Source organism: Mytilus californianus, unplaced genomic scaffold, assembly GCF_021869535.1.
Source record: "Mytilus californianus isolate M0D057914Y unplaced genomic scaffold, xbMytCali1.0.p SCAF_3, whole genome shotgun sequence".
In the NCBI taxonomy this organism is placed as follows: Eukaryota; Metazoa; Mollusca; class Bivalvia; order Mytilida; family Mytilidae; genus Mytilus; species Mytilus californianus.
The window spans coordinates 68,136,825-68,281,003 of NW_026262679.1; the positions used below are offsets into that span (position 1 = coordinate 68,136,825).

General features: G+C 33.4%; 2 long non-coding RNA genes across 2 annotated transcripts; one reads left to right on the plus strand and one right to left on the minus strand.

The window, feature by feature from the left end:
- Positions 1-19,066: 19,066 nt before the first annotated feature.
- Positions 19,067-89,272, plus strand: LOC127733232 (uncharacterized). Its single transcript, XR_007996934.1, has 2 exons — positions 19,067-19,149; positions 89,082-89,272. It is a non-coding gene; the product is annotated as an uncharacterized LOC127733232 (long non-coding RNA).
- On the minus strand, positions 76,800-85,722 carry LOC127733227 (uncharacterized). The gene is made up of 2 exons (XR_007996928.1): positions 85,525-85,722; positions 76,800-76,963 (listed from the first exon to the last, which is right to left on the minus strand). It is a non-coding gene; the product is annotated as an uncharacterized LOC127733227 (long non-coding RNA).
- Positions 89,273-144,179: the final 54,907 nt, after the last annotated feature.

Here is a 144,179-nt window from a genome sequence, read left to right on the forward strand (position 1 = left end):
AAAACCATATATTTTTCGAATCAGTGTCAGGTAAACTAATACCAGAAGTGACATTTTTCAAACCGGAAGTACCAAATTATCTCCCTTATTTCAAACAAAGTGTATAGGAACCATATATTTTTGGAATCAGCGTACAGTAAGCCATCATCTGACACTAAAAAGGACATCTTAAACCGGATTTTAATATTTTCATATCAAAATATATCGTTTCGGGTGGAAAGACTTTCAATTGTTCTTTGAACAATTGGTTTTTAATTATTATTTTTTTTTCTTCCGCCAAATTTTGTTCTTGCCATAAATGTTTGTTTCGCAATATTTCGCTTAGATATTTCTTATAATGTATCGTACAGTGTATGCGCTTTTTAAATTTCACCCTGCTAAGCCGAACAATTTTCTTTGTAAGACTTATCTCCCCATTCACTGTTTATCTTGTGTGTGCATCTTCGTAACAAACAAAGATATCAACAAAATTCTTTTTCTGAATTGTTCGTTACATCCTCGGGAATTTTTGGCTAATTTGGATCGAACCAATCAAGTGAAATCTTATAGGAGTTATTTACCTTTACCAAATAAATTTGTCGTTATGTTTTTGTAAATCATAAACCGTTTTATTTGAGGTCAAAGATTAAGGTCATGTTCTCAATTTTGACTTTTGCTTGCTTTTGCGTTTTGCGAACCGGAAGTCGCATTCTTTAAACCAGAAGTAGCTAATTATCTCCTTTATTGAAAGAAAAATATAGAAACCATGTACTTTCGGAATCAGTGGAAAGTAAGCTATCTTATGAAACCAGAAATGACATTTTCTGAACCGGAAGTAACAAATTAACTCCCCTTTTCACACAAAAGTGTATAAAAACCATATATTTTTGGAATTAGCATACAATAAGCTATCATTTGACAATTGAAATGACATTTTTTACCGGATTTTAGTATTTTCATATCAAAATATATCGTTTCCGGTGGAAAGACCTTCAATTGTTCTCTGAACAATTGGTTTTTATTAGGTCTTTCCACTTTTCTGTGGAAAGACCTATTGTATTTGTTTTGATTATTAGGTCTTTCCACTTTTCTGTGGAAAGACCTATTGTATTTGTTCTGATTATTATTATTATTTTTTTTTTTTTTTTTTTCTTCCGCCAAATTTTGTTCTTGCAATAAATGTTTGTTTCGCAATATGTCGCTTAGATATTTCTCATATTGTATCGTATAGTTTATGCGCTTTTAAATTTCACCCTGCTAACCCGAACAATTATCTTTGTAAGAGTTATCTCCCTATTCACTGTTTATCATCTGTGTGCATCTCCAACGTAACAAAAAGAGATATCGACAAAATTCTTTTTACAAATTGTTTGTTACATCCTCAGGAATTTTTGGCTAATTTGGATCGAAGCGATTCGATGAAATTTTATAGGAGTTATCTACCTTTATCAAATAAATTTGTCGTTATGTTTCTGTTACTCATAAACTGTAAGCCGTAAAAACCTATAGTCTTTTTATTTAAGGTCCTTGGATCCGAACTTCGAAAATGAGGTCAAGATCAAAGGTCAAGGTCATGTTCTGAATTTTGTCTTTTGCTTGTTTTTGCATTTTCTCCGATATTTTTAATGTTATATATTAAAGAACAAGTGCAAAATGTTTGTTATATTGTGATGAAGATATGATCAATTTGGTTTGAGACAATTCAGCGACATCTTATTGGAGTTATTGCCCCTGAAATGTTTTATTTTAATGTAAATTGATTATTACTTCATATTGGTACATGATAAAGCCATAAGATCTTTTGCAAAATGTTGGGTGACATATGACCTTGAAAAATGTCAACCGGAAGTGACCTTGAGTGAACCGGAAGTAGTCATTTTTGCACTTATTTCATTAAGAAGTACATAGAAACCATATATTTTTTGAATGGTCATACATTAATCTATCATTTGAGACCGGAAGTGATATTTTATAAACCGGAAGTAGCATATTATCTCCCTTTTTACAGGCAAAAGTATATATAAACCATATATTTTTGGAATCAGTGTAAATAAAGCTATCATATGAGACCGAAAGTGACATTTCCTAAACCGGAAGTAGCCAATTATCTCCCTTTTTACAGTCAAAAGTATATATAAACCATATATTTTTGGAATCAGTGTAAATCAAGCTATCATATGAGACCAGAAGTGACATTTTCTAAACCGGAAGTAGCCAATTATCTCCCTTTTTACAGGCAAAAATATATATAAACCATATATTTTTGGAATCAGTGTAAATAAATCTATCATATGAGACCGAAAGTGACATTTTCTAAACCGGAAGTAGCCAATTATCTCCCTTTTTACAGGCAAAAGTATATATAAACCATATATTTTTGGAATCAGTGTAAATAAAGTTATCATATGAGACCGGAAGTGACATTTTCTAAACCGGATGTTTACAATTATCTCCCTTATTTCAGGCAAAAGTCTATAGAAACCATGTTTATTGAATCAGTATGAAGAAACCTATGATTGGACGCCAATAGTAGCTTTGAGTAAACAAGAATTATCTTCTCATCAATTATTTAGAAAATTGATGTGGAAAGACCTTCAATTGTTCTTTGAACAATTGGTTTTTAATTATTATTATTTTTTTTTTTTTTTTTTTTCTTCCGCCAAATTTTGTTCTTGCGATAAATGTTTGTTTCGCAATATGTCGCTTAGATATTTCTCATATTGTATCGTATAGTTTATGCGCTTTTAAATTTCACCCTGCTAAGCCGAACCATTTTCTTTGTAAGAGTTATCTCCCTATTCACTGTTTATCATCTGTGTGCATCTCCTTCGTAACAAAAAAAGATATCGACAAAATTCTTTTTACAAATTGTTCGTTACATCCTCAGGAATTTTTGGCTAATTTGGATCGAAGCGATTCGATGAAATTTTATAGGAGTTATCTACCTTTATCAAATAAATTTGTCGTTATGTTTTTGTTACTCATAATTTGTAAGCCGTATAAACTTAGTCTTTTTATTTAAGGTTCTTGGATCCTAACTTCGAAAATGAGGTCAAGGTCAAAGGTCAAGGTCATGTTCTGAATTTTGTCTTTTGCTTGTTTTTGCATTTTCTCCGATATTTTTAATGTAATATATTAAAGAACAAGTGCAAAATGTTTTTTATATTGTGATGAAGATATGATAAATTTGGTCTAAGACAATCCAGCGACATCTTATTGGAGTTATTGCCCCTGAAATGTTTTATTTTAAGGTAAATTGATTATTACTTCATATTGGTACATGATAAAGCCATAAGATCTTTTGCAAAATGTTGGGTGACATATGACCTTGAAAAATGTCAACCGGAAGTGACCTTGAGTGAACCGGAAGTAGTCATTTTTGCACTTATTTCATTAAGAAGTACATAGAAACCATATATTTTTTGAATGGTCATACATTAATCTATCATTTGAGACCGGAAGTGATATTTTATAAACCGGAAGTAGCATATTATCTCCCTTTTTACAGGCAAAAGTATATATAAACCATATATTTTTGGAATCAGTGTAAATAAATCTATCATATGAGACCGGAAGTGACATTTTCTAAACCGGAAGTAGCCAATTATCTCCCTTTTTACAGGCAAAAGTATATATAAACCATATATTTTTGGAATCAGTGTAAATAAAGCTATCATATGAGACCGAAAGTGACATTTTCTAAACCGGAAGTTGTCAATTATCTCCCTTTTTACAGGCAAAAGTATATATAAACCATATATTTTTAGAATCAGTTTAAATGAATCTATCATATGAGACCGGAAGTGACATTTTATATACCGGAAGTAGCATATTATCTTCCTTATTACAGGCATAAGTATATACAAACTATATATTTTTGGAATCAGTGTGAATAAAGCTATCATATGAGACCGGAAGTGACATTTTCTAAACCGGAAGTTGGCAATTATCTCCCTTATTTCAGGCAAAAGTATATAGAAACCATTTATTTATTGAATCAGTATGAAGAAATCTATACTTTGACGTTATTAATAACTTTGAGTAAACCAGAAGTAGCTTCCTATCAATTATTTAGAAAATTGATGTGGAAAAACCTTCAATTGTTCTTTGAACAATTGGTTTTTAATTATTACTATTTCTTTTTTTTTTCTTCCACCAATGTTTGATCTTGCGTCAAATTTTTGTTTCGCAATATGTTGCTTAGATATTTTTCATATTGTATCGTATAGTTTATGCGCTTTTAAATTTGACCCTGCTTAACAGAACAATGTTCTGTGTAAGAGTTATCTCCCCATACACTGTTTATCTTGTGTGTACACCTCCTCCGTAACCAAAAAAGACAAAATTCTTTTTCTAAATTGTTAGTTATATCCTCTTTAAGCTTTGGTCAATTTGGAGTGAAGCGATCCGGTGACATTTTACCCGTCACTATTTATTTTATCGGTATGTCAGTGTTACTCATAAACCGTAAGACGTAAAGACCTAAGATCTTTTGATTTGAGATCCTTGAGCTATAACATAGAAAATCAGGTCAAGGTCAAAGGTCAAGGTCATATTATAAATTGTTCCCTTTGATAGTGTGTGCATCTCCTCTCAGACTATGAAAACTAGATACAAAAGAACTGATGCAAAATGTTCGTGTTGTTAAGAGGAAGAAATGATATATTTGATCCAAAGCTATCTGATGACATTTGAAAGGAGTTATTGCCCCTAAAATATTAAAATTTAAGGTAAATCGAATGAAGATTTATTCTGGTACATGTTTTTTGTATTTGATGGTAAAAATTAGTTAATTAAATTTTATTTAAAACAGGTTGAATGATGAAAACAAATTAAAAAATTAGGTTAAATATACATGTTTTAAAGGGAGACCAACACTGTAAACTTCCTGTTTTTTTGGTAGTGAAAATTGAGAACTTATTTGTAGCTACTGTAGCTCTTTCCGAAGCGAGAATTTTTTAAAAGACCAGGTAAAAGTCTATGAAATTCATACAGTTTTGATTATCTGAAATGTGCCTGTATGAGGCCTACATGGGTATGCACATGACCTGATTTCAGGTTTTTTATGTTGATATTGGGCTTTTTTTTCATTTTCTCTGGATAGAACTTTTTTATTATGTTAAAATTACACTTTTTTTTTTATTTCATTATAAACTAGAGAAAATTCTGATTCCAGTGATATCTAGTTTTGTACAAGTATCTTTATTAACAGTACCACCACTAAGGGTCACTTATTCATGGTCCCTTAAAATATGACGTTATAGAAAAAAAACTATAGAAACCATATATTTTCAGAATCAGTGGAAAGTAAACTATCATTTGAGACCGAAAATGACATTTTCTTAACTGGAAGTAGCAAATTATCTCCCATTTTTAAAGTCAAAAGTATATAGAAACCATATATTTTTATTAATCAGTATAAAGAAACCTATGATCAGACGCCAATAGTAACTTTGGGTAAACCGGAAGTAGCTTCTTATCAATTATTTAGAAATGTAATGTGGAAAGACCTTCAATTGTTCTCTGAACAATTGGTTTTTAATTCTCATAATAATTGCACATCTGCATGTAGAATTTAAGTTAAGCTACATGCGTCAAATAAACAATCGCACATCAGCGAAAGGACAATTGCACTACTGCGCGGACCATCGCACTTTAGCGTCCCCATCGCACCTCCGAGTCCTACGTATATATTTAGCACTATATGCTGTTATTTACAAGTGAACATTATCAAAATAATTAATTACCTTTTTTCTTAATATAATTGATTATATTTGTATACTACAGATCTAAAACTACTATACAACACATGTGTTATAGTAGTCTCAGTACATAACACATTTAGGTAAAAATATTTTATAATTTTAAAAACAGTTCCTGGTCTGAAATAAGGCTTTGCAGACACTCTGGGACATAATATATTATTTCATGAGTTACTTTGATATTTTGGTATATAAATTTTACTGCTGTAACCGAATAATGCCAACACAGAAATAAATGTCTACTGCATAAAGGCAAGGTCTAGCAAAAATATTCATCAATACGGGATCAAGACAGGGTTAAAATGTCAAATCTAATGTTGAATTCCCTTGCCATTCTTTTATATATTTATTTGAAGGAAATAATAATCAAAGTATCAAAAGTATCTCAATGTAAATTCTTTATAATTCAAAATAAAAGGAAATTGGTTTGCAATCGGTGTGTAAGTTTATTAATTAAACTATAAAATAGGCTAACTATAAATTCTGTCTCATTCTATACAGGTTCTACTGAATGGACTGAAATTGCAGCAAAGAAGCCTTAACTAATGGATAATAATGTAAATGGTAAATCACGAACTTGTGAACAAATAATAATGAGAAAGATTCGATCTCATACTGTTTTCTTCTATTTAAAAAAAAATCAGTGAAGTTTTTTTAGTGCTAAGTCAATAATTATTATTTTTTGGAACACTTCATGTAGTTATAAAAAAGCATTCAGTAAGAGTGATTAAAACGCAAGTCTGATAGAGATTGTAAAACAATAAAATATTAACAATGAATTACCATTTTCAGTCATCTTAATTTAAGCTTTTGCACAGACAGTATGAACTTACCTTACCTTTTTTCAGTTAACGTCAAACATTTTACTAAAAGAGAATATGATTAAAAGCCAATTGTTCACAGAACAATTGAAGGTCTTTTCACCCAAAATATTCATATTTTGACAGGAAAATATTCATTTTGGTTTAAAATATAAATTCTGGTGTCAGATAATAGCTTTATTCATAGTGATTTCAAGAATATATGATTTATATATAATTTTTCTAGAAATAATTAAATATTGTTCTTATTGGTATAAAAATTGCGGTTTTTATCCTACGCAATCATAGGTTTGAACGTTGTTTTCAATTTAGACTTGTTTATATATGCACCTCATGTTTGGGGTATAGCATCTCTTCCGCAAGTTTATTGTTTTCTGTTTGGTATTAAATTAATAATTAAGATCCATTTTGTTACATCTGGTGATCCGTTTATTTGGCAATCGCCATGGCAGTCAGCAGGGTTTAAGAACATCCGTTGTTCGACCTGCTAGTCAAATGCGTTTTGTTAAAATATACTTTTTCACTTTTTTGGTCTTTTGGAAAATGTTGTTTGTACTGTATTTAGAGCCCTCTACCAAGAAATTTGTTTTGCATGCACACGTATAAAAATTTCGGTTTTTATCCAACGCAATATAGGGTCTAAAAAAAGCAACAATCAACATTAAATCTATCTAGGCGTGTATCAGTTTGAAAATAAACTGATGCAGCTACTAAATTTAATTATATAAATGCCTAAGAATGTAATTCTAACACGCTAATGAATGTTATAAAAAATAGTTGTTATGTTTTATATATTCGCGAAACAAATTAGCTCTATCAGGCGCAAGCAGCCATCCAGGTAAAATCGGATGCTGTTAAGAAATGTTTGCAGCTTATCGTACATGTCCTTTTAATATGTTTTTGCAGCTTATTGTACATTGCGATTAATAGATAAAAAAAAATAATTGTGTTAGTTAAATATTATGAAGTTCACGATTTATTCCTTTGGTTTTTGATAAAACTATTTTTCATCTCTCTTATTCAGTCCATCAGGTTCAAGAGTAATAACTTTAAAAAAGAGAGAGTAGCACTTCTATCATTGTATGGTCCTAATTCAGATAATCCTAATTTTTACCATCTTATTATGTGTATTATAGAAGATTTTGGAAATGAAAACTTTATAATATGTGGTGATTTTAATCTTGTTTTGTATCCCCATATAGACTATTGTAACTATCTACATATTATTAACCCTAATGATAGAGATAAAATTTTAGAAATCATAGATCAATGGAGCCTTATAGATCCTTTAGGGAACTTTTTCCAGACTCGCGTAGATATACATGGAGAAAAAAGAAGCCCTTTAAACAAGCTAGGTTGGATTTTTTTCTTTTTACAGATAACATGTTAACAAATTTACTAAATTGTAAAATTGAACATAGCTATCGCTCGGATCATTCTTTTTTAATTTTAGAGCTACAGTTCAACCCATTTATAAGAAGTAAAGGACTGTGGAAATTCAATAATTCCTTATTATATGATCAAGAATATGTAAATATTGTAAAAGAAAAAATAATTGATGTCAAGAAACAATATTGTGCACATGTTTATGATTTGGAACATATTGATGAAATTTATGATGAAAATTTACAACTTACTATAAACAAGCAATTATTTCTTGAGATTTTATTGATGGAAATCAGGGGAAAGACTATTTCGTACGCAAGATTTAAGAAAAAAGAAAAGGATAAAAAGGTTCTTAATTTACAAAGGGAAATTGATTCATCATAAGGAAGAATTAATAAATCAATTAAAAGATAAAAAACAAGAACTGGAGGATATAAGGAAAGAAAAGATGAAGGGTAAATTAATACGTTCAAGTGTCAAATGAATTGAAGAAGGGGAAAAGCCAACTAAATATTTTTGTGGTCTTGAGTCAAAAATTTTACTAGTAAAATTATACCAAAAGTTGAAACAGAAGATGGAAGGATTATAACAAAGCGGTATGATATTTTAAAAGAAACAAAAGTATTTTATGAAACATTATATAAAAATAGGGATTGTAGTTTAAATGGCTGTAAAATTGAACAGTTAGAAAATGATTTAAAAATTTAAATTTTGAAAAATTGACAGAGGATGAAAAAAATGATTTAGAAGGGGAGATAACTATAGCTGAGGCAGGTTTAACATTACAAAAAATGAAAGATAATAAATCTCCTGGATCTGACGGTTTTTCGACTGAGTTTTTCAAATTTTTTTGGAAAGATTTAAAATATTTTATTGTAGAATCTCTAAATTATGGATTTCACATTGGATCATTATCAGTCACTCAAAAACAAGGCATTACCACATGTTTGCCAAAGGATAATAAGCCACGGCATTTTCTGAAGAACTGGCGCCCAATTTCATTATTAAATACAGTTTATAAAATTGGGTCAGGGGTGATCGCAAATAGATTAAAAATAGGTTTAGATAAACTTATTAATTTAGATCAAACTGGTTTCATAAGTGGGCGTTATATGGGAGATAATATCCGACTAATATATGATATTTTGCAGTATACTGAAGAAAAAGATATCCCTGGTTTATTACTGTTGATAGACTTTGAAAAAGCTTTTGATACAGTATCCTGGGATTTTCTTTTAGCAGTTCTGACTTTTTTCAATTTTGGGAATTCCATAATCAATTGGATAAAAGTATTTTACAATAATATTAGCTCTGCAGTCATTCAGGGTGGAAATTTATCAGAGTTCTTTGGTATTGGACGAGGCTGTAGACAGGGGGACACACTTTCACGGTACCTTTTCATATTATGTGCAGAGATTTTGGCAATAAAGGTTAGAGGTAATACGAAAATACAAGGTACAGAAATTTCTCAAGTTGAACATAAACTATCTCAGCTTGCAGATGACACTTCACTGATTTTGGATGGAAGTGAAGAATCTATGGAAGAAGTTTTATTAGAGCTTGATTGGTATGCAAAACTTTCTGGACTAAGGATAAATTTTACAAAAACTCAAGTGGTATGGATTGGAAGTAAAAAAGTAGAAAAATGTTATGCCAGAACAGAAATTTATCATGGGGGTCAACTTCTTTTAGGCTGTTAGGGGTAAACTTCGATCTTGATCTTGAAAAAATTTTAAACTTAAATTATACTGATAGGTTTTTTTCAGATAAAAACTTTGATTAATACATGGTCTAAAAGAAACTTAACAGTAATTGGAAAAATATCGGTGGTTAAAACTCTTATTCTTCCTATACTAAATCATCTCTTTTTAACATTACCAAACCCAAATGCTGAGATGATTAAGAAAATTAATGATGCTATTTATTATTTTTTGTGGAACTCACCAGTTCATAGAGTAAAAAATGAAGTGTTACACATGGATTATAAGAATGGTGGTTTAAAGATGATAAATATTAATTTATTTATGATAGCTTTAAAATGTAAATGGATGAGAAAATTGTTTAGTTCTAACTGTAAATGGTTAAATATTTTATTTACAAATATAGATAAAGAGAAATTGTTCAAACTAGGAAATAGTTACACAACAAACACTATTTCAAATGTCAAAAACAAATTTTGGATTGATGTATTTAAAGCATGGCAATATTTTGTAGATAAAGATATAAATTCTACATGGGAATTTTTTCTTGCTAGTCCATTATGGATGAATAAGAATATAAATATCAATAATAAACATGTATTTTATAGAAGCTGGTATAATAAAGGTATTGTTTTTTGTAAATGGTGTGATTAGTAATAGTGGAAAGTTTCTCTCCTATGGGGAAATTAAAGACAAATTTGATATTTCTGGTAATATAGTGATGTATAATAGTATCATATCAGCATTAAATCACACAAAGAAGCTGTATTCAAGGGGAGATAATAAGCTCGCAGAACCTTTTATTTCCTCTTTTGTTCAAACCATTTTAAAAAGAAAAAAGGGAACTAAAGATATATATGGGATGTTAATACCTAAAGTGGTTCCTAATGGGCAGAAAAAGTGGAATGAAATTTGGAACTTGATGAATTAGAATGGAGAGAAATTTTCAAACTCCCTTTTGCAGTTACTAATAACACAAAATTACAATGGTTACAGTTTAGAGTAAATCAAAGGATATTAGCTACAAACAAATTTTTGTGTAAAATTAATGTCATTACGGTAATAGTCAACTATGTGATTTTTGTAAGGTAGAAATAGAAACTATAGAACATGTACTATGGAATTGTGAAAATGTCCAGAATTCTATAGAAGAAATAGATATATGGTTTTTATCTAACAGTATAAGTATCTCATTCACCAAAAAGAATTTTTTGTTTGGTGATGTCTCACATGTATACAAGGGTGAAATTTCAAACCTGATTTTTCTGTATCTTAAACAATATATTTATAATACAAGATATTTCCAGAAAGTTTTATCAATTCATGCTGTGAAGAAAGTACAAAAAGATCTTTATAATCTAGAGAAGTGTATAGCAATAAGAAACAATAAACTTGAGAGTTTTTACAAACTGTGGATTCAATTTACTTATTTGTTCGATTGTAATTAAAGTCCTATTATAATTCATATGTGAATAACATGATGGAATGTTGATTTGTTAACTAAAATAAAAAATATTCATCAGAACAATATATTTATTTTATTTTATTTTTTATGTATTTAAATTATTTATTTTTTTTTAAATTCACTTATTTTTCCTCAATATTTCCATTCTTAAAAAAACTATAAAACTTAGAATATCTGTATGTTTGTTAAAAAATTATTCTAATTTGATCATATATTTATTTGTGGTCCTTTTTTGAACATTCTATTATGTTATTTTTTTACTTTTTAAATGTAAATTAAAAATGTGGTATTATATTAAGTAACTTAGGCTGAAATAATGTTTTGTAAAATGAACAAAATACTAACAGATATATATTTACATTTTCTATTGCTAACATTAACGAGGCCGGGATAAGGTACCGGTATTCGATGTTTTCATTACTAACAAATGTACAAATTTCAATAAAAAATGAAAATTAAAAAAAAAAAAAAAAAATAAATAACTTTATAAATATTCTAACGACTGGTAGTTCTTAATTATAAGAAATCCGATGGACAATGTATATCTTACAGTGGCAGACATATGTATATATATGTAATGTAATGTAATGTGTTTTGGTCCGACGGAAAACCTTGGACGTCGAACCTAACACTTTAGAGACCCTTTAACTCTCTTTTTCCGTGTGACCCTGTGATATCTAGTATCCGATTTTAGCACCAGGGAGGCAGCGTTTAATTCTAGTGGCAGTGGTTGGATTGTAAACTAGAGTCGTGTTGAACGTATGAATTGATACAGCTTGGTTATATTAGGCCGCTGTTTTGTAAAATATGAACGATTCAGATGTTATTACGGTCAAGCCCCATCTAGACAAAAGTGAAGACGATGAAGAAACGTACCTAAAAATTAATTTCGAAAGTTCCCTAGTTAGAATATTTGGAAGTGAAGGAGCAACGGAGAGAATGGTTGCAGAGACTAGACTGGAAATGAGAAGGTAATGGACAAATGTATGTCAGATTTCACGAATAGAATACAAGAAATGTTACCAAATTCTGAAGCGAGACTTGTCTCTTCTGTGGTGTATTAATTGTGGATGGTCATGTAAAGACTGGATTTAACCAAATTGTTAACACTATTTAAAGTATCACATTTATTGTACATCATGTAACCAAGCTAACAACATCCGGTTTTACAATTATAGCTTATTACCAAAAAAATTAATATTGGTATTGGGTACCTTTCTCGCATGACTGCTTGATTTGCGCGCCTCATGTCAACGCATATTCGTATATCGCCATTCTTCTTTGGTACAACTACAATTGGCGATGTACACTGACCTGGTCCATTTTCTTCTTCTATAATGTCCTGTTCTATAAGTTCATTCAGTTTTTCTTCTTACTTTCCTCGTGAATGATACGGTATACGGCGTAATGGCTGAATTACAGGTTGAAATCTTTCGTCTACAGGTATTTTAAATTGAAAGTCTACTAATTTTCCCACACCTGTAAATACCTTTCGAAATTTACTAACATAGCTAGTTTTCACTACACTATCAGTCACAGTGTTAACATTTGTCCTGTCTTCAACACACTAAGTTCTTTTGAAATCTTGTGTCTAAGTAATTCCTGGCTATCTTCCTTAATTACGAAAAAATCGGCTGAAACACAGCGGTCGTTCATACAAACGTTTGTAGTAAAGCTTCCTGCTATAGTAAGTTGCTTGTCACTACCATAAGCACACAAGTTCTTTGACGATATTTTAGACTCACACTCACTCTTATCCTTCTTTAAGTGTTCCCAAAGTGTCCTATTTATAATGTTTACAGTTGCACCTGAATTAATCACCACTGGAACATCTAAACCTCCAACATTAACTGTAAATTTGCTGACCTTTCCTTGATTCCCATGTCCGGTAAATGCATATTCTTCGGTTTTTTTTTTTAATTTTGGTACACTACATGTATCATCTGCAGACTCAACATGTCGCACATTTGTTTTTCTTGAATAATGAGTCTTTGAAGATTTTGTCTTGCAACATTTTTCAAAAGGTCCATCGTGTTTGCATATTCTGCATTTCTTTCCTTTAGCTGGGTATTTAGGATCTGATTTATAATGTCCCGAAAATCCACATGCATAGCATGATATTGATTCTCGAGGTTTAAACTCAGTTGTTTTGACAGTGTTTCTTACTTGTGACTTTGTTGACGGATGGGTTGCTCTATTAAAGTTGTCCGTTTCTCTGCAGCTTCCATTGACTGTGCAGTTTCACGCAATTACTGTAAGGTAACAATGTGTCTTTCTAATTATTTTCTTCTCAACCTCTTTGAACTTCATTTGTCTATTACTTAGTCGCAAATACTCTCGTCTACATGAACAAAATTGCAATAAATTGCTTTCTGTTGTTATCTAGTGATAAATTGTTCAATCGTTTCTTGTTCCATTACCCGAAATTGGTTCCTTTAAAAAGAATTATTAACTTAAGGTGTAAAGTGATTATTCAAAATATCTACAGTTACATCGTACAGTGTTTCCTCTTCGCCTGGTTCTCGTTCTACCAGTGTATAATACAAATCTTGTACTCCATTCCAGCACTTTGCAACAATAATGCTTTCTTCTGTTGTGCCTCGACAACTCCTTTATATGTTGCGTACAAATTAAACGATCGAAACCAGCGTGTCCATCTTTGTCCTAACGAATTAATGTCATTTCCAACGTCAAAAAATGGAATTAAATATTAAATCAGACAATATTCTGCCATCTTTTGTTATCCTCGATTATTCCAAGAAATTCCAAAATGGCTGCCATTGCCATGGAATCGACGATGTCGGGTGACATATTGCTTTTCCTCTGTTTCTTTTTATGGCACCCTCAACGGAGTTGGGGTGACATATTGTTATTCTACGTTTCTTTTTTTTCTTTTCATTATTATGGCACCCTCAACGGATTGTGGCACCCTCAACGGAGTAAGGGTGACATATTGTTATTCTACGTTTCTTTTTTTTTCTTTTTATTATTATGGCACCCTCAACGGAGTTGGGGTGACATACTGTTATTCTACGTTTCTTTTTTTTCTTATTTTTCTTCCACACATTTTGTCCGCGCGAGTTCTTGGAATCCAATGGACCAATGTTGATGGAACTCCACTATAATGAGGACCCCCATATAAAGTTGTGCACCTTGCTATGGAATGGTAAAAAATGGCCGCCGTTTCCATGGAAACAGCAAAAATGCGAAAAAAATCAAAGTGTTCCAAATTGGAAGAAACTCCACAGGAATGTTAACTGGCATGTGCTGATTTGCAGCTTGACTTCGGAATTTTTAAAATGGCTGCCGTTACCATGGAAACAGCTAAAATATCAAAAATTCTAACTCTTTCGTTATATGACCTAACTGGATGAAACTTTATGAAAATGTTACCCAGTATGCTAAGATGTCAAGACAATATTTGGGTAGTCCAATATGGCCGCCGTTGTCATGGAAACATGGAGCAAGTTTTACATTGACCCTATGGGAAAATGCATAAAATCAGCATTTTCTTAAAGAGTATTTCACCAAAGTCAGCGAAACTGTATTGACATATAACATGACATGTGGCAATGAGATGTTTGCTTTTAGAATTTTGGAATTATTCGCTGTTACCATGGAAACAGCAAAAATATCCAAATTTTAAAAAAAAATAAAAATGCTGCAAACTGGATGAAACTTTACAGAAATGGTAACTGGCATAGGCAGAGTTGCATTTTGCAGTTGGAATTTTCAAAATGGCCGCTGTAACCATGGAAACATCAAAAATGTCAAAAATTTCAAAATGCTCCAAACTTCATGAAACTTTACAAAAATGATAATTTGCATGTGTAGATGCCCTCTTTGACTTTGGAATTTTCTAAATCGCTGCCGCTCGCCTGGCAATTGGGGAAGGGTGCCATCCGCTATTGCTTGCAATGGCAAATCAAGTTAAGTCGCCAAAACGGAGTTTTGGGGACTTTATGTTTTTGTCCCGTTTCTTATTATTATTATTATTATTCTTAACCCTAATTTGTCCGACCATTTTCTTCCAAGCCTTAAATGATGGAAACTTTATATTTGGTATGATGTTGGGGTAGTATCCCTAGGGATGCATTCGCCATTTTTTATTTCAAATGGGGGTCAACTTGGCACTTTTAGGGGGTCGGAACATGGGTAGGGTCATTTTTCGACTATTGATTCGCTACTGGTAGAACCTTTAAGTTTTGTGTAATACAAGAGACCGATGTCCAGGTGTCCATTCCACATTTTTTATTTCAGCCCGGGGTCATCTTTGCATTATTTTAGGGGGTCAATTTTTATGGAACATTCTAGAACAATAGTCATGTGATTTGTCATGTGAAAATGTTGAATTATTCCTATGTACTTTATATGTTATATGATGATAGATTATTACAGGTAGCACCATATGTAGCTGTAATTCGACTTTGGAATTTTTAAAATGGCCGCCGTTACCATGGAAACTGCAAAAATGTGAACATTTTTTAAAATGATTCAAATTTAATGAAATTTTACAGAGATGTTAACGAGTATATGTAGATTTGGAATTTGACTTTTGAATTTCGCAAATGGCCGCCGTTGCCATGGAAACAACAAAAATGCGAAAAATCTAGATTTGGTCCAATCTTTATAAAACTTGACAGTAATGTGACCTGTCATGTGTAGATGTGCCATCCGACTTTGGAATTTTCAAAATGGCTGCCGTTACCATGGAAACTGCAAAAATGTCGAAAATTTTTAAATGCTTCAGACTTAATGAAACTTTACACAAATGTTGACTGTCTTATGTAGATGTGGCATTTGACTTTGGAATTTCCAAAATGGCCACCGTAACCATGGAAACACGAATGCCTAAATTTGAAAATTGGTCCAATTATTATGAAACTTGTAAGTAATGTGACCTGTCACGTGTAGATGTGATATCCGACTTTGAAATTTCAAAATGGCTGCCGTTACCATGGAAACAGCAGAACAATGGTTGGGGGCCGTTTTGGCGACTTTTGTGTTAGCATCCTAACACAGGATTACTTGTTATTATTATTTTTATTCTTCCACACTTTTTGTCCGAGCTATTTCTCGGAATTGAATGGACCAAAGTTGATGGAACTATATCATAATGTGGACCACTATGTGAAGTTGTGCAAGAGACATCATAATGGTTCAAAATGGCCGCCGTTACCATGCAAACAGCAAAAATGTAAAAATAAATCAAATTTCTAAATCTTTTGTTATAAGAGCCATCTTATTGAAACTTTATGTAAATGTTGCCAGTGGTGCCTTGAGGTACCATCAGTACTTAGAAATTCCAAAATGGCTGCCATTGCCATGGAAACAGGAGAAAAGTTTAACATTGACCCTATTGGGAAAAACATTAAAGCAGCATTTTCTTGAATAATATTCGATCAAACACAATGAAACTTCATGAATATATAACATGGCATAAGTCAATGTTGCAGCCGTTGTTGGAATTTTCGAAATGGACACCATAACCATGAAAACAGCAAAAATGTCCAAAAATTTCAAAATGCTCCAAACTTAATCAAACTTAAAATAAGTGTTGATTGGTAAGTAAAGATGAGATGTTTGAACTTGGAATTTCCAAAATGGCCGCAGTTGCCATGGAAACTGTAAAATAAGAAATATTGAAAAATGCTCCAAACGTTCTGAAAATTTACAGACTGATGTGTGATGGTGTATTTATGTAAAATGACTGTTTAAAAATTTCAAAATGGCTGCAGTTTATTGGCAATGTGGGATGGGTGCCATCCGCTATTGCTTGCAATGGCAAATCTAGTTATTATGGCACCCTCAACGGAGTTGGGGTGACATACTGTTATTATTCGTTTCTTTTTTTTCATCATATTTTTATTCTTCCACACATTTTGTCCATGCTATTTCTCGAGATTGGTCAGACCCATGTTGATGGAACTATACCATAATATGAACCACCATGTGAAGTTGTGCAAGAGAGATTGGAATGGTTCAAAATGGCCGTCGTTACTATGGAAACTGCAAAAATGAAAAAAAATATTCAAATTCTAAATCTTTCGTTATAACAGACAACCTCTTGAAAGTGTATGTAAATGTTGGTAGTGGTGCCCTGAGGTACCAACAGTACTTGGAATTTTCAAAATGGCTGCCATTGCCATGGAAACTTGAGAAAAGTTTAACATTGATCCTATGGGAAAAAACATCAAAGCAGCATTTTCTTAAGGAATATAAGATCAAACTGAAACAAATTTCATGAATATATAACATAGCATAATAGTCAATGTTGAAACTGCTGTTGGAATTTTCACGATCGACAATGTCGGGTGACATATTGCTTTTCCTCCGTTTCTTTTTATTATTATTATTATTATTATTATTATTCCACCTAATTTTGTCCTTCAGTTTTCTCAGAGCCTAATCCACCAATCTTTATGGTTGTTCACTATAACAAGGAACCCTGACTTACGAGTTGCAGTGCAACTTTGGCACTAAAAAATGGATGCCATCACCATGGAAACCAAAAAAAGGTGAAAAAATAAAATTTTAGAGTTTGGTGGATTATTTGGATATGCATAAACTTAGAATCATGATAATTTTATAGAATGTAGGTGCCCACTATATACTGGTTTTGGATGATTTTGGCAATCATCGGAACTACTATGTTGCCATGGAAACTACACAAAAAATTTCAAAAATATCAAAATGCTCAAAATTTGATGAAACTTCACAGTAATGACGAGCAACATTGGTAGATGTGGAATTTGGCGTTGGAATTTTAAAAATGTCTGCCGTTACCATGGAAACAATGCAAAACAGGTCAAAATGATCCAAAAACCTAAAACTGGCATTTACTTTCTTAAAATGGTATGTCAAATCCATTGAAATTTTATTGGTATGTTCCCTCCCATGTACCAATGTAGCACCTGTCATTAAATTTTGGGAATGGTCTCTGTTACCATGGAAACCAGCAAAAATGTCAAAAATTTCCAAAAATTACAAAATGCTCCGAATTTACTGAAACTTAATATGATTCTTAACTGGCAAGTCTAGATGAGACTTTGGAATTTCCGAAATGGCTACCGTTGCCATGGAAACTGCAAAAATGTAAAAAAAATTAAATGATCAAAAATGCTCTAAATGTTCTGAAAATTTACAGAAACATGTAAAGTCATGCATATATAAGCATCCCGGTTTAAAATTTTTGAAATGGCTGCCACTTAGTGGCAATGGGGGGGAAGGGTGACATCCGCTATTGCTTGCAATGGCAAATCTAGTTATTTTTATTCTTCCACACATTTTGTCCACGGCAGTTCCCGGAATTGGATTGACCAATCTTTATGGAACTATGCTATAATGTTGACCACCATGTGAAGTTGTGCACCTGACTTTGGAATGTGCAAGATGGCCACGGTTACCATGGAAACTAAAAAAATGTAAAAAAAAATCTAAATTCTAAATCGTTCGTTATAAGAGCCGACCTATTCAAACTTTATGCAAATGTTGACAGTGGTGCCCTGAGGTACCAACAGTACTTAGAAATTCCAAAATGGCTGCCATTGCCATGGAATCTGGAGAAAAGTTTAACACTGACCCTATGGGAAAAACATTAAAGCCGCAATTTCTTAAGAAATATAAGATCAAACACAATGAAACAGCATGATTATATAACATGACACAAGTCAATGTTGCTGCTGTTATTAGAATTTCAGAATGGACACCGTTACCATGGAAACAGCAAAAATGTCAAAAAATTTCAAAATGCTCCAAACTTATTGAAAATTAATATAAATGTAAACAGGCAATTAACGATTGGACTTTTGAACTTGGAATTTCCAAAATGGCCGCCGTTGCCATGGAAACTTCAAAAATGTGAAAAATTGAAAATGCCCCAAACTTCAGGAAAATTTACAGACATGCGTTGTGATGTATTTTTGTGCATTGACTGTTTAAAATTCTCAAAATGGTTGAAGTTTAGTGGCAATGTGGGATGGTTGCCATCCGCTATTGCTTGCAATGGCAAATCTAGTTATGGCACCCTCAACGGAGTTGGGGTGACATTATGTTATTCTACGTTTCTTTTTGTGGCACCCTCAACGGAGTTGGGGTGACATATTGTTATTCTACGTTTCTTTTTTTATGGCACCCTCAACGGAGTTGGGGTGACATACTGTTATTCTACGTTTCTTTTTGTGGCACCCTCAACGGAGTTGGGGTGACATACTGTTATTCTACGTTTCTTTTTTTTCTTATTTTTCTTCCTTCATTTTGTCCGCGCGAGTTCTTGGAATCCAATGGACCAATGTTGATGGAACTCTACTATAATGAGGACCTTCATGTAAAGTAGTGCACTTTCCATGGAAACAGCAAAAATGCGAAAAAAATCAAAGTGTTCCAAACTGTAAGAAACTCCACAGGGATGGTAACTGGCATGTACTGATTTGCAGTTTCACTTCGGAATTTTCAAAAAGGCTGCCGTTACCATGGAAACAGCTAAAATATAATAAAATCTAGCTCTTTCGTAATAAGACCAAACTTGATGAAACTTTATGAAAATGTTACCCAGTATGCAGTAAGATGTCAAAGACAGCAAAAATGTCCAAAATTTCAAAATGCTACAAACTTAATGAAACTTTACAAAAATTATAATTTGCATATGTAGATGCCCTCTTATACTTTGGAATTTTCTAAATGGCTGCCGCTCGCCTGGCAATGAGGGAAGGGTGCCATCCGCTATTGCTTGCAATGGCAAATCTAGTTTCTTTTTATTATTTTTCTTCCACACATTTTTGTCCGCGCGAGTTCTTGGAATCCAATGGACCAATATTGATGGAACTCTACTACAATGAGGACCCCCATATACAGTTGTGCACCTTGCTATGGAATGGTAAAAAATGGCTGCCGTTTCCATGGAAACAACACAAACGTGAAAAAATCCAGTTTTTGGTTTTGGTGAATTATTACGGTATGCTTACACTTAGAATTATTATATTTTAATACAATGTAGGTGCCCACTATATACTGGTTTTGGTATGAAATCATTGGAACTACTATGTTGCCATGGAAACTACTCCAATAATTTCAAAAATATCAAAATGCTTCAAATTTAATAAAACCTCATAGTAACGATGAGCAACGGTGGTAGATGTGGAATTTGGCGTTGGAATTTCGAAAATGTCTGCCGTTACCATGGAAACAATGCAAAAAGGTCAAAATGCTCCAAAAACTTAAGGGTTTGGTGAATAATGTGGGTATGCTATAACTTGAAATCATCAAATTTTTATACAATGTAGTTGTCCATTATATACAGGATTTAGATAATTTTCACAATCATTACAACTGCTATGTTACCATGGATACAGCAGCAAAATTTTCAAAATTTTCAGAATGCTTCAAACTTTATGAAACTTTACAATAATGTTGACTGGCATGTGAAGAAGTGGTAACTGGTGTTGGAATTTCCAAAATGGCTGCCGTTGTCATGGAAACTGTGGGCAAGTTTAACATTGACCCTATGGGAAAATGCATAAAATCAGCATTTTCTTAAAGAGTATTTGACCAAAGTCAATGAAACTGTATTGATATATAACATGACACGTGGCAATGAGATGTCTGCTTTTAGAATTTTGGAATTATCCACTGTAACCATGGATACAGCAAAAATGTCCAAAGTTTCAAAAAAATCAAAATGCTGCAAACTTGATGAAACTTTACAGAAATGGTAACTGGCATAAGCACAGTTGCATTTTGAAGTTGGAATTTTCAAAATGGCCGTGTTAACCATGGAAACAGCAAAATTGTCTAAAATTTCGAAATGCTCCAAACTTAATCAAACTATACAAAAATGATAATTTCCATGTGATGATGCACTCTTTGAATTTGGAATTTTCTAAATAGCTGCCTCTCGCCTGGCAATTAGGGAAGGGTGCCATCCGTTATTGCTAGCAATTACAAATCTTGTTATGGCACCCTCAACGGAGTTGGGGTGACATATTGTTATTCTACGTTTCTTTTTTTCTTATTTTTTTTTCTTCCACTATTTTTGTCCAGCTTATATCTTGGAATTGTATGAAGCAATTGTTATGGAAATATACCATAATGTTAACCAGCATGTGTAGATTTGCAATCGGGGTATGGCATTCATTTTTCATTATAAGACCCGACTGGATGAAACTTTATGGAAATGTTGCGTGGTATCCCTAGATGTGCATGCAATATTAGGAAATTCTAAAATGGCCGCCATTGTCATGGAAACAGGCCGAAAGTTTAACATTGACCCATATTGAAGCTGCAATTTCTGCAAGAATATTAGATCAAACCTTATAAAACTGAATGGATATGTAACATGGCATGTCTCAAAGTGGCACCTGTTTTGGAATTTTGAAAAATGTACCCATTACCATGGAAATAGCAAAAATTTCAAAAATTTCAAAATGCTCCAAAATTGATGAAACTTTACAACAATGTTAATAGACATCCGTATATGCGCTCTTTGACTTTGGATTTTTCAAAATGGCTGCCGCTCACCTGGCAATGGGGGAAGGGTGCCATCCGTTATTGCTAGCAATTACAAATCTAGTTATTATTATGTCATCCGATCGACAATGTCGGGTGATATATTGCTTTTCCTCCGTTTATTTTTTTTATTATTATGTCACCCGATCGATAATGTCGGGTGACATATTGCTTTTCCTCCGTTTCTTTTTTTAGGTCTTTCCACTTTTCTGTGGAAAGACCTATTGTATTTGTTCTGATTATTATTATTATTATTATTTTTTTTTTTTTTCTTCCGCCAAATTTTGTTCTTGCGATAAATGTTTGTTTCGCAATATGTCGCTTAGATATTTCTCATATTGTATCGTATAGTTTATGCGCTTTTAAATTTCACACTGCTAAGCCGAACCATTTTCTTTGTAAGAGTTATCTCCCTATTCACTGTTTATCATCTGTGTGTATCTCCTTCGTAACAAAAAAAGATATCGACAAAATTCTTTTTACAAATTGTTCGTTACATCCTCAGGAATTTTTGGCTAATTTGGATCGAAGCGATTTGATGAAATTTTATAGGAGTTATCTACCTTTATCAAATAAATTTGTGGTTATGTTTTTGTTACTCATAAACTGTAAGCCGTATAAACCTATAATCTTTTTATTTAAGGTCCTTGGATCCTAACTTCGAAAATGAGGTCAAGGTCAAAGGTCAAGGTCATGTTCTGAATTTTGTCTTTTGCTTGTTTTTGCATTTCCCCCGATATTTTTAATGTTATATATTAAAGAACAAGTGCAAAATGTTTGTTATATTGTTAGTTATTGCCCCTGAAATGTTTTATTTTAAGGTAAATTGATTATTACTTCATATTAGAACATGATAAAGCCATAAGATCTTTTGCAAAATGTTGGGTGACATATGACCTTGAAAAATGTCAACCGGAAGTGACATTGAGTGAACCGGAAGTAGTCATTTTTGCACTTATTTCATGTAAGAGTACATAGAAACCATATATTTTTTGAATAGTCATACATTAATCTATCATTTGAGACTGGAAGTGATATTTTATAAACCGGAAGTAGCATATTATCTCCCTTTTTACAGGCAAAAGTATATATAAACCACATATTTTTGGAATCAGTGTAAATAAAGTTATCATTTGAGACCGAAAGTGACATTTTCTAAACCGGAAGTACCCAATTATCTCCCTTTTTACAGACAAAAGTATATATAAACCATATATTTTTGGAATCAGTGTAAATAAATCTATCATTTGAGACCGGAAGTGACATTTTCTAAACCGGAAGTAGCCAATTATCTCCCTTTTTACAGGCAACAGTATATATAAACCATATATTTTTGGAATCAGTGTAAATAAAGCTATCATATGAGACCGGAAGTGACATTTTCTAAACCGCATGTTTACAATTATCTCCCTTATTTCAGGCAAAAGTCTATAGAAACCATATTTATTGAATCAGTATGAAGAAACCTATGATTGGACGCTAATAGTAGCTTTGAGTAAACCAGAATTATCTTCTCATCAATTATTTAGAAAATTGATGTGGAAAGACCTTCAATTGTTCTTTGAACAATTGGTTTTTAATTTATTATTATTATTCTTCCACCTAATTTTGTCCTGCAGTTTTCTCAGAGCCTAATGCACCAATCTTAATGGTTGTTCACTATAACAAGGAACCCTGACTTACGAGTTGTAGTGCAACTTTGGCACTAAAAAATGGATGCCACCACCATGGAAACCAAAGAAAGGTGAAAAAATAAAATTTTAGAGTTTGGTGGATTATTTGGATATGCATAAACTTAGAATCAATTATATTTTAATACAATGTAGGTGCCAAGTATATACTGGTTTTGGATGATTTTGGCAATCACTGAAACTACTATGTTGCCATGGAAACTACACCAAAAATTTGAAAAATATCAAAATGCTCATAATTTAATGAAACTTTACAGTAATGATGAGCAATATTTGTAGATGTGGAATTTGGCGTTGGAATTTCAAAAATGTCTGCCGTTACCATGGAAAAAATGCAAAACAGGTCAAAATGATCCAAACACCTAAAAGTGCCATTTACTTTCTTAAAATGGTATGTCAAATCCATTGAAATTTTAATGGTTTGTCCTTCCCATGTACCAATGTAGCACCTGTCATTAAATTTTGGGAATGGTCTCTGTTACCATGGAAACCAGCAAAAATGTCAAAAATTTCCAAAAATTACAAAATGCTCCAAACTTAATGAAACTTAATATGATTTTTAACTGACAAGTCTAGATGAGACTTTTGACTTTTGAATTTCCGAAATGGCCACCGTTGCCATGGAAACTGCAAAAATGTCAAAAATTTTAAATGATCAAAAATGCTTTAAATGTTCTGAAAATTTACAGAAACGTGTATAGCCATGCATATGTGAGAATCCCGGTTTAAAAATTTTGAAATGGCTGCCACTTAGTGGCAATAGGGGGAAGGGTGACATCCGCTATTGCTTGCAATGGCAAATCTAGTTAAGTCGCCAAAACGGAGTTTTGGTGACTTTATGTTTTTGTCCCGTTTCTTTTTATTATTATTATTATTATTATTATTATTATTATTATTATTATTATTATTCTTAACCCTAATTTGTCCGACCATTTTCTTCCAAACCTTAAATGATGGAAACTTTATATTTGGTATGATGATGGGATAGTATCCCTAGTGGTGCATTAACTATTTTTTATTTCAAATGGGGGTCAACTTGGCACTATTTAGGGGCCGGAACATGGGTGGGGTCATTTTTCGACTTTTGATTCGCTACTGGCAGAACCTTTAAGTTTTGTGTAATACAAGAGACCGATGTCCAGGTGTCCATTCCACATTTTTTATTTCAGCCCGGGGTCATCTTTGCATTATTTAAGGGGGTCAACTTTCATGGAACATTCTAGAACAATAGTCATGTGATTAGTCATGTGATAGTGTTGAGTTATTCCTGTGTAATTTTTATGTTATATTATGATAGATTATTACAGGTAGCACCATATGTAGCTGTAATTCGACTTTGGAATTTTTAAAATGGCCGCCGTTACCATGGAAACTGCAAAAATGGGAAATTTTTTTAAAATGCTTCAAATTTAATGAAATTTTACAGAGATGTTAACGGATGTATGTAGATTTGGAATTTGACTTTGGAATTTCCAAAATGGCCGCCGTTGCCATGGAAACAACAAAAATGCGAAAAATCTAGATTTGATGCAATCTTTATGAAACTTGACAATTATGTGATCTGTTATGTGCAGATGTGCCATCCAACTTTGGAATTTTCAAAAATGGCTGCCGTTGCCATGGAAACTGCAAAAATGTCAAAAAATTCAAAATGCTTCAAACTTAATGAAACTTTACACAAATGTTGACTGTCTTATGTAGATGTGGCATTTGACTTTGGAATTTCCAAAATGGCCGCCGTAACCATGGAAACACGAATGCCTAAATTTGAAAATTGGTCTAATTTTTATGTAACTTGTAAGTAATGTGACCTGTCATGTGTAGATGTGCTATCCGACTTTGAAATTTCAAAATGGCTACCGTTACAATGGAAACAGCAGAACAATGGTTGGGGGCCGTTTTGGCGACTTTTGTGTTAGCATCCTAACACAGGATTACTTCTTAAGTCGCCAAAACGGAGTTTTGGGGACTTTATGTTTTTGTCCCGTTTCTTCTTCTTCTTATTATTAGTATAATTATTATTCTTCTTAACCCTAATTTGTCCGACCATTTTCTTCCAAGCCTTAAATGATGGAAACTTTATATTTGGTATGATGATGGGGTAGTACCCCTAGGGGTGCATTCACTATTTTTTATTTCAAATGGGGGTCAACTTGGCACTATTTGGGGGCCGGAACATGGGTGGGGTCATTTTTCGACTATTGATTCGCTACTGGTAGAACCTTTAAGTTTTGTGTAATACAAGAGACCGATGTCCAGCTGTCCATTCCACATTTTTTATTTCAGCCCGGGGTCATCTTGGCATTATTTTAGGGGGTCAATTTTCATGGACCATTCTAGAACAATGGTCATGTGATTAGTCATGTGATAGTGTTGAATTATTCCTATGTACTTTTTATGTTATATAATGATAGATTATTACAAGTAGCACCATATGTAGCTGTAATTCGACTTTGGAATTTTTAAAATGGCCGCCGTTACCATGGAAACTGCAAAAATGTGAAATTTGTTTAAAATGCTTCAAATTTAATAAAATTTTACAGAGATGTTAACGAGTGTATGTAGATTTGGAATTTGACTTTGGAATTTCCAAAATGGCCGCCGTTGCCATGGAAACAACAAAAATGCGAAAAATCTAGATTTGGTCCAATCTTTATGAAACTTGACAGAAATGTGACCTGTCATGTGAAGATGTGCCATCCGACTTTGGAATTTTCAAAATGGCTGCCGTTACCATGGAAACTGCAAAAATGTCAAAAAATTCAAAATGCTTCAAACTTAATGAAACTTTACACAAATGTTGACTGTTTCATGTAGATGTGGCATTTGAATTTGGAGTTTCCAAAATGGCCACCGTAACCATGGAAACACGAATGCCTAAATTTGAAAATTGGTCCAATTTTTATGAAACTTGTAAGTAATTCGACCTGTCACGTGTAAATGTGATATCCGACTTTGTAATTTCAAAATGGCTGCCGTTACCATGGAAACAGCAGAACAATGGTTGGGGGGCCGTTTTGGCGACTTTTGTGTTAGCATCCTAACACAGGATTACTTGTTATTATTATTATTCTTAACCCTAATTTGTCCGACCATTTTCTTCCAAGCCTTAAATGATGGAAAGTTTATATTTGGTATGAAGATGGGGTAGTATCCCTAGGGGTGCATTCACTATTTTTTTAATTTCAAATGGGGGTCAACTTGGCACTATTTGGGGGCCGGAACATGGGTTGGGTCATTTTTCGACTATTGATTCGCTACTGGTAGAACCTTTAAGTTTTGTGTAATACAAGAGACCGATGTCCAGGTGTCCATTCCACATTTTTTATTTCAGCCCGGGGTCATCTTGGCATTATTTTAGGGGGTCAATTTTCATGGAGCATTCTAGAACAATAGTCATGTGATTAGTCATGTGATAGTGTTGAATTATTCTTATGTAATTTTTATGTTATATAATGATAGATTATTACAGGTAGCACCATATGAAGTTGTAATTGGACTTTGGAATTTTTAAAATGGCTGCCGTTACCATGGAAACTGCAAAAATGTGAAATTTTTTTAAAATGCTCCAAATTTAATGAAATTTTACAAAATGTTAACGAGTGTTTGTAGATTTGGAATTTTCAAAATGGCCGCCGTTGCCATGGAAACAACAAAAATGCGAAAAATCTAAATTTGGTCCAATCTTTATGAAACTTGACAGTAATGTGACCTGTCATGTGTACATGTGCCATCCGACTTTGGAATTTTCAAAATGGCTGCCGTTACCATCGACACTGCAAAAATGTCCAAAATTTCAAAATGCTCCAAAGTTACTCAAACTTATTATGTATGTTGACTGGCAAGTGTAGATGAGACTTTTGACTTTGGAATTTCCAAAATGGCCGCCGTTGCCATGGAAACAGCAAATATGTGTAAAATTTCAAAATGCTCCAAATGTTCTGAAAGTTTACAGAAAAATGTATAGCCAAGCATATATGAGCATTCACTGTTTGAAATTTTTGAAATGGCTGCCGCTTAGTGGCAATGGGGGAAGGGTGACATCCGCTATTGCTTGCAATAGCAATTCTAGTTATATTTTATTCTTCTCTTTCTGACCCCTTAAACTGTCCTACCATTTTCTTGGAAGCTATAGAGGATGGAAACTTTATATTTATTATGGGTATGGGTCTGTATCATGGGGGTTGCAGAACCCAAAATTCATGATACCAGGGTGTCCACTTGGCATAATTAGGGGGCCTCAAAGATGGGTGGGGTCAAAAATTTTTACATTTCTTAAATTAGCTGCTGTATGTAGAGTAGATAGAGTTATGATTACTTCTATGAATATTTAGAGATACATGTTTACTTCAACATGGAACATTTTTTATTTCAGTTGGGGTCTCCTTGGCATAATTTGAGGGGGGTGAATTTTCATGGAACATTCTAGAACATCAGTGTTGAATAAATTCTAGAGACATAAAATGTTATATGATGGTATATTATTATGGGTAGCACCATATGCAACATCAATTTGACTTTGGAATTTTTAAAATAGCCGCCGTAACCATGGAAACTGCAAAAATCTGAAAAATTTCAAAATGCTTTAAACTTAATGAAACTTTACACAAATGTTGATTACCATATATAGATGTGGTATTTGACTTTATAATTTCCAAAATGGCCGCCGTTACCATGGAAACTGCAAAAATGTTGAAAATTTAAAAATGCTTCAATCTTAATAAAACTTTACACAAATGTTAACTGGCCTATGTAGAAGTGGTATTGGACTCTGAAATTTCCAATATGGCCGCCGTTACCATGGAAACTGCAAAAATGTGATTTTTTTTAAATGCTTCAAACTGAATGAAACTACACAAATGTTAACTGGCATATGAAGATGTGCTATTTAACTTTTGAATTTCCAAAATGGCTGCCGTTACCATGGATACCGCAGAAAAATGATTGGGGGTCCGTTTTAGCGACTTTTGTGTTAGCATCCTAACACAGGATTACTAGTTATCATTATGGCACCCTCAACGGAGTTGGGGTGACATATTGTTATTCTACGTTTCTCTTTTTTCTTATTATGGCACCCTCAACGGAGTTGGGGTGACATATTGTTATTGTTCGTTTCTTTTTTTGTTATTATTATATTTATTCTTCCACACTTTTTTGTCCATGCTATTTCTCAGAATTGGCTTGAACAATATTGATGGAACTATACCGTAATGTAGACCACTAGATAAAATTGTGCAATCGGGGTATGGCATCATCAAGATGGCTCCCGTTGCCATGGAAACTGAAAAAATGTGAAAAAAAATGCAAATTCTAAATCTTTCGTTATAAGAATTTCTTGAAAGTTTATGTAAATGTTGGCAGTGATGCCCTGAGGTACCAACAGTAATTGGAATTTTCAAAATGGCTGCCATTGCCATGGAAACTGGAGAAAAGTTTAACATTGACCCTATGAGAAAAAACATCAAACTCAAAGAAACATCATGAATATATAACATGACATAAGTCAATGTTGCAACTATTGTTGGAATTTTCGAAATGGACACCGTAACCATGGAAACAGGAAAAATATCCAAAAATTTCAAATGGTCTAAACCAAATGAAACTTATAATAAATGGTAACTGACAATTGGAGATAAGACTTTGGACTTCGGAATTTCCAAAATGGCCGCCGTTGCCATGGAAACTGCAAAAATAAAAAAAATTAAAAATGCTACAAATTTTCCGAAAATTTACAAACAAATTTGTTGTCATGCATTTAATTTGTCTTGACTGTTTTTAATTTTCAAAATGGCTGCAGTTTAGTGGCAATATGGGAAGGGTGCCATCCGCTATTGCTTGCAATGGCAAATCTAGTTAAGACGAAGAAGAAAAATATGTACACTCCCAAATTATAAATAAAATGATCAAGCCTGAAAAGGTAAATTCAAATGGTAGCTGTATGCACTTCTATTTACAATTAAAATCTTAGAGTGCTTTTAAGTGACTTTAGCAAGAATCTACACAGAATAAGATATTCAAAAAAAAAGTGTTTAAACATCATCACTAAGTTATCTTATTCTTCTCACAGTCAATTATTTCAAATCAAAAGCAAACAAATTCAGAAACAATATTTTGGTGACCAGTCAGCGGTCTCGGGTTCACGTATTGCTTTTCGTTTTTTTAAGAAAGCAAACTGTTTAACCTTACTGTGAAAGTTTGAGTCCATATAAATTAATATGACCTTTGTCCTCACACGATCTTTGTAATGGTACATTATGTAAGTAAAGTACGATGTGCGGTACAAATTTGCCATTCCATAATTGCCAAATCTGACGTTGTTGTTTTACAAGATAACAGAAATATATTTTGGCAAAGTGATAGATAATTGAAAAAAAAAAATTCCCATATGTCCCAACATGTCACTGCTGTCACTGTAGTCACTACATCTAAAAGTACTTTCCCATGGGAATTTTATAAATAATTTTAAAATAATCGATGATATATATTTGTCTATTCGTATAATTACAACAAATTGTAAGTTCTAAAATAAACCAAATACTTCCAGATAGCAGAATTTATTACACAAAATGTAATTCATACATTACAATTATATTGCACATTAGTTTAAAAATTATATATTGTCCTTTATATCTACAACGGTCTTTAACTTAGAGATTTAAAGTTTGGAGTGGTCTTTTTTCGTCGGCACGTAGTGTCAAACTCCGCCCGTACAAAACAGTTCATGCATTCTCATTTATACTTTTTTAAAGTGTTATACTTGTTTAAGGGCATAGTCTAGTTTAAAATTTGAAAGTAATAAAATTGTTAGGATAGAAATTCATTTGTTTTGTTGTCGTTGGTTCGTGTCTGTCATGTTTGTTTTTCGTAAATTGTATTGTATAGATTAGGCCGTTAGTTTTCTCGCCGGTTTGAATTGTTTCACATTCTTCATGACGGGGCCTTTTATTATATCTGACTATACGATATGGGTTTTTTCTCGTTGTTGAAGGCCGTACGGTGACTTTTAATTAATTTATCTTTGTCATTTGAACTTTGGTAATAGTTGTGTCATTGACAGTCATACCACATCTCCTTTTTTTATATATATTTAAGAAATAATCCATGGGGGCATGGATTTATACTGATTTTACCACGGGTTGGCCCTTTATCCTAAATATTTTACCACGAGCGATATCGAGGGGTAAAATATCGGCATTAAGGGCAACCCCGTGGTAAAATCAGTATAAATTCAAGCCCCAGTGAATTATTTCTATTTTCATAGGACAAAGACGAATTTTTTTGGATCGAAGCACTCTAGGTGAAGGCAAACATTTACCGTTCCCGTCATTAAACACACTATTAATATTGGCGTAAAAGAACGGAGAAAACTGAACTATTGACATGCTTAAACTATTTACAATAACGTACTTAGACAAATTTGATTATCGTTTGTTTATGTTTCCTTGATTTGATGACTTTAAGTTTCACAACCGTGCATTTTCCCGTAAAATGCTTATATTCCTACATTATCGTTCGATGACGTCATTTCCACCGATTGACGTCGGGTAGCTCATTCATAAAAAAAACATATGACGTGGGAGTATGATCGGAACAGAACAAATCATGACGTTGCCGATCAGCTGACATACAATATATTCATATTTTACCACGGATGTGTACTCAAAGCGTTTGAAGAACGTCATATTAGAATAACATTTTTGAATTGAGATTAATTAAATTTGAACCACGCAAAGGATATATATATATTTCTGAGTGCCATGAAGCTAGTCAATAGGTCCCTTTGGTATTTTGTTTTCCTAGCAAAAATGTATAACTATACCATAGGTACCGTTGCGTAACAATGGTTTGATATGTTTACATAATTGGATATCTTTCCGGTATTTGGTCATATCTCGCTCAAGCGCTTAGCTGATGTTTTAAAAATCATATATACCCACAATAGATCTGTTTACATCAATTCACAACAAACAAACTCAGATGTTTTGCACATGGTTTCCTCAATTTCAAGCATATGCTCTGGATGCACTGTCAATTCCATGGCAGAATCTGTTCGTGTATGCATACCCTCCAATATGCCTTATTCCAAAAATTCTACAACACATGTCTCATTACAAGTGTCAAATTCTTCTAATAGTGCCGCATTGGCCAAGAAGACGCTGGTACCCAGACCTGTTAAAATTAATAGTAGATTACCCTTTAAAAATTCCAATTCAAAGCAATCTTTTACACCAGCCAGAAACAAGGATTTATCAACCAATCCAGAAATATTTAATCTAACTGTATGGTCTTTATCAACAGAGTCGTTAAAAGAGAGGTTTTTTAAAGACACTAGACAATTATTATCTGCCTCATGGAGAGCAGGAACTCAAAAAGATTACTCTGGCAAATTAAAAAAATTCTGTAGCTGGTGTAATGAAAGGGAAATTGATCCCTATACTGCCTATTTGACAGAGGTAGCAGATTTTTTGACAGGTCTGTTTACTAGTGGACTTCAATATAGAACAATAGCAGGATACAAGTCCGTGTTATCTACAGTTTTACCACCTATAGAAAAAAATCATGTAGGCCAACATCCATACATATTAATAAGACTTTTAAAAGTGTATCCCATAAAATTAAACTTCTACCAGAATGGGATCTTCTGAAAGTCTTAAACATGTTACAAAAAAGTCCATTTGAACCAATGAAAACAGTGTTTTAAAATATGTTACTTGGAAAACTATTTTCTTATTTGCTATTACTACTTTCAGACGCTGTAGTGATCTTCAAGCTTTGAGGATAGGAGATGGTAATATCAATGTACATAGTGCTGGTGTATTTTTCATAAGAGAAGGTCTTTCAAAACAGGATCGTCCTGGACACATTGGTTCCAAAATATTTGTTCCATGTTTTAAGGACAACAAATTATTGAAACCGAAGAGGTCATTGAGGTATTATTTGAAAATGACAGATGATTTCCGTAATTGTGACAGAAGTGACAGTAAATTATTTTTAAGTGTAAATAGTCCGCAAAGCGCGGTTTCTAGCCAGACATTTTCTAATTGGATTGTTCAAACTATTCAGTTAGCATATAATGACAAGAAAACGTCTGTTAAAGCTCATAGTACCAGAGCTATTGGACCTTCATGGGCCCTGATTAAAGGTTCATCTATGAAATCTATCATAGAGGAAGCAGACTGGAGTAGAGAGTCTACTTTTACAAAGTTTTATTTGAGAAACCTAGAACCAAGCGTTTTATCTTAATTGTTTAATAAGAAAAAAGAAAAAATATATATAAAGATAAACATTAAAAAAATAATGTACATTAATGTATATACATAGATATAAGAAGATGTGGTATGAGTGCCAATGAGACAACTCTCCATCCAAGTCAAAATTTAGGTCAAAGTACGGTCTTCAACATGGAGCCTTGGATCACACCGAACAGTAAGCTAAAAAAAGCCCCAAAAATTACTAGTGTAAAACCATTCAAACGGGAAAACCAACGGTCTAATCCATATAAAAAACGAGAAACACCTATGAACCACATCAACAAACGACAACTACTGAACATCAGATTCCTGACTTAGGACAGGTGCAAACAATTGCAGCGGGTTTAAACGTTTTAATGATACCAAACCTTCACCCTTATCTGAAACAATAGTGTAACATCACAACATAGAAAGACACACTATAAAATATCAATTGAAATTGCTTAACTCAATCAAAAGACATATTAACACCAGTGAACATACACTGAACAAATAAATTTGATCTATGATACAATGTAAATACAAAATAAGTCTGTTAAAGCTCATAGTACCAGAGCAATTGGACCTTCATGGGCCCTGTTTATATATTGTAAACTCTAAATATTGTAAACATAGTGTATAATAGTATAGTAAAGCATACTAGCTTTACTCTTTTGATAAATTGATATGGTGACGCAATCATAAAACATTTTCTTATTCTAATACCATTACATACCAATATAGTAACAAACAAATATCGTAATGTTATAAAAGAATTTGATCTAATGTAGGCGTATGTTATAAAGTATTTATATTCTATTCAAACTTAGTTCGAAGATAAGTGCAATAAGGTATACTTATAGCAATCGAAAAATGTGTACTAGTACTCCCTATTTCGAAAAGTTCCTGTTTAAAATAAATTTTAACACGACAGATTGTGGTTTCAAAACGAAACAAACCCGGGTCATATACAAAGACAAAACTGGGTCCTTATTTAGTAAACAACATTGACAAAACCGGGTCCTTCCATTTTGACATGACCCATTTCTTAAATCATATATCAATTGAAGGCCGTACGCTATCCAAGTTTGAACACTTAAATTTACATAATTCATATAAAAAAAGTAAGATAGCTTAATCCTCAAATTGCGTTACATTCTTTATTTCTTTGTATTTCGCCGTTAAAGTATTTGTTTTCATACAAAGCAAGTAGAACACACCCGCGACATCGCGGGTCCGTATCTGAATTAAACTGCCTTACTTTCAGCCTGGATTTTTAGTATTCGTATTGTCATCTGATAGTCATCCTGATTAAAAGGGCACAGTTTTCTCTGCTTTCAAAATCTTTCTGTATGAACCCGTCGACTCGGAGCTCGTTAATCATTGGTAATATTAATTATGTGGAAAACAAAAGGGTCTGGAATGGTGTAATTTTTAATCAACACCATTGTCCTATATTATTTATATATATAAAGTTGAATTCTTTGATTCGTCGTTTTTACGTCATGCCGCCTTTTTGGCAAATTGGACAAATTGGACCTCGTTATTTTAGTAGTATAGATGTTAAATTTATTTTGTTCCAATAAAGCAAGAATTCAAGTGTTTACAAATTCAAATAAATAATAAGATGTCCAATGCACATCAATTGAACCGCTTAAAATTTCACTAGATCGCTTAAACCGAAATACAAAATCTACAATCATTCTTGGTGGCGACTTTAATCTTGGGCACATAAACTGGGATATTCCATGCACCATCCCGAGCAAACCAGACATCAAGCTACATGAACAACTTCTTAACATTATGAATGAACATTCACTTGAGCAGATTGTAAAAAAGCCCACAAGGGGAGACAGAACACTTGATCTCATTTTCACCAACATACCAAGCATAGTCAACAAATTGGAGACTATGCCTCCTATCGGAAATGCAGACCATGATATCGTTTATGCAGAATGTGCACTATCTCTAAAACGCAACAAGAAAATGACAAGAAAAACTTACCAGTACAGAAAAGCTAACTGGGAAAACATCAAACAAGATGTGAACAAACTCACACAAGAAATCAAAGGTCATTATCATAGTTCATCTACCGATGATCTATGGAATACATTCACAGAAAGGCTACTTCAATCAGTCAAGAAAAACATCCCCCAGAAGACAATCACAAACAAGAAAAAACTACCCTGGGTTGATAACACCTTAAAAATCATGATAAACAAAGTTAAAAGACTACATAAAAAGAGCAAAAACAGTCCAAATCAAATGAAAAAATACAAAAACTTAAAAAGAACATTACAAAAAGAAATGCGTAATGCCTACTGGAATTACATCGAAAAAATGATATTTGACCTACCAGTAGAAGAACCAGACGACAACATCAGAAAAAAACAACCTAAGAACTTGTTTACACACATCAAAAGTATGAAAAATGACAATACAGGCATTGCTGCACTTAGAAAAGATGGTAAACTAACTGATAACACATCTGACAAAACTAACATCCTAAATAGTCAATTTCAAAAAGCATTTTCCGAAGAAACAACAAGTGAACCTATTCCGGATAAAGGGAAATCAAACTATCCAAAAATGAACAACATCACCATTTCCAATAAGGGTGTAATAAAATTACTGGACAAGATCAATCATAATAAAGCAACTGGCCCAGATCAAATTTGCGGAACAGTACTTAAAGAACTTAGTAGTGACATTTCAACTGCAATCACCTACATCTTTCAAAAATCACTTGACACAGGAAAAATCCCAAAAGATTGGAAACATGCAAATGTCTGTCCTGTTTTTAAAAAAGGTGATAAACACAGCGCAATAAACTATAGACCCATATCACTCACATGCATACTATGTAAAATCATGGAACACATTATAGCCAGTAGTATGATGGACCACCTAGAAAATAACAAAATCTTGTACGACCTTCAACACGGATTCCGAGCATCTAGATCATGTGAAACTCAACTAGTATCATTCATCCAAGAACTAGCAAAAGACAACAACAATAACATTCAAACTGACATAATTGTGATGGACTTTGCCAAAGCATTTGACAAAGTTCCTCACAAAAGACTTCTCTACAAACTGAAATATTATGGCATTGAACACAACACCTTAAAATGGATAGAAGATTTTCTCACATCTCGCACACAAACAGTCGTTATTGATGGTGTTCAGTCATACAAAATTAACGTAACATCTGGTGTTCCCCAAGGAACAGTTTTGGGCCCTATCCTGTTCCTTGTGTATATAAACGACTTTAATGAATACATCAAACACAGCACCCTCAGATTATTTGCAGATGACAGTATAATTTATAAAACAATACGAAACAAAGAAGACACACAAAAACTGCAAGAAGACCTTACATCAACAGCAAAATGGGAGAAGGACTGGCTCATGTCATTCCATCCAGACAAGTGCTCAGTCCTCCAGATAACAACCAAGAAAAACCCATTAAAATTTGACTATACTCTCCACTAACATGTACTGCAAAAAGAAACATCCACAAAATATCTGGGCATAACTATGCAAACTGACCTAAAATGGAACAAGCATGTAAACAACATCACAGCTGCAGCCACACAAAAGCTGAACTTCATTAAAAGAAATTTAGAGGTAAATTCAAAAACAGTTAAAGAAAAAGCATACATAGCACTAGTAAGACCAAAGCTAGAATACAGCAGCTGCGTCTGGGACCCACATACCAAATCACAAACACACCAACTTGAGATGGTCCAGCGCAGAGCAGCGAGGTACACATGCAACAGATACCATAACACCAGCTCAGTCACTGAAATGCTGCAAACACTAAATTGGACAACCCTTGAGAAAAGGCGAATAAGAATACGCACCATCTTCTTCTACAAAATCATACATCATCTTGTAGCCATATATCCGACAGATCTACTCACACAATCCGATACAAGAACACGACAACATTCACATATTTATTCTTTCAGACCCATACAAACCACTAAAGACTCATACAAGTACTCATTCTACCCAAGAACAATCTTACAATGGAACCTTCTCCCAGTATCTGCAGTTCAATGTACTACTCTTGAAAGTTTCCGAGAACAGATTCCAATATCTGTTCTCAATAAACATCTAAACATTTAAATAAATTCTACAATGTCTATAGTTTAACCAAAATGTATAGTACAAAAACAGAAGAAAAAGAAATTAAGTTGATTTTTTATTTTTATTTTTGTATATTATTCACTGTACATATCCAGAAATCAACGCCACTTTGCTTATTTGAATATTATACTAAAGAAATCGGATACGGGTCACGGAAATTATATTGAAATGATAGGGAATTTTGAAAAAAATGTCTGTTTTAACTTTAATTTAAGTGATAGACAGGTTGCCGGGACAGAAAATAAAGATACACAACAATATACACTATTTAAACGAAACATAATGACTGTCGTTACAAAAATCAAGGTTCCTGAGCTATTTTAAAAATCGAAGCGAGAGGCTTTTAACATTGCAGTATAATATACAGGCTAAAATGGCTGAAACGTCAAATTTGCAAACTTCGTGTTGAAAATTGGCTAACAAGGTCATTACAAAAACAGGTTGCCAGGATGAAACTTGAAACTTGAATGTCCAAAAAATAAGCAAGTCCAAACCTTGTATATGTAGTCGTTGAACTCTAGGTTCCCACGTAAAGTTAAAATGCCCCTATTTCAAGAAGAATAAACTCACGAAAACACGAAAAAATCACTAAATTCGCGTTCATTGTTTTGATTTTGACCGCCTGACAACTTTACGGAAATATCAGAGTGATTATAAACAAGGACTCTGTGACGGGCAACTTATAATATCCGTGATTTAAAGATTTTAATGATATCAAGCCAGTCCAGTTCAAACTATTATCACGTGGTACAATTCTCATTTACATATTATGAATATTAATTAGCAAAAGTACTACTAATTTCTGGCTATGAAATAAAAATTAGATCCCACGCACGCGCGGCATAGTAAAATCAGTGCCCGACACGTTATCATCAGTATGTTGATGAATTGTTGAATTATAAAGAAGAAGAATGAAAGAAATCGCTTCCTAACGAGCCATCAAACTCCTGTTGAACGCCGGATTCAAATTTAAGTTATGCGATTATGCATTATTTTCTATGACAAAATCGGGGCCTGCTTTGTGAAATTTTAGGACGAAACCGGGTCGTACACATTGACAAAACCGGGTCCTTCAATTTTGACATGACCCATTTCTTTTGTTCCTTGCACAGAAATACAAATATTGAGAGTGCTCAAAGTGACTAGTCTTGCAATCTCCACTGTTAACATCTTTCTTTCCGTACAATATGCACAATTTAACGAGAAGTTAAACAAATTCGAGGCAAGGTTCACTCAATTCATCATTCTGACGTGCCTTTTTACTTATTTCTCCATTAATCTAGAACGGTTGTAGAAAACATTACATCTCACAATCGAAAAAAGTTATATGTGTATATGTTACAGTGAATTTGTAAAATCAAGGATTTTGTAAAATCCCGAAAATTTCAGTGATTTTGTATTATCACTGAACTGATTAGTGATTTTGTAAAATCCCTGATTTTGACTAGGGATTTTACAAAATCACTGAAATAATTAAGATCTTTTTTACAGATTCCCTGATTAAATTCAGTGAATTTGTAAAACAAATAGTTGTTTTTGACTAAGGAATTCTTTTTAGAAAAGTCTACAGCAGTTACACTCAACAAGTTTGAGGTTTATTTAGCCTTTTATATTAATACTAAGTGAGCAATTTTCATCAAACAACTGACATACTGGAGAAAATGGCTCAGACACATATGTCTTTAAATCAAGAGCAAACTTACACACATACCTGCCAACCCTCCTGTTTTGAGCGGGAGACTTCCCGCTCAATAGCGAAATTCCGGAAATCTCCCGCTTGCCAGTCCGCTCCCGCGCGGGAGTACAGAATCTCCCGCTTTTGGATATTTTAACCTTGAATGATCAGTCAACATTAATTACCCTTTTGTGTCACTGATGAGGGTAGCTGTCAGTGGCGGACCCAAGGGGGGTGTGGGGGAGGTTCCGAGGGTTGGAACCCCCCATTTTGTTTTACGATCAATGCATTTGAATGGGGACATATAGTTGGAACCCCCCCCCCCCCCCCCCCCCTTTATCCTGGGTTAGGAACCCCCCTTTTATAAATGGCTGGATCCGCCCCTGGCTGTTACCTGTAAATCACAGACCATGTGAAATTAAATGGCTTTACTTGACAGCTGGGGTGTCAAACATAATACTAATTCACGATCATTAACGACTTTTACCTCAAGCTTTGTGTATTTGAAAACACTTCAAAGAAATTTCGGGTTACTTCCCCTGTTTAATCATGTTTTAAGTTACCCTCTTTAAAATAATGTGAATTGATAAAACAATATAAATTAAATACAAATTGAACAAAGAATCATAATAAGGATGGTAATTTAATGATTTTAAATGCCTTAGGACTAAAAAAATAATTATATTTTGAAAATCATTTAAGAGATCTATACTTCTATTCAATGTTTTAATTGAAATTTATAAGAAATGTATTGAACTAATGCTACTTGAATGTGAATGTGCGTACATACAATGCACCTTTAGGTTCAAAGTGATATATCACTTGAAACAGAGACATATCATTGTGATTTCCTGGCCTGATGGGACACTCATGTCAAAAATGAAGAAAGAAGACAACCAACACAGGATATGAAATAATGTATAACTATTAACTCTTATATGTGTTTTGTAGATGAATAAATAAACAGGTCATATATTTCACTTGAAAATGTCGTTCGCGCAAAATCTCCCCCTCAGCTGTCATAGCTGAGGGTGAGATCTCCCTCTTTGAAGGTTTCAGAGGTTGGCAGGTATGTACACACAAATGTTACTTCAAAAAATTGAGGGAAAATTTAAAATGTTAAATATGGAACCGGGGAAAAAAATGAAGAAATTTCAAAACTTATTGCTAAAAAGCCACAGAAAGAAGACAAAAGAAGCTCTTATAATTTCTATGTGAAACTAAGTTAAAATTTATTATATAGTGCTTCTTTAATAACTGAAAAGAGTAAACAAATTATATCAAATTTTATAAACAAATATAATTGGAGTGATTGTAGTTATGAGAGGAGAAAAACACACATGGAAAGAGTAAGAAATTGATTGGTTAAGGTTATGGGACCCAGTGGCAAATATTACATGCATATCAGGACGAGAGTATCTTATTGTGATATGAAAATTGATAAAGGTAAAAATACTTTGTTTTGTACTTGCATTTCTTACTTTGGTCATATCTCAGATACGTGTATTCTATCACAAAGTAATAAAACTTTGAAGTTTTGAAGTCTTGAAGACATGTACAACATAGTCTTGTTACCAAACATGGCGTTTTGTTAGAGTCCCACACTAGAAACCAGCTTGAACCCACTGATTCCTTGCTTTTGAGTCTGTCAGCTGTATCTATTGACAATTTCATACCTTTTCGACAAACAGTTAAACTGTCTTCCATTTGTGATGGACAAGATTTTTTAAAATGTAAATGTCTGGAAAGAATAAATGTGAGCAAAATATGTGTACCTGTCAAAAAGCAAGGCAATTGTGTAGCAGGTGTCACCCAAACTTATCATGCAAAAATAAGTAAACTAGAGTCTTAATATCAGTTCATATGCCTTTTATTATCACCACTGTACAATAGTTTTAACTAGTATTATTTATTAAAAAAGTATATTTCAAAATCAATGGTTTATTTGTATTCAGAAAAATACATTTCTAATATCAAGTTTAAATTTGTAATCAGTGATTTTACAAAATCCCTAGCAATATTTTCAGTGATTTTATAAAATCCCTGACAATTTCAGGGATTTTACAAAATCACTGAAACTGTTAGTGATTTTACAAGATCACTAATTATTCGAGGGATTTTACAAAATCCCTGATTTTACAAATTCACTGTAACATATATATTCTTCAATATCATTAAAGTAATACATGAATTAACAGAACTCCTACATTTTCTCTGTCTGTTGATCGTCCGTCACCGTATCGGATATTATATACTATTGAGTCCAAACATGTTTTGCCGGGGGGGTTAAGACACAGTGAACTTGTTTATTAGATAAATTTGACCAGAAATACTAGAGTAAATATTGGTCACGTATGACACGGGCCGATAAAAACCTTTATTAACCAATGACTTAAAATACATTATAAATTGTCCATCTAATAAGATTCCATGTGTATGAAAGCTGGTCATTAATACAGGTCTAATATAGAAAAGCCGGTTAATACAGAATTTTTTTCTGGTCTTAATACAGGATTTTAACTTCTGGTATTTGATTCAAAAAGGCGTCAGAAAATGAATTTATGTATTACGCTGAATATTAGATTTCAACATGTTTGATATTAGAATTGTTGTTATTTTTCAAATGTTATACTACTTTTTTCTTTGAGACAGTAGAAGTGTGAATATCCAGAATTGTCAACAATAAAAGATTATTTCTCTCAGGGCGCCATCCGAAGTGAGAGAAATTTGTAAGGTTGACAATACATGTTAAAGAAGCTCTTGTACTGTGTACTGTGAAATGTCTATCATCTCTTCACGATAAATATGTTGTTGTTCCTGCGGACAAAGCTTCAAATAATATTGTCTTTGTATGTAAATCGTACTAGTGTCTTGTAAAAGAATTAGGAATAAATGAGCACTCCGGTAATCCCACATACAAAAACATATCATTTGACAAGGATGATATTTTGGCGAATCATATGTCCTACGTGGCTTTAATGAACATTACATTGAACAGTAAATCTGAGGACTTACTTTGTTTGTATTGGATACCTAAGCTTTGCAAAATTCCGTACAAACAACGGTACATTGCCGGCTCATCTGCATGTTCTACAAAGGAATTGTCCATTAGATTGACAAAAATTTCTGTCCGCAGTGAAAGAGGGTCTTCAGAAATACTGTGAAACTGTTTACTCGCGTAGTGGTATTAACAATATGTGGATTCTAAAAAACTCTAAAGAACTTCTGGATAATTTTAAATCTCGATCTTTCTCTGAAATTAACTCTATCAAAACTTTTGATTTTTCAACCCTGTATACCACAATTCCCCATGTGAAATTGAAATATCGTCTAAAAAAATAATCCACAATGCTTTTCAATATAAAAGTGGTAGCCTATAATGGTTTACTTTTACTAATTGTGACTTGGATGGAAGGTTGTCTCATTGGCACCCATACCGCATCTTGTTATATCTATAGCATACGCTATAAATGTGTTTCTTTTGGGATACCATACGGCATATTTTGTTAATAGTGAACACATTAACTCTATCAAAACTTTTGATTTTTCAACCCTGTATACCACAATTCCCCTTGTGAAATTGAAATATCGTCTAAAAGAAATAATCCACAATGTTTTTCAATATAAAAATGGTAGCCTAAAATGGTTTACTTTTACAAATTATGACTTGGATGGAGAGTTGTCTCATTGGCACTCATACCACATCTTCTTATATCTATAGCATACGCTATAAATTTGTTACTTTTGGGATACCATACGGCATATTTTGTTAATAGTGAACAAAAAGGTAAAACATGCTACACAGAGGAACAAGTGATCAGTACGCTGGAGTTTCTTATTGACAATATATTTGTTGAATTTGGAGGCAGACTTTTTCAACAAAATGTCGGCATTCCTATGGGAACGAACTTTTCGCCTCTCCTTGCCGACCTCTTCTTATTTTCATATGAGTCGGAGTTCCTTCAGACAAAAACAAGAAGATCAAAGAAGCCAGATCATTTAATTTCACATTCAGGTATATTGATGATGTTCTTTCCATAAACAATCCAAACTTTTCTGATTGGGTTCCATTGATATATCCTCCAGAACTAGAAATTAAAGAAACAACAGACACGGCTTCCTCCGCCTCATTTTTAGACTAATACCTCGAATTTGACATAAGCGGTCATCTCAGTACCAGAATCTATGACAAACGAGACGATTTTAATTTTGAAATTATCAACTGCCCCCACTTTAGTAGCAATATACCAACTTCACCTGCATATTGGATATACATTTCCCAACTCATTCGGTATTCAAGAGCTTGCAGCTGCTACTCAGACTTTGTAAAACGTCACCAGTGTCCGAGCAGAAAGTTGATGAACCAGGGTTATGTCAAAGAACGTCTCGTCCTTTTTCTAAAAAAGTTCATCGGAAGATACCAAGACCTTGTTGATAAATATTCCAACTTCACAAATAATACATGATGGTCTTGATGTATAGATTCTAGGTACTGACGTTGTTTATCATCTTAATTACGTGTTATAGTGTTCTTTTATTTGTCTTTGTAAATAATTAACGTTTACTGTTTGGTCCATTTTTTGTAATATCCTTTAGGCGTAGGCTCGGTACTTGTACATCCCGCCATTGTGTTGTGCTGTGGTCATTTTTGGTATTCCTGTGTGTCATTTTTGCGTATGTGCTTTGTCTACATGCCATTTTGTTTTTCTTTGTTAACATATTTGTTTGTTTTTATGGTGATTGAGATTATAACACAATGTTGATTGATGTACCCCTATTTTTGACATTTTTACCTATTATGTTTGTTTGTTTTGTTCACACATTGTTGTCAATATAATGGAATTGTATGCGACTGTCATACAAGTGAGAGATTTAGCTAGCTTTAAAACCAGGTTTTATCCACCATTTTCTACATAAGGAAATGCCTGTACCAAGTCAAGAATATGACAGTTGTTTTCCATTCGTTTGATGTGTTTGAGCTTTTGATTTTGCCAATTGTTAAGGGACTTTCCGTTTTGAATTTTCCTTGGAGTTCGTTATTTTTGTTGTTTTACTTTGTACATGTCATACTGCAGTCAAAATAATTATGACGTCTTGGAAGGCTATTTCATTTTTTTTGCTTTGACGTCTTCCTGCGACGTCATAACGCCGAAGTCATTTTTTCAGTTGGACTTTGAGAAAGAATTTACTGCTTTATTAAAACGTTTAGCTGATTTCTCAAGACGCTTCACTTGAGGAGAGCATTAAATAAATTTTGGCACCAAACTCGGTAAAATTTGACCTACCGGAATTTCCAGATCATATAAAACAAACGTTCCGGAAATTCGGGTCTGTCAAATTTTCCGAGTTTGGTGCAAAAATACATTTTATATTCTCCTAAAGTGAAACCAGCTAACCGTTTTAAAAAAAGCATTAGATTATCGTCCGCCTCGGATGACAATGTAACTTATTTTATCATTACTTTGGAAAATTATTGAAAATAATTTGCACAAATAAACACATTAAAGGTAAGAACTTGTATATTTGCAAAAAATTCAAGTCGTCAATGAAAATTTTATGGCTAAATTAGGTCTAAAAGTCCAACAAAAAAATGGCTTCAGCGTTATGACGTCGCAGGAAGGCGTCAAAGCAAAAAAAAATAAAATAGCCTTTCCAGTTGGAGAGCAAGTCCTTGGAAACGTCCATTGTCGTCACGCTCTATCAGCAACAATAGCAGGGGGAATTAATTAGGTGGCGCTACAGTCGTCCGTGACGTCAAAAAGTCGGCTTTATTCATAGAGATGTGTTCTTAAAAATTGAATTTATTTAAATGGCAAATTCTTGTCAAATTTAATCAGCATTGATCATTATTAAAGTAAAATGCACAAGATTTGTCATACCAACTTTCATTTCTGAGATTGATATCCAACTATTCAGGTAAAATATACAATACTTTGTTTATAAATATGTAAAGCAGCAGATACAGCAACCTGAAGAGAAGAAGCCCCATTTTTTTTTACTTCATAATCTATAAAATACCCTGAGAAATTGGAAAAGGGCTACTGTGCTAGCTAATCTAATAGTTGAATTTTACAATAATAATGATTTTAAAATTCAAAATTATGTCACTTTCACTTATAATTTTATGCATTATTTTTTTACAGAATTTTTGTCATTTTTTTGGTAAACTTTTCCTTTTTCTGTATGATATTTTCTAGGCAGTACTGTACTGTTCAACTAAGAAACATAGGCATGAGTTAAAAGGCTTTTTTTACTTTGAAGAAATTAAATTGTGACTCTTGGTTCCACTTTATTAAAGATTATTTAAATTGTATACAGTATGTTTTATTGCATTAAACATTGTTAGAAGTAGTTAAAAAAAAATCCATTAGGAGTGATTCCATATCCCATTATAAAAATTACAAACTGAAAGTAAATTTCATCAGCTAGAGCTAATTCATATAAATAGACGTATTTACACTTGTATGCAAATTTGTCCGCCATTACGTAAAATCACACAGGTTCCCGTAAACTTTGACATCATAATTCAAAACATTGACGTCACAATTATAAAGTGATTGTTGCCTGACGTCAAAAGGTGATTCGGAGTAGATCTAAGGTCATTCGGAGGCAAAATATAGCTAAATACCAAAAGTGTAAATACGTTTATTCAGCTAGGTTTCTAGATCTATTTTTTACCAATATTTTGTCTTTTAATTTTTATCTGTAATCCTTCTCTGAAAAGTAGGGAAGTATCTCTTCTTAATATTATAATAACATAGTTGTTAATCGACTTTCATTTATTTTCTTCTTGATTTTTGTAAAATAAACTCCTTTTCATTCATTTTGGTGGGTTTTTATTTTTGACTGGTGATATCAAGGGGAGATAACCACTTGCACAAATCGGCAAAAAAAAAACCACCGCTTCGTGTTGAACATAACTTGACGTTTGCGTATCCAAAACTGTATTGCCTAGATATTCGTATCGAGTGTTTGTCTTAATGAGATGTTTTATTAAATTTAAATTCAGCCCATCATTTTTAGTTTCCTCGAAAATATTTAGATTTTTCGATCAGGAGCCTTGACAATTTTCACACAAACTTCAAGTTTGAAGATAAAATAAAGAAAAAAGGACTTTGAGTTGATGTGTAAGTTTTGAAGAGTTAAAACTATGTATATTCAAGATTATTTTGATCAATAAGTTTTTACCATGACAATGGTATTTTAGTGAGTAAACGTGAGGTTTGTCTCATCCGTAGTTTTACTGAATTTTCACGGTCACGTGACTCTATTGTTGCTGATAGACTTGGGGTCAAACCGTGACCTGCTTTCCAACTGTTTCAAGACGTCATGATTATTTGGACTAGTCTTACTGTAGTAACAAATAATTTGTCAAAACACTTACACATGACTTATAAGTCAGAGAACTATTTTGTGACTTTTGAAAAATGACTCATATGTACAACAAATGAAGACTCTTTCCGTAAAGTATTGGTCACTAGTGTCAACGTGATGATCGTAACTGCAATTACGATCATCCCAATATGGCGGTCACAAATTTAGGGAAATTTTATACGGCCGATTTCTCCACTTTAACAGCTTGTATTTAGATATGTTGTATGTCAATAAATCTTTATAAGCATTGCCATTGAATGTATTTTTCTAAAAGGATGGAAAAACAACCAGAAGAAGGAAAATCGCTATACAAAAAAACACGATGATGATCGTAACTTCGGCTATGGATGATCGTAACTCAGACTTGTTATTATATAAAGATGATCGTAACTCACAATTTACGATGTGTTTCTTCTTTAAATGAGCATTCTATTTAGAAGTCACGATATATTGGTATAACTGAAAACAGTATGATTTTGAAACTGAACAAAATAAGCACTGCAATTTGTCAAAACGAAATGACATAAGGGGGAATTGACAGGCTTATTTGCAAATGTCATCAATATTTTTTTCTTATGAGTAATTTAGTTAAAATTCAAAATGGAATACGTTTGTATGAAGGAAATATAAATTTCATCCTCATGATACAGTTTAAGATTGCAGGCCAAAACTTTCACTGAATATTTTAGAAATAAGTAATCATGTTAGGCATGAAGCTACATTATTTTGATGTGTTCACCTCGGTTTTAGCTTGTTGCCTGGTTTTGTATTTTCTTAATCAAACTATGACTATAAACACATTGGTAGACTACATAGGCGGATTTAGAGGGAGGGCCAGGGTCCCCGCCCTTTTTGTGGGAAAAACTTGGATGATTATATAGGGAATCACTAAAGCATGACTGGAGCGGGGCCCCTCTTAGGCAGTCAGTGCCCCCTCCTTTATGAACATTTCTGGATCCGCCACTGTTGCCTATATTTATCACGGGTAGGCTATTTATGTAATGAAGGAAAAGCTGAAATAAATGGTATATACGTTCATATTAGTTTCCAGGTTTTTCAAACCTTTAAATCCTTACACTTACTGTTATATGACACGTGTTATTGTAGTAAGTCGAAAGAAGTTGTTTTAGCCAAAAATATCAATGAATTATTTTATCGAAGGTTTCAATTTCATTTTCATTCAACAGATATGGTTACACTTCTTAATCCTATATCTGTCCGAAATTCCCCTAAAAATATCAGGTTCTCGAAAGGTAATATTATTCCTACAAAGTGTTCCATTGAAAAAAAAATCTTAAATTTTACCAAACTGGTCATTAATATGAAATCTCCAATACCTTATTTATATAAGATATATGAAATCATTATAAAGATATTTACCCAATGCAATTTAATATAGAACTAGATAAAAAAAAAAGTACGAAATCTCGCAAAATCATTACCATTATTGTGCACTTACACGTATACCAATCAATAGGATGTTGCCCTCCCCTACAGTAATCTTCTCTCATTATTATCACAGTATAAGCTGATTATGTACACTTTTTCGCATACCATACAGCTCTGTTTATTAGAAAATGCTTCGTTGGAACAGACAGTTACGATCATCTTAAGTAAAAATTACGATCATCGTTGATAAAAATAAATAAAAGTTACGATCATCATCGTGTTTTTTTGTATCTCGATTTTCGTTCTTCTTGTTGCTTATCCATCATGAAGGAAAAAACCTTTGATGGCAATACTTATAAATTTATTTCTTGACATAATGCAAATCTGAAAATAAGCTGTTAAAATGGAGAAATCGGCCTTATAAAATTTCCCTAAATTTGTGTTCGCCATATTGGGATGATCGTAATTGCAGTTACGATCATCACGTTGACACCAGTGATTGGTGGCCCTGAAAAGGGCCGTTTGTGAAAGCTATCCTCGGCACCAGCGACTCTTTTCACAAAAAATCTTACGATTAAAATTGATCGTAAGTTATACTGAAATGTGTATGACTTACGAGTATTTTTACTCTTAAGATTTTTTGTGAAAAGAGCCGCAGATGGATTTCAAATACTTCATTACTCCAGTTCACGGACCAGTCCTTACCTGCACGTTGCCATTTTGTTTACAGATACGTCAGTGACGTCATTTTGATGGGAGATAACTCGTGAGAAAAACGAGAGGCCCAAAGGTTTTATTTACTGGTGAATAAAAGGACAATTCATCGCACATTATCATTTTTTAGGGTTATTCGACATTACTTGCATTAAAATGAATACTAACCAAAATAGTTCATATTGATCTTATATGAGTCTTCCTACAGTCGTGTTTATCCTCAGTCAGCTTTTGGTGGTTATTTTAAGTCATTGGTTAATAAAGTCATAAAATGGGTGTTTAATATTAATCCTGCATTATGTCCTCGTACAGTCGTATTAGGTCTCGATCAGATCAATTGACACTCGGCTACGCCTCGAGCCAATACAGCTAACCTCGACCAAATACGTCTGTACTTGAACATAATACAGGATTAAAATTTGAAAACACCCATTTAATAACACTATAGTATAACGTTATAAATATTGCTTTGATAATCTTACAACAAACATTTTAATTTAAGAAATAATTTATGTATCGAATGATGTACTTTAGTTTTGATGTTAAATTTGATTTGTATGTCCTGAATGCAGTTTTTATGTCCTGAGTGGTGTTTAGACGTTCCACTATGTAATTAGGTCTTTCCACTTTTCGGTGGAAAGACCTATTGTATTTGTTCTGATTATTATTTTATTTTATTTTTTTCTTCTTCCTCTTTTATTTCTTGCGTATAAATTTTGTTTCGCAAGATGTCGCTTAGATGTTTGGTATATGATATCGAACAGTTTATGCGCCTTTGAAATTCACCCTGCGTAACCGAATACTTTTCTTTGTAGGAGTTATCTCCCCGAACACTGTTTTCCTTGTGACTGCATCTCCTCCGTAACGGTATAAGAAAGCGACAAATTTATTTTATAAAATTGCTCGTTATATCCTGCGCATGATTTGTCCAAATTTGACCGAAGCCATACGAACACTCCATATGAGAGTTATTTCCCCTTATGCATTTGATATAAGTGATATGCATTTCTATCTTGTAAACCATAAGTGATAGAGACCTAGGATTTTTTGATTCGAGGTCCTTTGTCCAAAAAAAAAAGAAAATAAGGCCAAGGTCAGAGGTCAAGGTCATATTTTAAATTTTGATTTTGGCTTATTTTCAATTCTTTTCAAAAACCGTATAAGATATCGACAACATATTTTTACTAAATTGTAAGTTGCGACATGTCGTAACACATAAATTTTGGTTGAAAGGGTACACTAACATTAAATTGGAGTTTTCTCCCATCTTGTATTAAAAATTAGGCATATAGTGATATAACTCATTAACCATATATAATTAGGACCTATGGTCTTTTGATTTGAAAGGTTTATGACCTTGAAATTGAGCTCAAGGTCATAGTTAAATTTGACGTTCTAGATATTGACCTTTGCTTTTACCTCATATGTATACATGATAAAGCCATGGGACTTTTTGCATTACGTTGCAAGCCACTTGACCATGAAAAAGCCAACCGGAAGTGACCATATGTAAACCGGAAGTAGCTATTTTGTGTACTTATTTAATGTAAAGTATATTAAACCATATATTTTTGGAATCAGTATTAAGTAAACTATCAAAAAAACCCGGAAGTGACATTTTTCAAACCGGAAGTAACAATTTATCTCCCTTATTTAGAACAAAAATGTATAGAAACCATATATTTTTGGAATCAGTGTACAATAAGCTATCATTTGACGCTGGATATGATATTTTAATAGTTCTATATCAAAACAGATCTTTATGGGTGGAAAGACCTTCAATTGTTCTCTGAACAATTGGTTTTTAATTTTATTTATTATTGTTGTATTAAAAGTGATCAAAACGCTCTAATGAAGGTTTGGATGGGGATTCTCCTTTTCTGTATTCTTTAATTGTCTAGGTAATTTTTCTCTGTGTTTTTGCCCATTATTCTCTGTTCTTTATATTTTAGCGCCCTACTATTCTCTGTTCCATATATGTTTTGGTCTATTTTTCTCTATTCTCTATTTTTGGGTCCATTTTCTGTTGTATTGGCGCATTATTCAATATTCTTTAAACCCCATGCAGACCCCCACTCCCCTTATTGCTTGATACTTCTTAATTTCATAACACTTACGATTTTCAATGCATATCTTAATATTTATGAATTCTTTTTGTATAAGTTTTTTTTTCTCTTTAACGTTTTCATGCCTCTGTATATTACAGCTTGTGAGTAAGTCTATATTTCCATCAAATGTATAGTAATATTTCATTTTAAAAACGTTTTTATTCTTAAAATTTATGAGCGTTATCTATTTAATAATTTCTAATCAACATGCTCATTGATATTTACAATACAGACTGGTCATGCATGACATAAACGAGTGATATGGCACGTTCCAAAAAAAAACTGCAAAGCTTTATAAATCTTAAAACAAAAAATTATAATTGATAGCAAATAAGATTTTCTTTTGAATAGTGAACATACATTTTGAAGTTAAATTATATTATATGACAAGGTGAGCCCTCAGTAGCAACAACATCATTTTTTTCTACAAAAAAAAAAACTATTACTATGTCATTGTTAGAGTTCAAGCATCATCGCCCACCGGTTGCCGATTGGAGAAAAGTTGCAGATAGCCAACGCCTACATTAAACTGATGTCCAATCAACTGCCTTCAGAAACATGGATTACATAAATCAAACATGGATAAATTTACAGAGATTTGGTTGCGTATACAATATTTGAAAAAAAAATATAGATATTATTGTGTAATAAAACGTCCAAAGTGTGTACATTAATCCCCCCCCCCCCCCCCCCCATACTCTTTCAAGCTGTAAATTATCTGGGACTATTATACTAACATAGTATAATAGTCCCAGAAATTATCAAAAGAAACCTGAATACAACCTAAGAGTAAAATACAAGTGTATATACTACCCTCCAGGGAAATGAGTTTTCCATAAAGTACCGACCATGCGAGACCCTCAATGGGTAGTCAAGGTCGTTAAACACCCTTCAGTAGTACTATAAAATATTTAATCCTCAATTAACATTCGTTTTTATACGTGCAAAACTCTGGATTCATTTTTGATATTTATTTAAGAGACCATAAAAGACAAATCTAAAAAGACTTTCAAAGGTGTTTGCGAAAATGAAACAAAAAATGTTTTTTTTTTTTGTAGACAAGAAACAAATTGAATTAGGAAATTTGATCGAATGAATGAAACTTTTAAAAAAAAATTATTGTACATCTTTCTAAATAAAGTGGCGAAAAACACGCATATCGAGTTACATGTACGTAGATGAAAAAGAATAATTACATCAATAATAATTATAATGTCAATTTTAACAATTCAATGATTATCGCTAGAAAACGACCTAAAATACGATTCATGATTTCCCATGTACGTAAATTCATACAAATTTATCATTTTTTTTTTATTTATAAATTACTTTCCGAAATACACAGGCTTGACTTTGATAGTTGGCTATTCAGCGAAAAAATGAAGGATAATATCAATCGAATGCAAAAGAGAAGAAATAATGTGTAGGATCAGAGCATTCTTTAAATTCAACATTCAAATTATTTGTTGGAAAACAGCAGCATACATGTTTTGATTTATGAATACGACCGATGTACTTAATATTCCTAACAATTAGTAATGGTAGTCTCGGCAGCTTGCTCTCCCCGGGTTTTTTGTTCAACAACCCAATACGCTCAATTAAGATTGGTATTTTCTTTTTTTTCCGCAAGCACGCAATATTAATGAGTCAAGTTGGAACATAGGGTTATTTACAATATTACAATTGTAGCATAATGAACTGCATCTTCACTGAATGCAACTTTCATTTTTCTTTTGAATCAGTTGACCATCACATGGTGATCGATGTGTAATACTTGCCACTGTATATAATAACCAATTAATCTACTGCGATAAAATACAAATGATATATTTCTATCAATCATTTACTTACATTAAAAGATTTTTGAATGAAAAAGTATGATACAAATACTTTTAATTTAGTATAATTGCATTTTTTTTATCGAAATGAAAATGTTATAAACTGCTACCGGTTATTAGTACACGTCAGTTCGTTACGTTATTATATAGCTCTTTTACGAATTCCGAAAAATAACAAAGGAAAAATATATGTTCCCGTATTTTCCCATGAGAAGAAAATGAGTTCCCATGGGAAATTTAGAATTGCCTATGGGAACAAACAACTTACGAATGTTCCCATTGGAAAATGTAGTTCCCATGAGAACTTTAAAATTCCCAAGGGAAAAGTACTTTTTCCCATGGGAACTTCAAATTTTCCCATAAGAACTTCTAACATCCCCATTGAAATTCCTAACTTTCAAATGGGAAATGTACTTTTAATCAGCTGTAGTGACCACAGTGATAACAGTGACATGTTGGGACATATGGGAAAATTTATTTTTCTTAATTATCAATCACTTGGCAAAATATATTTTTGTTATCTTGTAAAACAACAGAGTCAGATTTGCAAATTCTTGAAGGGAAAATTTGTCCCGCACAGTGTTAAAACGTTATGCAAATCATATATTCGTTTATATCATCATTAACATCACAATTCAAAATTTGAATAAGTTCATCATCTGGTGTAATATAATCACAAAGAGAACCAGATCTAGCGTTAAAATCTCAGTGCAATATTAGTGCAATAGCAGTATTTTAATCTTTAAACTTAGTTAACTCTGTCTCAATTTCGCCAAAGGCATCCGGTGATGATCATCATTCTGGAAAAATGTTGGTTCTATCTACTTTAACCAAAAGAACAAACTCAGTTCGATTCAGTTCAATTTTTTCTATTTTTACCAAAAATAGTCATACCCATTAGGTAAGTTAAGTATATTGACGACTTCAGTATGTATACTAAAAAGAGATTTATGCTGCTGAACTGACTTTAAATAAAACTGTTACTAACAAGTTACAATGAACACTACCCTTTCCTGGATCTTGATATCTATTTCTTTAACGGGAAGCTTAATACCAAAATTTACGATAAAAGAGATGGTTTTTCATTTCCTGTTGTTAATTATGCATTTTTAGATGGTGACGTTCCCTTGTCACCAACTTATGGTGTTTACATATCTCAAATTGTTCGATTCGCTCGTGTATGTAACAACGTATTTGATTTTAACGAAAGAAATCTCTGTATTACTGAAAAATTATTACACTAGGGTTTTCGATATCACGAACTAGTCAAAACATTTACTAAATTTTATCATCGATACAAGGACAACATTCGTAAATATAAATCAACATGCAGACATCTTATATACGTTCGGGTATTTCACATCCTGGCAATATTCTATACAAAGCACAAAAATGTCGTCATTCACCTCAAAAGCTAACCAAACCTTTAAACAGACTTATTCAGAAGGGATATAGTTACGATACTATTGTCAGGTCAGTAAAGATGACATATTTTGGAATTAATATTGATTCACTCATAAGTTCTTTGCATCGGAAATAAACACATTTATTCTAAAACCAGTTGTTGGCATGGTACGGGTTATGTTCTTCTCATATACTTAATGATGGTATTGCTGTGTGTTTGTTTATTCTACATTGGCTAGAGGTATAGGGGGAGGGTTGAGATCTCACAAAACATGTTTAACCCCTCCGCATTTTTGCGCCTGTCCCAAGTCAGGAAACTCTGGCCTTTGTTAGTCTTGTATGTTTTTTTTAATTTTAGTTCATTTATATGTTTCGGAGTTTAGTGTGACGTCCATTTTCACTGAACTAGTACATATTTTTGTTTAGGGGCCAGCTGAAGCCCGCCTCCGGGTGCTGGATTTTCTCGCTGTGCTGAAGACCCATTGGTGGTCTTCGGCTGTTTTCTGCTCTATGGTCGGGTTGTTGAATCTTTGACACATTCCCCATTTCCATTCTCAATTTTATTAGATCATATAACTTTGATTCAATACATAAAAAAATGTCATGAGTATCGAATCAGTAAATTCTTTAGATAATAATCTATTTTTAGTCCGCAAACATTTAGACATGACATTTTTAGTGCATTGAAAAAAAAGATCGTTACATGTTTTATTTGGTAAGTTCAACTCTCATATCTTGTTTGCCTATCCTAGGGACACACATTTGAAGCTCCCGTTTCTGGTCCGACTGGAGGATCATAATGCTTCCTGAGGAATTAGCTGTCTTATTGGGCTGGATTCCTTTCGTCATGATAGGCAGAGTTGTTGGGATAGCTGAGGACATCATTCTGCGATACCATGATATCTTACGGGTAAATGTTCTGGTCATTAAGGTAGAGTTTATGTTCTTTTATGCTTTCGCTGACGCTGTTCGCGTTTGAATGCAGGCCACAAAATTTTCCTTCGCTCTGTGATTTCATACGGATATTGTACAAATACGCTAAAAAATATCTCTTTTAATTTGATTGGAGCAGCTTTAAGATCTTTGTTTTTGTCTTTTCGGTTTTCAATTGTCTCAACTATTGTTCTTGCCTTCCCATCTTTGTGTGGTCTGAGGCGGTTCACTACATGCAATTTCATATCATTGTTGATACCAAGTTTCTTTTTGAGGAATTGTTTAAGAACAGTTTCGGTTTTAATATTATCGAGGTCATCTTTTTCACCCGGATCTTCTTTAATGCCATCAAATAAGAGTTTCTCCCTCATTGACCTGGACTGAACTTCCAATAGCTTTTCTTTGAGTTCAAAATTTTCATGTTTCATCTGATCAAGTTATCCCTGAATATAGCTTATTATGTTACTCATACTATTAAGGATAAGCTCAGATCCACCGATTCGACATTAAATCTGCTTCATGTCTTGTTTGACTTCTGACAGTTCAGATTCCAATGTAGAAAATCTGCCCTCGATCCACCTAGTCGTTTGTCAATCGAAGGCAGAGCATCTAGATGAGATACTTTGGTGTACATGTTACTTAGATCTGACTCAAGACTCATGTGTAAGTTTTGTAAATTTGGTATTGAGGTGGGGGTGGGGGGCTGATAATGTTAACTTTTGTTGTGGATTTACAATATTCGCTGGTGTGTTGAAAGGAACATAGTTTATTTGCTGTCCATATAAAACCCGACGAGCACTTTCAATAGAATTTCCAACAGGGGTGTCCAACAAAGTGTTATTATTGTTTACATTATGAGAATCCACCAATTTGAACAAAGTGATATAATTTTAGAGAAACAAATCATTTATATCTAAGTGTTTATACTGTGAATATTTGCTTTTTGATATGATGTACGACGTTCCGTGTCCAAAATACGTAATCCAACACAGAATATTATAACTGTATCATAGCCCAGTTAAGAAGTGAATGATTTTTTTTTGGGCGGAGTGGCGATCATAACGTCTATCTTGTCCGTCATTGTTATTCATGGTCCTAAGGCAATAATTATTAATAAAGTCGTTTTTACTTCGGTACCGACATAATTGAACTAATGCCAGTATTATTTATATATTTATTTTAATAATAAACAGATGTGGTATGATTGCCTGTGAGACAACTTTGCCCCATAGAACAAAGAACGGGGATAGAAACAACTGATCAAGTCTCGTATGTAAAGACGGAACGTCGTACATCATATCAAAAAGGGGAGGCTGATAATGTTAAATTTTGTTGTGGATTTCCAATATTCGTTGATGTGTTGAAAGGAACTTATGCCAGTATTATTTATAATAAACATATGTGGTTTGATTGCTTATGAGACAACTATGCCCCATAGAACAAAAAACGAGGATGTAAACATCTGATCTAGTCTCGTATGTAAAGTTATATCGCTACGGCCTTTACCAGAGCGAACCTGCCTTCAGGACCGATCAAAAACCGAACCGTCCTCTAATTTTTTGATGGTTGATATCGTTAAACTCTTCTTCGTTGTACTTTTCTTATCGGCAATAAATAAATACTTTTTTTTTATTATCTGGTTTAATCAATGCGCCTGAAGTTATGCACCGATGTAATCTAAAACTTTTGTTGCGTAGAATCAACGCAATTGTACTGATAAACTTATTATTAATGCCCTGTCGAACAAAACTTAAGTAGGCCTAAAAGTATTATGTTATCAGCAATTGTACGTCTGTTGCATTTGAACAAAATTACGTTAATCTGATTTCAAATAAACATGATAACTTTATACACTAATAAAAATGAAAATATAGAAATGGATTTTAAATGGTCATTTGTCAAAATTTTTCCTAGAGTGTTTTGATATCAATATAACTTCGAATGTGTTGTAAGATGATTTTTGGAAAGGAAATGGTTGAGTGAAAAAGAAAGTTATGTTTATATCCTTTCTTTCCGATAAATAAAATAATAATAATAAGGAGACACAAGATCAGCAATGCTAATAATGTGATTCAGTTTTATGGCAAGATAAATAATTAGACGAGTCAAAAGCAGTCTAAACAAATACGGAAATAAAGATACATAACATTAATTGTGCCTTTACACAACTGTCCTAAGATTAGGGGGCTGAGTGCTCACAACCACGTTAAACCCCACAATATTATTTAAGTGTCGATATAAAGTCTGGAGACTTTAAAAATTGTCGTTGGTTGTGATCTAACATTTTTGCTTTTCATTTATTAGGTCTTTCCACTTTCCCGTGGAAACCCCTATTGGTTTTGTTCTGATTATTATTAGGTCTTTCCACTTTTTCCGTGGAAAGACCTATTACTTTTGTTCTGATTATTAGGTCTTTCTACTTCTCCGTGGAAAGACCTTTTGCATTTGTTCTGATTATTATTATTTTTTTCTTCCGCCTAATTTTTTTCTTGCGCTGCTTCGGTGTTTCAAATTATGTCGTATAGATGTTTGATATATGATATCGAAGTTAATGCGCTTTTGAAACTGACACATTTCTTTGCAAGAGTTTTCTCCCCGAACACTGTTTTTCTTGTTATTTCTAATACTTCGCAACCATAAAAGAAGCCGACAAATTTATTCTTCCAAATTGCTCGTTTTATCCTCAGGATGCTTTGTTTATTTTTGATCGAGGCGGTATAGAGATTCCAAATGAGAGTTATTTCCCGTTCTGTATTTGATATAAGTAAAATGTATTTATAACTGGCAAACCATAAGTGATAGAGACCTAGGGTATTTTACTTTGAGGTCCAGGGTCCAAAAAAATGAAAATGAGGTCAAGGTCATGTTCTAAATTTTGATTTTGGCTTATTATCACTTATTTTCAGAAATCGTATAAGATATCGACAAAATATTTCTACAGAATTGTTATTTGCGTTATGTTGTAACACATTAATTTTGGTTGAAAGGGTACGTAGACATTTAATGGGAGTTTTCTCCCCTCTTATATTTAAAATTAGCTGTATGGTGATATAACTCATGAACCATATATAGTAGAGACTTAGGGTCTTTTGATTTGAGGTCCTTGTTGTATGACCTTGAAATTGGGGTCAAGGTCAAGTTTTGATAAGACGTTCTAGATTTTGACCTTTGCTCTTACTTCTTATTGGTTCAAGATAAAGTCAAATGGTATTTTACATTGGGTTACAGATATATGACATTGAAGAAGGTCAACCGGAAGTAGCCATTTTTGCATTATTTTCATATACAATTTACTAGAACTTTATACTTTTGGAATAAGTGTGAAATAAGGTTCGAATGTAACGGGAAGTAGCATTTTGTAAACCGGAAATACCTACTTATCTCCCTTATTTTCAGCAAAAGTATATAAAAACCATATATTTTCGGAATCAGCATAAGTTAAGCTATTATCTGACACCAAAAATGACATTCTAAACCAAAATTGAACATTTTCCTGTCTAGATATGTCTATTTGAGGTGGAAAGACCTTCAGTTATTCTCTGAACAATTGGTTTTTGATTTTTTGTTTCTTCCACCACTTTTGACTCTTGCGAGAAGATTTTGTTTCGCAAGATGTCGCTTAGATAATGGTGCATGATATTGAACAGTTTATACCTTTTTGAAACTGACACCGTATAACCGAACACTTTTCCTTATAAGAGGTATCTCCCCCAACACGGTTTTGCTTGTTATCACTGCTTCTTCGAAACCGTAAAAGAAACCGACAAATTTATTTTTTACAAATTGCTCTTTTTATCCTCAGGATGTCGAAAAAACTTTTGACCGAAGCGATCCTGAGACTCCATATGAGAGTTTTTCCCCTTATGTATAAAAATGATTGATATGTATTTGTAACTGGTAAACTATAAGTGATAGAGACCTAGGGTCTTTTGATTTGAGGTCCAGGGTCCACCAAAAAAGAAAATGATGTAAAGGTCAAAGGTCAAGGTCATGTTTTGAATTTTGATTTTGGCTAATATAGCTTCTCATCAGAAACCTTATAAGATATTGACAAAATATTTTTACAAAATTGTTAGTTACGACATGTCGCAACACGTATACTTTGGTTGAAAGGGTACGTTGACATTTAATAGGAATTTTCTCCCCTCTTATATTTGAAATTAGCTGTATAGTGATATAACTCATTACCCATATATAGGAGAGATCAAGGATTTTTTTATTTGAGGTACTTGCTTTATGACCTTGAAATTTAAGTGAAAGTCAAAGGTAAATTTGACGTTCTAGATTTTGACCTTTGTTATAAATTCATATTTATACATGATAAAGTAATGGGGTCTTTTGAATTAGGTTGGTAGATAAATGATCTTGAAAAGGTCAGCCGGAAGTGACCTTTTGTAAACCGGAAGTAGCCATTTCCTGCACTGATTTCATTTAAAAGTACTTAGAACCATATATTTTTAGAATCAGTGTGAAGTAACTTATCAGTTGGTACCGAAAGTGAATTTTTTAGACGGGAAGTTGCAATTTATCTCCCTTATTTCAAGCAAAAGTATATATAAACCATATATTTTTGGAATCAGTGGGACGAAAGCTATCATATGAGACCGGAAGTGTCATATTCTTAACCGGAAGTAGTAAATTATCTCCCTTATTTCAGACAAAAGTATAAAGACACCATATATTTATTGAAGCAGTATGAAGAAACCTATTATTGGACGCCAATAGTCATTTTGAGTAAACCGGAAGTAGCTTCATTTAGAAAATTTATGTGGAAAGACCTTCTTTTTAATTTGTTTTTTGTATTTGTTTTCTCTTTCATTGTTTGATATTTTGTCGGGGCACTTTGTAGTTAACTTTACGGTATGGCTCTTGCTCATTGTTGAAGGGCATACGGTGACCTATAGTTTTTTATGTCATAGTCCGTTGTTCACTGGTGGATAAATGTCACATTGCCAATCATAACATATCTCCTTATTTGTATATTGAAAATAGAAATAACATGTTACTTTGTGTAAGATTGTTTGCAAATGTTCATCTTCAAAAGGGAGTGGGTCATCGGTAGTTGTGCTCTATGTACATGCTCTTCAAATTTGATTGTTTTTTTAACTTTAAATGTGTCCCAACCCAACACAGACATTGAAAAATTAAAAAGCACAAAGAACAACACTTCAAACTAAAGCAAGAGCACCACGAACCCCTTTTAAAAAAACTAGGGGTGATCTCAGGTCCTCCGGAAGGTTCCATCCGCAACAATTAATCAACTAATCTCTGTTTTATTTCAAACAATTTACTGCACCATGTGTATTTCAGATGACTGACAATCTCGTATCATCTGATATTTGTTTCAGAAACATTATAAGATATATATATATAATTCGTCTCCAATTTAGCCCAACAATCTTAGCAAATTTTTGTTCTTCCCTCAGCGGGATTCGAACCCTTGCGTCTGTGACATCGTGGCATCACCGCTTGCTATGTCGAGTGGTCAAGGGCGCTGGACACGGTGCAAGCGGTGTTGCCACGATGTCACAGACGCAAGGGTTCGAATCCCGCTAAGGGAAGAACAAAAATTTGCTAACGCAAATTAGAAGATCTAACATTGTTGGGCTAAATTTGAGACGAATTATATATATATATATATGGTGTTAGCCCTGTATAACCACGTGTTACCCGATGGAGAATGTCTGTCATATAGTTCTCACATGTTGTGACATGTATGATAAAATTAAAATTTGATGTGGCGGCATTTGTAATTAGCATTATCATCCTTTACGACAGACAAAATAGCTGATCTGAAAGGTACATCATCTACTTTCCACTATACACCATGTACTGTGTTACAACTATAGATAAACCCGACGAGAAAAGTCATTACATCGACCACCGAAAGCTATATTTTTATGTAGCCTAGTTGGTCGAGTGGTCCAGAGCGCTGGACACGATGCAGGCGGTGTTGCCACGATGTCACAGACGCAAGGCCTTTAATCCCGCTGAGGTAAGATCAAAAGTTTGCTAACACAAATTTCAAGATCTAACATTGTTGGGCTAAATTTGAGACGATTATATATATAGTGTTAGCCCTGTATAACCACGTGTTATCCGATGGAGAATGTCTGTCATAAAGTTGTCACATGTTTAGACGTGTATATATATATATATATATATATATTGATATATATATATATTGATCTGAAATATAGAATTTATACATTCACTGGTAAATAATAGCGGATAATTTGATACTGCCGCTTTGCACTTGTATTTCCCAAAAAGAAACAATTTATATGTAATGCTTAACATAAGTGGACATCTGCTACTCTTCCCGTAAACATTTCTGCTGTTATACTGTAAAATCAATAAAGAATCAAGCCCCCATGAATTTTTCTATTCTTATAGGACAAAGACATCAATTCTTTTGGATCGAAGCGCTCTAGGTGGAGGGAAATGTTTGTTGTTCCCGTAATTGAACACACTATTAATAGTGACGTAAAAGACGAAGAAAAATTAATTGGTGACATGCTTAAACGATTTACAATAACATAGTCAGATTTGAACGGAGGTAAATGATTATCTTACTTTAATTAAGAAAATTGTCTTTTAACACATTTTTATCATCGTTTGTATATGTTTCGGTGTTTCGATGACTTTCAGTTTCACGTTCGTGCATTTTTCCGTAGAACACTTCGATACTTAATTGATAGGGGGTGCCGCTGGGGTTCTGTTACCCCACCCTTTTCATATAATTTAGATTGTAAAAATGTATACCTTTTCATATATTGCGTAGGTAAAAATGTTACCTTTTCCCATATTGTTTGGGTTTCATGTGATGTGCAATGTAGGAGTGGAATACCAAAGTGGCAAAAGAGAGAAACACAAAAAAAAAAAATGACAGACGAAGAAGTTATGGGAACTTTATTGACCTTACCATATATTTCTGATAGTTTTCCCAACCTATTCACATATTTTGAAGCTTGAAAAGATTACCTATTCCAGCGGCACGTCCTATCACCTTGTATATAGGATTGCATATTTAGTTCATAACATAGGTCTTTGAAAGCGACACTTTTTCGCAGGGTTCCAGTTTGTTTACAAAATTGTTTGGACATTTTGAAATGACTTAAGAACTTATATTGGCATTGAATTAAGTTAATTTTATTGTATTACACACATATACAGTACTAGTGACAGAAGTAAATGTTTGTTTCTTAGCACCATAGATATGTTCTTCAATTTATATTTTCCATTTATACAGTAAATACTGGTTTAAGCGTTATGCAAAGTTATTTACATTCCAATTTATTTGGAAATAAATTGTATTTGGTATTACATTTTATGCGATTTAATATTGAGATAGTATGGCAAAGAGTTTGTTAATTTAAAAGTTATTATTATTTGCATAGCAACAAGTTATGTTATAAAACATTTCAAATTAAAGTTTCCTTTAGTTGAAATGATTCGCTTATTTTACATATTGTATTTCCGCATTAATTTGTACGTAAAGTTTTGTAAAGATGTTTCACTTGATAAAATACAGATTTCGAGAATTATTATTTGGAAAGTTATATTTTGCATAGAGTTATGTCCCTTGGTTTTGTTCATTCTTGAAATTCTAAATTTAGTATCAAGTGAGATTGCTATTTTATTTTGTAATATTTGTATAGCACTTTGATTTCTGATTTCCAAGAATAAAATCTTTATTTACTAGAATATTCTGTTTTACAACAGGCTCTAAAAGTCATCAGACATAGCAGAAAAGTCAGTACAATAAATTTATCGTGATTATACCATGGGTTAGCCCTTTATGCCAAATATTTTACCACCAGCTTTGGTTTCGGATAATGGCGGCAACTAAAAGAATGTAAAAAGTTCTATCAAACATTTTGTACGAAATGTGAAGTTTTTATGCGTGATTTGGTAGTGCAATTCGCAAGAAAGTATTCCTGATTACCTATAGTAATCTATGACTTCAAGGTTTTGTCACTATATGCATAAACTACTTGTAAAATATACGATTTATTGATACAACCAATAGATAGGCCAAATAAACCCCCATCAACCCGTCAAAGATCTGTATTTGTAAACCGTCAATCCAACGTACAGTATAGTGGTCCCCCTCCAAGTCCAGTTACATTCAAAACTCATGGTGACACCTTTAATAAGTCAACTTATTGAAACCTGATGTATTTCAATCCATCATCAGTGAAATAAAATCCGAACTTGTTTCAGAAATAAAATCATTAAAATTAGCAATTACTAAAGCCATACAAGATGCTATTAAACCACTTAATAACCTAATAAACCAACAGCAAATGAGAATAACAAAATCAGAAACTGAAAATGTTAAATTGAAAGAACATGTTGATAAACGATCTTGAAGAAAACTCTGAGAAATTTTGAAATTTGGCTAATGCAATTTCTATCTGCATGACTGAAAACAAATGCCTAAAAGAGGAAGTGAGGACTCTTTATGCTGATATCGAAGAGCTCGAACAATACGGTCGCAGAACGTCACTTAGATTTCACAACGTTTCATTGGCTCAAGAAAGCCTTTAAAAAAACGACGACATAATAGTTGATATTGCCAACCAAAAATTTGGCTGCCATGGAAACTGGGCAAAAGTTTAACATTGACCCTATGGGAAAACATATTAAAGGAGCAGTTTCTTGAAGAATATAAGATAAAACCCAATGAAACTTCAATCATATGTAACATGTCATCAGACAGTTTGGCATGTGTCTTTGGAATTTTGGAATTAATCACTGTTACCATGGAAACAGCAAAAATTTCATAAATTTCAAAATGCTTTAAATTTAATGAAACTTAATATAAATGTTTACTTGCAAGTTTAGATGAGACTTTCCACTTTGGAATTTCCCAAATGGCCGCCGTTGCCATGGAAACATAAAAAATGTCAAAATTTTCAAAAAGCTCTCAATTTATAAAATTTGCAGAAAGGTGTATAGCAATGCATATATGTGCATCCACCGTTTACAATTTTCAATGGCTGCCGCTTAGTGGCAATGGGGGGAAGGGTGACATCCGCTATTGCTTGAAATAGCGATTCTAGTTATTTTTATTATGGCACCCTCAAAGGAGTTGAGGTGACATATTGTTATTCTACGTTTCTTTTTTTCTTATTATGGCACCCTCAACGGAGTTGGGGTGACATACTGTTATTCTACGTTTCTTTTTTTTCTTATTTTTCTTCCACACATTTTGTCCGCGCGAGTTCTTGGAATCCAATGGACCAATGTTGATGGAACTCTACTATAATGAGGACCCCCATGTAAAGTTGTGCACCTTGCTATGGAATGGTAAAAAATGGCCGCCGTTTCCATGGAAACAGCAAAAAAGCCAAAAAAATCAAAGTGTTCCAAATTGGAAGAAACTCCACAGGAATGTTAACTGGCATGTGCTGATTTGCAGTTTGATTTTGGAATTTTCAAAATGGCTGCCGTTACCATGGAAACAGCTAAAATATCAAAAATTCTAACTCTTTCGTTATAAGACCTAACTGGATGAAACTTTATGAAAATGGTACCCAGTATGCTAAGATCTCAAGACAATATTTGGATAGTCCAAAATGGCCGCCGTTGTCATGAAAACTTGGGGCAAGTTTAACATTGACCCTATGGGAAAATGCATAAAATCAACATTTTCAGCCCGGGGTCATCTTGGCATTATTTTAGGGGGTCAATTTTCATGGAACATTCTAGAACAATAGTCATGTGATTAGTCATGTGATAGTGTTGAATTATTCCTATGTACTTTTTATGTTATATAATGATAGATTATTACAGGTAGCACCAGATGTAGCTGTAATTCGACTTTGGAATTTTTAAAATGGCCGCCGTTACCATGGAAACTGCAAAAATGTGAAATTTTTTTAAAATGCTTCAAATTTAATGAAATTTTACAGAGATGTTAATGAGTGTATGTAGATTTGGAATTTGACTTTGGAATTTCCAAAATGGCCGCCGTTGCCATGGAAACAACAAAAAAGCGAAAATCTAGATTTGGTCCAATCTTTATGAAACTTGACAATAATGTGACCTGTCATGTGTAGATGTGCCATCCGACTTTGGAATTTTCAAAATGGCTGCCGTTACCATGGAAACTGCAAAAATGTCAAAAATTCAAAATGCTTCAAACTTAATGAAACTATACACAAATGTTGACTGTCTTATGTAGATGTGGCATTTGACTTAAGAATTTCCAAAATGGCCACCGTAACCATGGAAACATGAATGCCTAAATTTGAAAATTGGTCTAATTTTTATGAAACTTGTAAGTAATGTGACCTGTCACGTGTAGATGTGATATCCGACTTTGAAATTTTAAAATGGCTGCCGTTACCATGGAAACAGCAGAACAATGGTTGGGGGCCGTTTTGGCGACTTTTGTGTTAGCATCCTAACATAGGATTACTTCTTTTCATTATTTTTCTTTCACACATTTTGTCCGCGCGAGTTCTTGGAATCCAATGGACCAATGTTGATGAACTCTACTATAATAAGGACCCCCATGTAAAGTTGTGCACCTTGCTATGGAATGGTAAAAAATGGCCGCCGTTTCCATGGAAACAGCAAAAATGCGAAAAAAATCAAAGTCTTCCAAACTAGAAGAAACTCCACAGGAATAGTAACTGGCATGTGCTGATTTACAATTTGACTTCGGAATTTTCAAAATGGCTGCCGTTACCATGGAAACAGCTAAAATATCAAAAATTCTAACTCCTTCGTTATAAGACCTAACTGGTTGAAACTTAATGAAAATGTTGCCCAGTATGCCAAGATGCCAAGACAATATTTGGATACTCCAAAATGGCCGCCGTTGTCATGAAAACTGGGGGCAAGTTTAACATTGACCCTATGGGAAAATGCATAAAATCAACATTTTCTTAAAGAGTATTTCACCAAAATCAATGAAACTGTATTGATATATAACATGACATTTGGCAATGAGATGTCTGCTTTTAGAATTTTGGAATTAACCACTGTAACCATGGCTGCAGCATAAATGTCCAAAATTTCAAAAAAAATCAAAATGCTGCAAACTGGATGAAACTTTACAAAAATGGTAACTGGCATAGGCAGAGTTGCATTTTGAAGTTTGAATTTTCAAAATGGCCACCGTAACCATGGAAACAGCAAAAATGTCCAAAATTTCAAAATACTTCAAACTTAATGAAACTTTACAAAAAGGATAAATTGCATGTGTAGATGCACATTTTGACTTTTGAATTTTCTAAATGGCTGACGTTCACCTGGCAACGGGGGAAGGGTGCCATCCGCTATTGCTTGCAATTGCAAATCTAGTTATGGCACCCTCAACGGAGTTGGGGTGACATACTGTTATTCTACGTTTCTTTTTTTTTCTTATTTTTCTTCCACACATTTTATCCGCGCGAGTTCTTGGAATCCAATGGACCAATATTGATGGAACTCTACTATAATGAGGACCCCCTTGTAAAGTTGTGCACCTTGCTATGGAATGGTAAAAAATGGCCGCCGTTTCCATGGAAACAGCAAAACTGCCAAAAAAATCAAAGTGTTCCAAACTGGAAGAAACTCCACAGGAATGTTAACTGGCATGTGCTGATTTGCAGTTTGACTTTGGAATTTTCAAAATGGCTGCCGTTACCATGGAAACAGCTAAAATCACAAATTCTTTCGTTATAAGACCCAACTGGATGAAACTTCATGAAAATGTAACCCAGTATGCCAAGATTTCAAGACAATATTTGGATAGTCCAAAATGGCCGCCGTTGTCATGGAAACATGGGGCAAGTTTTACATTGACCCTATGGGAAAATGCATAAAATCAGCATTTTCTTAAAGAGTATTTCACCAAAGTCAATGAAACTGTATTGATATATAACATGACATGTGGCAATGAGATGTCTGCTTTTAGAATTTTGGAATTATCCACTGTAACCATGGAAACAGCAAAAATGTCAAAAATTTCAAAAAAAATCAAAATGCTGCCAACTAGGTGAAACTTTACAGAAATGGTAACTGGCATAGGCAGAGTTGCATTTTGCAGCTGGAATTTTCAAAATGGCCGCCGTAACCATGGAAACGGCCAAAATGTTAAAAGTTTCAAAATGCTCCAAACTTAATGAAACTTTATAAAAATGATAATTTGCATATGTAGATGCACTCTTTGACTATGGAATTTGCTAAGTGGCTGCCGCTCACCTGGCAATGGGGGAAGGGTGCCATCCGCTATTGCTTGCAATGGCAAATCTAGTTATTATTATTATTCTTCCACCTAATTTTGTCCTGCAGTTTTCTCAGAGCCTAATGCACCAATCTTAATGGTTGTTCACTGTAACAAGGAACCCTGACTTACGAGTTGCAGTGCAACTTTGGCACTTAAAAATGGATGCCATCACCATGGAAACCAAAGAAAAGTGAAAAAATAAACTTAGAATCATGATATTTTAATACAATGTAGGTGCCCACTGTATACTGGTTTTGGATGATTTTGGCAATCACTTGAACAACTATGTTGCCATGGACACTACACCAAAAATTTCAAAAAAATCAAAATGCTCAAAATTTAATGAAACTTCACAGTAATGATGAGCAACATTGGTAGATGTGGAATTTGGCGTTGGAATTTCAAAAATGTCTGCCGTTACCATGGAAACAATGCAAAACAGGTCAAAATGTTCCAAAAACCTAAAAGTGGCATTTACTTTCTTAAAATGATATGTCAAATCCATTGAATTTTTAATGGTATGTTCCATCCAATGTACCAATGTAGCACCTGTCATTAAATTTTGGGAATGGTCTCTGTTACCATGGAAACCAGCAAAAAATTTTAAAAATTCAAAATGCTCCAAACTTGATAAAACTTCACAAAATGTCAACTGAAATGTGCTTCGCTCGTTGTTGAAGGCCGTACAGTGACCTATAGTTGTTAATTTCTGTGTCATTTTGTCTCTTGTGGATAGTTGTCTCATTGGCAATCATACCACATCTTCTTTTTAATTTATAAAACAGCTCGTAAATTTGAGGCAAAATTCTGTAATCAAGAGTATGTGCATACGATCAAATACAAATCTGTACTGCAAAACATCTTCTAGAATATGCTAGAAGAGAAAAAAAATATATAATTTAACGTGCTTCTTTTCTATACAAAAATCGTGCTTTAAAGAGAAAATCGCCACCGAGAGAGAGAGAGAAACACTAAGAGTACATATTAGTGACATTTCTGTACTTGCATTAAAGTACACATCAGTGAATCACACACCTGCTAAAATATACACATTAGCTGAAATCAATCGATGAACGTGTAATTTAATTGTTCAAGATAAGATACATGTATCGTGTGATACGCGAGCTATTAAAGAGCAAAAATGAACAGTTAGTATGCCGCTCCGTCAATATATACACATGTTGTCTGTCCAAGGTCCCCTCTAAAAAGAATATAAATGTGCTTGTCCAAGGTCCCCTCTAAAAAGAATATAAATGTGTTAAGTCCACGATAATATACTTGCGCATCACGTGAAGCCACGTTCTTCCTCACGCGTGGGTCTATTTTTAGATTATAAAGAATTCCCAAACTATGTATAGAACTCAAACTTATTCTACGGGAAGAGAAAAAAAAGGGGGTGGGGATCAAAGACATGCCAATTCCAGTATGTATAATAGATGTGCCATTTGACTTTGGTACACTCAAAATAGTTGCTGCTACTGTGACAATGTCCAGTACAGGGTGACATCCTCCGCTATTGCTTGCAATAGCAAATTTAGTTATATTTATTCTTCCACACTTTTTTGTCCATCCTATTTCTCAGAATTGGCTTGAACAATATTGATGGAACTATACCATAATGAGGACCACTATATGAAATTGTGCAATCGGGGTATGGCATCATCAAGATGGCTGCCGTTGCCATGGAAACTGATAAAATGTGAAAAAAATAAATGTTACTTAACATGCCTAGATGTGCAGACAGTATTTAGAAAGTTTAACATTGACTCTATGGGAAAATACATAAAAGCTGCTTTTTCTTGAAGAATATAACATCAATCCCAATGAAACTTTATATATATGTGACATGGCATGTACCAATTTGGCATCTGTCTTTGGAATTTTGGAAAAGGTCACCGTAACCATGGAAACATCAAAATTTTCAAAAAATTAAATTGCTCAAAACTTCAAGAAACTTTACAAAAATGTTAATTGGCATGTGCACTTGCGCTTTACGACTTTGGAATTTTCAAAATGGCTGCCGTTACCCTGGCAATGGGGGAAGGGTGCCATCCGTTATTGCTAGCAATTACAAATCTAGTTATTATATTTATTCTTCCACACTTTTTTGTCAATGCTATTTCTCAGAATTGGCTTGAACAATATTGATGGAACTATACCATAATGTAGACCACTATATAAAATTGTGCAATCAGGGTATGGCATTTTTAAAATGGCCACCGTTACCATGGAAACAGCAAAAATGTCAAAAAAATCAAAATGCTTCAAAATTAATATAACTTCACACAAATATTGACTGGCACATGGAGATTTGACATTTGACTTTGGAATTTTCAAAATGGCCGCCGTTACCATGGAAACGGCCAAAATGATCAAAATTTAAAAATCCTCTAAACTTAATGAAACTTTACAAAAATGATAATTTGCATGTGTACATGCGATCTTTCACTTTGGAATTTTCAAAATGGCTGCCGCTCACCTGGCAATGGGGGAAGGGTGCCATCCGTTATTGATAGCAATTACAAATCTAGTTAAGTCGCCAAAACGGAGTTTTGGAGACTTTATGTGTTTGTCCCGTTTCTTATTATTACGTCTTTCCACTTTTCTGTGGAAAGACCTATTGGTTTTCTTCTGATTATTAGGTCTTTCCACTTTTCTGTGGAAAGACCTATTGTATTTGTTCTGATTATTATTAGGTCTTTCCACTTTTCTGTGGAAAGACCTATTGTTTTTGTTCTGATTTTTAGGTCTTTCCACTTTTCGGTGGAAAGACCTATTGTATTTGTTCTGATTATTATTATTAGGTCTTTCCACTTTTCTGTGGAAAGACCTATTGTATTATTCTGATTATTATTATTATTTTCTTCCGCCAAATTTTGTTCTCGCGTAAAATTTTTGTTTCGCAAGATGTCGCTTAGATATTTCTTATATAGTATCATGCAGTTTATGCGCTTTTTATTTTCACACGTTCTAAGCCGAACAATTTTCTTTGTAGGAGTTATCTCCCCGAACACTGTTTTCCTTGTGACTGCATCTCCTCTGTAACCGTAAAAGAAAGCGACAAATTTATTTTATAAAATTGCTCGTTATATCCTTCGCATGATTTGTCCTATTTTGACCGAAGCGATATGAACACTCCATATGAGAGTTATTTCCCCTTATGCGTTTGTTATTAGTGATATGCATTTCTATCTTGTAAACCATATATGATAGAGACCTAGGATCTTTTGATTTGAGGTCCTTGGTCCAAAAAAAAGAAAATTCGGTCAAGGTCAGAGGTCAAGGTCATATTTTAAATTTTGATTTTGGCTCATTTTCACTTCTTTTCAAAAACCGTATAAGATATCGACAAGATATTTTTACTTAATTGTAAGTTGCGACATGTCGTAACACATAAATTTTGGTTGAAAATGGTACGCTAACATTAAATTGGAGTTTTCTCCCCTCTTATGTTAAAAATTAGGCGTAAAGTGATATAACTCATTAACCATATATAATTAAGACCTATGGTGTTTTGATTTGAAGCCCTCAGTTTATGACCTTGAAATTGAGCTAAAGGTAAATTTGACGTTCTAGATATTGACCTTTGCTTTTACCTCATATGTATACATGATAAAGCCATGGGACTTTTTGCATTACGTTGCAAGCCACTTGACCATGGAAAAGCCAACCGGAAGTGACCATGTGTAAACCGGAAGTAGCTATTTTTTGTACTTTTTTAATGTAAAGTATATTAAACCATATATTTTTGGAATCAGTATTAAGTAAACTATCAAAAAAAACCCGGAAGTGACATTTTTCAAACCGGAAGTAACAATTTATCTCCCTTATTTAGAACAAAATTGTATAGAAACCATATATTTTTAGAATCAGTGTACAATAAGCTATCATTTGACGCTGGATATGATATTTTAAACCGAATTTTAATAGTTCTATATCAAAATAGATCTTTATGGGTGGAAAGACCTTCAATTGTTCTCTGAACAATTAGTTTTTAATAATTATTATTTTCTTCCGCCAAATTTTATTCTCGCATAACATTTTTGTTTCGCAATATGTCGCTAAGATATTTCTTATATAGTATCATACAGTTTATGCGCTTTTTATTTTCACCCATTCTAAGCCGAACAATTTTCTTTGTAAGAGTTATCTCCCCAAACACTGTTTTCGTTGTGACTACATCTACTCCGTAACGGCAAAAGAAAGCGACAAATTTATTTTATAACATTGCTCGTTATATCCTTCGCATGATTTGTCCTATTTTGACCGAAGCGATATGAACACTCCATATGAGAGTTATTTCCCCTTATGCATGTGATATAAGTAATATGCATTTCTAACTGGTAAACCATAAGTGATAGAGACCTAGGGTCTTTTGATTTGAGGTCCTTGGTCCAAAAAAATAAAAATTAGGTCAAGGTCAAAGGTCAAGGTCAAATTTAAAATTTTGATTTTGGCCTATTTTCACTTACTTCCAAAAACCGTACAAGATATCGACAAAATATTTTTACTAAATTGTAAGTTGCGACATGTCGTAACACATGAATTTTGGTTGAAAGGGTAAGTTGACCGTAAAGGAGAGTTTTCTCCCTTTTTATATATAAAATTACATGTATGGTGGTATAACTCATTTACCTAGTATAATAAAGACCTAGGGTAATATGATTAAAGGTCCTTGGTGTATGACCTTGAAATTGAGCTCAAGGTCAAAGTTAAATTTGATGTTCTAGATTTTTACCTTTGCTTTAACTTCATATTTAAACACGATAAAGCCATAGGACTTTTTTTATTAGGTTGCAATTTACATGACCTTGAAAAGCCAACCGGAGGTGACCTTGTGTAAACCGGAAATAGCTTTGTTTTGTACTTATTTGATGTAAAGTGTATTGAACAATATATTTTTGGAATCAGTATCAAGTAAACTATCAAATAAAAGGGGAAGTGACATATTTCAAACCGGAAGTAACAATTTATCTCCTTTCTTTAGAAAAAAATGTATAGAAACCATATATTTTTGGAATCAGTTTACAATGAGCTATCATTTGACGCTGGATATGATATTTCAAACTGAATTTTCATAGTTCTATTTCAAAATTGATCTGCATGGGTGGAAAGACCTTCAATTGTTCTCTGAACAATTTGTTTTTAATTAGGTCTTTCCACTTTTCTGTGGAAAGACCTATTGTATTTGTTCTGATTATTATTATTATTAATTTTTTTTTTTCCGCCAACTTTTGAAATTTTTTTTTCGCAATATGTCGCTCAGATATTTCTCATATTGTATCGTACAGTTTATGCGCTTTAAAATTTCACCCTGCTAAGACGAACACTTTTCTTTGTAAGAGTTATCTCCCTATTCACTGTTTATCAAATGTGTGCATCTCCTTCGTAACAAAAAGAGATATCGACAAAATTATTTTTCTAAATTGTTCGTTACATCCTCAGAAATTTTGGCTAATTTGGATCGAAGCGATTCGATGAAATTTTATAGGAGTTATCTACCTTTAGAAAATAAATTTGTCGGTATGATTTTTTAACTTATAAACCTTTAACCATATAACCCTGGAACTATTTTATTTGAGGTCCCTAGGTCCTAACTTAGAAAATGAGGTCAGGGTCAAAGGTCAAGGTCAAGTTCTAAATTTTGACTTTTGCTTATTTTTGCATTTTCTCCAACACTTTTAAAGGTATATATATAAAAGAACAAGTGCAAAATGTTTGCTTTATTGTAATGAAAATTTGTTACATTTGGTCTGATACAATCTTATGGCATCTTATAGGAGTTAGTGCCCCTGGAATGTCTAATTATAAGGTTAATTGAATATAGCTTCAACTTGGTTCATTATAAAGCCATATGACCTTTAACAAAAGGTTAGGTGACATATGACCTTGAAAATTGACAACCGGAAGTGACCTTGAGAAAACCGGAAGTAGCTATTTTTGCACTTTTTTCATGTACTAAGAATCCGTATTTTTTGTAATATAGATACATAAACTTCTCACTAATGACCACAAGTGACTTTCGATAAATCGGAAGTGGCCAATTATATCCTGTTTTACATGCAAAATTATATAGAAACTATATATTTTTGGAATCAGTGTGAAAGAAGCTATCTGATGAGACCGGTAGTAACATTTACTTCACAGGAAGTAGCATATTATCCCCCTTTAAACTCAAAAATAAATAGAAACCACTTATTTATCGCATCAGTATGAAGAAACTTATGATTAGATGACAATTTAAACTTTGAGTACACAGGAACTAGCTTCTTTTCAATAACTTTGAAAATTGATTTGGAAAGACCTTCAATTGTTCTCTGAACAATTGGTTTTTAATTTTTTTTTTTTTTTCGCCAAATTTTGTTCTTGTGATAAATATTTGTTTCGCAAGATGTTGCTTAGATGTTTCGTATATGATATCGAACAGTTTATGCGCCTTTGAAATTGACCCTGCTTAACCGAATACTTTTCTTTGTAGGACTTATCTCCCCGAACACTGTTTTCCTTGTGTGTGCATCTCCTCCGTAACCGTAAAAGAAAGCGACAAATTTATTTTACCAAATTGCTTGTTATATCCTCAGGATGTTTTGTCCAATTTTGACCGAAGCGATACGTAAACTCCATATGAGAGTTATTTCCCCTTCTGTATTTGACATAAGGGATATATAAATGTATAGCATGAATGGTAAGTGATAGAGACCTAAGGTATATTGATTTGAGTTCCTTGGTTCATTTAAATGAAATTGAGGCCAAGGTCAAAGGTCAAGGTCATATTCTAAATTTTGACTTTTCCTTGTTATTTGATCTCCTCTGTCACTTTTAAAATTACAAATTAAAGAACTAGTGCAAAATGTTTGCTTAATTGTGATTAAGATATGATGCATTTGGTCTGAAACAATCCAATGATATCTTATAGGAGTTATTGTCCTTGAAATGATTCAATGTAAGGTTAATTGATTATTACTCCAACTTGGTACATGATAAAGCCATAAGGTCTTTTGCAAACTGTTGGTTGACATATGACCTTGAAAAAAGTAAACCGGAAGTGACCTTGAGTGAATCGGAAGTAGTTTTTTTTGCACTATTTTCATGGAAAAGTACCAAAAAACGTTTTTTTTTTAATGATCATAGGTAAACCTATCATTTGAGACCGGAAATGCATTTTATAAACCGGAAGTAGCATATTATCTTTTTATTACAGGCATAAGTATATACAAACTATATATTTTTGGAATCAGTGTGAATAAAGCTATCATATGAGACCGAAAATGACATTTTCTAAACCGGAAGAGTGCATTTATCTCCCTTATTTCAGGCAAAAGTATATAGAAACCATTTATTTATTGAATCAGTATACTTTGACGCTATTAATAACTTTGAGTAAACCAGAAGTAGCTTCCTATCAATTATTTAGAAAATTGATGTGGAAAGACCTTTAATTGTTCTTTGAACAATTGGTTTTTAATTATTCTTATTCTTCTCTTTCTGACCCCTACCATTTTCTTGGAAGCTATACAGGATGGAAACTTTATATTTATTATTGGTATGGGTCTGTATCATGGGGGTTGCAGAACTCAAAATTCATGATACCAGGGTGTCCACTTGGCATAATTAGGGGGCCTCAAAGATGGGTGGGGTCAAAAAAGTTTTACATTTCTTAAATTAGCTGCTGTATGTAGAGTAGATAGAATTATGATTACTTCTATGAATATTTAGAGACACATGTCCACTTCAACATGGAACATTTCTTATTTCAGTTGGGGGTCTCCTTGGCTTAATTTGAGGGGGGGGGGGTGAATTTTCATGGAACATTCTAGAACATCAGTGTTGAATTAATTCTAGAGACATAAAATGTTATATGATGGTATATTATTATGGGTAGCACCATATGCAACAGCAGTTTGACTTTGGAATTTTTAAAATGTCCGCCGTTACCATGGAAACTGCAAAAATGAGAAAAATTTCAAAATGCTTTAAACTTAATGAAACTTTACACAAATGTTGATTAGCATATATAGATGTGGCATTTGACTTTAGAATTTCCAAAATGGCCGCCGTTACCATGGAAACTGCAAAAATGTCATTTCTCTTTAAATGCTTCAAACTGAATGAAACTTTAGACAAATGTTAACTGGCATATGATGACGTGCTATTTAACTTTGGAATTTCCAAAATGGCTGCCGTTACCATGGATACCGCAGAAAAATGATTGGGGGTCCGTTTTGGCGACTTTTGTGTTAGCATCCTAACACAGGATTACTAATTAAGTCGGAGTTTTGGGGACTTTATGTTTTTGTCTCGTTTCTTATTATTATTATGGCACCCACAACGGAGTTGGGGTGACATCTTTTTATTCTACGTTTTTTTTTTCTTATTTTTATTATGGCACCCTCAATGGAGTTGGGGTGACATATTGTTATTCTACGTTTCTTTTCTTTTCTTTTTATTATTATATTATTATTATTTTTATTCTTCCACACTTTTTGTCCGAGCTATTTCTCGGAATTGAATGGACCAAAGTTAATGGAACTATATCATAATGTGGACCACTATGTGAAGTTGTGCAAGAGACATTAGAATGGTTCAAAATGGCCGCCGTTACCATGGAAACAGTTAAAATGTAAAAAAAAAATCAAATTTCTAAATCTTTTGTTATAAGAGCCATCTTACTGAAACTTTATGTAAATGTTGCCAGTGGTGCCCTGAGGTACCATCAGTACTTAGAAATTCCAAAATGGCTGCAATTGCCATGGAAACAGGAGAAAAATTTAACATTGATCCTATGGGGAAACACATTAAAGCAGCATTTTCTTGAATAATATTCGATCAAACACAATGAAACCTCATGAATATATAACATGGCATAAGTCAATGTTGTAGCCGTTGTTGGAATTTTCGAAATGGACACCGTAACCATTGAAACAGCAAAAATGTCCAAAAATTTCAAAATGCTCCAAACTTAATCAAACTTAAAATAAGTGTTGATTGGTAAGTAAAGATGAGATGTTTGAACTTGGAATTTCCAAAATGGCCGCAGTTGCCATGGAAACTGAAAAATAAGAAATATTGAAAAATGCTATAAACGTTCTGAAAATTTACAGACTGATGTGTTATGATGTATTTATGTAAAATGACTGTTTAAAAAATTTCAAAATGGCTACAGTTTATTGGCAATGTGGGATGGGTGCCATCCGCTATTGCTTGCAATGGCAAATCTAGTTATTATTATGGCACCCTCAACGGAGTTGGGGTGACATATTGTTATTCTACGTTTCTTTTTTTCTTATTATTTTTATTATGGCACCCTCAACGGAGTTGGGGTGACGTATTGTTATTCTACGTTTCTTTTTTTTCTTATTATCATGTCACCCGATCGACAATGCCGGGTGACATATTGCTTTTCCTCTGTTTCTGTCAGTATTATTATTATTATTATTTTTCTTCCACCTAATTTTGTCCGGGAGTTTTCTCAGAGCCAAAGGAACCAATCTAAATGATTGTTTACTATAACAAGGAACCCTGACTTGCGAGTTGCAGTGCAACTTTGGAACTAAAAAATGGCTGCCATCACCATGGAAACCGAAAAAAGGTGAAAAAATAAAATTTTGGAGTTTGGTGAATTATTTGAGAATGCTTAGATTTAAAATCATTAAATTTTAATACAATGTAGTTGTCCACTATATACAAGTTTTGACTGATTTTGACAATCATTGGAACTACTATGTTGCCATGGAAACTACACCAAAAATTTCAAAAATTTCAAAATGCTCCAAACTTAATGAAACTTCACAGTAACGATGAGCGGCATTTGTAGATGTGGCATTTGGCTTTGAAATTTCCAAAATGACTGCCGTTACCATGGAAACAATGCAAAATTTGTCAAAATGCTCCAAAAACCTTAAAGTAGCATTTCCTCTCTTAAAATGGTAGGTCAAATCCAGTGAAACTTTGATGGTATGTTCCATGTACCAATGTGGCATCTGTAATTAAATTTTTTGGAATGGTCTCTGTTACCACGGAAACCAGCAAAAATGTACAAAATTTCAAAATGCTCCAAACTTAATGAAACTTATTATGACTGTTAACTGGCAAGTATAGATGAGACTTTTGACTTCAGAATTTTCAAAATGGCCACAGTTGCCATGGAAACTGCAAAAATGTCAAAAATATTAAAAATGCTCCAAACTTAATGAAACTAAATATGATTGTTAACTGGCAAGTATAGATGAGACTTTTGACTTTAGAATCTTAAAATTGGCTGCCGTTGCCATGGAAACCGCTGAAATGTGAAAAATTCCAAAATACTCTAAATGTACTGAAAATTTACAGAAAGATGTATAGCAATGCAGTTATGCGCATTCACTGTTTAAAATTTTCGAAAAAGGCTGCCGCTTAGTGTCAATGGGGGAAGGTGACATCCGCTATTGCTTGCAATGGCAAATCTAGTTATGGCACCCTCAACTGAGTTGGGGTGACATATTGTTATTCTACGTTTCTTTTTTTTTCTTATTTTTCTTCCACACATTTTGTCCGCGCGAGTTCTTGGAATCCAATGGACCAATGTTGATGGAACTCTACTATAATAAGGACCCCCATGTAAAGTTGTGCACCTTGCTATGGAATGGTTAACAATGGCCGCCGTTTCCATGGAAACAGCAAAAATGCGAAAAAAATCAAAGTGTTCCAAACTGGAAGAAACTCCACGGGAAAGGTAACTGACATGTGCTGATTTGCAGTTTGACCTTGGAATTTTCAAAATGGCTGCCGTTACCATGGAAACAGCTAAAATATCAAAAATTCTAACTCCTTCGATATAAGACCCAACTGGATGAAACTTAATGAAAATGTTACCCAGTATGCCAAGAAGTCAAGACGATATTTGGATAGTCCAAAATGGCCGCCGTTGTCATGGAAACTGAGGCCAAGTTTAACATTGACCCTTTGGGAAAATGCATAAAATCAGTATTTTCTTAAGGAGTATTTCACCAAAGTCAATGAAACTGTACTGATATATAACATGACATGTGGCAATGAGATGTCTGCTTTTAGAATTTTGGAATTATCCACTGTAACCATGGATGCAGCAAAAATGACCAAAATTTCAAAAAAAATCAAAATGCTGCAAACTGGATGAAACTTTACAGAAATAGTTACTGGCATGGGCAGAGTTGCATTTTGAAGTTGGATTTTTCAAAATGGCTGCCGTAACCATGGAAACAGCAAAAATGTCCAAAATTTCAAAATGCTCCAAACTAAATGAAACTTAACAAAAATGATAATTTGCATGTGTTAATGCACTCTTTGACTTTGGAATTTTCTAAATGGCTGCCGCTCGCCTGGCAATGGGGGAAGGGTGCCATCCGCTATTGCTTGCAATGGCAAATCTAGTTTTTATTATTTTTCTTCCACACATTTTGTCCAGCTAATTTCTCGGAATCCAAGTTGATGGAACTCTACTATATTAAGGACCACCATGTGAAGAATTGCAGTAGACTTGCGAATCTGCATGATGGCCACCGTTTCCATGAAAACGGTAAATATGTAAAAAAAAAATCAAAAATCCAAATCTTTTATTATAAAACCCAATTGGATGAGACTTTATTGAAATGTAACTTGGTATGCCTAGATGTATGTACTTATTGAGAAATTCTAGAATGGCCGCCATTGTCATGGAAACAGGGCGAAAGTTTAACATTGGCTCTATGGGAAAAAACATTTACGCTGCTTTTTCTTAAAGAATATAATATTAAACCCATAGAAATTTTATGGGTATGTAACATATAATGAGTCAAAGTGGTATATGGCTTTGGAATTTTGAAAATGGCTACCGTTACCATGGAAACTATAAAAATTTCAAAATGCACCAAACTTGATGAGACTTACCAAAAATGTAAACTGCCATATGTACAGTTGAAATATGATTTTGAAATTTTCAAAATGGCCGCCGTAACCATGGAAACGACCAAAAAGTTATAATTTTCAAAATACTCCAAATGGTCTAAAAATGTACTGTAATGATAGCTGGCGTGTCAAGATGCGACTTTCGACTTTGGAATTTTCAAAATGGCCGCGGTAACCATGGAAACAGCAAAAATGTCTAAAATTTCGAAATGCTCTTAACTTAATCAAACTATACAAAAATGATAATTTGCATGTGTAGATGCACTCTTTGAATTTGGAATTTTCTAAATGGCTGCCGCTCGCCTGGCAATGGGGGAAAGGGTGCCATCCGGTATTGTTTGCAATGGCAAATCTAGTTATATTTATTCTTCCACACTTTTTGTCCATGCTATTTCTCGGAATTGAGTAGACCAATGTTGATGGAACTTTACCATAATGTGGACCACTATGTGAAGTTGTGCAATCGGGGTATGGCATTTTCAAAATTGCCACCGTTACCATGGAAACAGAATAAATGAGAAAAAATATTTTTTTGTTTTTTGTCAATAATTAGAGTATGCCTGAACTTAGAATCATCAACTTTTTATACATTACTGCTGTCCACTATATACAGGTTTTAGATGATTATGAGAATCTTTGGAACTACTATATTGCCATGGCAACTGGATATGTTTAACATTAACCCCTATGGGAAAACCTTAAAGTAGCATTCACATGAATATGGTAGGTCAAAATTCAGTGGATATTTAATGGTAATGTCCCTGTCATGTGCTAATGTTGCAGGTGTCATTGGAATTTTGAAAATGGTCACCGTTACCATGGAAACAGCAGAAATGTTCAAAAATTTCAATATGCTCCAAACTTAAACTTTATATCAATGTTGACTGGTAAGTAAAGATAAGACTTTTGACTTTGGAATTTCCAAAATGGCCGCCGTTGCCATGGAAACTGCAAAAATGTGAAAAAATGAAAAATGGTCCAAACTTCCTGAAAATTAACCGACGAATATGTTATGACATATTTACGTGCATTGACTGTTTTAAATTTAGAAATGGCCTCAGTTTATTGGCTTGAACAATATTGATTGAACTATACCATAATGTGGACCACTATATAAAATTGTGCAATCGGGGTATGGCATTTTCAAAATGTCGACCGTTACCATGGAAACAGAACAAATGTGAAAAATAAAATTTTAGTTTTTGGCTAATATTTTGAGTATGCTTGAACTTAAAATCATCAAATTTATATATACAGTTGGTGTCCACTATATACAGGTTTTAGACGATTCTGAGAATCTTTGGAACTACTATATTGCCATGGAAACTAAATATGATTAGCACTCTTAACATGGTATAACAAACCATTGAATCTTTAATGGTATGTTGCTTATCATGTGCCAATGTGGTAGGTGTCTTTGGAATTTTGGAAATGGTTACCGTTACCATGGAAATAGCAGCAATATCAACAAATTTCAAAATGTTCCACACTTTCTGATAACTTACAGAAGTGTTAAGTGGCACATCACGAGTTGCTATTCGACTTTGGAATTTCTAAAATGGCTGCCGTTTCCATAGAAACAACAAAAATTTCAAAAATTTCAAAACGCTCCAAAATTGAAACTTTACAACAATGTCAATAGACATCTGTAGATGCATGTCCATTGTTTGTCTTAAATTTTCAAAATGGCTGCAGTTTAGTGGCAATGTGGGAAGGGTGACATCCGCCATTGCTTGCAATGGCAAATCTAGTTATTATTATTTTTCTTCCGCTATTTTTGTCCGGAGCAGTTCTAGGAATTGAATGAACCAAAGTTGTTGGAACTATGTTATAATGTTGACCACCATGTGAAGTTGTCTATCTGACTTTGGAATGGGCAAGATGGCCACGGTTACCATGGAAACTGCTAAAATGCGAAAAAATTTCAAAATTCTAAATCTTTCATTATAAGTCATAACAGGATGAAACTTTATGGAAATGTTACTTGGCATGCCTAGATGTGCGGACAATATTCAGAAGTTCCAACATGGCCGCCATTGTCATGGAAACAGGGCAAAAGTTTAGCATTAGCCCTATGGGAAAATACATTAAAGCTGCATTTTGTACAGGAATGTTAGATCAAACATAATGAAACTTTATTGATATGCTACTTGGCATGTCCCAAAGTGGCACATGTCTTTGGAATTTTGGAAATGGTAACCGTTACCATGGAAACAGCAAAAATTTCAAAAATTTCAAAATGCTCCAAATGAAATGAAATTTTAAACAATGTTAACAAACATGTGTAGATGCGCTCTTTGACTTTGGAATTTTCAAAATGGCTGCCGCTCGCCTGACAATTGGGAGACGAGGGTGCCATCCGTTATTGCTGGCAATTACAAATCTAGTTATTATGGCACCCTCAACGGAGTTGGGGTGACATATTGTTATTGTTCCGTTCTTTTTTTCTTATTTTTATTTTTATTCTTCCACATTTTTTGTCCATGGTATTTCTCGGAATTAGAAGAAAAAATCTTGATGGAACTATGCTCTAATGTTGACCACCATGTGAAGTTGTGCAGTGGACTTTGGAATGTGCATGATGGCCACCGTTGCCATGGAAACTAAAAAAATGTAAAAAAAAATCAAAATTCTAAATCTTTCATTATAAGACCTAACTGGATGAAACCTTATGGTAATGTTACCTGGTATGCCTAGATGTACAGACAATATTTAGAAATTCCAAAATGGCTGACATTGTCATGGAAACAGGGCGAAAGTTTAACATTGACCCTATGGGAAAACACATTAAAGCTGCATTTTCTTAAAGAATATTAAATTAAACCCAATGAAACTGTATTTATATGTAAAAAGTAAAATCACAAAAACAATTGCATGTGCCAATGTGGCATCTGTCTTTGGAATTTTGGAAATGGTCACCGTTACCATGGAAACAGCAAAAATGTTCAAAAATTTCAAAATGCTCCAAACCTTATGAAACGTTACAGATATGTTAATAGGCATGTGCTGAATTGATATTTGATTTTGGAATTTTAGAATTTCAAAATGGCTGCAGTTTAGTGGCAATGTGGGAAGGGTGCCATCCGCTATTGCTTGCAATGGCAAATCTAGTTATTATTATTATTCTTAACCCTTATTTGTCCGACCATTTTCTTCCAAGCCTTAAATGATGGAAACTTTATATTTGGTATGATGTTTGGGTAGTATCCCTAGGGGTGCATTCGCTGTTTTTTATTTCAAATGGGGGTCAACTTGGCACTTTTTGGGGGCCGGAACATGGGTTGGGTCATTTTTCGAATATTGATTCGCTACTGGTAGAACCTTTAAGTTTTGTGTAATACAAGAGACCGATGTCCAGGTGTCCATTCCACATTTTTTATTTCAGCCCGGGGTCATCTTGGCATTATTTTAGGGGGTCAATTTTCATGGAACATTCTAGAACAATAGTGAAAAATGTGATTAGTCATGTGATAGTGTTGAGTTATTCCTATGTACTTTTTAAGTTATATAATGATTGATTATTACAGGTAGCACCATATGTAGCTGTAATTTGACTTTGGAATTTTTAAAATGGCCGCCGTTACCATGGAAACTGCAAAAATGTGATTTTTTTTATAATGCTTCAAATTTATTGAAATTTTACGGAGATGTTAACGAGTATATGTAGATTTGGAATTTGACTTTGGAATTTCCAAAATGGCCGCCGTTGCCATGGAAACACCAAAAATTCGAAAAATTTAGATTTAGTCCAATTTTTATGAAACTTGACAGTAATGTGACCTGTCATGTGTAGATGTGCCATCCAACTTTGAAATTTTACAAATGGCTGTCGTTACCATGGAAATTGCAAAAATGTCAACAAATTCAAAATGCTTCAAACTAAATGAAACTTTACACAAATGTTGACTGTCTTATGTAGATGTGGCATTTGATTTTGGAATTTCCAAAATGGCCGCCGTAACCATGGAAACACGAATGCCACAATTTAAAAATTGGTCCAATTTTTATGAAACTTGTAAGGTATGTGACCTGTCATGTGTAGATGTGCTATCCAACTTTGAAATTTGAAAATGGCTGCCGTTACCATGGAAACAGCAGAACAATGGTTGGGGGCCGTTTTGGCGACTTTTGTGTTAGCATCCTAACACAGGATTACTTGTTATGGCACCCTCAACGGAGTTGGGGTGACATATTGTTATTCTACGTTTCTTTTTTTCTTATTATGGCACCCTCAACGGATTTGGCAGACATATTGTTATTCTACGTTTCTTTTTTTTTTCTTATTATTAAGTCGCCAAAACGGAGTTTTGGGGACTTTATGTTTTTGTCCCGTTTCTTATTATTATTATTATGGCACCCTCAACGGAGTTGGGGTGACATATTGTTATTCTACGTTTCTTTTTTTTCTTTTTTTTATTATTATTTTTCTTCCACTATTTTTGTCCGGAGCAGTTCTCAGAATAGAATGGACCAAAGTTGATGGAACTATGTTATAATGTTGACCACCATGCGAAGTTATCCCTCTGACTTTGGAATGGTCAAGATGGCCACTGTTATTAGGAAACAGCAAGAATGCGAAAAAAATCAAAGTGTTCCAAAGTGGAAGAAACTTCACAGGAATGATAACTGGCAGGTGCTGATTTACAGTTTGACTTCGGAATTTTCAAAATGGCCGCTGTTACCATGGAAACTGCAAAAATGTCAAAAATTTTAAAAAGCTCCAAAATTTATGAAACTTTAAAAAAGTGTTAATTTGCAAGTTTTGATGCACTCTTTGATTGAGGAATTTTCAAAATGGCTGCCGTTACCCTGGCAATGCGGGAAGTGTGCCATCCGTTATTGCTAGCAATTACAAATCTAGTTATGTCACCCGTACGACAATGTCGGGTGACATATTGGTTTTCCTCCGTTTCTTTATTATGTCACCCGATCGACAATGTCGGGTGACATATTGCTTTTCCTCCGTTTCTTTTTATTATTATTTTTCTTCAACCTTTTTTGTCCGAAGCATTCCTGGGAGTTTAGTGGACCAATCCTATTGAATGGTTACCATAATGAGGTCCACCATCTAAAGTTGTGCAGGACATCTTCGGAATTTTTAAAATGGCCACCGTTACCATGGAAACAGCACAAATGCGAAAAATAGGAAAGTTTTCCAAACTTAGTGAAACTTTACAGAAATGTTAATTGGCATATGCACATCTGGCATTTGATTTGGAAATTTCCAAAATTGCCGCCATTGCCATGGAAAACGGAGACAAAGTTTTAACATTGGACCCTATGGGAAAATTCTTTAAGTGGCATTTACTCACTTAACATGGTAGGTTAAAGATTCTTTCATGCAATGTTCCCTGTCATGTGCCAATATGCATCTGTCTTTTTTGAAATTTTGGAAACGATGGAAACAGCACAAATTCAAAAATGTGTAAAAATTTCAAAATGCTCCAAATTTAATGAAACTTAATATCAATGTTAATTGGCAAGCACAGATGAGACTTTTGACTTTTGCATTTCCAAAATGGCCACCGTTGCCATGGAAACAGCAAAAATGTGATATATTTCAAAGTGCTCCAAATCAACTGAAACTTTACAGAAATGTTAACTGGCATATATTTATCTGGCATTCGATTTTGAAATCTTCAAAATGGCTGCCGTAACTGTGGCAATGGGGGCGGGTGACATCCGCTATTGCTTGCAATGGCAAGTCTAGTTATTATTATTATTATTATTCCACCTTTTTTGTCCTAGAGTTTTCTCATAGATTAGTGGACCAATCATAACGAATGTGTACCATAATGAGGACCACCAACTCTAGTTATGCAGGACACCTTTGGAATTTTTTAAATGGCCACCGTTTCCATGGAAACCGCAACAATGGGAAAAATTTTCAAAAAGCTAATTCTTTTATTATTAGACCAAACCAAATGAAACTTTATGGAAATGTTGCCTGGTATGTGTGGAAGCACCGACTATATTTAGAAATTCCAAAATGGCTGCCATTACCACGGAAACTGGGCAAAAGTTTAACATTGACACTATGGAAAAACATATTAAAGGAGCATTTTCTTAAAGAATATAAGATTAAACCAAATGAAACTTCAATCATATGTAACATGTCATCATTCAGTGTGGCATATGTCTTTGGAATTTGGATTTAATCACCGTTACCATGGAAACAGCAAAAATTTCAAAAATTTCAAAAATGCTCCAAATTTTATGAAACTTAATATAAATGTTAACTGGCAAGTATAGATCAGACTATTCACTTTGGAATTTCCAAAAGGGCCGCCGTTGCCATAGAAACATCAAAAATGTGAAAAATTTCAAAAAGCTCTTAATGTTCTGAAAATTTGTAGAAAGGTGTATAGCAATGCATATATGTGCATCCACTGTTTAAAATTTTCGAAATGGCTGCCACTTAGTGGCAGTGGGGGAAGGGTGACATCCGCTATTGCTTGCCAAAGCAATTCTAGTTATGTCACCCTGACGGAGGTTGGGTGACATATTGTTATTGTTCGATTCTTTTTTTTATTATTCTTATTCAACACTTTTTGTCCAGCTTAGTTCTCGGAATTGAATGGACCAATTGTGATGGACCTATACCATAATGTTAACCACCATGTGTAGGTGTGCACCTGACTGGCTGCCATTGCAAAAATGTGAAAAATAGAAATGTGTTCCAATTTATATGAAACTTCTATGATATTAAGAGACTCATGCACACTTCAACATAGAACATTTTTATTTCAACTGGGGGATCTCTTTGGCATAATTTGAGGGGGTGAATTTTTCATGGAACATTCCAGAACATTAGTGTTAAAATAGTTCTACAGACATTAAATGTAATATGATGGTATATTATTATGGGGAAAACAATATGCAGCAGTAGTTTGACTTTGAAATTTTTAAAATGGCGGCCGTTACCATGGAAACAGCAAAAATACAAAAAATATCAAAATGCTCCAAATTCATTGGAATTTAAAACAGATAGATCTCTTGTCATGCATAAATCTGCATTCATTGATGGAAAATTTCGAAATGGCTGCTGTTTAGTGGCAATTGGCAGACCAGGATGACATCCGCTATTGCTTGCAATGGCAATTCTAGTTATGGCACCCTCAACGGAGTTGGGGTGACATACTGTTATTCTACGTTTCTTTTTTTTCTTATTTTTCTTCCACACATTTTGTCCGCGCGAAATCTTGGAATCCAATGGACCAATGTTGATGGAACTCTACTATAATGAGTACCCCCATGTAAAGTTGTGCACCTTGCTATGGAATGGTAAAAAATGGCCGCCGTTTCCATGGAAACAGCAAAAATGCGAAAAAAATCAAAGTGTTCCAAACTGTAAGAAACTCCACAGGAATGGTTACTGGCATGTGCTGATTTGCAGTTTGACTTTGAAATTTTCAAAATGGCTGCCGTTACCATGGAAACAGCTAAAATATTAAAAATTCTAACTCTTCCGATATAAGACCCAACTGGATGAAACTTTATGAAAATGTAACCCAGTATGCTAAGATGTCAAGACAATATTTGGATAGTCCAAAATGGCCGCCGTTGTCATGGAAACATGGGGCAAGTTTTACATTGACCCTATGGGAAAATGCATAAAATCAGCATTTTCTTAAAGAGTATTCCATTAAAGGCAGTGAAACTGTACTGATATATAACATGACCTGTGGCAATTAGATGTCTGCTTTTAGAATTTTGGAATTATCCACTGTAACCATGAAAACAGCAAAAATGTCCAAAATTTAAATAAAAATCAAAATGCTGCAAACTGGATGAAACTTAACAGAAATGGTAACTGGCATAGGCAGAGTTGCATTTTGCAGTTGGAATTTTCAAAATGGCCGCCGTAACCATGGAAACAGCAAAAATGTCCAAAATTTCAAAATGCTCCAAACTTAATGAAACTATACAAAAATAATAATTTGCATGTGTAGATGCCCTCTTTGACTTTGGAATTTTCTAAATGGCTGCCGCTCGCCTGGCAATGGGGGAAGGGTGCCATCCGCTATTGCTTGCAATGGCAAATCTAGTTATTATTATTCTTCTTAACCCTAATTTGTCCGACCATTTTTTTCCAAGCCTTAAATGATGGAAACTTTATATTTGGTATGATGTTGGGGTAGTATCCCTAGGGATGCATTCACTAATTATTATTTCAAATGGGGGTCAACTTGGCACTATTTGAGGGCCGGAACATGTTTGGGGTCATTTTTCGACTATTGATTCGCTCCTGGTAGAACCTTTAAGTTTTGTGTAATACAAGAGACCGATGTCCAGGTGTCCATTCCACATTTTTTATTTCAGCCCGGGGTCATCTTGGCATTATTTTAGGGGGTCAATTTTCATGGAACATTATAGAACAATAGTCATTTGATTAGTCATGTGATAGTGTTGAATTATTCCTATGCACTTTTTATGTTATATAATGATAGATTATTACAGGTAGCACCATATGTAGTTGTAATTCCACTTTGGAATTTTTCAAATGGCCGCCGTTACCATGGAAACTGCAAAAATTTAAATTTTTTTTAAAATGCTTCAAATTTAATGAAATTTTACAGAGATGTTAACTAGTGTATGTAGATTTGGAATTTGACTTTGAAATTTCCAAAATGGCCGCCGTTGCCATGGAAACAACAAAAATGCGAAAAATCTAGATTTGGTCCAATCTTTATGAAAGTAATGACAGTAATGTGACCAGTCATGTGTAGATGTGCCATCCGATTTTGGAATTTTCAAAATGGCTGCCGTTTCCATGGAAACTACACAAACGTGAAAAAAATCCAGTTTTTGGTTTTGGTGAATTATTACGATATGCTTAAACTTAGAATCATTATATTTTAAAATAATGTAGGTGCCCACTATATACTGGTTTTGGTATGATTTTGGCAATCATTGGAACTACTATGTTGCCATGGAAACTACACCAAAAATTTCAAAAATATCAAAATGCTTCAAATTTAATAAAACTTTATAGTAACGATGAGCAACATTGGTAGATGTGGAATTTGGCGTTGGAATTTCGAAAATGTCTGCCGTTACCATGGAAACAATGCAAAAAGGTCAAAATGCTCCAAAACTTAAGGGTTTGGTGAATAATGTGGGTATGCTATAACTTGAAATCATCAAATTTTTATACAATGTAGTTGTCCATTATATTCAGGATTTGGATGATTTTCACAGTCATTACAACTACTATGTTACCATGGATACAGCAGCAAAATTTTCAAAATTTTCAGAATGCTTCAAACTTTATGAAACTTCACAATAATGTTGACTGGCATGTGTAGAAGTGGTAACTGGTGTTGGAATTTCCAAAATGGCTGCCGTTGTCATGGAAATTGGGGGCAAGTTTAACATTGACCCTATGGGAAAATGCATAAAATCAGCATTTTCTTAAAGAGTATTTGACCAAAGTCAATGAAACTGTATTGATATATAACATGACACGTGGCAATGAGATGTGTGCCTTTAGAATTTTGGAATTATCCACTGTAACCATGGATACAGCAAAAATGTCTAAAGTTTCAAAAAAATCAAAATGCTGCAAACTGGATGAAACTTTACAGAAATGGTAACTGGCATAAGCACAGTTGCATTTTGAAGTTGGAATTTTCAAATGGCCGCGGTAACCATGGAAACAGCAAAAATGTCTTAAATTTCGAAATGCTCCAAACTTAATCAAACTATACAAATATGATAATTTGCATGTGTAGATGCCCTCTTTGACTTTGGAATTTTCTAAATGGCTGCCGCTCGCCTGGAAATGGGGGAAGAGTGTCATCCGTTATTGCTAGCAATTACAAATCTAATTATGGCACCCTCAACGGAGTTATTCTACGTTTCTTTTTTTCTTATTATTTTTTTTCTTCCACTATTTTTGTTCAGCTTATATCTTGGAATTGTATGAAGCAATTGTTATGGAACTATACCATAATGTTAACCAGCATGTGCAGATTTGCAATCGGGGTATGGCATCATCAAGATGGCTGCCGTTGCCATGGAAACTGATAAAATGTGAAAAAAAAATGCAAATTCTAAATCTTTCATTATAAGACCTAACTGGATGAAACTTTATGGAAATGTTGCCTGGTATCCCTAGATGTGCATGCAATATTAGGAAATTCCAAAATGGCCGCCATTGTCATGGAAACAGGGCGAAAGTTTAACATTGACCCTTTGGCAAAACACATTGAAGCTGCATTTTCTGCAAGAATATCAGATCAAACCTTGAATGGATATGTAACATGGCATATCTCAAAGTGGCACCTGTTTTTGAATTTTGAAAAATGTACCCGTTACCATGGAAATAGCAAAAAATTCAAAAATTTCAAAATGCTCCAAAATTGATGAAACTTTACAAAAAGGATAATTTGCATGTGTAGATGCACTCTTTGACTTTGGATTTTTCTAAATGGCTGTCACTCACCTGGCAACGGGGGAAGGGTGCCATCCGCTATTGCTTGCAATTGCAAATCTAGTTATGTCTACCGATCGACAATGTCGGGTGACATATTGCTTTTCCTCCGTTTGTTTTTTTTTATTATTATGGCACCCTCAACGGAGTTGGGGTGACATATTGTTATTCTACGTTTCTTTTTTTTCTGATTATGGCACCCTCAACGGAGTTGGGGTGACATATTGTTATTCTACGTTTGTTTTTTTTCTTATTATGGCATTCTCAACGGAGTTGGGGTGACATTTTGTTATTCTACGTTTCTTTTTTTTTATTATTATGGCACCCTCAACGGAGTTGGGGTGACGTATTGTTATTCTACGTTTCCTTTTTTTATGGCACCCTCAACGGAGTTGGGGTGACATATTGTTATTGTTCGTTTCTTTTTTTCTTATTATTTTTATTCTTCCACACTTTTTGTCCACGGCAGTTCTCGTTATTGGATGGATCAATCTTGGTGAAACTATGCTATAATGTTGACCACCTTATGAAGTTGTGCACCTGACTTTGGAATGTGCAAGATGGCCACGGTTACCATGGAAACTACTAGTAAAATAATGTAAAAAAAAATCAAAATTCTAACTCTTTCGTTATAAGAGCCAACCTTATGAAACTTTGTACAAATGTTAGTGGTGGTGCCCCGAGATACCAACAGTACTTAGAATTTCCAAAATGGCTGCCATTGCCATGGAAACTGGAGAAACGTTTAACATTGACCCTATGGGAAAACACATAAAAGCTGTATTTTCTTTTAGAATTTTCAATGAAACCTTATGAAACTTTATGGATATGTACCATGGCATATGTCAATGCCTCATCTGTCTTTGGAATTTTGGAAATGCTCTTCGTTACCATGGAAACAGCCAAAATTTCAAAAATTTCAAAATACTCCAAATTTTTCTAAAAATTTACAGGAATGTTACATGGCATGTCAGGAAATGATATTTGATTTTGGAATTTTCAAAGTGGCTGCAGTTTAGTGGCAACGTGGGATGGGTGCCATCCGCTATTGCTTGCAATGGCAAATCTAGTTTTTCTTATTCTTCTTCCACACATTTTGTCCGTCGTGTTTCTCGGAATTCAATGGACCAATGCTGATGGAACTTTACTATAACGAGGACCCCCATGTAAAGTTGTGCACCTTGGTATGGAATGGTTCAAAATGGCCGCCGTTTCCATGGAAACAGCAAAATTGCGAAAAAAATCAAAGTGTCCCAAATGGAAAGAAACTTCACAGAAATGGTAACTGGCATGTGCTGATTTGCAGTTTGACTTAGGAATTTCCAAAATGGCCGCCGTTACCATGGAAACTGCAAAAATGTCAAAATTTTCAAAATGCTCCAAACTTATTGAAACTATACAAAAATGTTAATCAGCATGTGTAGATGCACTCTTTGGCTTTGGAATTTTTAAAATGGCTGCCGTTACCATGGCAATGGGGGAAGGGTGCCATCCGTTATTGCTAGCAATTACAAATCAAGTTTCTTATTATTTTTTTTCTTCCACTATTTTTGTGAAGCTTATATCTTGGAATTGTATGAAGCAATTGTTATGGAACTATACCATAATGTTAATCAGCATGTGCAATCGGGCTATGGCATCATCAAGATGGCTGCCGTTGCCATGGAAACTGCTAAAATGTGAAAAAAATTGCAAATTCTAAATCTTTCATTTTAAGACATAACTGGATGAAACTTTATGGAAATGTTACTTGGCATGCCTAGATGTGCAGACAGTATTTAGAAATTCCAAAATGGCCTCCATTGTCATGGAAACAGGACGAAAGTTTAACATTGTCCCATGGGAAAATACATTAAAGCTACATTTTCTCGAAGAATGTAACATCAATCTCAATGAAACGTGATAGATATGTAACATGGCATGTAACAATGTGACATCTGTCTTTGGAATTTTGGAAATGGTCACCGTAACCATGGAAACATCAAAATCTTTGAAATTTTAAAAATGCTCCAAACTTCATGAAACTTTACAAAAAAATTAACTGGCATGTGCACATACGCTATTCGACTTTGGAATTTTCAAAATGGCTGCCATTACCGTGGCAATGGGGGAAGGGTGCCATCCGTTATTGTTAGCAATTGCAAATCTAGTTATTTTATTATTCTTCCACACATTTTGTCCACGCTGTTTCTCAGAATTGAGTGATACAATGTTAATGGAACTATACTTTAATGAGGACCCACCCCCATGTGAAGTTGTGCATCTGACTCTGGAATTTTTTAATATGGCCGCCGTTTCCATGGAAACTGCAAAACAGTGAAAAAATTTCAAAATTCTAAATCTTTCATTATAAGACCTAGCTGGATGAAACTTTATGGTAATGTTCCTTGGTATGCCTAGATGTTGTGACAATATTTGGAAATTCCAAAATGGCCGCCATTGTCATGGAAACAGGGCGAAAGTTTAACATTGACCCTATGGGAAAACTCATTGAAGCTGCATTTCCTGCAAGAATGTTAGATCAAACCTTCTAGAACTTAATGGATATGTAACATGGCATATCCAAAAGTGGCACCCGTTTTTGGAATTTCGGAAATTGTACCCGTTACCATGGAAATAGCAAAAAATTTCAAAAATTTCAAAATGCTCCAAAATTGATGAAACTTTACAACAATGTTAATAGACATCTGTAGATGCGCTCTTTGACTTTGGAATTTTCAAAATGGCTGCCGCTCACCTGGCAAAGGGGGAAGGGTGCCATCCGTTATTGCTAGCAATTACAAATCTAGTTATTATGTCACCCGATCGACAATGTCGGGTGACATATTGCTTTTCCTCTGTTTCTTTTTATTATTATTTTTCTTCCACCTATTTTGTCCTAAGCATTCCTGGGAGTTTAGTGGACCAATCCTATTGAATGGTAAGCATAATGAGGTCCACCATCTAAAGTTGTGCAGGACATCTTCGGAATTTCTAAAATGGCCACCGTTACCATGGAAACAGCACAACTGCGAAAAATAGGAAAGTGTTCCAAACTTAATGAATCTTTACAGAAATGTTAGTTGGCAAATGCTAATGTGGCATTTAGTGTAAACATATTTTATTAATTAAATTCAGGTTAAGTAATGTACACAAATTGGCATTTACATATTAATACAAGTGAATAATTAATAGGATCCAGAAACAAGCTGTTAGCTTATATTAATCCGTTTCCTAATTCAACTAAGAACATTTCATATTGTAATACTCAAGGAGTAGAGTGTAAAAAAATTAACAATGTTACACTAAATGGAAAACAAACAAAACATATACATGTAATAAGGTTGTGAACACAAAAGAGAAAAAATTTTTTTTTTTTTTTTTTTTTTTACATCAGATATACAATAATAAAGTGTATGTTTCTGAACGGACACAATTATTTAAGATATAAGAATGTGGCATTTGACTTTGAATTTCCAAAATAGCCGCCGCTGCCATAGATTGATTGATTGATTGTTGGTGTTTTAACGCCACTTTTTAGCTCCACTTTTGGGCTATTTCGTGGCGACCAGTTTTTATTGGTGGAGGAAGCCGGAGTGCCCGGAGAAAACCACCGACCTTCGATAGGAAAACTGACAATACTAGTCAATTAAGATTGGAGTCGAGTGCACCCGCACGAGCGGGGTTCGAACTTACAACCTCAGTGTTGACTGGCTAGTGATTACAGTAGTAGAACTACTTAGACCGCTTGGCCACCGAGGCCCCCCGCTGCCATAGAAACCGGAGACAAAGTTTTAACATTGGACCCTATGGGAAAATTCTTTAGGTAGCATTTACTCACTTAACATGGTAGGTCAAATACCATGATTCTTTCATGGAATGTTCCCTGTCATGTGCCAATATGGCATCCATCTTTGAAATTTTGGAAACGATCACTGTTGCCATGGAAACGGAAAAATTCAAAAATGTCTAAAAATTTCCAAATGCTCCAAAATTACTAAGACTTAATATTAATGTTAACTGGCAAGTAAATATGAGACTTTTGAACATTGGAATTTCCAAAATGATGTTGCCATGGAAACAGAAAAAATGTCAAAAATTTCAAAATGCTCTAAATCTTTCATTATAAGACCCAAGTGGATGAAACTTTATGGAAGTGTTACCTGATATTCCCAGATGTGCAAGCAATATTAAGAAATTCCAAAATGGCCGCCATTGTCATGGAAACAGGGCGAAAGTTTAACATTGACCAAATGGGAATACACATTAAAGCTGCATTTCCTGCAAGGATTTTAGATCAAATCTAATAAAACTTTATGGATAGGTCACATGCCATGTCCTAAAGTGGCACCTGTCTTTGGAATTTTGGAAATAGTAACCTTTACCATAGAAACAGCAAAAATTTCTAAAATTTAAAAATGCCCTAAACTTTATGAAACTTTACAACAATGTTAACAGACATCTGTAGATACACTCTTTGACTTTGGAATTTTCAAAATGGCTGCCGCTCGTCTGGCAAATGGGGAAGGGTGCCATACGTTATTGCTAGCAATTACAAATCTAGTTATTTTATTTTTCTTCCACTTTTTTTGTCCAGCTTATATCTCAGAATTGTAAGAACCAATGTTAATGGAACTATACCATAATGTTAACCAACATGTGCAGATTTGCAATCGGGGTATGGAATTTTCAAAATGGCCACCATTACTATGGAAACAGCAAAAATGTCCAAAATTTCAAAGTGCTCCAAACTTGATGAAATTTTACAGAAATGTTATTTGGCATGTGCAGATGTTCTTTTTGACTTTGGAATTTTTAAAATGGCTGCCGTTACCCTGGCAATGGGAGAAGGGTGCCATCCGTTATTGCTAGCAATTACAAATCTAGTAATGGCACCCTCAACGGAGTTGAGGTGACATACTGTTATTCTACATTTCTTTTTTTTCTTATTATTTTTCTTGCACAAATTTTGTCCGCGCGAGTTCTTGGAATCCAATGGACCAATGTTGATGGAACTCTACTATAATGAGGACCCCCATGTAAAGTTGTGCACCTTGCTATGGAATGGTAAAAAATGGTCGCCGTTTCCATGGAACCAGCAAAAATGCCAAAAAAATCAAATTGTTCCAAACTGGAAGAAACTGCACAGGAATGGTAAGTGGCATGTGCTGATATGAAGTTTGACTTCGGAATTTTCAATATGGTTGCCGTTACCACAGCTAAAATATCAAAAATTCTAACTCTTCCGTTATATGAACCAACTGGATGAAACTTAATGAAAATATTACCCAGTATGCCAAGATGCCAAGACAATATTTGGATACTCCAAAATGGCCGCCGTTGTCATGGAAACTGGGGCAAGTTTAACATTGACCCTATGGGAAAATGCATAAAATCAGCATTTTCTTAAAGAGTATTTCACCAAAGTTAATGAAACTGTATTGATATATAACATGACATGTGGCAATGAGATGTCTGCTTTTAGAATTTTAGAATTCTCCACTGTAACCATGGCTGCAGCATAAATGTCCAAAATTTCAAAAAAAATCAAAATGCTGCAAACTGGATGAAACTTTACAGAAATGATAACTGGCATAGGCAGAGTTGCATTTTGAAGTTGGAATTTTCAAAATGGTCGCCGTAACCATGGAAACAGCAAAAATGTCCAAAATTTCAAAATGCTCCTAACTTAATGAAACTTTACAAAAAGAATAATTTGCATGTGTAGATGCACTCTTTCACTTTGGAATTTTCTAAATGGCTGCCAATCACCTGGCAACGGGGGAAGGGTACCATCCGCTATTGCTTGCAATTGCAAATCTAGTTATGGCACCCTCAACGGAGTTGGGGTGACATATTGTTATTCTACGTTTCTTTTTTTCTTATTATTTTTTTTCTTCCACTATTTTTGTTCAGCTTATATCTTGGAATTGTATGAAGCAATTGTTATGGAACTATACCATAATGTTAACCAGCATGTGCAGATTTGCAATCAGGGTATGGCATCATCAAGATGGCTGCCGTTGCCATGGAAACTGATAAAATGTGAAAAAAAATGCAAATTCTAAATCTTTCATTATAAGACCCAACTGGATGAAACTTTATGGAAATGTTGCCTGGTATCCCTAGATGTGCATGCAAAATTAGGAAGTTCCAAGATTGCCGCCATTGTCATGGAAACAGGGCGAAAGTTTAACATTGACCCTATGGGAAAACGCATTGAAGCTGCATTTTCTGCAAGAATATTAGATCAAACCTTATTAAACTGAATGGATATGTAAGATGGCATGTCTCAAAGTAGCACCTGTTTTGGAATTTTGAAAAATGTACCCGTTACCATGGAAAAAGTAAAAATTTTAAAAATTTCAAAATGCTCCAAAATTGATGAAAACTTTACAACAATGTTAATAGACATCTGTAGATGCGCTCTTTGACTTTGGGTTTTTCAAAATGGCTGCCGCTCACCTGACAATATGGGAAGGGTGCCATCCGTTATTGCTAGCAATTACAAATCTAGTTATGGCACCCTCAACGGAGTTGGGGTGACATATTGTTATTCTACGTTTCTTTTTTCCTTATTATTTTTTTTCTTCCACTTTTTTTGTCAAGCTTATATCTTGGAACTGAAAGGACCAATGTTAATGGAACTATACCATAATGTTGACCGGCAATTGCAGATTTGCAATCGGGGTATGGCATCAACAAGATGGCTGCCGTTGTCATGGAAACTGCTTAAATGTGAAAATAAATGCAAATTCTAAATCTTTCATTATAAGACATAACTGGATGAAACTTTATGGAAATGTTACTTGGCATGCCTAGATGTGCCGACAGTATTTAGAAATTCCAAAATGGCCTCCATTGTCATGGAAACAGGGCGAAAGTTTAACATTGTCCCTATGGGAAAATACATTAAAGCTGCATTTTCTTGAAGAATATAACATCAATCTCAATGAAACTTGATAGATATGTAACATGGCATGTAACAATGTGACATCTGTCTTTGGAATTTTGGAAATGGTCACCGTAACCATGGAAACATCAAAATCTTTGAAATTTTTAAAATGCTCCAAATTTCATGAAACTTTACAAAAATATTAACTGGCATGTGCACATACGCTCTTCGACTTTGGAATATTCAAAATGGCTGCCGTAACCGTGGCAATGGGGGAAGGGTGCCATCCGTTATTGCTAGCAATTACAAATCTAGTTATGGCACCCTCAACGGAATTGGGGTGACATATTGTTATTCTACGTTTCTTTTTTTTTTTTCTTATTATTATTATTATTTTTCTTTCACACATTTTGTCCACGCGATTTCTCGAAACCCAATGGAGCAATGTTGATGAAACTCTACTATATTGAGGACCCCCATGTAAAGTTTTGCACGAAGCATTGAATGGTTCAAGATGGCGACTGTTTCCATGGAAACGGAACAAATGTGAAAAAATCCAGTTTTTGGTTTTGGTGAACTTTTTGGATATGCTTAAACTTAGAATCATTATATTTTAATACAATGAAGATGTCCACTATATACTGGTGTTGGATAATTTTGGCAATCATTGGAACTACAATGTTGCCATGGAAACTACACCAAAAATTTCAAAAATATCAAAATGCTCTAAACTTAACGAAACTTCACAGTAACGATGAGCAACATTGGAAGATGTGGCATTTGGAGTTAGAATTTCCAAAATGGCTGCTGTTACCATGGAAACAATGCAAAAAGGTCAAAATGGTTCAAAAACCTCAGGGTTTGGTGAACACTTTTCGTATGCTTTAACTTAAAATCATCAAATTTTTATACAATATAGTTCATACAGGTTTTGATTGATTTGGACAATCATTGGAACTACTATGTTACCATAGATACAGGAGGAAAAATTTCAAAAATTTCAGAATGCTTCAAACTTAATGAAACTTCACAATAATGTTGACTGACATGTGTGGAAGCGGCAATTGACGTTGGAATTGCCAAAATGGCTTCCGTTACCATGGATTTGATTTTTTGATTTTTGGTGTTTTAACGCCACTTTTAAGCACCGCTTTTGGGCTATTTCGTGGCGGCCAGTTTTTATTGGTGGAGGAAGCCGGAGTGCCCGGAGAAAACCACCGACCTTCGATAGGAAAACTGACAATCCTAGTCAATTAAGATTGAAGTCGAGTGCACCCGCACGAGCGGGTTTCGAACTCACAACCTCAGTGTGGACTGGCTAGTGATTACAGTAGAAACTACTTAGACCCCTCGGCCACCGAGGCCCCTCCGTTACCATGGAAACAAGGCAAAAAAGGAAAAATTATGCGTAAAATTTGTAAATCCGCTAAATGTTCTAAAAAATTACAGAAAGATGTATAGCCATCAGTATATATGTGCATTCACTCTTTAAAATTTTAAAACTGGCTGCAATCTAGTGGCAATGTGGGAAGGGTGCCATCCGCTATTGCTTGCAATGGCAAATCTAGTTGTTATGGCACCCTCAACGGAGTTGGGGTGACATATTGTTATTGTTCGTTTCTTTTTTTCTTATTATTATTATTATGTTTATTCTTCCACACTTTTTTGTCCATGCTATTTCTCAGAATTGGCTTGAACAATATTGATGGAACTATACCATAATGTAGACCACTATATAAAATTGTGCAATCGGGGTATGGCATTTTTAAAATGGCCACCGTTACCATGGAAATAGAACAAATGCAAACAATAAAATTTTAGTTTTTGGTGAATACTTTGAGTATGCCTGAACTTAAAATCATCAAATTTATATCTATTGTTGGTGTCCACTATATACAGGTTTTAGACAATTTTGAGAATCTTTGGAACTACTATATTGCCATGGAAACTAAATATGTTTAGCATTAAACCCTATTAGGCGAGTGACATTTTTCAAAAAGACGCCTAGTTAACGACTTTAATGCACCCACCTAACATACGGCTATGTTATATATCATTCGAAAGCTTATTACCTGTACTTTCTGTTTTGTCCGGTCGTCAATAATTCGTACGGTGCAATTTTCGTTAAATCAAGGTCAAAGGTTAAAATTGAACATTCCTAAATTTTGCCAGAACTAAACAAAATGCCATTTTCTGGTACTTGTATGGAATTTGTTTTCTAAAAATTATCTAAACCTTATAAAACAAATTACCATAATTCCAAATCAAATGCAAACTTAAATGTTGATTGCGCTTTATTTACAGAAAATTGCATTTCTTAAAAAAAACTTCCAAAAATGATAAAATTGCAACAAAATATTAATGTTTTCTGAAGTTTGAATATTTGTTTGTTAAAAATAGAATAGATTTATCGTTTATAGGCCGAGGGAATTTTTTCATCATTTTTAACTGCAACGAATATGATATAATGAAGCTTTTGCAGTTGCCCTAAAAACACCATCTGCAAATGGGGATCATTTTGCTTTAATTGGCTAGATAATATTGCCAATATCGGCAGATAATGATCAACAATATTTGAAAAAACGGTAATAGAAGAACTTTAAAGAACAAATAAGGTATATTTGGTAAAAATTAGTTTTCCGATGTGGAAAAACATGTTACGAAGTTTATTCTCGTTCAATGTTCGAATGAAAACTGTTTGTACCATGCGCTTTTCAATATCCGTCGAATTCCTTTTAATGCTAGACCATTATTATATACTTTATTGGTTGTTTTATAAAATATGACTGAAAATTAATAATTCAGATTAATTAAGATTGAATACACTTCCTGAGCAACTGTAATCACCATACTGGTTTATGTAGTGTTCGTACATTTCGGTATAGTGTTTTAAGAAGTTGTGTTTGTCCTACTTTTTTGCCTTGGTCATGCTGTCATCTGTTTTCCTTCGACTATGGTTTGAGACTGCCTCCTTGTTATTTTATTCCTTCTTTCAACCAAAGAAAAGAAAACCATAAGGTTCAAAGCTGAGCAAAAAAAAGACAACAGAACTTAAAACTCAGATATTGATGCAAAATATAAAAAAGTAAAACAACAAAAATTACCGTACTCCAAGTAAAAATTCAAAACGGAAAGTCTCTTATCAAATGACAAAACCAAAAGCTGATACACATCAAACGATTGGAAAATAGTTGTCATAAACCTCGTTGTTCTATCTCCCTCTCTTTTTCTATCGTTAAATGATATAAGGCGATATATGTAAAAAATGGAAAATTACAACAGACAGCAACGGCCGTTCGAAAAAAAATATTTAAAAAAGCAGAAAATTCCATCCAGAAATCGCAAACTATCAATAACACAAGCCCCGCTTCTTTTTATGGAAGCATTCAGTATCACAGTAACTTCGCAAATGTCAACGGATTGGTTATAAGGGCAATTGATTGAAATAAATTTTGTTAAAAACAATCATGCAACTAGATGAAATTAAAAGATATAGAAATTGATCACTGTCTTATATAACAACATGATAATCCGAGTAGAAAGGTTGAGGTACAGAAAAGGGGGAGGGGATTGGCCTATTCCAGGACTTCTAGAGAAAAATAATTGGGGTGTCACGGGGTATGGCTATATAGGTATTGTAGAAGACATACAGCCGCATCGTTTGTGGAAGGTTTCCAGAGGCGTTATGTACCAAAATCTGAAACTAGGGCTCGAAATTTGAAAAACTTGGACCAAAAAAAAAAGGGGTAGGCCTATTCCAGGGCTTTTAGAGGGAAAAATGGGGGTGTCACTGGGTATGGCTATATAGGTACGGTAGAGGAATACAGTCGCATTGAATGTGTGCGCAAGATTTCCAGAAGCGCTATATTGCAAAAACTGAAACTAGGGCTCGAAATTTTTTAAAATTCGGACCTAAAATATGTAGGTTGACCTATTCCAGGGCTTCTAGACAAAAAAAATGGGGTATGTCACGGAGTATGACCAAATAGGTATTTCCGCATCGTTTGAGCAAGTTTTCCAGAGGCGCTATGTTCGAAAATCTAAAACTACGGCTCGAAATTCTAAAAGAATCGGACTACAAATAGGTAGGTTTGCCTATTCCGGGCTTCTAGAGGAAAATAATGGGGGGGGGGGGGTCATAGGTTATGGCTATATAGGTTTTGTAGAGGAGATACAGGCTCATCGTATTGAATTCATCGAGAAGACCGCAAATACATGTACAAAAATCGAGAAACCTATTCTTGAAATTTATGTTTTTTTTTTTTAAATAGTATTTTGTGATTAAAGTTATGACCCCTTTTGTATATTATTCGTTTGATGTGTTTTATTTTTTGATTTTGCCATTTGATAAAGGACTTTCCGTTTTGAATTTTCCTTTGAGTTCTGTATTTTTGTTATTTTACTTTATATATGCATGTGTATTACAAAAATTTCAAAGCGCAAAAATATCAAATAAAAGGGAGGTATCATTTTATATATAGATAGTCATACCATGTGAAATGTCGTCCACAGCAATGGTATTCATTGTTTTATTGCATTTAATAGAAATTATGGATTTTGTGGCAACTCAATCCAAGATTTGACAGAAAATCCACAGACCTCATTACATAGATTTTCGTTATAACATTTGAAACATAGATTACTCACTTGTTTGTCCATGCTGTGCTAGCGTATATTTTTATCAAAAAGTCATAAACAACCTTTACAATCCAAAAAACTTCGTGCTGAGTCCCTAAAGTCGAGCACGCCCTAGAATTTGTACATGAATAGATCCATATGTGTACTAGTCTCGATCAGCCAGACGCATTATGAATATAGCATTAGGAATCTGACACAAGTTGTTTACCACTGCGTTAATCCTAGATGTTTGATTTGTAAAGTTTACATGTAATCGTTTGGGTAACCTAGACTATATATGTACTTATTTTAACTAATATATTTATTTCAAAACATGTTTTGGGGAGATCATTGCTAGTACTGCATACAGTAATCTCCTGTCCTTTAAATACCGAATTGTCAAATATAAGAGTACAAATAGAAAGGATGTCAGTGTGGATTTCCTGTAAAGTTTCCATATGTTAAGCATTGAATCAACAAAAGAGTACATACTCTTTAAAGGGGCATTAGCTGTCCAATTCATGTTCACCGATTTGACTCAAATTCTCATATTTGATTTATAACATACTAAAACGTATATCAAAATGATAAAAAGTCTAAAATAAACAATTAACGATGCACGGACGCGATAATATGTATCAGAATTTCGTGTGTATTTTAGTCTAGACGCCATCTATTTAACCATCGAGGTGACCTCCGAAGACTGCCGAAGGTCATATAACCCGATATATACATAAACATAGATATAAATAGATAGCGTACTTGTGCAATTAGATTTTTCTAGGTCTGTTTGATTTTCATATTATAGGTTTAAAAAATATGTTAATAATAGTTTTTACCTGTATAACAATGAGTTTTTGTAGATCGAATCAGTCAACCAAATGGTTTACCCTTGTTTCACTTCCAATGTTGACATTCTTTTCTTTTTAATAGCTGAACACGCCTAGTTCATGCGTAACCCATCTCTAGCTAAGGGGTTCAATTGAAGTTCACATGAATGCGGGTTCAATGAGGTCGAATTATTCACTTGCAAGTGAATAATTCATTAGCGATGATCCTTTGCTTATTCGGACAAAACTGAACCAAACTGGCTGCTAAAAGCGAATTATTATATCACTTTTTTATTAATGATTGAACAAAAAAAATCACATTTTATTTTTTTCTATATCTCGTAGCTAATGCCTTATACCGTAGGAAAACGTACTTTTTAAAAATGTTTATCTTTAATTTTTTAATCTGCAAAGATATAAACGTGATATTTGCGAAAAGACAACATTTCTATACTGAAATTTCACGTGACAAGAGCAGACCGGCGTACTCGAAAACTTATAGACAGCAAAGATTATTTTGTTTTTAATTTCAGTTTCACAAGCTTTTAACGTAAAAATCTCGATAAAGAATTAAAATAAAACAGTAAGTATTTGCCTGTTTATTACTTATTACACAGTTTGAGGTTCATGTTGACCCTTTGGCTAAAAAACGAAATGTACTCTGTGTGTAGACAAACCTGTGCATCTGGAAACATTTTAAGGCATAGCATGCCCTAGATATATAAAATTCAAATGCATTTTTTGTTTCAAAAAATTAAAAACATAACTGGGATTAGATGACCACTTGATGGACTTCTTAGACGAGGTGTTATTTGTGAACTTAACGCCCAGTTGTTACAGTGGCAAAACGTTCAAACCTTCTACTGAACAAACGAATGAAAACAACTACTAGTGTAAGACAGTTTCGATCTTATGTAGATTTTTAATCATCCAAACCTCTTAAAGATATTAATGAGGAGATAGCAAGCAACCTAACACAAAAGATTAACACATCAATTGACTTTTTGCGATATTGAAAATTGAAAAATCTTCAAAGATACTATTAAGTTGCTTAAATCTAAAACGACAGAAAACATATAGATTAATACGCAATATTAAGAGGAAAATGTCAATTAAAAATGCTCGTGAATATGTAATAGTTTTTACGACCGAAAAAATAAAAGCTGTTTTTATACGCAAAAGATTAAAATATATCCAGTTACGAGCCGAAATTTGCAAACAATGCTATTGAAACGTATATGTTCAAGACTAGGGCTGGGATAGATAACTTGGAAATAACCCCAAATCTTTAGTTTGTAAAGAGGGTAAATGTGTGTTTTTTTTAACAGAAAATACATCCTAAATATTTCATTTACTATATGTCTTGATGGTGATATGTTTTATCGTTCTAGAAATGGAAATCAAGAGAAATGTTCAAATGCTCCTACTGTGAAGAGGGGTCTGATCAAAATTTCTATCCATATCCAATATACCCTAATATCCAGTGACAGTCTAAATTTCCCGACCTTCATTCCGAACGTCCTCTGTTACAACTATGGGGGACTGTGTTAGAGAGAATAGGGAAGTATTTAGATGAATTCATACTTCCAGCAGTATTAAAACACATTTAAGAGACTCTTTAGAATTTCTGAGATATATATTGGAACTTCTAAAAATGAAAAGGATTTGATAAAAAACGAATTTATATTCAATAACAAATTTTATAAAACTACAACTGGAGTTCCAATAAGAATAGCTTATCGCCTAAATATACCGATCTGAGAGTTTATGAAGTTTTAAATAATTTAGGGACTTTCAAACACAGACAGAAAATATGAAGCCTTTAAAGGTTTAGGAACGATGGCGTTATTATTTACAATGAAGGTGCAGATGATGAAATAGAAGAATTGTTTAGCATGCTTACAAGCATTATGCTTTACTGAAATTTACATACGAGAAATCGGAAACTAAACCGCATTTTTAAGATGTATTGGTATTTAAAGCCCAAGATTCAGAGGAACACGTTTCTTAGACCTCACCACATTCCATTAAGAACCTGAAAGTTATAAGTACTTAGATAAGTCCTCAAGCCTTCCATTTACTACTTTCAAAGGCAAAATTAAAGGTGAAAATGCTTCGCTTTGAGAGATGTACAAGCAATCCATTAGCTCTGCATACACAATATCAGTTATTTTCTGAAGTATAATTAAATGGGGGATATAGAGAAAATGAAACTAAAACTGTTATGCAGGGTGTGACATCAAAACAAAGAAGTGACACATTAATCTTTATGTTATGGAAAGGATTTAAGACGCTATTGAAAATACTTTAAAATTAAAGATAGAACACATAAAGATAAAGTCAAATTCTATATTTCTAGTTTTAACACATTCAAGAAAAATAAGAATGTTTAATGATAGTTTTATTTATTACTAAAGGGATATTCAATAATAAAAAGCTACCCATTTCAATAAATATTATTTATACGAATAACATACTTTTTCTTTGGTAGAAGATTATGAACAAAAGTACAAAATCAAGAAGCTAAAACCTTGTTAGAAAATTATGTAAATCACTGAAGTTAGGTGTTTGCCAAGAACGTAGCATTCGAATTATCATCAAATCCATGGTTAGAACATTATTCATAAAAGCGCAATTAAGCTTCAGCCTCATGAATATTTAGTAATATACTAGGCCACACAGAAATGTTGATAATTACCTGTCAATATATTATATAAGGAAATTGTCGAGCTGTCAGTTCATCGAAGCTAACCACAGCTTACAGTTTACCGTTTACTGTCATATCTATGAATATAGATACTGTGTAACACAACACAAGGTTATTTGAAACAACTGTTTATTTAAGCCGGTCTAGTACGGTGTGTCCATAACGGACCGTGTCCATAACGGACGGTCTTTCTCTTTTAACAGTACAAGCAATAGTTTATATACAATTCCATTTGAATATAACAGTTTATCAAATTTCTATTACTTTGACAATAATAGTTTCTATTCTAAAGATACACAGATGAATATCTATCAAGCTGACTTTAATTGACATGTTTTTACCAATTTGGACAATTTATAGTTGTGAATCTTGCGAATGTCCAGTTCATTAATTAATTGTTTTTATAGTTCATGTTCGCATATGGCCTACATGTATACATGTATTTGTTTTTACATGTAATTTTAACCTTGAATTAAAACAATCTTTCTAAAACTTATTTGTATGATTTTCTTGATAGATATTTCCCCATGTTATTTTATTCAGTTCTATTAAACATATTGAGAATATAAAATTATATATATACATATATATAAATATATATTTATATATATTATGAAGCCCATCATATTGTCACACATACAGAGTTAGGTTCATTTTCATATAATGATGTGTTGACAATTTTGTTGTATGCAAATGTCAATTTGAATATTGTTACTACATTATATTAGATTGTAATGTTATCAAACATTGTGTGTAAGAGAAAAGAAGAAGTTACTGCGAGCAACCAAATCTATATTAGAGTTTTGTCTAATTTAAACGAAGGAATTTAGTAAAGAAATACTTTAATTTGGGACGAGCAGGCGAGGGAGAATTTAAACGTGTGTATCCGCAACTGCACTTGAACCGCTTGACAGAATTGTGAGTTTTAAGGTTTACTTTTGGATTGCACGGATATCTGCACAGTATAGATATAAAAATAAGGAGATGAGGTATGATTGCCAATGAGACAGCTATCTACCAAAGTTCAAATAAAGTGGATGTAAGCAATTATAGGCAACCGTACGGCCTTCAACAATGAGAAAAACCCATACCGTATAGTCGGCTATAAAAGGCCCCGACATGAAAAATATGAAACAATTCAATTGACAAAAACTAACGACCTAATTTATAACAAAACAATTAACGAAAAACAAATATGACAGACATGAAACAACGACAACCACTGAACTACAGGCTCCTGACTTGGGATAGGCACATAAAAGAGTATTTATCCATCCCTCATCCATAACAACAAAAAGGACACTAAGTACAAATAACGACAACCACTGAACTACAGGCTCCTGACTTGGGATAGGCACATAAAAGAGTATTTATCCATCCCTCATCCATAACAACAAAAAGGACACTAAGTACAGATCTGAGAGTACTCGCAGTTACTGACAGCTAGTTCAAAGTCAATGATAACTAATAAAAAAATTCATGTATCTAAGGCTAAAATATCAATCAGTACACATCCAACATCCAATAGATTTAGTATAAAGACGTCATTAACAGTCAGAGAAAAGACATCACCTTGTGCAATGCCAAAATAAAGGTATCGACAGATTGTAGTACCGTTAAAGTGCATATGTGTATAACAAAACTATTTAGCATGATTTTAATTTACTGATAACAAAATCAATATGTATACCAATAAAACAATATTCAAAGAGATCTAATTACAGTGTTGAATTGATAACCTTTTAGAATAAGTTTATTTAAAGGATTGATAAGTTTACCCGGATCGTATATAAATTTCCGGGCTCGGTAAACAACATCACCGTAAAATTTAGGATGTGCTATTCCGTCTGAAATAAGTTTTTTACGGGTACAGCCAAACTTGCAAACCAAACCTTTGTATCTACGGAAGAATTTAGTAAAGGTTTTAAGTAATTTGTGGTAACGAAGTCCCTGACTTAACAATTTACCAGTAATACATAGATTACGCTCGTTGAAATCCAAAACGTCACTACACACACGGGCATAACGAACGAGTTCGGATATATAAACACCGTAAGATGGTGCCAGAGGAACATCACTTTCCAAAAAAGGAAAATTAACAATAGGGAAAGAAAAATCATCCCTTTTGTCGTAAATGTTTGTGTAGAGTTTCTGGTGTAAAACTGAAATATCTAAATCTAGGAAAGAACACTTATTGCTATTAATATTTGATTTATTTAAAGTAAGTTGATGTGGGTAAATTTCGGCAGTATATTTAGAGAAATCTTGATTATTTAACGAAAAAATATCATCAAGATAACGGTAAGTGTTGTTGAATTTGTCAATTAAATGGAATTTAGACGGGTCTTTACGGAGTTTGGCCATAAATTGTGATTCATAACAGTTTATTACAAAAATTAATTATCAGTTCTATATATTTGTTTGTTTTTATAGTGATTAAGATTATAACAGTGTTGACTGCTGTACCCCTATTTTTGAGATTTTTTCCTATTATAACTGTTTGTTTTGTTTACACATTGTTGTCAATATAATGGAATTATATACGACTGTCATACGAGTGAGCGGTTTATAGCTAGCTATAAATCCAGGTTTAATCCACTGTTTTCTACATACGGAAATGCCTGTACCAAGTCAGGAATATGACAGTTGTTTTTCCATTCATTGCATGTGTTTGAGCTTTTGATTTAGCCATTTGATAAGGGATATATTTTTGTTATTCTACTTTTTCTTTGATAGTAGTTAAGGATTAAAAAAGGAAAGTAGTACATAATTAAAACAAAATGGTTCCTACGCATAGGTGTTAATATAATACTATGAAGAATATATTCATATGATGAAGACATAATCTTTCAATCAGTTTAATTGAGGTCTGGAGCTGGCATGTCAGTAACTGCTAGTAGTCAATGTTGTTATTTATGTATTGTTGTCATTTTGTTTATTTTCTTGTGTTTCCTATTCTGACAACGGACTCGGACTTCTCTTAAACTGAGTTTTACTGTGCGTACTGTTGTACGTTTGTTTTTTCTACATTGGCTAGAGGTATAGGGGGAGGGTTGAGATCTCAAAAAACATGTTTAACCCCGCCGCATTTTTGCGCCTGTCCCAAGTCAGGAGCCTCTGGCCTTTGTTAGTCTTGTATCATTTTTAATTTTAGTTTCTTGTGTATAATTTGGAGTTTAGTATGACGTCCATTATCACTGAACTAGTATACATATTTGTTTAGGGGCCAGCTGAAGGACGCCTCCGGGTGCGGGAGTTTCTCGCTGCATTGAGACCCATTGGTGGCCTTCGGCTGTTGTCTGCTCTATGGTCGGGTTGTTGTCTCTTTGACACATTCCCCATTTCCATTCTCAATTTCATTTAGTACGTAAGGTATCAGATGAAAGGTGAAGGAAAGATGATCCTTGTAGAACACATATTGACTGATAATCTTGAATAATACAAAAATATATATGAATGAATTCTAAAATTGAGGGCATATATTCCCTGTTTCTCAGATATGAAGTACCTGGTTTGGTGTATCCAAAATTCCGATAACCAGTACGGTCTGATGTATAGATAACGGTATATTTTTATGCAGGAAAAGGGGGAGGGATCGCTGCTCTCTCGAGTTGTCCCCCCATCCAAAACGTTAATAACTACTAAATATCGGGGGACGGACATCTTTCACATTTGGGGATTCTTATATTTCATGGATTCTAACTGGGACCTGGGATCATATTTTCTCTCGGTGATCTGGGGAATAGTAGCATCTATTCAGGTATCAGGGGAATCTAGCTTTTTTCGGGGATTCTAGCTGTGTCCTGGGGAATTCTAGCTCGCTCATTTCCGGTCTATGTAATACCTTCTGTGTGTGTGTCCCTCATCTCGGACACTTGTACTTTCGAGGCCTGCCACTGGTGAATAAAAAACAATGATGTTTTAATTATTTATTCTATACAGCATTCTAAATTGAAGTGTGATATGTGATCAAATAATTTAAATAAGAAACTTTATTTTAACTTATTCATGTTAATAAAAATCTCTATTATAAAATTTAACTTAAGCTTTTAATATCTAACTTTATCTAAATCAGAATATAAATTCATACTTTAACATTGAATTGAAAATAGTTTAAACTTAAACAAGTTACATACCTCGTGAATAAAATACAATGATGTTTTAATTATTTATTCCAAACAGCATTCTAAATTGAAGTGTGATATGTGATGTTGGGAGTTTGCGGTCTTCCCCTTTTAAACCCAACATCACGTGCTGATTGGAATTATTTTATTCACCTATGAAATTTCAGCGTCAATTTTGAATTTTCTAAAGTTACTTTTTATTGGTCAACTCTTCTTTTTTTTTATGTAAAAGATTTATATGATGGACATATATTTTATTTAGTTACTTAAAAGCAATTAAGGATTATCAAAATCTTTACTTACTTTACAGAATTATTAAGTGGACAATAGAATCACTTTAGGGTTATTTTCAATTTTATTTATTTATTAGTTTATTTATTTAAGCTTACTTTATTTTATTTTCCTTTTCCAACATACAATTTTCCATCATTATATATCCCTGTTGTTCGAATAAATTGCTCCCGCAATTTTATTTATCAGTTTATTTAGCATTATGAATTTTACATTAATTTTATTGTTTTAAGCAAATGACGACATACTTTTATTTTAAATGCTCTTTTCTAAGGACATTTTTTTTTTTCGAAGATGGATTCAATTTATTTTTCTTTCAACGGTGTTGATTTCTTTGACAGGAATAATGGCGTTCTATGTTTTATTTTTTTTTCAGCAGTTTTCATCCTTTATGTATTTAATCAAATTACTAGGTGATAAGCCCACATTCCTGATAGTTTGCTCGAACTCCAAATCTACCACGGCGTCATACCCATTTTTCGGCGTAAGTCCGTTTTCTTTGGTAGTTTTCTCCGACTCCAAATCTATTGTGAGTCATACCCTCAAAGTACATGACTTAAATATTTGTTTTATCAACTACTACTTTACTGCTTCATTACTTATTTTAGACAAGTTTTAACAAAGTGTATAATAACTTACTCTACAACAGTTTGATTACCTATTAAGTTTTTCAATTTATATCAAAATTAATCTTTAAGAGACTATTTACGTCAGCTTCAGTCACGTTTTTATATTGGTGGCGAATCCATACATAGCACTAATTTTAATTAGGGTGTCATGAATACCCAAAAATTCTTATGACTCAAACGACCTTTATTTCTCTTAAGGAGAAATTTACATATCAATTTCAACTCAAAATTAAATAATCGCTGCATCACACAATGCAAACTTTCACATTCATTTATTTACCTTCCTATGCAGATCAGATGTTAATTTTATGTACTTTTATCTTTTGTAAGTTAAAATTTGAGGCATTATTTTAATGTTCTCATATAAAAAGAGGCATTTCTCCTAATCCTTCACAGTTAAATGAATTTGAACCACCGAACTTTATCTTCCAAACAATATTACATTTCAAATTATTTCATATTCTCATGAACAAATCTTTGTACTTTCATTATTTATCAACGACCATTACATTATTTGCCTTCCTTGTTTTCTCTCAAATTGATTGATTTTCTCAAAACATTCATTTATTTCATCTATTTTTATTTACTTATATTTTCAACCGTTACTTATTTTTGATAGCGTTTTTCTAACCATTTAATCCTATAGATTATTTGAAGTGAAATTTTAGGTTAACAACTTTATGTTTGCTGCTCAGTGCTCACCTAAACAAAAGGATTTTGCAAATCAACGAAATTTGCACTTGAAGTGAAAGGAATTTGGACTTCACCTTAAAATTTACATATACAACTTACTTCGTTTATTATTATTGCTCTGACAAATCTGATTTGATTTTTTTAATGCATTTCTGTCTTATCTTACACACCTATCCATTATTTAAAATATTTTTTTTTCTTTACATACAAATTACATTCAAAGATGCCTAATTCATTTATTATTTTTTTTAATGTTTTGTCATATCATACATGTAAAGCCTATTTAACAATTTCCGGTTATATAACGTTAACTCACATTTATTCATTTTCCATTACTTAAATTTACTTACTTTTTAAGAATTTGAATTATTTTAGCAAATCATTTTTTTTTAACACATCACACATACCATTACTCACATAATATTTACATATATATACAACATCAATTCACACAATATTTTAACTGGTCTAAAATTGAGAGAATATTGTGGCACACATAAGACAAGTTATCTCAAGAAAAAATACACCATAACTTTAAAAATACAGAAGAGCATACATATCAAGCACAGGGAAACTTTCTACGGCCTCGTATTATGAAATGAGAAGGTCTGCTGTGACCTTGCGGTTGGGTTGCAGCAAACTTACCGCAATCTTTTAAGTTCGCCAGAAAACCTAATAATTGTTCACCAGTGTTCGCCGCTAGCAGCGACCTTTTGGCAAAAATATGCAATAGTCTGCGTTAGATTTTTAGTTTATTTTTGTAATTGATGTTAAACGTATCGCTGTATTTGCGAAAGAAGATTAAACCATATATCTGAATTGAAACCATTTATTTAATGTTTAATGTTTAACGTTTTTGTTTATTTTAAATTCGTTTGGGAATGCTCTGTTCCCGATTAAATCTACATGCACGTGTAACCCTCTTGCTGCCGATAGTTTTATATGGTTGCATATTGTGTGCCAGAAAATACGACAGCTGGACGTCCTGTCCGTCACATGCCCAAACAATGACGTCATTCGATATATGACGTCATGCTCTAATGATGTTACACTCTGGACCCATTGAAAAAAAATATTTTAAAGCTGTTTAATCTACGGTATTTTATTTCAAAGAGATACAGCAATGATGAGAAGCTTGCATAAATTAAAACATGGACATATGTGTCCCTCCGGTAGCAAGAGGGTTAAAGAATGTTTCATACATATGTACATGTGCTTATGTCAAGTTGTTTAAACAGCTTTGTTATCCTTCCACCATTGAGACGTACTCATATTAATAGTTTTATGCCTCGGAAATCGGTATGCCCTTTATAGAAGATCATCAGGCCTTTCTAAGTTCCTTTTTCAAACGAATAAAATTTGCGATTTTAAAAAAGCAAAATCGTTTGCGCAAAGTACACGAACAGTCCAAAAATAATGTTGATTTATTAGGTGGGTGGGGTTGATTATTCTATAATCTTGGGTTTCATTCATAAGTCATGGTTTGCTTTCATATGGCATGGGTTGTTTTAACTCGAATTGAAAGCATATTACGGAATCAAATGATTCCCTTTTCAGCCAATACAAGATCAGCATTTGTATAAATTTAACACAATGGTAATATATCAAAATAAAACAATTGATAAAGATTTCGTTGACTTCATTGACTTCATTTACTTTAGTTAACAATTATTATCCTTTGATATGCAGGTTCACAAAAACCGTATGAATCAGTAAGTTTAAATGAAAAATAATAAAATTTTCAAACTAATAAGTGTACCGTTCACATGACACAACACAATGAGTTTGAGCGTTAGCGAGGTGTAAAATGTTGACAAATATAATGCCTACCCATTTTTTTATAACAAAATCGCTGACTTCATAACAGTTATACATAAATTACGTTCTTTAAAATCTAGAACGCGACTACAGACACGGGCATAGCAAACAAGCTATGACATATACACCGTAAGAAGGGGACAAAGGAACACCACCGTCCAAAAATTAAAAATTAACAACCAAATCTAGAAAAGGACAATTATTGCTGTCTGTATTAGATTCGTTCACACATATATTTAATTCGAATTGAATTCGAATAGCATGCGAATCGAATTCGCTAATCGCGTTCACACACTCTTCTTTTTTTAATTTAAATCGAATTCGAATTGACTAATTCGCATTATACAATTCGCATTAGAAATGCGTTTTCGTTAATGCGAATTAGTTAATTCGCTTCAATTCGAATTTGACTGTGGTGTGGACACTTTCTAAATTGTAATTCAAATTACCCGAACAAGTGCTTGGACGGACAAATTAAAAGAACATTATCATTATTTCTTGATTCTTTAAAATTAAAAACGTAACACTAATTAATTGGTGTCCGCGAAAATATCAAAGGCGAAAACCATAATGACGTCATTGTGGTCATGACGTCATATTCATATTGACGTCATATGCGTATAACGTTATGCCGACAAGTACGACATATCCGACAATATTACATATGGTGTAGCATTCTCCTGTTTTCATTGGATATTACGATCACGTGTTTCAAATGATATTTCATATATCTGAAGCCTTTTTTCTATTTTTTAGTATATTGACGCTATGTTTCTATCTATACGTATATTGACCGTCAATATTAAAAATATGTGACGTCACACATAACAATATTGGCGGAAGCGCCGCAGAGTACGAAAAGAAAATTTGCAAGTAAACTGAAATGAGTTTCATTTGAATTGTTATTTGTTCTTAACAGAAAAAAAATGCTGTGTTTTTGTTTACAATAAAACAAGTTAATCTTATTTATTAATATTTTCAATAGCATGTTAAAAATCTTGCAAAATAAAATTAAAAAAAAACACATAAAGAACATTGAATATAAAAAAGAAGATGTGGTATGATTGCCAATGAGACAACTCTCCACAAGAGACCAAGTGACACTGTGACAGAAATTAACAACTATAGGTCACCGTACGGCCTTCAACAATGAGCAAAGCCCATACCGCACAGTCAGCTGAAGGCCCCGAAATGACAATGTAAAACAAGTCAAACGAGAAAACTAACGGCCTAATTTATGTACAGAAAATGAACGAAAAACAAATATGTAACACATAAACAAACGACAACCACTGAATTACTGGCTCCTGACTTGGGACAGGCACATACATACAGAATGTGGCGGGGTTAAACATGTTAGCGGGATCCCAACCCTCCCCCTAACCTGGGACAGTGGTGTAACAGTACAACATAAGAACGAACTATAAAAATCAGTTGAAAGAGGCTTAACTCATCAGATGGATAAAAATACACATACTACAAATACAAGTGGACGTGGCCGGGTACTTGTACATCCAAACAACAAAAAGACACTAAGAACAGATCTGAGAGTACTCGCAGTTACTGACAGCAAGTTCAATGCCACTAACAACTAATAAAAAAAATCATGCATCTAAGACTAAATTATCAATCCGTACACATCCAACATCCAATGGATTTAGTGTAAAGACGTCATAAACAGTCAGAGAAAAACATGACCTTTTGCAATGCCAAGATACAGGTATCGACAGATTGTAGATCCATGAATGTGCATATGTATATAACAAAAATATTTAGTTTGCTTTTAATTTACTAATAACAAAATCAATATAAATACCAATAAAAACAATATTCAAAGATCTAATTACAGTGTTGAATTGGTAACCTTTGAGAATAAGTTTATTTAAAGGATCGATAAGTTTACCAGGATCGTTTCTAAATTTCCGCGCACGGTAAACAACATCTCCGTAAAAACGAGGATGTGCTATCCCGTTTGAAATAGGTTTTAAGTAATTTGTGGAAACGAAATCCCTGACTTAATAATTTACCAGTAATACATAGATTACGTTCATTAAAATCCAAAACGTCACAACAGACACGGACATAGGGAACGAGTATATTAACCTGTAAAAATTTTTTAAGAGTTTTAAAAAAGTTTGCTTAGTTGCTTAGTTGCAAAAAGTACGATATAAACAAATGGGTTTCAAAAAGATTAGCAAGAGGAATACTGAGATAAACGTCAATGTGACAGCTACCTAACAATGATAAAATTAATATTCTATTCTTCAGCTACTATCTGCTTACTGTCACTTTCGTCCATGGCATGTGGGATAAATGCTGCATCTTCAAGAGAAGCTCCTTAATTCTGGACTCCATGTGTGATGTCCAGATTATGTCGTGTATACCCTAGATACCAGAGTCTAGAGGTAATGTGCGCAAATTAACATGTTCTCGTCCGGAATATGAATCTAACTTGCAGCTGGACGTTAAACAATCATCCATCATCATGAGACAAACAACTCGTGTAGTAAAATGGTGTTATTTTGATATTCAATATTCTTTTTTTATCTTTTTTTCCCAAAAAGTGAAATAATAGACGCGTAAATATCTTCTCAAAAGATTTTAAAATCTTTAATCATTTATTTAATTATGTTTAAAGTCATTATTGTACTCTAACTTTAGAGGAGATATGATTAATAGTTGTTTGACGAACGTCCAGTGGCAAATACTTCATGCATAGTTATGACGGAGAGCAATTTACAGAATCTATTTTCAGGAAACAAGAAATTGCATGTGTTGTCATTGAACATAAGAGAATATTCTCCAATAGGGGGGGGGGGATAAAGAATCATTAGACCAATAAAGTCATACAACCATGAACATATAGAGGCGACACAATAAAAAAATATAAAAACAGGTAATTACAGATTGAACACGTACCTCGGGGCCACCACAAGAAACGAAAAATTCAGAAATATAAAGATATCTCATAGATAATTTATTCATAGTAAGCAGCCATTTTTGTTGGTCGCTTGTAACATAGTCTCATTCAAATTTAAATGAACACCAAAAAGGGACCAAATAAACAATTGCTCCTTGTGTGCATTCTGACCAATTATGCACGCTATCCCGCGTGAATATCAGATATTTATTTGAAGTTAACCAAGCTATATGATTGTGTCGGATAGTTTTGTTTCGTCTTTATTTCAGTTTTCATTGAAAACAAAACTTTGTTCTAGTTGAATGTCACGGACAGTAAACACCATGCCCTCTCATGGCGTCGTAATTTTTTATTTTAATTAAAGAAATATTGAAAAGCTTATTTAACCACTGTGCAATATGATATCAAAATTCTCACGTGGTTTCTTCTTATGACCAACGATTTCCTATGTATGTTATTGTTCATAGTTCTGTAATTTATTTACACCATCCGTATGCATTCTGACCAATTATGCATGTAATTAGGCCGTTAGTTTTCTCGTTTGATTTGTTTTACATTTGTCATTTCGGGGCCTTTTATAGCTGACTATGCGGTATGGGCTTTGCTCATTGTTGAAGGCCGTACGGTGACCTATAGTTGTTAATTTCTTTGTCATTTGGTCTCTTGTGAAGAATTGTCTCATTGGCAATCATACCACATCTTCTTTTTTGTATATCCATGAGAAATAGTTCAAATTTCATTTCACTTTAAAGAAAACAAACATTGTGGAGAGTTGTCTCATTGGCAATCATACCACATCTCTTTTTAATATATAGACGAAAATAATTGATTTTGTATATTAATTATAGTTATAGATAATACATTACTTGAATGGACGCAGCTTACATACACTTATATCGTTACAACCAACGCCAAATAAAAAAAACTGATAAGCATGGATTTCTATTAGTTTTAAAATGAATCCATGCACGTCATTCGATATCTGGTTGAAAGTTGTCTTCTTTGCTATAATATCACATCTTTTTTTTTTCATACGGATTGAGGCATGAATCTGTTTAATTTGACCAAATGATAATAAAAATAATAACAAAGTACACTCGAACTTTTTTCGAGTGGACATGGTAGTTGTATGTGGAATACCGGAACACTTTAACCACGAGCAAGACTAGTTAAGATTACAAGATGAAAGCTAATTAAGAATAAATTGACAATTGTGAAAACCTTAAAAAAGAATTTCAGTTTAAAATTTAAAGGGGCATTAGCTGTCAAATTCATGTTCACTGATTTGACTCAAATTCTCATATTCGACTTATAACATACAAAAACGTATATCCGAATTAAAGAAAAGTATAAAATAAACAATGTACGATGCATAGACTCGATAGTATGTATCAACATTTCGTGTGTATTTTAGTCTAGACGCCATCTAATTAACCATCGAGGCGACCTTCTAAGACTGCCGACGGTCATTTTACCCGATATAAACATATGCAAAGATATATATAGACAGCAAACTCGTGCAATTGGATTTTTCTAGGTCTGTTTGGTTAGATATTATAGGTTAAATCAATATATTAATAATCGTTTTTACCTGTATAAGAATGATCGAATCAGTCAACCAAATGGTTTACCCTTGTTTCACTTCCAATGTTGACATTCTTTTTCTTTTAATACCTGAACACGCCTAGTTCATTCGTAACCCATCTCTAGCTAAAGGGTTCAATTGAACTTCACATGGATACGGATTTAATGAGGTCGAATTATCCACTTGCAAGTGAATAATTATTAGCGATGTTTCTTTGCTTATTTTGACAAAACTGATCCAAACTGGCTGCTAAAAGCGAATTATTATTTCACTATTTCACTTTCATTAATGTTTGAACAAAATAAATCTTTTTTTTTATAGCTCGTAGCTAAAGCCCCTTTAACGAGAACACGAATCATAAAATAATAAAAGTATTTGTTCTTTTAAAACGTAATTGATAGAAACATGCAAAAGTCGGATAGATTAAATTGAATATAGATAAATCGCTAAATGAAATCGTCCACAATGGACAACTGAGAATGAGTATTCTGTCAAATTTATGAGTTTTTTAAACTAGGCAGTGGCTATTTTTCCGCCGCCGGCAAAATAGAAAATATGCTATTTTGTCGTATTTGATTAAAATATCTTAATTAAAACAAGCAAAATAGCATATTTCGATTGCAATGACTATTTTGCCGCGCCGGCAATATAATGAATTTGATATTTTGCCGGTTCTATGTAAAGAGTGAATTTTAATATTTTTACGAAAATGTGCATTGTCAACATAAAAGAATCAAATTATTATTCGAAAATTAGTTGAATAAGATAAATGTCACAATATTTGAGATACATATAATCGTTTGAAAACATATAATTTATGAGTCCAGGTGAAAATCAGAATTTGTAAAAAGTAATAGAAATAAAAACTATTGAGCATTCATATGTAGCAACGAAATCATATCAAAACATGTTGTTGAAATTACTTCTAAAATCAGTTTAATGCTTCATGTATGCATTAGAATAAAATCTCAGAATTTTAAACTATGCTGTAAAAAAAATGAAAGACAAAAATCTCATAGCATATCGATTTGATAAAAAAACGTTATGCAGTCTAAATAAATCAATCACATAGCTTCAAAATCAAAAATGTTTAAATAAAATTTAGTTTTGAAATAATCGTCAGTTTTCAATTGCATATCTGTAAACAAAATCTTTTTTACTGGCATGCTGGCTTCCGATTACCGAGAGTTGGCAAAATAGCATATTTTCAATTTTGGCGGCGCCGGCAAAATAGCCACTGCCTTTAAACTATTACTTTGTCTAGTAAAAAAGTTCTGGAAAAATACAAAAAGGATTCATTGAACCATTTGAAAGAATTATATTTCAATTTTTACAGATGACTACATATTTTATGCGCTTTAGGTACAATTAGAGATAGCAGTACTATGTAATGTAGTCAGTGACGTTTGAATGACAGTATTATATGAAACTATTGTTCATTCAAGTGTTTAATTCTGAATGTTGCTTTTAGAGTACGCATGTAATCCTCCGGAAAGAGAATGATGTTTATTAGTGCACGTGTGGTTTTGGTGTCTGATGACTTTTGTACAATTATAACATGTTCTATGATTATTGAAGTACATGTAGTGCTATGTACTGTCTATACACAATGTTTATCTTTATCAGTGTTTTCATCTTTTACTTCTTTACTAGAAAATAAACTTTTCTGTTTTACTTTTATAAATTTTGACTTGGATGGAGAGTTGTCTCATTGGCACTCAAACCACATCTTCTTATATCTATTTTCTGTGTTTCACGGTTTTCTTTCCATATACAAATAAGATGATGTGGTGTGATCAACTATCCTCATACTTTTTTACGACTGTACTACGCTCGCCAAGATATTTTACAGCTTTCAATCTAAATTCCTTCTGCCCAATAGAAGTCATTCATTGCTTATGTTTTAAAATCCTTTATGACTTTTAATTTTATCTATGCTATAGAATTATGTTTGTTTACATAGTCTCTGCAATTTCTTTTTCGTGAATATCAATACAGAAAACGAGTATTGGGGCCACTTATACAAAATCTAATTGAAGCGCTTATGTGCAGCTTAAACATTAATATTAGTAAGTTTCTGTAAATAGAGTTAACAAAAACAAGATATATAAACGAGATTCAAGAAATATTTTGTAAAAAATTCTTGTTGTAAAATGATTATACAGTTACTAGAACGTTAAGGGCATACGATACAGTTTTGATCCCATATTGAAATTTTGCTGATAATTTGCATATAGGCTATTTTTTTATCTGATTAAATCAAATATGTAATAAAAAATATACCTTCATGTGCTACTTTTTCAGTAAAATGAGGTCGAAATTTTATATATTTGCTCAAAATTCGGATTTGTGGACGTATTTTTCCTTTCGACAGAAATACATAACTTTTTTGTTTTAAAAGATAAACACAAGCTGTTTTTTGTTAAATTATTTGTAAATTCTGTTTTATATAAATGTCCTTTAAATTTGTGCAATTTGTTTTTTCAAATAACTCATATTTATCAAATGTTCACGAATGTAGGAAAAAAAACAACTTTATTGCTGTATATTTATCAAATTTAAAATATTCCACTATTTACGTTTTCATGAAAATTGGCACACATAATCTTCTAACGTAATCAAACCAAATTACATTTTAAAAAAGAGGGGTCCATGAACTCGTTTTCAAGTTAAATAAGTTTGAATGATAAAAATCAGTCGAAAACTGAATCTTTTCCCGATAAGTCATAGTTTGACGTCGCGAAAATAACAATTTACGTTAGCAACGTCATTACCTCCCCTGTAACTGTATCGTATGCCCTTAATGAAAACAATTTTAACGTTACGCGCAAATGGCTAAAATACCATTGTACCTTGGTTTTTTCTGACGCCCTGGAAAATTATACAAACACAGTTACAAGTCTAATGGTTATCGTTTTATGACCTACACTAGTTAGTGATCCTTCTGCAGTAATTTCGTCAATTTCTGAGACAGGGCCGTTTTTAACCCTTTGAGAAAATTCTTGATTATTTAACGAAAAAATATCATCAAGATAATGGTGAGTGTTGTTTAAATTATCAATTAAATGCAATTTAGACGGGTCTTTACTGAGTTTGGTCATAAACTGTGATTCATAACAGTACAAAAACAAGTCTGCTATTAAAGGGGCGCAATTAGTGCCCATAGGAATACCTACAACCTGTCGATAAACTTTGCTGCCGAAACGTACATAAATATTATCAAGGAGAAAATTAACAGCTTCAATCATCTCATCACACCTCCAGTAAGTATATCTAGCATATTTACCTTTCTCATTAGAGAAGAAGGCTTTAAATGAGTTGCAGCAAATATAGTTGCATTCAGAGTCCATTTTTCTAATACATTATTTACATATGTAATATATAAATTAAGGGCTTTCACTCAGTCAATACGTTATATATGGACCTGTTAGATTATATTGACACTCGGACTTCGTCCTCGGTCAATATAATCTGAACAGGTCCATATATAATGTATTGACCTCATTAAAAGTCCATAATTGATAAATAATTTACAAAGGGTAACACTTGGTCGTAAATGGAGACATTCTGTCTAATCGAGTGCTTGGACGGATGATGCTATAGAGGCCGAGTTAGGGGAGATTATTACTCCATCTCCGTTACGTTTTTGTTTTTTTGTGGGTGAAAATTACTTTGCGTAAGATTTTCTCATATAAACCTCTATATATTAGGATGGTTTTTAAATTCTTTAATGCAAAAAAAAAGCTGAAAGAATTTTTCAAAATAACAAGCTTTTTAAAAGACTGTTATAAATTGATAGTATATAAATAACGGAACTTGAAAAGCAGAAAAAAAATATAGGTCCATGTCCTTGTTTTTGAGATATTATCAATTGAAAATTTGGCGGGAAAATATTCTCTCTAGATTTTTCATACATTTAACTTTGACACCTTTTTCTTTCAAAAACTATGAAAAAATAACAAGGATTTTATAAGATTTTCAAAAATGGCTTTTTAAACTAAATGAAATAAAATTATGAAAATATTAGTAAAGGTTAGTGGGCAAAATTTTTATTGGCATTGTATGGATAAAACCAGAGGATTCTGAATATTTGACAAAAAGTCAAAAACAAGAATAGCGAACATCCTTAACAATGGTTTGTGCAAAATAACAGGAAAAAAATTTTCTTGGGAAAAAATTGGAAAACCCTATCCCTTTTATTGAAATGAGAAGGAAACATGATTCCTATAAATGCCATATCAGACCAAGAGAGCAAGTTTGGAGATGTTATTGGCTCTTAAATGGTTGTTTTGATTTAAATTATAATTAATCAATTGATAATGCGAATTAAAAGTTAACGTCGTTCGGACAGTAAAGCGAATTTGAAGCAGATTGCAATTCGTATTTAAATTTACGTTCGGACGTAAAACGTTTCGAATGCGAATTAAACTAATTCGAATTAGTTAATGCGAATCGAATTCGAATTACGTGTGAACGCAGCATCATTTAAAGTTAACTCTTCTGGAAAATTTCCGCGGAAAAATAAGAAAATTCTATATCATTTAAAGCAAAAATATCATCAAGGTAACAACGGTAAATGTTTTTGAATCCATCAATTTAAATGTATAAATTTAGACGGATCGTTACTGAGTTTGGCTATAAATTGTGATTAATAACTATACAGGAACAAGTTGGTGTCCACAGGAATACCTACAACTTGTCGATAAACTTTTTTGCCGAAACATACAAAGATGTTTTCAAGAAGAAAATTTAAAGCTTTAATGTCTGTTTTACTTGGGGATGAGTCCCTTCAGTATGTTCCATAACAACACGGTTTTGACGGAGAATATTTCTAATGGTTACGTTGTATACATATTAATTCAATGATAAATCAATACAAGAAAAACACAGGGTCATAAATGAAGTACCGGTGTCCTATAGCCATTTTTCCCCCATGCTAATTTTTCCGGGGGGAAGAACTGGATCGATCCAGTTTTCCCCCCGGAAAAATTGGCTCGATCCCACTTTTTCCCCTTAGCGAGACGGGGGAAAACCAGGATCAGGCATATTCTTCCCCTCTAGTAACACGAGAAGCACATTTTCCCCCTTGTAGTAACGTCGGCGACGTCAGTTGGAAATTTATTATTCATTCAATATAAACCTTCTTTTAAATAGTCAAGCGTTACCAAACAATCATTGTGGACACATACACAGACCAGTGAACATATTTACAGACTGGTGGACCCATAGACAGACTAGTAGACACACACAAAGACTGGTACTAGATGTGTAGACAGGCTGCATGTGGACATGTTAACAGACTTGTAGACTGACATGTCGATAGACGAGTGAACATTCCGAATGACTGGTTGACACGTAGAGACAGACTGGTGAACATTTAGTGAGACTTGCAGAGACACACAGACTGGTGGACATATGTAGAAAGACTCGTAGGCATGTCGACAGACTGGTGAGTATAAATACAATCTGGTGAACATGTAAACGGATTTGTGGACACATACACAGACTGGTGGACATGTTAGCGAACTATTGGACATGTTAACAGACTATTGGACATGTTAATAGACTCCTGGACATGACGACAGAATAATGGACATTTAGACAGACGAGTGGCCATGCAGAAATCAACTCAGATTTGTGAATATGTGATGAAATCACCATACTATCTGTCATGCACACACCAGTGAACACAGACGGCTGCATAAACATAAAGTTCAGTGTTCAATTTAGGGTAACTCCTCTAAATAAGTCCTATACCGATGTCCGTTTTTCAGAATGTTAAATATATGAATGAATGGAAAACTTCAACCTATCATATATCAATGAGTGGCAATTTTATTAAACAATATATCAATTGGTCAAAATATCTTTATGAATATTAAATAAAATCATTCCTGCGGCGAAAGTGTTTATTTTACAGTAGCATTTTATCATCCACAATAATTATGAATAGGAAAACATTTTCATGTAAGCCATACGAATAAATCGAATTTGTGGACAGAGTCAATAAATGAATCGGGATATTTTTTCGAATGCAAACGGCACCCCTGTAACAAAATATAGGTGTCCATTCCAACTCCCCGACCCCAGACCATTGTAGTGCCTCACATGTCAACGAAACAAATACAATTTGTACCCAACATTTCTTCTATGCAACCCAAGCCGAATAACAGATTATTTTAGCATTCCAGGAATCAATCATTTCTTAAGAAAATACGAAAATATATGCAATATATGGCTGTAGTATGATGTATATATATATATATATATATATATACTTAAGGAAATCCATATTGGGGGGAAATATGGGCATGTGGGAAAAGTGGCTATATGTATACGTATTGTCAACTTTCCGTGGGGGAAGAATGGCAATGATCCAAAATTTCCCCGGGTGAAAAATGATATCATGCCAATTTTCCCCCGGGGAAAATGGGGGGAAATGGCTATATAACACCGGTTTAACAAAGTGACAGTACTGAACATTTTGTTCGTTTGAAAATACGCCATTTATCTTTGTAAAGTATTGAATTACTTTACAACAAAATTTCAATTTGAAAAAAAACCGTAAATGATATGATTGCGTTTATCTAATTTTCTATGATACCGTTCTAACAGCTATTTGATTAATTTCATACTTAGTTTTCAGACTTTTCTTAGAGTAATTCACAATGAACGAATGCAGAAACTTAGTGTCAGCAAAACTATTGAATTATTTGAGCGAATGTGGTATTTAAAGTAATGGAAAATTAAACCACTTACCGGTCTCGTTAGCTATTGTCAGTTGACAAAAAAACAGAACATACTATATTATAATAGGATTTCCCAACTATACCCACACACAAATATTATTCTAAGTGATTAATATACCCTTTTACAATTTTGTTTTCTTTCCATTGATCATGCGTTAGCACTTTTGTTGTGATTGGATGCTGATCTTTGCGACACTATCGCTTGTTTCGTCACCTTAACTCAACTAAAATTATCACACCTTTGAGAAGCAATTAACAGATGTTGATGCAATACAATCGCCAACAAAGAATATTTACCTTATTTGTTTTTTTGTTTTTCTTGTTTTTTTTTTATATGATGATTTAATATTGAAACATCGAAGTTACAATGATAAAAAACAAATCATGTTATCTTGGTAATTGTTTTATCTCCTCTGTTTTTACTTTTAATCTTTATAGTTGCGAGTTTGGGAACCAATGATATACATTTATGGCATTCATGAAAAGTTAATATCCACAATTATCAAATCGAAGAAAGCGAAGTCCGTAGGACCGAGGGAAAATAACCTTTCGAGATTTAATTATTTTGGATATTAACTTTCATGATGGCCATAACTGTATTATTATACTGAACTGAATACAAGATACAACGATGAAACAAGAAGATTCGAGATAAGTTTGCAAAGTTCCTCTCGACTGTAAATTAATAGAAAAATTATGATCTCCATCTGTACTTATTGCATACTCATTTAAGCATAGTAACGCAACTTTTATTGCCTGCTTAGTGCTGTTGAAGTCTTTTTGTTTTTTAATGTCCAGATCCGAGCATATGCCAAACTTGACGCGGCCGCCATATTTCAAGACTTCAAGAAAACGATAAGACGTCACTAGCTAGTTATTATTTTACGTGCAAATGTGCGTCAATAGTTATTGTTGCTACGCGGATATTCCCGAACAGTTATTTTGTCTACGCGCATATTCCCGACCAGCTATTTTGCCTACGCGGGAAAAACGCACAGTAATATCTTAATTATTTTATTAGGGATTACTATAGTAAAATAATATATTTATTTTATTAGGGATTACTATAGTAAAGTATAATAATAAATCTTAAATGTCATATTATTTTTTTAGGAAAGTGTTTAATTGGTAGGCATCATTATAGTAGATATTGCATTAAAATATTTTATTATAATTGTTATTAAACTCTTGATAAGAGTGATTGCCTTATATTTTTTCACCCTTTTCTGATGTTTTGAACAAACACTAAATAAGATAGTATTTTAGTGTAAACAGAAAAAATGATCAGCAATTCAAAATCGTCGAAAAAGATATTTTGTCATGAATTCTATTCGTGCCCTCAATGTTGGAGACTATCCACTGTTGAAGATGCACATTGAAGATGCACATAGACCTATGTGAGCGACACCGGCTAGTTATTTATTGTTAAGGACTATGGTTACCACTGATTCCATTTACATTATCATTCATGATTATCACAATGTTGTGAAACCGGTTGAAGAAAAATGTAGTTAATTAAAGGGTTTCTAGTGCATTTCAAACTTTAATCTTATATGCAAAGTTGACCTTAGATGGATTTGGCTACTTTTTTAGGTTCTTTTTGGTCATATAGCTCTTCAACTGTTTCGGTTCTTATAAATCCTTGGCTTTCAAATATTTGGCTTTGAGCGTTTCTGATGAAGGTAAATCCAAAAAAGCGTTTCGGACGCATGAAATTTATAACGTGTTATTTTCATTGTTATCATCAGTGATTCGATACATCTGCTGGTGCGCTAAAGGTCACCAGGGGTATCATCAGCTAAGTAGTTAGTATTTTAGTACTGACATGATTTATAACAAATCTTTCTAAAATTATCTGTTTATAAATTTTGAAACATCAAAGGGACAATGATGAAAAACAAATTATGTTTATAACTTGGTAATTGTTTAATTTCCTGTTTTTTTTGGGTTTTTTTTTTTTTTTTTTTTACATTTTCATTTAATCTTTGTTTTTGCGACTGTGGGAACCAAAAACACAAAAAGTAGATATAGAGAAAGGGACTTTTTGTGATTTATATAAATACAATTTTAGTGCAGTGCATTTTCATTTTTTCATTTTTATATATATATATATATATATATATATATATATATATATATATATATAGTATTGAAACAACACGTTATAAATTTCATGCGTCCGAAGAGCTTTTCTGGATTTACCTTCATCAGGAACGCTCAACACCTTTAGTTTTAATTTAATTAGTATAATTTTCAAACACCAATCTTCACCAGCATTTAAACAATGAATCAACAACGCATGATTCATGCAAACTTTTAAAACAATCAGGGAGGTCATTTGTGAAATTTTTAAACCGATTAGGACTCAGATTGCCTCCAGTATATAAAATACATCTACTTTATTCCTAGTTCGTGATGTTTTCTTGTCGGAAACATGGTCACTACGCCAATGACTTAAAGAAGTATAGCCATCTTGTAACAACGGAAAACACGGTAAAAAAAGTAATTTAGGTTTCGACCAAGTGTATATCAAATACGCATGATTTATTCATAGAAAATAAAAATTAGTACTAGTTTAAAAGTACAAAAGTTTTCTATATCAAATATTAGGAAACAAGATTTTCAGATTGTATCAAAAAGTACAGCCGTTTTGTCACAACGTCCGCAAAACGTAATTGATGTCATGCTCGTGCTTTTAAAATGTATATTAAGATTATTTGTTTCTAGTTTTATTTAAGAATTGAATGTTCCTTTTTATAATTTTTTTTTGGTGTAAAACCGTTGACCGAAGCACGTTTTGTATGAAACTATAGTGGCGCCTACCAATTCCAATTTAACACTTTTCTTAAAACGCTCTGATAACTCGCAAACACCCACATAAATTCAAACGTCTAGAACACCTAGATCATCCGGGTATTCATACTCCTCAGTTTATCCACGAGATCAAAACATTCACTTAACTGAAATTGTATACCTGGGGAGAAAGGGAGAACTTGACTGTTAAGTAAAAATAATTCATAATGAAATTGAAACTTGAATACAAATTCTCAAGTTTATAGCACATCTATTTTTTACTTGCCTGGCAAGGAATATAAATATAGGGTTACTGCTGATTTCAAAGCAGTCTGAACCTAAGGTGGTGTGGTATGAATTCTTACCTGAAGTCAGAAGAGATGACTTTCCATAAACACATCCAGCAAATAAACTTCTCTGTGATATCCCGCCAATTCAAACTTCATAAAAAGATCTATTGTTTTAAACACTTATAAAAGCAAATAAAAATCTTCCACCATTTAAAATGTTTCCACCAAAACATAACTAAAGTAACAAAAACTTAACAACTCGCCGAACATATAATTTAATCTATTTTCTGTATCACATTTACATCTAATTCACGCAAATAAAATCTACTAAACGAAGACTCTGAATTCCAATCTGCCGATTATAAGATCGAGAAAACTGACTCTACTTTAAAAAATACACAAGATGGGCAAATAGGTTGATTGTGCAAACATTTTCTTTTTTCCTGAAGATTATGAATCCGCATATGCCCGTGTTATAATTTGAACTATCCAATGCGAAATGGTTTGAGAAGTAATAGGTCTGTGAGGTTCATATAATGCCAGAAATATTCCCTTTTGATCTAGCTATAAAGTTTCACGTTATGGTTTTTGTTTTGTCTAAAAAGTACTATACACATTTCCTTGGATCTTCAGCATTATTTTAAGTGTAGGTAGGAACAAAGATACTTACGCCAAAATGTGTCTCCCTGTCCTATTTGGCTAGACCGTGTCTTATAAAAGTGATGCCCTTAGTCTGCATTCTCATTGAGCTTGTATCTGTTCTTAATGCCTGCAGATCTCTACATCTCCTGAAAGTAGTAATACCAGTTAAAACACGGTTTTCAATTTTAAATCTTTGAAAGTTACATGTTCTATAGGTTCAAAAGGACTCTTTTCTGACATATCTAGAACTAAATATAAATCCCACTCAGGGATTAGCTTAGCTACAGGAGGTCTAGTATTGAACAGTCCCCTAATCAATCTTGTGATACATGTATGTGGATGTTGCCCAATTGAAAAATTATATGCTGGAGGTAACACCAAAGACAACGATGAGCAATATTCTGTAATGGTTCTGTATTGTAAACCACTATCAAATTCATATGATAAGAAATCTGCTATCTGACTTAAAGATATTGTCAAGGGATTGATTTTCCTTGTACCATACCAGCTACTGTTATTTTCATTTTGAGCAGTAATCCTTTTGAGTTCCTTTCCACCATGAGGCAGAGAGTAACTCTTTAGCCCCTTTAGAAAAGCCCTCTGTTTCAAAACGTTGCCAATTCAGTCAATTTGAAAACTTGAGGATTGGGATGAAAAATCAGTGTTTTCGGTTGACACAATAGGTCCAGAACTATTGGTAACCTGATTGGAGCTGCTACCAATAACTGTAGTAGTTCTGGCTACCATTGCCTTCGTGACCATTGAGACTCTATCAACAAAATCTGACAATGGAACTGCTTTATATATTGTAGGACTTGAGGAACTAGACAAATACGAGGATATGCATATAAGCAAACATTCTCTCCCAATAATTGTCAGATCATTCAATGCTAGTGTATTCGGATGTGGGCTCCAAAAAAAAATATGTCTGTCTGACGATTGTCTATTAAAGCAAACAAATCTACATCCCCACCAGATTTGAAACATTTCCTGAACAGCACGATGTTCAACGACCATTCCGTATGTTGAATTTTCGTACGAATGCTTTGATCAGCTAAAATGTTCATCTTTCACGTTTTATGAGCTCCTTTCAACTGAATATCGTATTGGATTGCAAGATTCCACAACTCCCCAAGTTTGATAGCATAGGTTGGGTGATTTTGTTCCCCTTGTTTGTTTGTGTATTGAACCACTGTTGTGTTATCGGACATGATCAGCACGGATTGGTAACTCAGAGGTCTTGAGAAGTGTTTCCGAGTTGAAAATACTGTCTCCAGTTCTAGGCAATTTATATGTTACTTGCTTCTGACCAATTCCCTTGAAAATTTTGATTGTTCATAAAACCCCATATCCCGTTTTCGAAGCATCTGTTGTTTAGGTCACAGATGATTGGGGCTGTTGCAAAAATTAACCTCTATAGTGTTTGCTGAATTTTTCCACCATCTGACATGTGATTTCAGATGTTGAGTAATTGGGATCTCTATAGATAGATCTTGACAACTTGGTGTCCAAAACGAGAGTATGTGTAATTGTATTTGTCTCATGAACAAGCGTGTATTCGGAATTAGCAATATGCAAGATACCATTATCCCTAGAAAATGAAGGAATTAAAAAACACTGAATCCCCTGTCGACAAAATCCATATTGCTATATTTAATGTGTCTATCCTCTCTAGAGTTGGATAGACTAAACCCTTGTCCAATTGAAACAGTTAAACAGTTCCCCTAGATGCACTAACTGGTGTGTGACTTGACTTTCCTTTCATGACCAGAAAACCTAGTGAAATTAGGAGATCGAGACATTTTTTCCAATGTTGACACAACTGATTATTCTTTTGGTTCACTACTAACCAGTCGTCCAGATAGGCGGCTAGTCTTATGTTAAGTTCTCAGGTAAGCTCCGACTACAGAAACTATTTTTGTAAAGACTCTCGAAGCAGAAGTTGGTTCGAAACAAAGGACTTTCCACTGATAGCACTGGTTTTGAACACAAAATCTGAGATACTTGCGATGGTTTTAAAAAACTGGGATATGTAAATAAGCATCGCTTCGATCCAGTGATATGGCCAAGTCCTTTTTTTTCACTAAGTTTAATACTTTTGATATAGTGTCATTTTTTAATAATATTTTCTTGTGATATATGTTGAGTGTGTGAGATTTATAACTAGTCTCATTCTCCCGTTCTTTTCGGGAACCAGAAAAAAGATGCTGTAGAAACCGATTGTTGAAAAGGATCAGGTTCTATAGCGTCTATCCTTGGACTAAGACATCCTGGACTGTTAACGAGACCAAGGTTTTCCTTATGCCTGTCCATAGAGTTTTTTTGTTAGAAATTCTAGTTTGTAACCCTCATTTATTACTGATAGGACCCACTGGTCGTCCGTTATTTTTTACAAATTTTCCAGTAAAATCTTAGACGACCCCCAACTGGTATCTCGGACTGATTCTGATAAATACTTACCTTTAACTCTGAGTGAACTCAGACTCTGAAGCTGCAGCTTTTCTGTGTGTCATGTGATGAAACGCACCTGTGCGTCCAACCTGATCAATCTACTTTGTGGAAATTGCAAATTAATCTTTCACAAGTTGTAAAATTTTATGTTCATTTTCAACTTTATCAAATAAAGTTGGTAAATCTTATTGCATATACAACACTGGTATAATGCCCATACGTGCAGCCATCTGACCCAGAAACGCTAACCTTTCTTTTTGTTTGAAAGGTTGATAAACAACTGCATATGTTTATCCCAAGTCTTCACTGATTTTGTCCCATGGGCAGTTCTAATCTGTTACTCTTATAAATCGTCCTAACTTGGAACTTGCAAAAAACTCATTGATTTCTCATTACCAGGAAAACAATTACGATATTCATCTTTAAATGCAGTTGTTTTCTCAGGAGGCTTACTTTTCCATGAAAATTGTAAAATTATAACTTGTGCTTCATCAATAAGCATCCCACCAGAAATATCTAATGATTCTAAAGGAATATCTTCTTGAAACAATTTTGACAGCACATTTAAATTGTTTTTCTGTTTAACCATAGTTTTAATTATATCATGACTTGTATCAATGTTATGTGTCTGTTCAGATTGACCACATATAATATTCATAACAGGTTGATTGTGTAAATATTGGCTAAATAACATAAATAGTACCAATTTTTCTGCACCAGATGCGCATTTCGACAATAAATGTCTTTTTAGTGATGCTCGAGGCCAAAATATTTGAAAATCCAAAGCTTATTAAAAAGATGAAGAGCTATAAACCAAAAGGGACAAAATCTATCACCTCTTTTTAATTTGTTTCCACCCTGAGAATCATGTACAATACTACTTCCCACATGTAAGTCCTCCTTATCAGACGAACACAAACTTAATGAATCAGCCCTTTCATGACTGTCTGGTTGCAAAGAAAGTTCTGACCTCATATCAAGCTCAATGTTTGTTATTCTAGGTGTTCCCAAATCTTCATCCAAATTTGGATTTAGATATTAACGGTCTTCGTTCCCCTGAACTCCGGTCTTTATTCGAATTTTTCTCTCTTTGCGTGCCTTAACCACCAGTCTGAGAAATACATGTCACAGTCAAACTACCTGTAGTAGAGCTTGACTTGGTGATAAAATCAGAAAACCTATCAAGTTTTTTTTATCAAACCTTTCTTCTAAGCTGCACAGCTTGTTTTCTAGCTCAGCTGTCTATGACACGCGTTTCTTCTTCTTTTTTTACGAAGTGTCTTTCGTTGTCCTCGCCATTTTCTTCCACACATGCGTGGAAATGTCACTCGTGTCACCTGAACTATCAAAATCAATTAGATTCTCAGAATTTTCGGCCACGAGTGAGCATATCGACTCTTCTGTCATCGTCTAAGGGAGTTACCATTTGATATTTATAGGGGGGGGGGGGCTAGGATGAAAAATGTTGTCCTGCATTTTTTTTTTATTTGTAATCTCTGTCCAGCCTTTTTATTTTTCACTCTATTCGGTCCCGCTTTTTTTATATTAGTTTATAGTGACTTTTTTTTACATAAATTGTCATCCTGCCTTTTTTTTTTTGCAAAGTGTCTCATTCTGCCTTTTCTTTTTTAATCAAAACTCCTGTCCTGCCTATTTTTTTCAAATTTCATCCTAGCCCCCACACCCCCATAAAAATCAAATGGTAGCTCCCTAACGATACAGGACGTAATATATCAAAATACATCAATGAAAAGAGTACGAGACTAACCAGTAAGTCTAAGACGAAGTGAGAACGTCTTGTTTTATTACCGCCGAAAGATAAACTGAGGAGTATGAATACCCGGTTGATCTAGATGTTTGAAATCATCTTGGTGTTTGCGAGTTATGAGAGCGTTGTAAGAGAGATAAATCCTATATGTATATTCCTTGACTGGTGAATAAAAATAGATATGATATAAACCTGTTAATTGATTCTCAAAGGTGCGATAATTTCAGTATCAGGAAATCTAATATATTTATGCATTTACATGTAACGGGTGTAACAAAGAAGATAGTTGCCAAACAGGACAAAAATTACGATAAAGATATACAGTTCACCATCAATATATCCGACACCCAGAAACTAGATTGATTAATGTCAGTGAACTTCTACATTCATGTGCAGCCAATAATTACCGAAATACTATATTTTCCCAGTCTACCAATGTGACTACCAATTTACTGAAGAAATGAGAATAAACATGTTTATTAACATAATTTTGTAATCAATTACATAAAATCAAACAGACCTGGAACAAGTACTATCTTTAAAAAAGATATCTGACGTATAGAGTTTCAAACAAACCATGAATCTTTCCTATAAGTTTTTTTTTATCATAGTTAAAAAATGCACACAATTTGACGGCGAAGGTTGTTCGTGTTGCTCAGTCTTTAGTTTCTATGTTGTGTTTTGTGAACTATTGTTTGTTTGTCTTTTTCTTTTTTAGCCATGGCGTTGTCAGTTTATTTTCGACTCAGGAGTTTGAATGTCCCGTTGGTATCTTTCGCCTCTCTTCTAAAGCCTGAGGGCCTCGATGGCCGAGTGGTCCAAGTAGTCTAACTACTGAATCACTAGCCAGTCAACACTGATGTTGTGAGTTCGAATCCCGCACGGGGCATGTGCACTCGACTCAAATCTTAATTGACTAGGATTGCCAGTTTTCCTACCGAAGGTCGGTGGTTCTCTCCGGGTATTCCGGCTTCTTCCACCAATAAAAACTGACCGCCACGAAATAGAGCAATAGTGTTGAAAGTGACGTTAAACACCAATCAATCAATCTAAAGACTTACGATTCTGAAAGTTGAGTATATGCGCTTTTCTCTAAAGAATTGAAATATATATTGGTACTTTACTAAAGGTATGTATAGTTATTTGTTAATGATTTAATTTTAAATGTAACACGTCTTCTGATTGGCTGAAAGTGTTTTGTCTATCAGCTCATAGACATAATTTTGTCATGTGACCGTGTCGTCATGAACGTTTTTATCATGATTTACGCCTTTTTAGAATTAAATTATAAGGAATGACTGTAATATTTTTTCTGTCTATTTAGAAATAACCTAAAAAATGTGGTGCACACTTTTAAATAACCAGCTACGCTGGTTATTCTGTGTGCACCACATTTTTTATGTTATTTCTTCATAGACAGAAAAAATACTACAGTCATTCCTTAAAGAGATAAAGAAGTACCTAACTTTCAAATAAACATTAGTTTTCTCGTTTGAATTGTTTTACATTGTCATTTCGGGGCCTTTTATAGCTGACTGTGTGGTATGGGCTTTGCTCATTGTTGAAGGCCGTACGGTGACCTATAGTTGTTAATTTCTGTGTCATTTGGTCTCTTGTGGAGAGTTGTCTCATTAGCAATCATACCACATCTTCTTTTTTATATGAACATAAGATATTATTAGGTTTCAATTTGTAATGCATAACAAACTTGAAACAGTTTAGAACCATGAAGAAATTTCAATTATAACTATATGTCAAGCACAACTTAAACAATAAGAGATACAACCTATTTCGGTGTGTATACCAGGGACGGACGGACGCCAAAGGGAGATGATTTATATGATTCAGCTTTTGAATTTGCGAAATATATGTTTTTTGACATTCTTTATTTCAAGTATAATATTTTGTACTTTATGAGATTATTATAACGCCGACTGAACTTGCAAGTAAACTAAGTCGATAAGATATATTTATAGCACTCGCGCTATTAATAGCTTAATTGACCAGTATTAGATTCAATTGTAGATCTAATGAACCTGTCCGTGATATTTACCTGCTCATGTATTAAAGGCTAAGCCAACAAAATCCAAGCAATTTAACAGTGGTGATAATGACACCTTCTTTGCCCGAATTTATCAATTTATCAGGATATTTTCATTTTTAAGTTTTATTTTCTGTCCGTAATATTTTCCTTTTATTGTATCATATATCTTTTTTGTTGGTTTATGTTCAATTCCGTAATTTCGTTCAATCAGAGTAAAGATTGGTAACATCTTGCACATCTTGCATGCCGTTACTATGGTTGAGCGTCTTTAAGGTCAAACTGAACAAACCAAAACTATTACTGACTGCATCTAAAATCGTCATTACATGATTGGCTGTGTATTCATATTCATGTTCATAGCAGGTCATACGCACCAGTGTATACAAAATGTAATCCAGATAGTTCATTTTCACTGTCATACGCGAGTATCACTGTTGTGGAATAAAGGATGATGAGAAAAACTGTTAATACAAACTAAGTGATTTGAATGTGTTTTTTCCGGTGTGCGATGAATCATCATTATTTGTAAAAGATTCAAACATAAATTAAAAACCACTTGTTGAGAGAACAATTTGAGGTATTTGCACATTAAATTTCTAAATAATTGATAAGAAGCTACTTCCGGTTTACTCAAAGTTACTATTGGCGTCAATTCATAGGTTTCTTCATACTGCTTAAAAATATATGGTTTCTATATTTTTATATCTGAAATAAGGAAGATAATTTGCTATTTCCGGTTTAGAAAATGTCATTTTTGGTCTCATATGATAGCTTTATTCACACGGATTCCAAAAATATATGGTTTCTATACACTTTTGCCTGAAATAAAGGAGAACATCTTTTAATTTCGTTTTGGAAAATATCCCTTCCAGCCTCATATGATAGGTTTTTTTTACACTAATTCCAAAAATATATGGTTTCTATATACTTTTGCCTGAAATTAGGGAGATAGTTTCCAACTTCCGGTTTAGAAAATGTCACTTCGGCCTCATATGAGAGCTTTATTTATGCTGATTCCAAAATATATGGTTTCTATACACTTTTGCCTGAAATAAGGAATAATAATTTACAACTTCCGATTTTGAAAATATCACCTCCAGCCTCATATGATAGCTTGATTTATTTACATAAATTCCAAAAGTACATGGTTTCAGGTAACAAGAGCGCAATTATTTGTTTACATTCAACCGGCAAGTTTTTTTTATCCTAAGATGGTACTCAGAATAAAAAAAAATCTTTGAGGCTCTTGATTGGATGATGCAGGTTGGAATTATTTTTTATTTGAAAGCTTATCCATTAAGGTTTGAAAATAGGTGAAAACTTAATTCATAATTTACAATGTGTAGAAGATACAATTTTTTATTTACTAAGGAGCCATTCAAAATTAACCTTTCCAATTTTTTGCAGAATTTGGAAGCTTCCATAACAACTGCATTTTAGGGCAACTATTGCCGCATGACCATATACTTTATTTTGGGCTGTAATATAACGCTGATATCTATAGTCACAGGAACTGATACCCATTTATTTCTAGTTTGTTTATTCTTCAAGGAATACATTTTTAAACACCCCTGGGGCATTACAAATAATTGCGCTCTTGTAACCTTCAATATTCCCTTGCCTTAAATATGAGCGATAATTTAACTTCCGGCGTCATATGATAGTTTTATTTATACTGATTTCAAAAATATATGGTTTCTATATACTATAGCCTGAAACAAGGTAGATAATTTACATTTTCCGGTTAAGAAAATGTCACTTCCGGTCTGATATGAGAGCTGTATTAAGATTGAAATAAACAATTAATTTCCCCATAGGCGACAATGATAGCCTTTTTCGAGGTACAGACTTCAGAAAGTTGATTTTTTTTAACGAAACCTTGCTAGAATTAAAGAAAAGTTATTAGGACAGTATTTTTTGGTCCAAAAAATATAGGTTCGCGTTGCTTTTCTTAGCGTAATTTGTACTTATCTCCCATGCCTATCCATTTTGCACTTAAAAATACGTGTCTCATCCTAGCGTTTAAAAGACATCTCAGTTCTGTTAGGGCCAAGGAAAATAATTTATTTGGCCTTTGGTATAATGCAGAATGCACGAAGTCTCTTATAACAAAAAATAAAGGCCGCACATATCAACCAATCAGGATTAGCTATACTCTTAATTCTGAATACCATGTTATGCTCATAAAATGGCTGCGCCCATAAAATCTAATGGTGTATTGTAACCTATACGGTATTTAATACTTTCTAGAATCATGCAATTCATAGTTCGTTAGATGCACAAATATATATGCCATACAAAATCATCTTCAAAACGTTCTGGCATTACTCTCTGAATTTTCACAATTTTTTATCAGAGGTGACCCCAGTCAAAAAATGGGGAAAAAATTTTTCTGATTTTTTGAGTAAATGCGGTACTGCTAAAAAGGGCCTGAAGATAATGTCCACTTTCTCCAATGATTCTTTGTATGTCATCAAGTACTGATTATATTGATACCAAAACCGATCCAATATGTAACTACGACGGTGAATTTTGAACAACAGTTTTAAATGAAACCATTTTCGTATAAAAGTACATTTTTGAAACAGACTATAGCATTTCAAAATATGAAAAATGTGTAAATATTTGTGTTTAAACATCGAAAATTATTTGTTAACTACAAAATGTCATGCCTATTCTATTTTTTATAGTCTGTCATTCGAGTGAACATTTCAATGTTCGAAGGGGATCATTTCTGTACATTTTCACTGAATTTGGAAATTTCGATAACAGCACTTGGATCGAGATTGTCATGTTTAAAAATTGATTTGTATATCCAAACTCTAGACGTGTACGTGCTTTTTTCAAACAAATCAGCAGAAGTTCAGAAAATGACATATTCTCTCCACAGTAAGTCAAAAGTCGAACCCACCCTTGTTTCTAAGGTAAAACGCAATACAAAAATGAAACAGACTATAGCTTAAAAACTAGTTAATCAATAATTCATTGGTCACCAAAAAATACGGTTTCACATCAAATATCAAGTAAAATTACTGTTTTTGACACTTTTTGAGCACTATGATAAGAAATGTCGACGCTGTATAGATTGAAATAAACAATTAATTTCCCCATAGGCGACAATGATAGCCTTTTTCGAGATACAGACTTCAGAAAGTTGATTTTTTTAACGAAACCTTGCTAGAATTAAAGAAAAGTTATTAGGACAGAATTTTTTGGTCCAAAAAATATAGGTTCGCGTTGCTTTTCTTAGCGTAATTTGTACTTATCTCCCATGCCTATCCATTTTGCACTTAAAAATACGTGTCTCATCCTAGCGTTTAAAAGACATCTCAGTTCTGTTAGGGCCAAGGAAAATAATTTATTTGGCCTTTGGTATAATGCAGAATGCACGAAGTCTCTTATAACAAAAAATAAAGGGCGCACATATCAAACAATCAGGATTAGCTATACTCTTAATTCTGAATACCATGTTGCGCCCATAAAATCTAATGGTGTATTGTAACCTTAACTTAACACTGATTCCAAAAATATATGGTTTCTAAAGGCCACAGACCACAATAAAATTCCTCTATTAGTTCTTTATAACGTTTTGTCTCATTTAAGAAAATTGCACCATGCCTTTTTGTCAAATCTTTTGTGTGTGTAATGTATAGTATTAGTCCAAAAATATATCCAAATTTCAGAAAGATTGAACGAATCACTCTTACAAATTTAGCCAATACACATCCATACCCCTATGGACAAGTCAAGAGATGTTCCGAAAACTGTAAATATGACCTTTTTGCACCTGGCCTAATCACTCTTTCCATATCAAAATCAGTTAAAATACAACATCCAAAAGTTTATTTCACCTCTCTTCTTTCATTTCCAACCAAAAAAAACTAAGAAATGAATGAGGAAGAGAAAGAAAAAAAATAAGAAAAAATACACTCTAATTAAAAGAAACTATATTCGTGGACAACGAAAAGCGGGGTCATTAATTGTGGTCTTGGGCCTATTAGGGGTCTAAAACTTGACCAATTCTAATAAAACTTGGCATGATTTAAGCTTAGTGTATTATAAAACAGTTTACAAAGTTTCAAAGCCATATGATAGCAATTATCAATTATATCTGAACCTTGGGTGCTGAATTGTGGCGTTGAATTAGAATAATTTCAACTATCAAATTTGGGCTTCTAAAAACCAAAAGATACAAAAACTTGCACTTTTTAAGGTCTCTATGTATAAGTTATCGTATATTAAAAGCAACAGATAGCATACTTCATGTTTCAGACTTATAAAAAATGGCCAGAAGTTAATTTGATATGAGCCTGTGCCAAAATAAAGAGGTTTTCAAATGAAGTGAGGCCTTATATGAAATGTAATATTTTTCACTTACCACAATTTTCTGAAGTTTTTAAGTTATAAAAAAACCTTCTACATGTTATGAATGTACTTTTAAGGGAAATATAAGTTTCAAATAGCATAACACATGTGGATAATATGGTCTTCACCAATGTCAAGCTTAAAAAAAACAGGTTGTCAATTAAGGCCGTTCCACACATTTGCATACTAAAAAGAATAAATGATATGGGAGATGGAAATATGCATCTTTTTGCTCAAATCTTTGCATAGATATGATAAAACATGAAGCCTGGATGTAACAAGACTGTTGCTTTCAACTATATATGTAGACAGTATTGTCTGATGCAAAGTTTATTCACTCTACTTGTTAAAACTGGCATGAAATTTCAGCCTCAAAAGGCCAATATTTTAACCACTATCCATCAAACAGAAGAAAATAATAGTATTCTGTGAAACATACATGTAAAACAACCAGTAATAAGTGCTTTTGAAACAGACTCAGTGAAATCTTCTAAAGAAATCCAACTTGGATGTGCATAGAACCTCATTTTTCACTTGCTTTATACTGACCGTTAGACTGAGACCATTAAAACAGCACCTTTTGCACTCTTATTCTGGTTTTATCTCCTTTTTTTGTGTGTTCAGAGTTCAAAAATGTGTACAACATCTAAATTCAATGCCACAAACACAAATAGAAAATCAGAAAAACCTGTCAGAGAGAAAGTAAGCATGCTACTTTTGTAAAAATATTGAAACAAATGAAAAAAGTTCAATTTTGGGGCTGAAATGTCACTTTTTAACCAAATTTCTATCAAATAAAAGTGTAAATCATTTATTCTGATGTAGTTCGACAAAACAATAGAAATAGATCATTAAGGGAAGTTGTCAAAGTGCAAATTCAATATTTCCTGAAATGCACCTCTTAGGCCACAGACCAAAATTAAATTCCTCTATTAGTTCTTTATAACGTTTTGTCTCATTTAAGAAAATTGCACCATGCCTTTTTGTCAAATCTTTTGTGTGTGTAATGTATAGTACTAGTCCAAAAATATATTTAAAATTCAGAAAGACTGAACCAATCACTCTTACAAATTTAGCCAATACACATCCATACCCCTATGGGCAAGTCAAGAGATGTTCCAAAAACTGTAAATATGACCTTTTTGCACCTGGCCTAATCACTCTTTCCATATCAAAATCAGTTAAAATACAACATCCCAAAGTTTATTTCACCTCTCTTCTTTTATTTCCAACCAAAAAAACTAAGAAATGAATGAGGAAGAGAAAGAAAAAAAAATAAGAAAAAATACACTCTAATTAAAAGAAACTATATTCGTGGACAACGAAAAGCGGGGTCATTAATTGTGGTCTTGGGCCTATTAGGGGTCTAAACCTTGACCAATTCTAATAAAACTTGGCATGATTTAAGCTTAGTGTATTATAAAACAGTTTACAAAGTTTCAAAGCCATATGATAGCAATTATAAAAAATATGGCATTTTTTATATCTGAACCTTCGGTGCTGAATTGTGGCGTTGAATTAGAATAATTTCAACTATCAAATTTGGGCTTCTAAAAACCAAAAGATACAAAAACTTGCACTTTTTAATGTCTCTATGTATAAGTTATTGCCTATTAAAAGCAACAGATAGCATACTTCATGTTTCAGACTTATAAAAAATGGCCAGAAGTTAGTTTTATATGAGCCTGTGCCAAAATAAAGAGGTTTTCAAATGAAGTGAGGCCTTATATGAAATGTAATATTTTTCACTTACCACAATTTTCTGAAGTTTTTAAGTTATAAAAAAACCTTCTACATGTTATGAATGTACTTTTAAGGGAAATATAAGTTTCAAATAGCATAACACATGTGGATAATATGGTCTTCACCAATGTCAAGCTTAAAAAAAACAGGTTGTCAATTAAGGCTGGTCCCCACATTTGCATATTAAAAAGCATATAAATGATATGGGAGATGGAAATATGCATCTTTTTGCTCAAATCTTTGCATAGATATGATAAAACATGAAGCCTGGATGTAACAAGACTGTTGCTTTCAACTTTATATGAAGACAGTATTGTCTGATGCAAAGTTTATTCACTCTACTTGTTAAAACTGGCATGAAATTTCAGCCTCAAAAGGCCAATATTTTAACCACTATCCATCAAACAGAAGAAAATAAAAGTATTCGGTGAAATATATATGTAAAACAACCAGTAATAAGTGCTTTTGAAACAGACTCAGTGAAATCTTCTAAAAGAAATCCAACTTGGATGTGCATAGAACCTCATTTTTCACTTGCTTTATACTAACCGTTAGATTAAGACCATTAAAACAGCACCTTTTGCACTCTTATTCTGGTTTTATCTCCTTTTTTTGTATGTTCAGAGTTCAAAAATGTGTACAACATCTAAATTCAATACCACAAACACAAATAGAAAATCAGAAAAACCTGTCAGAGAGAAAGTAAGCATGCTACTTTTGTAAAAATATTGAAACAAATGAAAAAAGTTCAATTTTGGGCATTTAAGCTGAAATGTCACTTTTTAACCAAATTATATCAAATAAAAGTGTAAATCATTTATTCTGATGTAGTTCGACAAAACAATAGAAATAGATCATTAAGGGAAGTTGTCAAAGTGCAAATTCAATATTTCCTGAAATGCACCTCTTAGGCCACAGACCAAAATTAAATTCCTCTATTAGTTCTTTATAACGTTTTGTCTCATTTAAGAAAATTGCACCATGCCTTTTTGTCAAATCTTTTGTGTGTGTAATGTATAGTACTAGTCCAAAAATATATTTAAAATTCAGAAAGATTGAACCAATCACTCTTACAAATTTTTCCAATACACATCCATACCCCTATGGACAAGTCAAGAGATGTTCCGAAAAACTGTAAATATGATCTTTTTGCACCTGGCCATCACTCTAACAAATTTAGCCAATACACAACCATACCCCTATGGACAAGTCAAGAGATGTTCCGAAAACTGTAAATATGACCTTTTTGCACCTGGCCTAATCACTCTTTCCATATCAAAATCAGTTAAAATACAACATCCAAAAGTTTATTTCACCTGTCTTCTTTCATTTCCAACCAAAAACAAATAAGAAATGAATGAGGAAGAGAAAGAAAAAAAAATAAGAAAAAATACACTCTAAGTAAAAGAAACTATATTCGTGGACAACGAGAAGTGGGGTCATTAATTGTGGTCTTGGGCCTATTAGGGGGTCTAAAACTTGACCAATTCTAATAAAACTTGGCATGATTTAAGCTTAGTGTATTATAAAACAGTTTACAAAGTTTCAAAGCCATATGATAGCAATTATAAAAATTGTGGCATTTTTTATATCTGAACCTTAGGTGCTGAATTGTGGCGTTGAATTAGAATAATTTCAACTATCAAATTTGGGCTTCTAAAAACCAAAAGATACAAAAAATTGCACTTTTAAATGTCTCTATGTATAAGTTATCGCCTATTAAAAGCAACAGATAGCATACTTCATGTTTCAGACTTATAAAAAATGGCCAGAAGTTAATTTTATATGAGCCTGTGCCAAAATAAAGAGGTTTTCAAATGAAGTGAGGCCTTATATGAAATGTAATATTTTTCACTTATCACAATTTTCTGAAGTTTTTAAGTTATAAAAAAACCTTCTACATGTTATGAATGTACTTTTAAGGGAAATATAAGTTTCAAATAGCATAACACATGTGGATAATATGGTCTTCACCAATGTCAAGCTTAAAAAAAACAGGTTGTCAATTAAGGCCGTTCCCCACATTTGCATATTAAAAAGCATATGAATGATATGGGAGATGGAAATATGCATCTTTTTGCTCAAATCTTTGCATAGATATGATAAAACATGAAGCCTGGATGTAACAAGACTGCTGCTTTCAACTATATATGTAGACAGTATTGTCTGATGCAAAGTTTATTCACCCTACTTGTTTAAACTGGCATGAAATTTCAGCCTCAAAAGGCCAATATTTTAACCACTATCCATTAAACAGAAGAAAATAATAGTATTCTGTGAAACATGCATGTAAAACAACCAGTAATAAGTGCTTTTGAAACAGACTCAGTGAAATCTTCTAAAAGAAATCCAATTTGGATGTGCATAGAACCTCATTTTTCACTTGCTTTACCGTTAGACTAAGACCATTACAACAGCACCTTTTGCACTCTTATTCTGGTTTTATCTCCTTTTTTTGTGTGTTCAGAGTTCAAAAAATGTGTACAGCATCTAAATTCAATACCACAAACACAAATAGAAAATCAGAAAAACCTGTCAGAGAGAAAGTAAGCATGCTACTTTTGTAAAAATATTGAAACAAATGAAAAAAGTTCAATTTTGGGCATTTAAGCTGAAATGTCACTTTTTAACCAAATTTCTATCAAATAAAAGTGTAAATCATTTATTCTTATGTAGTTCGACAAAACAATAGAAATAGATCATTAATGGAAGTTGTCAAAGTGCAAATTCAATATTTCCTGAAATGCACCTCTTAGGCCACAGACCAAAATTAAATTCCTCGAACTACATGAGAATAAATGATTTACACTTTTATTTAATAGAAATTTGGTTAAAAAGTGACATTTCAGCTTTAATGCCCAAAATTGAACTTACAAAAGTAGCATGCTTACTTTCTCTCTGACAGGTTTTTCTGATTTTCTATTTGTGTTTGTGGTATTGAATTTAGATGTTGTACACATTTTTGAACTCTGAACACACAAAAAAAGGAGATAAAACCAGAATAAGAGTGCAAAAGGGAATAAACTTTGCATCAGACAATACTGTCTACATATATAGTTGAAAGCAACAGTCTTGTTACATCCAGGCTTCATGTTTTATGATATCTATGCAAATATTTGAGCAAAAAGATGCATATTTCCATCTCCCATATCATTTATATGCTTTTTAATATGCAAATGTGGGGAACGGCCTTAATTGACAACCTATAGTTTGCTGTTCATTGTGAGCCAAGGCTCCGTGTTGAAGACCGTACTTTGACCTATAATGGTTTACTTTTATAAATTTTGACTTGGATGGAGAGTTGTCTCATTGGCACTCATACCTCATCTTCTTATATCTATTAATTGATAGGGGTGCCGCTGGGGTTTTGTTACCCCATCCTTTGTATATAGTTTCGATTTTTAAAATGTATACCTTTTCATATATTGCGTAGGTAAAGATGTAACCTTTTCTCATATTGGTTGGGTTTTGTGTTGTGTGTTACCAAAGTAGAACACCAAAATGTCAAAAGAGGGATAATGTTACCTATTCCATCGGCACGTCCTATCACTTTGTATATAGGAAGTGCCCCCCCCCCCCCCCCCCCCGAGAGTTTCATCTCTAACCATGGTTCTAAATTTAGATTTTACTTTCCCCAAAAATTGCGGACGGAATAGAAGACACCTGTTTATTTTTTGCACCTGTATAAAGCTGAAAACTGAGTATTGAATGACATAGATTTTACTTATTCTGAGATAAATGATAGAGTGCTGAATTTCAAGTTTCTGTGTAATGTTTTGTGGACTGAATCTGATGATTTTTTTTTGTTGTGGTCTTTGTTCTTCGACTTAAATGTTACACTAGTGGTGGATTACCCCATAGTATCTTCTTACTTTTTATATGAATATAAATCATGTCCTAAAATTTTCAATTGCATAAAAAATTAACATGCCAACGTCTTTCTAGATCAACACACAATTTCACATGGCATATAATTATTCGTAACCTACAATTTCACGCTGCTGTGTGTATTTCATTCAAAACAACGGTTTTTCAAAAAATATTGTGGGATCAATTCTGGTTTGTTTTTTATCAATTTGGTACGAATAGAAGCAGAATAGTCACTGGTTAATGTTAATTTGGTTATAATTTTGTAATCATAAGTTTTTACTTTCTGTCGATATATAGAGGCGTGCAATTACGTAAACTTCGCTTTAAACACATGGGACCGAAACATGATTGATTGGTTGATTGATTGATTGATTATGCGTATCCTTACATATATTCCTACTGAGTTTTATTTTGTCTTGTAGTTTTAATTTCTATATCTGAATATGAAATGTTTTATTCCAAATTTGGTCCGTGCGCGCGGTGGTGTTTGTGACGTCACAATAGACCACACAGAGTATTAGTTTTATTTTTTACAGGGTTGCGTTCAATATCGTAGCGGCTACATAGATTTATGACTATTGAACGTGTAGCTAGCCTAGCTGCTACATAGATATTGATAGCAGCTAGGCTAGCTACTCGTTCAATAGACAAAAATCTACGTAGCACTACGTAGCAGCTACACTATTGAACGCAACCCAGGTAACTGATGTTTGATCATGCATTCTTTTTTCGTACATATGTTTACGGGAGCATAGATTTGTATTTGTGTGTATGTTTAGAGTGATTATAGGATTTTACTTATATTTACGAACTTGGAATAAAACATTTCACATTCAGATATAGAAATTAAAACTACAAGACAAAATAAAACTCAGTAGGAATATATGTAAGGATACGTTTGGCTGAGCGGGATGTATAAATACGCAGCCAGTTTTGGTCAGAATATATACGTTAAATCTGATGTAACGTAGATTTTTTCTGAATTCTTTAGTTTTAGAGATATAAGCCAACAACTGCATTTTACCCCTATGTTCTATTTTAAGCCATGTCGGCCATGTTGGTTGGCAGGCGGGATCGTCGGGCACAATTTTTAAACTATATACCCTAATGATGATTGTGCCCATGTCTGGTTAAATTTGGCCCAGTAGTTTCAGAGGAGAAGATTTTTGTAAAAGTTAACGGACGACGACGGACGCCAAGTGATGAGAAAAGCTCAATTGGCCCATTGGGCCAGGTGAGCTAAAAATGAATATATTGTTTTTTTTTATATGCTGAATCTAACCGTACCTTATTTAGGAGGACCCCTATAGAGCAACGTATATGTTTAATGCATCATGTCTCACTATGAATTTATGATTTCGTCATTCTTTAAAAATATCAAAAGTAGACCCAACTTGTTCATATTATAACTGTTCTGGAGTATTTGAACCATACACGTATGATAATGATAGTGGCTGCTTAACGTCCAGTGGCAAATTAATTTGCAGATTCAGGACGAGAACATGTTAATGTACTATGAATATTAACCCTGCTTTGTACTATACTGACATGCAAAGCCGAAATTTTAACGGTCTATTTTTCGAGGGAACAGTCGGCAGGAAGACATGTCACCTTACCCAGATACATTTTTCTGACTCCGAGTCCACCTGAGTCTTTGCTTTTACTCCTTAATGCTGCGTGCCTAGCG